Raw genomic sequence first — 144,179 nt, 5'->3', positions numbered from 1 at the left:
TTTGTAACATAATTCAGAAAAGTGTAACTGATAACAGTGATAAATTTTAAGATCACTCTTTGCTGTATACTAAAGCATACAGTGTAAGCCATGCAGCTAGAATGCTGTCATTTGCTGGCAGCATGAAAGTTACACAGAACAGTATGTCTTTGGCAACTTGAAGGCTTACAGAAGTAAATCTTTAAGAGCCAGTTTCATTTTAGTCCTGTTAGGTAAGAATTAAAGTGCTATGCCTGCTTTAAGTGACATCAATTTAGCCATCAATAAAACCTTCAATACGCTCTGATTTAATGTCTTTTTTTTCCATTCTGGGTTTTGTAGTAAAAGAATAAAAAATAACTACGTATGGTGCACCAGGGGAGGTTTAGATTGGATATTAGGAAAAATTTCTTCACTGAGAGAGTGGTCAAGCATTGGAACAGGCTGCCCAGGGAGGTGGTGGAGTCACCATCACTGGAAGTGTTCAAAAAACGTGGATGTGGGGCTTCGGGACATGGTTTAAGGGGCATGGTGGCATTGGGTTAATGGTTGGACTTGATGATCTTGAAGGACCTTTCCAACCTTAATGATTCTGTGATTCTCTGAAAGTTAAAGTCATTTAGGATTAAAATTGATGACTGTTTCCCATAGTACAGTAGCAAATATTTTTGCAGGTCAGCCATAATGGAGAAAATACCGATAGCTGTTTTATTAAGAGCTTCCTATCTGTGTGAAGGGATGCAGAATTGTTCATGAATTTTCTCTAACGTGTTTGAAAAAAAACATTGAAACCTCTCTGGAGTTAAGTATGTGGTCTAGGACAGGTTCTGGATGGGAGCTCTGTAGGTGGAAAAAAGCTTAAGAGTTAAACTAGTTTTGGTATGTCTTACTGGGAGCAAATTAAAGGGATATTTCTGTCCATGGCACAAAACTGACATTGGTCACAATGAAATCAATGGGAGTTCTATAATTGATTTTTGAAGCCACGGTTTCGCTCAGTGTGGTGGTGTTTGGTTTTTTTCCTCAGTTGAGTTGGGAAAACTCAGTCTGGCACATCATGTATGTGAGTATCCACACAATTTTTTTTTGTGGACAAGATGCATCATTCTTTTTTAGATGAGGCTTCTAGATTTTTATTAGTACACCTAAGAAAATGGTGAGAATTTGGAAATTAATGAATGCCATTAAGCCTGATCAGCTGAAAAAAGTCAACCTGCAATTTTGTTCTATAAAATTTAACACTAGGTTAGCAGGACTTGAAACTAGCATAAATATGACTTTCAATGGAAGCTGTTCCATAAGCAGAATGTGCAGTTGGTGAATCACTTTATTCCTTTGAAAGCAAACAAGTCTTTGGCTGAAATGAGCTTGAAGGCTGCATGGAGAGAGAAGCTTTTTGACTTGGTTTTTGTCTGTAGTTCAAAAACTTGGCAGATGGGGAACTACAGATATCACTGGTGGTCAATTAGGGAGAGCTTGTCACTTCGGGAGACTCCATCCGATGCTTCTTTAATGGCGTCAGTTTTCTGGCTTTTATGTCTTGAAGCCTTACAAGTTTAGTTCTGTGTTTAAGTCAGAAGTTGGCTGAAAACTTGCAAAAAATTGGGTGGAAAAGAAATGGCCATCCCTGTCTAAAGATGATCCTTCCAAGAATTTTGATGCACAGAGGGGAATCTGTATTTGTTGCTTTGATTTTCAGTAAGCTGTAAGCAACCTGATTGCAGGGCTAGCAAAATGTAATTGCTTCTGTGAACGCTTTTTGACCTGCATTTTTCCTATGCTTCCTTATCTTAAAAAGTTCATCAGGAGTCATGCAGTATTGTCATTTTATCTAGGATGTGTCAGTAACTTGAAAAATATCAGCATAAGCATTCACAAATATTGATGTTGGAAATGAGATGTTTTCCAGCAAAATGACTACATCTAACCATGAGAATTTTCTCTTTAAAAATATCTGACTGCTGCTTTACAGCAAATGGTAGAATACATACTAATTAAAGATAACCTTTATAGGGTTTGCTTTAGATGGGAAATGAGGAGCTTCTAGAAGTGGACTTGTTTTTTTCAAAAATGTTCTCTTGAAAATGTTTTTAAAGATTTTGACTTGAGGGGTTTGCAGGATCAACCCATAGATGCTACTGTTTTCCTGTTGTTGCTTGATTGAAACTATGTAGTATCAGGTTGTAATGTTTAGTTGTGAAACTTCTAAGTCAGTAACATATTAACTTCCTTCAGGTGCATCTTATCACCAGGCTTTTGTTAACCTTTCTTTAGGTTTTTTTTTAATATAATGAGTACATAAGCCCCAAATGTGTATCTAATGCATGGATTAATTGGGGCACTTGCCTGCAAATCAGACCTCAACAGTACAAACAATAATTAAGCTAAATGCTTGTCTCCGGGTAAGGAAGACTGAAATCATTGACAAGAAAACTACAGGTGAAAATTAAGAAATCTTCAGTTTGCACAGACTTGGGAAAACTACATTGTGATCGGGTTTTTTTTGTGTATTGTGATGTTTTCTTTTTCTATCCTCAAATGCCTGCACCTTACGCTTGTGTTTAAGAAGTGCAGATAATGTGTGTGAAACACTTGTTTCTGCCAACATTTTTTTGCAACCTTTCTGCTTTATTTTTAGGGAGAGCATGTGTCCCTGCAAGACACCTCACCGTTACTCTCTGCTGCAGGTACAACTCTTGGGCTTTCAGATGCTGCAAATGTTTTGGTTTGTTGTTTTCCCAGCAGATGCATTGCTAAGAGGAAGGCTGAAGGGTTAAGCCCTCCAGAACAAGGCAGGGTCAATGCAGCATCAGTATGAATTACGAATTCCCAGGGCTACACCTGGAGAAGAGAGAGACTTCCTAGAGACAGATAAGAGTGAGCTATAATTAACTGAAATCTCTCAGGAAGGTGAAAAGGACAGTAGAAAAACTAAGACTAGAAGAGACCAGAGCTATGACATCTGAACGACAATATTTGAAAGCATGCTACATTTACCTGGCAGTCTTGAGGATAGGAGATATTTCTGGATTAGATGAATGCTGCATGGGTATAAAGGAAGGAATGGGAGAGAATAGTGTGCTAATGCAGGTGCAGTCAATGGTGAAAATGAAAACGTGGGCATCCTGATGCAAATTCTTCTGACAGCAGCCTGTAAATGCCTTTCTGAGAAGCACTGGCATTGTATGTATCTGAATGTTCCAGTACCCTTGTTCTCTGAAGTATAACTCAAGATACTTTAGAAAATTCCTTGGCATGTGAAGAATTGCAGAGCAATGCAGAGTGAGGAGTTTTGCTACTGCAGTGGAATTTTTACGGAGGAAGCACTTGCAAGTACAATTCTAATCAGGGCTTCAGAGTAAAGAGTGAAGCCAAAGTTTGCGTTGTGAATAGCTTAAAAAGATAGTGAGGCTGACTTTACAATTGATTGAATGCAAGGATTACCTTACAGCATTGAGTTTGCTTTTTTCTGACAGGCAAATGGTGAGTTGTAGAATGAGATGTGAGTTTATAGCACAGGCTATCACACTGACAGGATTCATTGCTGTTGGGAGACGATCATGTGATGAATAAGGCGTAGCTCGTGCAATCAGAAGAACTTTTGTGTTGCATCCAACAGCATTCTTTTTTTCACTAGGAAAATACACCACTAATCTTAACATGTTTCAACTATTTCCAAGTTAATCCCCTTGACAAGCAAGCTTCCTGCATTGAGAACTAGAGATCTGCTCTCAATAAAGCAGCAGTATAGAGTATGAATAGAAAGATTCCATACAAAACTTTGAACATGGCTTCAGCTGCCAGATGAGTCAAATTTCATGTCCTGTAAGTATATTAATTCTTTTCTGTTCATTCAATTTCTTTTCTTCTCATGCAACATGGTAATGAACATGCTTATTTCTTTGAAAGCTTGGCAATGCAAACCTACCAGAATCGATCAATTCTGTTAATGACTTTGTTCTATTTTGGAAGTGAAAATCTCAGTGAATGAGTTGTATTATTCCATGTTGTTCTAAATCAGTGTTAAAGAGGAAATTTGAAAGTAAGTAGCGAGTCAAACTCATCGTGGTAGCTAAATGAAATTGTAGATAAAAATGCTTGCTGCTAATGGAGCAAATGTAGTGAAATGCAATGTATTTGTCTTCCTGAGCAAACCCTTTTGTACCTAATTTGTAAGTGAGGTTGTAAATGTCCTTTAATTACCTAAGGAGGAAAAAAACTACTCCTGGTGTTACCCAGTTTCTTAGTGGTGTTGGTAGTATGTGGTTGCCTGGTCAATGATGCGGTTTTTCTTGGGCCATTAAAACAGGATGACTGTGCTTAACATGGCACAGTGTTTCAAACTTTCACACCCTGAAGGAAATGTCCACATGCTTTCCAGCACCATAGCCCTGTGGTCTATGGCAGTGCTTTTTTTTTTTTTTATAGTAGTGTTCTCTCACACGGGTTTCAATTTCTCCTTGATTTTTTTTAGGCAACTGTAGCCTGTAATGGGGAAAACAATGCTAAGAAATTGGAAGCCATCCCTAGCCTGTATCTCCAGCCTGATTAATTATGACCTGGTAACTTCTTTCTTTTCCTCCTTTCCCCCAAACTTCTCCTGGCTTTCTTCCATCAATAGCATCCCCATGGAGCCTGTGAGATCCTCAGCTGTTCTGGAGAGCTTCATGTTGTGCAGGCACAGTGTACAGTGCTATGGATTGCTCTTCCAGGTACCCCCATGGCTCTGCCTTGCTGCATCAAACATGGTGACTGAACTATGCGGTGGGAGCATTTTGTGATCGGAGATTTTTCTTAGAGATGGGAAAATACTGGCTGGGTAAAATCTTATTTTATCTCCTGATGGGCAACCTGATGTTGACAGATAACTGTTCTCCCTCCATCCTTTCAGGGCTTCTCACCCCACTTGAGTGATACTTCTACTAGCAACACGCAACACTGGTTTTAGTAACAAAATCTGAAAACATTTTTCGCATTCTTGGCAAAATAAAGGCAAGCGGTAAAGCCTAAGACTGAATGAGAGACACACCAAGGAAACCTAAACCCAAGTCCGAAAGATGTTGAGGTAAATCATGTCTGTGGGCTTTTTCTCTTTAACCTCCTGTTCTGCTCAGCATCATGCTCAGTAACAGTTTATTAGCCTCAGCTTACTCTAGAATAAGTTGAGATTGACCCACTTGAGACTGTCCTGGCAAATGCTTTGTATTGGTGAAGCTGATCAGGAAAAGATGTGGAGGAATGGCAAAATCTATCTGCTAGTGAAAGGCTGTCCTCCCTGTGATGGGAAAACGTCTAGCTTCTCTGAGTGTTTACATAGTGCTCTTTACTATTCTTAATTTCTTAAACCCCATGAATAGTTGCTATGACTAGCGTAGTAAAGAGATCTAGTGTTGCAGGTAATACAGGTCTTAAAATAGTGGACAGAACTTCTAAACTGTCTTAAAATTGTGTCCCTGGGAATATCCCAGGACATAGAAGGCTTGCAATAACATTGTCTTTCTTACTATTAAAAAATTGCAGACAAAACCCCACTATTCATAACGGTCACAATGAGGAAATGGGAAAACTTTCTGTTCCTCAGAATACTGCATCTCCACCCATGTCTTTAAAAAAAAAAAGTGCCTGAATGTTGCTGTTCTGTTCAAAGAGAAAACCAAAGGGGTGCTGGGGTGGGTGGGTGTGTAGGAAATGAATAGCCAGAGCATAAATGTCCACGTGCTGTTCTGTAAATGTATGCCTGATACCCTGTTTGTACCAAGGCGGTTCATGTGAAGTGAGTATGATGATAACTGATATCTGTGGAGAGAGGCATGTCTGATGTGAAAAACTAAACTGGTGATTATCTGTGGGAGACACCCTGCAATTAACCAGGAGGAGCCAGCACATCTTAAAGTAACACAGCTGTTGTCCTTCATACCTCAGGGCAATACTGTGCTTTCACACTGTCCTAGTTTTAAGACATGTCAGTTCACACATTTTTTTAACATGGTGTGTTTCTCTGGTGTAGACAGGGCCGAAGTAATATGCCGTGGAATTTAGAAATCTTCCCGTATGGACAACATACTTTGCCAAGAACAGGAAACCTCATACTCTTTCATCTTCTCTCCCATGGTTTTTGTTGAAAGGTTTTCCTGCATATTCTCACATGCAGTTCATGTAAAGTCACTTCTCTCCCTCAGTAGAAGGGGAACAAAATTAGTATTAAGCAAGAGAGGGTAAAAGTAATGTTCCCTGAGACTTTACCTGGGAAAGATTAAAAAATATTGGCTTCACTTTTTGTTGGTAAGCAGATACAAAGTAGATACACTTAGATAAGCCCCTCACAAAAATGCATTTGATGTCTCAGCTTTTTTAAATTCGTTTTCAGTGCGCTCAGATTTCTTTAGGCTGCTGTAATTTCCCCCTGTGCTGAGGCTGATTCTGGCACTGGTGCAGCAGAGTGAAATTCTGCTTTCCCAGCTCCTCGGCACACCATGTCATCTCCCAGCATCAGCCTGCCCCTTCCTCCAGGTGTGCCCAAAGCCTGTTTGTCTCCTGTTTGTTCATGAGCAGAATAAAAAGATAAACTGTTGTTTCCCTCCTGTGCACCAGAGACCGTCAGGGAGGTGAGTGTACTGCAGGGAAAGAAGGAATGGTTTTCTTTTTTTCTTTTGGGGCTTAGAGTAAGAAAGAGATCACCTGCTGGAAACTCTGGAGCTGTATTTATAAGGTCATACCTTCTAAAATTCACTGTGGAGTTTCTAGAAATGTGAACTTTGGAAGTGCTTTGCTGACAACTTTGTCGTTTCTCCTGTCTGAAGGCATGGCAACAATAAAAATAATGTTTGTGATCAATCATATGCTGCATTGAGTGTGGAGTTGGCGTTTTTGTATGCTTTCCTCCAACGAGTTTGGTGTATTTTTTTTTCCTTTGAAACAGAACTGGGCAGCATTGCTGATTCACTCCATTGGGTTTATAAATTTTATTTGGCAAGATCAATGCAGTTTAGTGAAAAGAAAATCTACAGCTGAATATAAAGTGTGGCTGGTGTTGCTCACCGTCTTCCCTACAGCAATCATTGTCCTTAGCAAGCAACTGGCCTGAGCAGTAACTAATCATAGCACCACGGGATCCTGCTCCTGGAGCTATGACTACAGGACTGTATGACTACGGTTATCCACAAAGCTTGTTCCTTACAAATTGCATTCTCTCTGGTGGTTGGTAGGATGGTTTTGCATCCAGGCTGCTGGTCTAAGATGTTAGTGTTGAAATATTTTTGCTGTTCAGAAACTTTTTTCGCGTAGTGCTGAGGGTGGTCCAATCCTCTCAGCCCTGGGGACTGTGTTCCAGTTTGGAGGTTTCCTCACCGGTACAGAGGTAGACCCTGCCTGTGCTGCTCCATATGTGTCCCACCTCTTGTCTCCCTTTCCTAGGGACAAGTGGCAGTAACAGCAGCTTTGGCAGTGCAATGCAGTGTCAACTATTTGGAAATGTGCCCAGCTGTTTGGGCTGTTTGCTGCCTGATCATCTCTTCAAGTTGCGCCAGGGGAGGTTTAGATTGGATATTAGGAAAAATTTCTTCACTGAGAGGGTGGTCAGGCATTGGAACAGGCTGCCCAGGGAGGTGGTGGAGTCGCCATCTCTGGAAGTGTTCAAAAAATGTGTGGATGTGGCGCTTCAGGACATGGTTTAGGGAACATGGTGGTGCTGGATTAATGGTTGGACTTGATGATCTTAAAGGTCCTTTCCAACCTAGTGATTCTGTGATTCTGTGATTCCCTCTCCCCTCTGGGAAAAGGGGTAGTAGGCCAAATGAAAAACATGCCAGATCCAGCCAGGCCACCGCTTTGGCCTGCCCTGCCAAACTTGGTTGCGTACCAGAGCTCCACCAGGCATGTTGGAGTGACACTCTGTGGCCACCAAATTCCAAGTGCTGCTGATGGGCACTGTGTCAGACTTTTGCTGTTTCTTCTGGAGCAGTGTACCTTCTGGACTCCAGGACTGAAATCCTGGAGCCTTCAAATTCTCACAAGGTCAATTCTGGCTCCAGTGAAACCCTGCGAGACAACTGGCCATGGCTGATGCCTGTAATAGCACAGCTTCCACTCAAAAAGCCCAGCCCAATCTCCCTTTTCATTAAAAATGTGAGAGTTTTATGCCAAACCTAGCATGCTCCACAACTTAACCAACTACTTTGCATGATGGACATTAAGCTAGAAAAATAAAGCACATGCACACTCCTGAAGAAATAAATTTTGGGAAGCTAAGTTTGCAGCTCCTATTTCACATTTTTTTTTTTTCTTCATTTTAAATGAAGCATCAGGACATCAATGCTGTGAATTGCAATGTATGTGTGGCGATCCTTGCTGCCGCATCCCATAATGGAAGGAGGAGAGGTAAGTGTTTCTTGTATATGCTCTGCTCTGAAGTTTTCTTTGCCTTGCCAAAATCACTTCATTGGCATTTTCTCCAGATCAGGCTCATTGGAGCCATGTGTTTGTTTTCCATTAGTTGCCTCAGTTAATAAGATGAGTTTCTTTCTTATTAAATATTGCATTTTAAGTGAAAAAATAATACACTTCTCCAATGGTCTGATAAATTGTTGGAAGATGATTTGCTTGCTTTGCCTCATGCTCTTCTTTTCATGTATTTTCCTTTTTTTTTTTTTGTTCATTTCATTCCTTTTCTTTGAGCGAGTCTTGCTCACCCATGCACCAAGTTTAATGTCTTTTCACGTACGTCGTGCTGCACACAAACTGTGAGAAAGAGGTTTGCTGTTTTCTCCCACTGTAAGCTGAAGTCTGGCATGCGGTCTGTCAGGGAGAGCCCAGCTGACCTGTGTGCTGCGAACAGGACACTGGAGGTACCAGGGACAGGAGGATGATAGGTAAAAAGAGCAAGGGGTGGTTAAGCAGCAGCATTATCATCTGTCTCGGCTGATTGCCTGACTCACTTCCTAGCTATCTCTACCTTTTCCACATCTGTTCTGGGGTTTTGCTCCTTTAGCAGAAGGAAGTAAAAATAACTAACTAAATAAAAAAAATCAGAGTGCACAAGAGAATAAGCATTGAGAAATAATGCTGAAGTGCAATTTTTTCATGTGCTCTTTGTGTCCTATAAACCCACCACAGAAGTAGGACCATAGGATCAAGCCTTCCAAACTTCATACTATAAAGCTTCCTCTACCAAGACCTTCATTTTTACTCTTTTCCCCGTTGCAAAGATTTAAGCCAATAGATAAGTTTTTCTTCATAGCCCAAAGGTTAATAAATCCACCCGACATCTACCTGCGGGGAAATTAAAAAGTTACATTGCCCTTATGGCTGCATTTTCTAAAATGTCTTTTCTCTGCCAGTACTTTTGGTCATAAGCTCTTTGCAGCAAATTCTGCAGTCATATTTGTGCCTTGAAGCTGTAGTAACGGGAGACTTGGTTTGTACCATACTGAGCGGTTTCATTTTTCAAAGTATAATCAGTTACAGTCAGTTAATATTAATTGAGGTGAGGCAGACAGAGAGGGCAAGCGAGGCATGCTGGGATGTGATGTTCTGATTCCTTTTAAAATGTTCTAGCAGCGTTAATGTACTTCTGCTTTCTTTCATGTCCTTCCCCAGCTCAGAAAGCGATGAACTGGGAGATCAATATTTGTTCTGTCTAAACACCTGCTTAAAACTCCAGTTTGAACCATTTCCTCATTTTTGCCCCCTCATGTTTTCTCGACGTTTCTTCAAAGAGGGAAAAACCCCCAGGCTGAGGTATTAGCCCAAGTGTTTTGTCTCTCTAACAGAGAGGTCAGATAACATGAAGTGCCTTCTGGACTTAGGCATACAAAAACTCCCCACATCAAACGGCTGCTTTGGATCTAGGTTTTGAAGAGGGAATTGCATCTCCCAGCACTCTCATGAGGCTTTCTGATACCTGAATTGATGAGCAGGGAAAAGCCAGGCACAAGTTCACAGAAGAGTAATTCAGTAGGAAATCAAAGCCTCCCAAGGAAGAATCTTAACGCTCTTTCTCCTTCCCCAAAAGATACTTATTTTCCCAATGATCTCCCGATCTTGGGGAGTCACTCGCCTCTTATCTGCAACAGTTTGATGTCCTCGGCTATCCCACGTTGCTGCCCGTGACTTGGGTGCAGGGGAGAGCTGCGGTCCCTGGGGTGTCACCCCTGTACGGGCCTGGCCGCAGTGCCCCAGCTGAGGGCAGCTGTTGGCAGGAGCCTGCCTACGTCCCAGCCCCTTGCAAGTCACCGCCTGGTTTAGTGGTACAGATTCAGTCGGTTAAGGTTAACTCACATGAGCGTGAACCGGACCAGATGAAATGCTGTCCTGGGTCTCGTCCTGCGGCTGCGGGGCAGCGACCCGCGCAGGAGAGCGGCGAGAGGCGAGTCGTGCACCACTGGCGTGATGGCCAGGCATCCTCTCAACATTTTTCTCTGCCCCAGCTTACTCTCCGCGGTGCTCGGGTAATTGCCCTTGTGCTCACTGACAGGAATTTCAATACATCTCCCTTTCCTTAACCTTTCCGCTTTACAGTTTATTCCTTGTTTCATGACTGACTGTTTGAAATGGGACACGGAGACGCGTACCAATGGAAAACCAAAGGACAGGTCCCAGACTGGGCTGCTACACGCTATTAACGGCAGGGCTTGCAGCCAGTGAGTTCACTTGGTTATGCCAAACCCAGATTAGACAGTACAAACCCTGACAATTTGGTATTATGTTCCGAAGAAAGTATTCCAAGTCTATTTTTTTAGTGGGGAGAGAAGACGGTGTTTTGCAGGAAAGGAATAACTAACTTTAGCTCTTGAGCAAACACAGAGCATCTGCCTAATATGCGTTACACATATCCAAGGAAATATAGGCAAAAAAGGTTTATTCTGGAACTTACGGGATGAAATCCTGTCCCGTTAGAGTAAATGGGAGATTTGCCATTGACTTCAGTCAGGCCAGTGTTTCACCCAATACTTTTTACATATGTTTTTATATGTTATGATAATTCATGAATGAACTAAAACAATCCCCGTAGAGAATATATGAGGATTGTTGTTCTCGACCTTTGGGGGAGCAATCTTCATTTGTTGCTTACTATACTGGGATTTTTCCAAAGAGATATGGATGGAGAGTCTTTACTACATTAACGATACATACTTCTGTCTTGTATCTCTCTCTTGTATAGACCATCAACAGCAGCGTTACACAGAGGTTAGCTGAGAAGGGAGTACAGATGGGAAGAAAATGTCTGCAACCGGATCTGAAGGGGGCTGAGGTGATGTCTGTATGGGGGTTGTAAGCCAACAAGAAAGCAAAGAGAGTATCTTGCCCTTTGAGCATGTCTATCTTAGGTTGTTCCAAGTGTGCAATCCAAAGGCCTGGTTGGATTTCTAGTCTCATTCTGGCTGGATTTCTAAATGCTCAGGACAGCATTGGTAGCCAGGAAAACCTTTCTTTTTTGTTGTTTTTGTTTTTGTTTCTATTTGTTGCCTGGCCAAGAGATTCTGATGAATCCTTCTGGAGACAGGTCTTGTCGTTTCATCCCAGCCTTCACCTCCCCAACAGCAGGTTCTTTCAACAAGTTACTTACGAAGATGCATCTTCCATCTGATCAGAAACTGACACCCGTGGAGATTATGAGCTGGTTTTATCCCCAGGGCGTAGTGCCTGTGCTGCATAGTCTGCTTTGACGACTACTTGTCTTGATTTGAACATGTTGGTTTTGGCCCAGGAAGTTCCAGCAATCCAAGTGAGCCTGTCCTTTCCTGGCCCAGCCACCGGTTAGTGCTGGCCCTTGGCCTGGAAGGCTGCTAATGTGAGAGAAAAAGGGGTAGCTGGAGAGTCATTTTCTGTTCCAGATCTTTGACTTGGAAACTTGCTTTCTTCTCTTGGTCAGAACGTCTTGGGTGGAGCGAGTAAGTGGTTTGGAGCTCTGGCAAGGAGAGAAAGAGGATGAAGCTAGTGTCATGCTATTTTCTCTTGCAAGACTTTTGTTAGCAGGCAAGTGGGGGAATCCTCCATTACTGTAACTGCGATCAGTTTAAATATTCAGTGAACTGGAGTAAGAAGTGTGCACTCAGAGAAGATAAAACATAGCTAATATAAAGCCTATGTAAATTAGAGTGTGAGAAGACATTATGAACAACTGGTAGGAGAAAAATGTCAGTGACGCTGTTGACTGCAGAATGCAGAAGTCCCAAGCCTTTGGTGACAAATCTGCATTGCCCAGCTCAGCTGTGGAAGCAGCAGAGCTGTTTGTTGGGTGGTATTGTGCGCAAGTGAATAAGCTTCTTTATTCAGAGCAACTTGGGTGTCTTCCATACCTTTGGTATGACTAATTCCCAGCCATGATAATTTACTTCCATGCAATTGAGAGCTGTCTATATTTCCAAATGGATCCTCCAGTTATGACTACACGGCTGTTATTTGTGCAATTAAAGAGGTGTATTTTAAATGAATAAGAAGATTTAATTGCTCATTGCAAAGGACTTGCATCTGTTTAGCAGCCTAAGAATGTGCAATTCTGAGTGCCCCAGATTTTTCATTTCCCTGGTACACTATTGAGTCCTGACTTCCAGTTGGTACTTCTGCTATAGCTTTGTCAGGCAATTAATCTAGGCAATAATGGCATTAAACATGCAGTAAATAAAGCATTTCAGATAAATGCTTTAGTGCTCAAGCAAAGCAGCCCATGGGGATATTTCAACTCATTCTGATTTCCTTTAAAGATTATCTTGGCCACAAAGTACTATTATTTGTCCTTGCGATATGAATTTTTGCTGGAAAGTTTTAACACAAGTTCTCTTGTATCATATTGTCTTATAATAAATTATCATGGTTTGGCTGACGTTCTGGTTTAAGTCTGCTCTAAAACAGAAGGAAGGAAAGTAGCCTAAAATAGCAATTAGAAGAGAGGTTTGAGGGTCATGAATTATTTTCTATTTCTGTCACTGGTTTAGGTCTCGGCTCAGAATGTCTTCAAGTCACAGGAAACCCTTTTATTAATTTCAGTAGGTTTTGGATCAGGTGCATTCAGTCTGACCTTGGACAAGTCAGGTGCCTTCTGTGCTTGGGAATGAAAAGTGCATGCTCTGCTTACCCCTCCGACAGCATCGCTCTAAAGCTTCATTCATTCACATCTGTAGAGAGCTTTAGGACTCGCAAACGAATGCCACTTTTTAAAGTACAAACTGTTATTCCAGTGCAGATTAATTCATTTTACCTTCCCACCGGCTGCCAACAATCTGTTTAGCGCAATGAAATCCTGACAGCCTGTGTCAACAACTGAGAGCAGCTCTTTCATGACAGAGGGAGAACAGAAAGAGAGAAAATGCAGACCTGAACTCTTCCCCTTACAGAGAATTTCTTTGTCTATGAAAATAAAAATTGTGGCTGTCATTTAAAAAGGCCCTCTCATAAAAGAAATGCACGTTAAATTAAAACTGCTGTTATTTTTTTCATTCCATTGCAATACGGACCCCTCCTGGTTCTTGATGAAGAGCGAGGTGAAATATCGCATGACTGAGCCACAGAATAAATAGCAGGCTGTTCCAAGCACATAAGCCAAAATGAGCGTTCAGAGAGAGATCACTGTGTCATGAGCTCATGCTGGCAATATGTTTTTTTTCTATGGGTGTAAACTGAGATTTGAGCCTGAGAGAGACCCTATATTGAGCCTCGCAGGAGCACTTTCATGCGTGTTGTTTTCTTCAGCATCAGCGAGGAAGTTGCGAGCTGCTCCCAGACCTAGAAAAATACCTACAGCCCGCAGCGAGCCCCGCTGCCCGATGGCCTCCTCCCCTTCCCTCGCCCTCCCTCGCCACCACGCAGCAGTAAACTGAAGATGGAGCCAGAGATAAAGCATCCAGATTTTACTGAGGGGACAGCGTCATTTTGCCCTGCGTAACCATTTGGGTCTGTGTGGTGGTCTGAGAGTCTTGCCCGTTTTCATTGGGGACGTGGTGGGCAGGGGCAGGGACAGGGACATGGTGGGCAGGGATGTGGTGGGCAGGGCTGGGAAGCCGAAAGGCAGAGCGAGGTCCCGGCCGAGGCGAGCACAGTGTGGGGCCTGGTGTCCCAGCCCCTGCACGGCAGCAGGGAGCCCATATGTGTTGTCCCGGCAGCAGCTCTCCCAGGGTGGGGGCTGCGGGGTGGCTGTGGCATCCCTGAGGAAGGTCCCTTCCTGGGGACCAGCCCTGAGGCCAGCTGCGGAAATGGTCTTTCCCTGGTTCGTGTGAAGGGAAAAGGATGCCCTGGGCACAGCCCAGAGTCAGCAGAGCACCCCGCTTCTCTGTATTCTCAATTTTCAATCAAGCAAGTACTTTGCTGCCCAGGAACGGACGGTGCTTGAATTCACAAGGATGTTCCTTGGTACTGGCGTGCTCCTGCGGGACGTGAGCAGCACAGGGATGGCTGGTACACACGTGTCCCTCCCCTTCCGTGCAGTTACACCGCCCTGCGCCCGAGGTCCGCTCGGGGTGCAATCCATTGCTCGTCCATTTCCATACCTGAACACCTGACAGTTACTTTTAAGACTGTCATGTCTTTCTTACTGGCAAAGTCTGAAAAGCATAGTAGTAATTCTTTTCCTTGGTGTACTAAAAAAAAGGCTAGTAACTCTTGTTAGGAAAAATTTATTTAAAAATAGATGCATTCTTCTAATCCCCAAAGCGCTGGCACTCGGTTTTAGCGTATGACTGAGGCCGGGGGGAACCCGGCGTTGGGAGCGGCCATCCCCAGCCGTGCTGGCCCCGAGACACCTCCTCTGACGAGCAGGTTTAGGAATCCGGTTTCATTTGCCCAGCAGCATTGTTCAGCGCAGGTCAGCAAAGGGGTGCGTTTCGTGTTATTTTGAAAGAAGCAGCCGTAAAGCCTTTGGCATTGGAATTTGGGAGCAGTGTGGTCAAGTCAGGCACGAACATATGGCAAGTGCAATTGAAATAGGAAGCTAGGCCTACAGGCAGTTCCTGCCTAAAAATAACTGTGTGAATTTAGTCTTCCTATGTTATTTTCTTGTTCCTGTAGTCACATTATAGGGCATGTATGTATATGGGTTTAAAAGTACTGTTTTTCTTTTACAGGTGCCTAGCGGTCTTCCTTTTTCCTCTAAATATGTTGCAGAAGTTTATCTTAAAGCCTTACTGAAAGGCTTGAGAAGCTTCTCCTCCTATCCTTTGTGGCTGAGTTCGTTGTGAAACACGAACACTGATTTCTCTATCTACTGCTGAGTGACACATGAAAGCATTACAGCAGTTAAAGATAACGTAGTCAAAGAGGTGAACACTCAGGAATACGACTGGGAACGATGAAAAGACATTAAAAAAGAGATGTCATTGACAGTTCTGTGTTGGGAAACAATCTGCTTTGGGAAATAGTGCGACCTCCGTGCTTGAAAATTTACAGCTGCTGCAGTGCCGCTGTGATCTCCAGCGTCTGATAGTTGACCAGGGCAGGAGATGCATAACTGAAATTGGTAAAAGCCGGCGTTATTTTATTCTTAAGCATACCAAGAAAAAAAGGTCAGTGGTCAAATACAGCTGGAGCAGGCTGGGAAAAGCAAGCAGGGACAAACAAGCCCCCGGGCCCTACCTTGGGAGGCAGGAGGTGCGGGTTGCCTTGCTGACTCCCTGCGTGGCTGTGGGCGCGCCGAACTCGCGCGCAGCATGGAGATCTTCACCCCAGTGCATTCGCTGTGCAAAGACACCAGTTTGGCTCTAGTAACCGTGATGGTGGGACAGTTGGGGCTTTTCCAGCATGTAACCCACCCCTTGGGTCTGTTATTTCAGGCTTGGGACCCTGAGGGTGGTGCTGTGACATCTGCAGCTGAAGAGCAGGGCCAGCGTTGCCTCAGGGCGCGCTGTCCATTGCAGGATGCAAAAGTGCCCGATGGTTACGTCATTTAATATCTGCGTGTGTTCCTCCGTGGAATGGTTGAATATCTGTGCGCATTCCTCTGTGGAACGGTGATAATGAACCTTCGCAGCACCATAAAGATTCTGTAAAGATAAACTCCGTAAAAAAGGATGAGGATCTTGGATAATTCAGTGAGAGCAATGTAAAAATAAGATTTCCCTGGGCAGATGTGGAGTGGCTGGAGGAAGCTGGCAGAACTGCTTTTAGATGCAGCTTTTGCATGTCCTGTATTAAAATAGGTAATCAGCACTCATTCGTGGCTTACTTTCAAGCAAATAGAATCCATTAATTAGGATTTGCACAAATGTCTTTTCACACGTAGTAAAAATGGGTGCCTAACCAAAGGCTGCGGGGTGCTCCACTACCACTTAGGGACACGAAATAGGCAGAATTAGGCAGCAGCAGTTTATTGCCAGCTGCCAACAAAAACAAACCTGCTAGAGGAGGGAACACAAACGCCCTCTCCCCTACGGCTTCTGGCGGGTTTCACCCCGTCCAGCCGCACCTCCAGCTGTCACCTCCCCAAAGAAGCGCCTCGTGCTGCATGACACCGCCTGCCCTGAAAACCAGCAGGTCATGGCACCGGCCTACTGGGGCGAGGAGGATTGCTTTGCTTTGTTCCTGTGCATTTACAGCCTTGTCTTAATAGGCTCTTTAAGAAAACAGGCGAACCTTTGAGGATCGTAATTGTGGTAGTGTCAGCTGGAGCACAGCAGCCAAGGCTCAGGCATCCAAACTCCTTATGAAATTATCTGGAAAAGGAGTGCAAAGGCTCAGAAACGGCTGGTGAATTAGTTGCTTTTAGCGTGTGTGCGAGAGAGAGAGAAAATAGCCAGGGGCCTTAATTCACACATGGATTACAGTATATTTTACTTTTAAAAGCAAAGCCTTTTTTCCGATTTATAGCTATTTTAAATAATTACTTAGCTCAAACCAGCAAGGGAATCAGCTGGCATACTGGATTAGCATATTAAGATACAGCTTTATGCGTCGACCCTCCCTCCTCTCAGTGCCACAAGCCTGAGTCCTCGGCAGGGACTTCAGCTGATGAAGTGATAGCAGCAGGTTTCCAGATCTCAAGCATGCTGTGTGGGCCGCTCCTCTGCGATGAGGGCAGCTGCCCTGGGAAAGTGGATTTTCATAGATGTGAAAGCCAGAAAGGAACACTCTAATCATTTAGCCTGACTTCATCTTGCTCAGTAATTCCTGCCTAAAGCCCTGTCACTTGTGGCTGAAATAGAACATGCCTGTTAGCTGTCTAACCTCAATTTAAAGACTGCGAGTGACAGCAAATGCGTCCTGCCCCGTGGCACGCCGTTGCAATCGTTCTTGCTATTTGCATCTTGTTTGCAGTTTGAGCTGTGTTGGCTTTTAACTCCCGACTACTGTATTTTGGCTTGCGGGCACCAGCGGTGCTGTGCGCTGCGTTTGCCAACGTTAGCGTCGGCCAACTGACATCCCTGAAGGGAAATCTGGGAAGAGCTAATTCCCAGCAATCCTCTACTCGATGACTTCTTATGTCTTCAGATACGGTTGTAAAGGTTATGTTTTGCTTGCTGCCAGCCAGCTCTTGCTTTTCAAAGCTTCGAAGTTTAGAGAGAGGGAGGGATTTTGGAAGGGTGGGAAATGCTGGGATACCGCATCCTGTAGGTATGGAATAACTCCTCTAACACTGCACTCACATCCCCGAGTTAAGAGGCTGCATCTGGGTGAAGGTTATCTGTGGATTTAGAGCTCCTGCAACTACAACTGGCCATTGCATACTTCCGGTATCATCTGCGTTTCAGATAAACACATCGGATTTAGTCCTTTTTTGGTTCTCGCCTCCGTGTCTTTTTTTCGTCTGTTCTTCTCCTACACACACAGAATTTGACTACTGGATCTGATTGCAGGCTGCGATCTCTTATCGTGTGAGAAAAGGTCATAACCTGGATAATGCCATATATTTTATGTGAAAATTCAATATAGTAGTCCAGGGAGGTATTATATCAAGGGATTATTAAATCTGACCTGGGATTATATTTTAGCAAGCTTTCTGGAGCTCACCTCCAGGTTTTAGAGAGACCATTGAGCTGTGGATTCAGTGGTGGCAAAAAGACAGCTTTATGTGAAATGAAACCCATGTAATGGAAAGTTCTTGCCAGACAGGGTGAACCTGTTGCCATCTTAAAGGGATTGCTTCAAATCCGCATCAGTTTGTCAGAATAAGAGAGAGCAAAAGAAGCCTTCCTTCTGCTTTAAAGATAAATTTATAGTATGTTAATTGTGATATATATTAAAAACCACATGAGGAAGTGAACAGCAATCAAAACCAGCATCTTTTACTTTTGGATAAATCCTATTGCTACAGTAAAAAAATCTGTGGCTAAGCTTATGAAAATTTATATATACTTATATCTATAAAATTGATAGAATGTCAAACAGACACCTATCTAGCAGAATCTCATTTAATTCCACTAATATTTATTTTAATATTTTATTTCAATTTTCCATAAATGTTGTTAATTAAAAAGGATCAGTTATGTATTATGCATAAACAAGAAGCATCTTCATCCTTCAGGGAATACTGGGATTAATGTAATGTGGGTAGAAGAACATGTTAAAAATTTTCCAGGCAGATCCAAACATATTTGAGCTGGGTGGGAGGTCATGGGGGACACCACTACCATGACCTAACCTCCAGTTAGGCAGGAGGAGGCTGTTTGGTGAACCTAAGCTCTCTGTGAGACAGCTAGGAGCAACCAGCTTGACAAGTGATGTGATGCTCTGGCTTGCGGCTGGGAAGGTGGCGAGTAGAAACAGAACGGGATTGACAGCAAAGAGGTTAATGAAGATCTGTGAGATGGAAGCACAACATCAGGGCAGAAGATTAGCCCTGGGTGATAGCATATGAGAGAAGTGAACCAGAAACAAAGTTAATGTGAAAATATTGATCTGGGTAAGCCTACTTAGACGGTTATATCTGAGTGACAAATTCTGAAATAATTGTCCACAGAAGGCAGCGGCAACATCCACTCCACGGACAGAGTGAAGGCATCACAGCACATCTGGAACGAAGGGAAAAAAACCCCACTCCTACCAGTTGTAGTGTAGCCTCATAGCTCTCAAACCAGCATGAAAGTTTTTCCTACCTTTGAAGGCAGACTCAGGCATGTTATTTCTAATCAGATTCTGGCAACAAAATTATTCTTCATCAGTGAAAGCCAAGCATCTCCTCCACAGCAAAATGAGTTCTGCAAATCAGTTTGTGATCTACTGGGATGGCTACCAGTAAAAAAAAAAAAAAAAAAAAAAAAAAAAAAAATCACTCATATCTACATTTCACTGCATTTTTAAGGAAAACAGTCCCATACATAGCTTTCTATTATAGTAACTGTGATCAGCCTTCATTTGGTCACCAACAAATCTTTTGTGCAGCCGACACTCCTTCAAAGAGGTGTTGCTGAAATCAATATACGTGTGTCTGGGGAACTATAAATCATGAAACACCTGATGCTCTGCAAAGTTAACGCTTTCTCCATACATCACGTATTCCAGGCTGAATATCCGTAGTGACCCCAGCCAGTAAGGCTGTAGACAGACATCATTTCTTAGATCCAGCTGCAACAGTTGAAGATATGAGTGCTTCCTCACCCCAGAATTTTGCCAAAAAGCTGATTTATATCTCTGTAATTCAACATAGGAAAAAATCACATGGGGGTTAATGGAAATCATTGTTTCGGCTTTGCTTAAACTAATCTTTGTCCTTGAAAGCAAACCCACAGAGGATCAGGGAACACCACCTGGTAGGCAGAAATGGAAGCGTGGTGCCTGCTGGCTGAAAAGCAGTTACAAGCAGCTGAGACCACTCCGCCTTCAAACAGCACAGGAAATAACTTCATGGAAAGATTTTTTTTATTATTATTTTTTATTTGCTTCATCTCTGTCTGGAGCAGTTCAGGCACTCTCTGCCCTCAGCTGGCTGCTACCGCCCATCCGATGCGCGCTGGAATGGATCCTGTAGTGCTCCCACCCTGCGCCAGTCCCGGAGTCAGCTGGTTTGGCTTAAACTGCTGCTGCTGCTGCTGCTGCTGCTGCAGGCGGTTTGCCGTGAGCCAGCGAGCTGCAGAGAAGGAAGTCGTTACGCTGCTTTACCACCTCGGCCATCTACGTCTTCAGCGCGGGAAGGTCACATCTGAAGCTGCCACAGCTGTTGCGTGGGCAAGGCAATGTTTGTAGGTGGAATTTACTCTAATAATGAGGGACTTCCATGGTTGTAACAACACTACCTCCGTTTGAGTCATCCTTTGTGCTCTAGTACTGACCACAGCTTTAGTTTGCTACTGTTTAATTCTCCTTGAAGGAAAAAGAATTTCCAATTAATCCACGGAGGATTAAGCTACAGCAAATATTGATTTACAAATACAGGGCGATTAAATTTGAGCAGCTGATACAGTTATCACCTTCCAGTTTCCTTCCTTGCTCCTTTCCTGGAGGTTGGGTCCCTGCCACAAGGACAGCTGAACTGGCATATGGAGCTGCTCTGGGAGCACCAGAGTTCACTGCCTTGCATGGTGGAGTAGAGCAATGCCCACATAGGGTTGCCTGAAGAGGCAGGGCTGGGAACTTCAGTGGTCCGAACGGGGATTCACACGCTGTTCACCTGCCTACGAAGTCAGAGGTGGCCACCTCCAGGAAAGGGGTGGGAGGGCAGACGGAGGAGTAACCAATACCGCTATCTGACTGAGCGGGCTGGCTCATAAACAGATGATCCCTTCTAAACTGGAATGCACAGGCGTTTAGCATACTCTAACCAGTATCCCTTGCCTTCAAGCAACGCTAGGCTCATGTCCACTTTTTACACTAGAAGACTTGGTAGATCTGAGTAGCTGGCAAGTGTCTTCACCACGAGAGTGGCCTGTTGAGGACATAGGAGGTAGCACTAAAACTTTGCACCTTGCTTCCTTTGGGATAATGTCATTGTGGCAGCTTCCCTCCATGTCTTACGTGATGCCACTTCTCTTTTTCATGTAGGTCAGCATGTCACTGAGAAGATGGGGAACAGCAGGGGTAGCTAAATATATCCAGGAGACGGCAAACATGTCCTCAAGATTTAGAAACTTCTGTTTGTGATTTATGGAAGAAAAGGAATGAAGTCATGAACGTGGCAAAAGAGCAGGAAAGAAGAAAAAGCTCAGAGGAGGCAGAAGGACAAAGGAGGTGGAGAAACGCTTACAAGGTAAGGCTCACGCTCACAGTAGAGAGCATCTGCAGTGTCTCAAAGATGTGGTATTTCTGGAAACACACTGTAGTTGGGCAGTGCTTTTACATGACTTTGCTTGTTGTAAAACTGTTAAAGTGCCCTGGTCTCACAAAATACATGAACGCTTGGTTATGTATGAATACTGGCAGAACCACAGATAACTAGGTCCATCTTATTTTCCTCCCCACTGTTTTCATGCATACTGTATCTGAATACAGAACTTTGCTCTTTAGGCACTGCCTGACCTTGGCAACAGCAGGTTTTGTTTAGTTTTTCAGTGAATGTGCCTGATTGAACATGATTCACATGTTTTCTTAGTGACTGCATAGGCTGCATGGGACATGGCTGTTTTTCCAAACTTGCTGTGATTCGATGGATTTCAGGCATTTTCATATTGAACATCTGTGACTTGGGGAGGATCCATGTGTTTTCTCAATGAATATGAATGAAACTGGCAAGGGCCTCAGCCTTTCCTTCTTGCTTCTATGCTTGTAATTATCACAGTATATAAATACACAGAGGCTTTCTCAGAATGTGCCTAAGAAGGTCTGACAAAACCTAGCTTTTGCTCAGCCCTGCCTCTCTACGTAAGGGAGCAAGTCAGATGCAGTGGACACGATCTCCTGTGTCTTCTCTCCTCTGCATGCAGACTTGTAAACTTATTTTAGAACCTAATTCTTCCTTTTACCTGGATATGTGGAGTTGTGAGGTCCTAACAGTGTTGGAAACAACCCTCCCCTTCCCCTTCTCCTCCCCTGTGTGGATACATCAGGGGCTGTTGCAGTGGCTTTGCCGCCTCCTTGGGGAATGGATGATCTGGCAGCGGTACTTGAGTTCTTCGTTCTTGGTACTTTGGTACTTAGTTCTTCCGCAGCTTGGAAAAGTGGAAAATAGCAAAACAGCTGCCTTCCCAAGTGCCCCTTCTTAGGAGAGGATTGAGCTACAGTAACTCCTCCTGCTACTTTATTGTCTTTGCCCTGGTGTTACTCGTTAGTTCTAGGGTGAGTGTATTTTATTTGACCGGCTGGCAGACTCTTGGCCAGAAAGGTGAAATTTAGTTTGGTAAAGGGCCAGCAGGAACAGCAAGAATCTGGTAACTGAAGTATTGTCCTTAGCTTGCACGGAAAGATGGATGGCTGGTACTTAGCATTTATATGCTGCTGTATATTCTCAGTGGCACCAAAGAAACACTAATTCATCCTTAGACCACTCCCAGTTAGATATGGGAGTCAGGAATGGTGAAAAAGGAAGGAAATTCTGGTCTCGCTGAAGGTGATGGAAGTTTCTACTTAAAGCTTATTTCTGGTAAACGCTTCCCTGTCGTGCTGAGCGCTATCTACTGACCTAATGCTAGGATAACGAGCAAGCCTTTTCATGGAAAAGGAGTACCAGAATATTAAGGCAAGAAAAACCCTTGCTGAATTGAGCAAGCCCGCTTATCCTGGCAGATTTCCGTCTCATTGACATTCTGCTCCTTCAGGAGGCATGCCTCTGCATCTAGAGGCAGCCCGTGCGCTAGTCACCGCTTCGCCCCACCAGCAGCTCGGCCAGCCTCTGCCCCGAAGAATCCGTTTCGGCGAAGACCTCTGCGCGACATGTCCGCGCGTGGGGGACAGACATCCCCCGGCAGCGCTGCGGGAGGCGGCGGGGCCCGGCGGGGCGGGGGCTGCGTGGGGCGGTGGCGGCGGGGAGCCGCCCTCCCCGCCCCCTCGCTCGGGCTTGTCCTTCCCGACACCGGCGGCGGCGTGCAGGATTTCCTCCCGCGGCGGCGGGGCGAGGCCACCTGCCCGGCGGCGGGGAGCGGCGCGGAGCGGCGCGGTGCAGGCTGCTGGCCATGCTGGCTTAGCGGCGGAGCATGGCGCGGCGGCTGCGGGGCGGCAGGTGCCGGGGCGGGCGAGGCGGCGGTCCCCCGACGGGGCGGGCGCTGGCGCTGCTGGTGCCGCTGTGGCTGTGGGCTGCGGGCAGCGGCGCGGCGCCGGTGTATAACCTGAGCCTGGCCGTGGACGAGGGGCTGCCGGCCGAGACGCTGGTGGGGGACATCCGCGCGGGGCTGCCGGCGAGCGTGGGGCCGCCGGGGGGCTTCCTGCTGTCGGAGGGGAGCGGCGAGTCGGCGGTGCTGGCGGACTTTCACGTCCAGCCGGAGACGGGCATCATCCGCACGGCGCGGCGGCTGGACCGGGAGCGGCGGGCGCGCTACAGCTTCGCGGCTGCCACGCTGCGCGGCGAGGTGGTGCAGGTGGAGATCGCGGTCACGGACGTGAACGACCACCCGCCGCGTTTCCCGCGGGACTGCCTGCAGCTCAACGTCTCCGAGCTCAGCCCGCCCGGCACCGCCTTCCGCCTCCCGGCCGCCCGCGACCCCGACGCCGGCCGCTTCGGCACGCAGGGCTACGCGCTGCTGGAGGACGGCGGCGCGGCGGGGGAGCCGCCGCTCTTCCAGCTGCGCTACGGGCGGCCGGAGCCGCTGGAGCTGGTGCTGCTGCGGCGGCTGGACCGGGAGCGGGCGGAGGTGCACCGGCTGGTGGTGGAGGCGTGGGACGGCGGCAGCCCCCGGCGCCGCGGCCGGCTGCGGGTGTCGGTGCGGGTGCTGGACGAGAACGACAACGCGCCCTCTTTCAGCCGCGGCGAGTACCGGGCGCGGGTGCGGGAGGACGCGCCGCCGGGCACTACCGTCTGCCGCCTGCGGGCCACCGACCCCGACCTGGGCGCCAACGGGGAGGTGCGCTACGCCATCAACCGCCGGCAGAGCGACCCCGACGGCTACTTCGCGGTGGAGGAGCGCAGCGGCGTGCTGCGCCTCCGCCGCCGGCTGGACCGCGAGGCGCGGGCGCTGCACCGCCTGGTCGTGGAGGCGCGGGACGGCGGCGCCCAGCCCGAGGTCTCCAGCGCCCTCGTCTCCGTGGCCGTGCTGGACGTGAACGACAACCGCCCCGCCATCCGCCTGCTCTACCTCACCGAGAGCGGTGGCCCGCGGGTCTCCGAGGGGGCGCGGCCCGGCGACTACGTGGCCCGCGTCTCTGTCTCGGACGCCGACGAGGGCGACGAGGCGGCGGAGGGCGGCGGCGGTGGCATCGCGCTGGCCTTGCTGGGCGGCGACGGCGCCTTCGCGCTGCGGCCGGCCGGCGCCGGCGTCTTCTTCCTCTGCGTGGCGGGGTCGCTGGACCGCGAGAGCCGCGACCTCTACGAGCTGCGGCTGGTGGCCACGGACGGCGGCGCGCCGCCGCTCTCCGCCGAGGAGCCGCTGCTGCTGCGCGTCGCCGACCTCAACGACGAGGCGCCCGCCTTTCCGCAGCCCCACTACCGCGCCGCCGTCTCCGAGGCCGCCGCCCCCGGCACCGCTGTGCTCCGCCTCAGCGCCTGGGACGCCGACGAGCCGGGCTCGCCCAACGCCGAGGTGCGGTACGCGCTGGAGGGCGAGCCGGCCGCCCTGGCCCTGCTGCGCATCGACGCGCGGAGCGGCGCCGTCAGCACCCGCGCCCGCCTGGACCGGGAGCGGCAGGCGGCGCTGGAGCTGCGCGTGGTGGCGCGGGACGGCGGGCGCCCGCCGCGCGCCACCGCCTGCCGCCTCAGCGTCCGCGTGGAGGACGCCAACGACAACGAGCCCCGCTTCGAGCGGCAGGTCTACCGCGGCCGCCTGCCCGAGCACGCCGCGCCCGGCCGCTGCCTCTTGCAGGTGAGCCCCCGCCCCGCCGCGGGCAGCCGTGCCGGCCCGGCGGGCCCGCCGCGCCGCGAAGGAGGCGGTGGCGACGCCCCGGCTGCCCGCCGGCGGGTGCCTGGCCCGGGAGGGGCGAGCGGCTCGGGGCTGGCGCGGCCCGGGGCCTTGTGGCAGCTCCCTTGCCTTTTGGGCTGCTGCCCTGAAATGCAGCGCTTGGCCCTGCTTGTCGCCGCTGTTTAGCGCTCGGAACGAACGCCGGGGTGCGGTCGGTGGAGCTCGGTTTGATTGGCGCATTCGTAATACGGTGGTCTTCCCAAGGGCCCTTAAAATATACATTCCTTACCCCATAAAGCTAGTAGCATGGAAGACGAGCACGGAAGCTCAGCTCTTCCGAGGGAACCGGGTATCGGCTCTCGTTACGTGCCAGAGGGAGTTCAGGCGCCTGTGATAACTTTTGAGGACTTGAGGTGGTCCTCAGGGTACGATCGGTAAGACCTGTCTTGGAGGGTTCAGTGTGACCCACACCAAGGCAGAGAGAAGGCCAGACAAGGTAACCCAGAGGGACCTGAAGTTAAAAAGAGCTCTCAGGTGATGAAGGCAATCCATTCATTCTGCCTTCAGAGAAACTGATTGATGCAAATAGAGAAAATGGTCTACTTGTCTGTGAAAAACCATTTTATTCTTTGCAAGTGAGGTTGAATGGAGGCTTTGCCAAGGCCAGGAGTTGCCAGACAGCCCTTTTGCTTTTAGCTTGGAAGGACATTTCAGAGTTTATACATTTGAACTGAGCAAAGTCTTTCCACCAGTAGGAGACTCACAACGGTTGATCCTAGGTGGAGGTACAAATGTTTCAGAGTTTGTGTAGAAGCTTCTATGGATCTGGGGGGGAAACTGTGCTTAAAGAGGAGACCTAGGGAGAATTGAAATGTGTTTTCTCAGTGGTGTTGAAGAAAAATCATTCTGTCTTTATCTCCAGGCGGGTCTATTTAATTTTATTCCTTTTTTTTTTTTTTTTTTTTTTTAAATCAGGAGCCATTGATGATGTTTTGGGTCGAACAATCATTCTTTTCAACAAAAAGCGTTATCCTCTCTCTCTCTCTTTTTTTTAATTGCACTCTGAGCTCAAAAAGTACATCATTTGCTTAGGTCTAATACAAATCCATCCATAAAAAGTTTGGGAAAGTTGAGCTCATAGGGCTTTTTTATTTCGTATCCCAAACTGAGAAGAAAATCCAATCACTGCCCTTTCTTTTTACTCCGCCCCCCGGGGAAAAAAAAAAAAAAAAGAAAAAAGGGTATCCTGCTCCGGTGGCCCCAGCAAAGCCCAAGAGAAAGTTAATGACGGAATTTTAAAAGTTCACCTTCTCCCTGGGAGGAGCGAGGGGCCGTACAGCAGCCGCGGGCTTGGGCGCGCCGCCGGCGTCCGTGGTGCTGAAACGCAGCGGGGCAGAAGCCGTCGGGGTGCACTGCCACAGCCTGGTACCGCGGCTGCATTTGATGAGTAGCGATGTTTTGCTTTTGATTTAAACAGACAGAAGCATCCTGAAGGATTCCCGAAGCGTTTTAAAGAAAATAATGGGTGGTTGTGGGGTTTTTTTTTTTTATTGTAGGTTTTGATATCCTAACAGTGCAGATTTTCTAGCAGGTCAAAGGTGTCATGTACTGTAGCTATCACCCATTGTCTAATGAATGTGCTGCAGTAATCCCTTCCTTTTAGAGAGCAGAAAAAAATGGGTCCTAGTGGCTGAATGATCAAACCTGGGAAATTAAAGCCGGAGGTGAAGGAGAATGAGGCACAAAAGACGCGTGTAGGAGGACTAGCAGATGAGCTTCCCATGGACTGCTAGGGAAGGAAGCTGGTGTTTCTACTTGCAGGTTAAGCCTGGATCATCATAGTGATATCCACATTTCATACTGCATTGTAAAATAGGCTTAAGCTTTAAACATGCCTGCTTTTAAAAATTATCTAATTATCTTCTTTCAGTCCTTTCCCCCTGTTTTCCTCTTACTCACGTATCATGAGCAAGAAAAGCTATTGTGAAGCAAGCAGCTTCATTTTCATTGCTCTGGGAGTTGCAGCTAGTGATAAGAATGAAGAACCTAGTTTTTGGTTTGGCCAAGCTATTTTTCAGGGTCTGTGGTATGAGTCTGGTCTCTCACTGGGCTCTTGAACTTAAGAGCTAGCATGAAAAGGAGGTAACCCCGGATTGTGTTATTGCTGCTCCTGGAGAACTGGAAATGAACCAAGACACTGAAGAGAGCTGCTCATGTCACTTAACTTCCTCTGCTCCCCAAGCCGGGGGGCAGCAGAAGAGGACTACAGCTGTTTATCACACTGAGACTGGCTTTTGTGCTTGGTTTTGTGTTCGTATGACAATCATAGTAGCTGGAAGTCTTCTAAACCTTCCAGTCTTTCCTCTCTGCAAACAGAGGGGCTCTTGCAGCAGTGCATCACTGAAGTCTGTTCATTAGTAACCCTTGCTTGGGGACTGACTGGTGACGAACAATCGCTTTACAGATCGTGTGTCTAGAGCTTTCTGCCCTAGTGCTTTGCTGTAGCTCTGCCCAGCCACTAAATACTGGGCAGTTTATTCCCTTCTGTTCTTGACTGCATGTTGTTCGTAGGAAATGTCTGTCTTTCTAGGAAATCTTTTACTCCAATTGCCATTATTATTTAGGTTATCTTCATTCCCTCCCTACCCCCCACAAATCTATCTCAAAATATAGGCTAAGTTTATGAAGTGGATCAACTTTCATGTAAGTCTGTCTTTTACTCATTTCTCCTACTCTCTAGGAATTCACTGATTAGAAGAATTAACTCTGCAGTTAGAAGGTACAGAGTTTTCAGCCACTTCTGGAAACTCTGCTTTATTCCAGACATATGTACAGGCCTTTGTATGTTGACAAAAAGGCTCTCCCTTCTAGTGCGGATTGCCCAGTAAGGGAGAATCTGTATCCTGAAAAATAAGTGGAATGTGTTTGCATCAGCTAATGTAAGAAAGAGATGTGGCAATGTAATGATTGCATCACTGGGGAAAATAATACAGGTGGAGATCAGAAATCTGAGCAGACAAATGGGAGAAATTCTAAATTAAGAAAAAGGAAAATCAATGGGAAAGTAATGGGTTATTGGACATTAAAAAGTAGAGAAAAGGTATGCAGTGAAATACATAATGTAGATTTTTAAAGATGTTAACTGCATTTATCGTATTTTTGGATACTGAACTTTTGGTTTATTACGGTTGTTACACACACACCTTTGTTAAAATTTAAGGTTTACTGGTAGGATGATGAAAAAGAAGCAAAACAAAAGAAGATGAAGGAACAGAGAGGAAAAGGTCAACACAGTTGGAGAGAAATTGTAGACCAAGGCAATTCACAGTAACAAAAGTGGAAGCAGCAGAAGCACTCTTTGTGTGATGCAATGTGATGTCAGCAGGCGTTTTAGTAATGCTTTGATTTTGGCAGATGTATCAACATCCCTGTTTCTTCTTGTAGAAGTACAGTATGTTATTTTTGAGTGGTCACTCACCTTATAGATGGCATTTCTTTGAGAAGCAGTAAATGACTCTGTAACTTCTTCCACCGATCCAAAGGCCAACTTCCACTTCCAAAGGCCCAAAGGTGGCACAAGTCTTGCACGAGAGAATGAGGCTGGGTTTGTGTGGTGCAGTTGTCGTTATGGCATGTTGCAAAGGACAGTGGCTACAGGGTTGTGAACAAGGGACATATTCTGTGGTTCCTGATCAAGGTGAATGATCTCTAAGGTGGCAGCACTTCTCAACTTGCAGACTTTGGAACTATTTCCAAAGTAAAATGGAAGTCAGGACAGGTGGGGTAAGTAAACTTTCTGCTTGATATGAATCTGTTTCCTCAGGATCTTCAGTATGACCTAGAAAGGGGATAAGATGGAGGAAAGAGTGAGAGCACCTTGGGCTTTCTCCTGTTTTTCTTACTACACTTTTCATCACATTCTCAAGGGCCAACATGATTACAAATGCCTGTGGACTATTGAGTGATGGTGATGATTATGTCCTATTTCTGCACTCCTTTAGTGTCAGCTTGGCAATTTTAAGTGGATTTATCATCTGATGATGTATACCTCTGTAATGATTGCACACCTCTGTGATGATTGCACTTCTTCTACCTAAGAGTGGGGAGTGTGACCAAGTGTCTCTCTTCTAAGCCGTTTTCTTAATGCCATGAATGAATTAAGGAATAAAGCTTTGCCATAGACCTGCCTTGCTAACGTAGGTTTAATTCTGATTACAAATTTTATCTTCAGGTTTTTTAGGTGATTGCAGTGCTTCTCAATGCTCATTGTTATGCTTCTCTTTAGTACAATATATCTTAAAATTATAGCCCTGAGTTGCCAGGTTGTCAGGATTTTCAGTCTTATAGCTGAAATGGTGATCAATATATTGTATTTGTTTCTCTCTCTCTCATGGAACAGGCTAAAACTTGATCTAAAGGGAAATAGTTCAGCACATCAGGTTGGCACGAGTTTTCCTTGTATCATACCTTTTACCTAGATGGGGTGGAAACACTCCGTTGTGTTTCGTATCCTCCAGGGACTCCTGTGTACAACAGTATTTCTCCCTCACTGGGCTGTGCGGAGCTTATAGTTAGAAAGAGATTTGGTGACTATGGCAGCTCGCAGCTGAACTCGTATTTTGAATTTAACGGAGATGTTTATTTTACGTTAACAGCATAGTCCATCCTGTGTATGTTTGGGGCTTGTAGGTTAAATTTGCTTCCACTGCCAGGGCATGCTGTAGCTTGTAAGGTACTCTGTGGCATAAATGTAATTCATTTTGTACTGCACGTACATTGTTATGAAAAGTATAATGAGTTATGTGCCTGTAATTACATCTTGAAGAGAATGTAAATTGTCATGAATTAGTGACAGTCATGTCAGCTTTTTTCTAAATTTATTTTCTTTTATGGTTTATTAGAAAATACATGTTTATTTGCTTTAGGGTCATCTCTGACAAAGCAAAGGAAGAGAAAAAAACCATACATTAGGTGTCAAATGATAAAGACCCGTATGCATTTCGTTGTTATGACAACTTACAGTTTTCTGGTCCATTAAGGAAGCTGTTTTAACACACTGCAATTAGTGAAATCAGAAATGAAGCCAGCAAATTAGGTTCACATAAGTTACAAAGAGCAAAAAATCTAACTCATCCTAGTTAGAGGTAAGACAAAAAGAAGCTAGATGAAATCAGGCCATGCATTCCTCTGTTAACTTCTTGAGCTTTCCAAGTCTAATTTTCACTGCATCTGATTTGAAGAAGTCAGCTGCAGGAAAGACTTAGATTTTGTTTGTTGACTTAGAATGCTACTGTGTTTTAAAACTAATACAATCGACAACAGGGAGACCAAACCCCAGTTACAGCAAATAAAGTTATCATCTAACCTATAATTATAATGCAACACTATTTGTTCATTCAATTCTTACTATACTGAGTCTGAAACAAGTTAATGTCATCATTTATCTGTTAGGTATATGATTTTGTAGCAATTATTTCTTTCTAACTTCACAACAAATACCCCTTTGCACTCCAGAAGCCATTCAGTAGATTCTCAGTAGATTATGATAGCTTTGAGGCTATAAAATCACTTTTTATGGCTATGCACAACTTTTTGTAATCTATGTATGTAATATGTAGCTTTAGCAGCATGGATAGTCTGGTCTCAGAGATTAATAAATATCTCTTTGAATCTGTGCAGTAGTCTGCTGATTCCTGTGCTAGGCTGATTACCTGAAGGGAAAAAAATCATAAATGAAAATATATTATTTTAATCATTATTGTAAGTAACTTTAATAGGATTTCTACATATTCTTTTGCTTAAGAATTCTAATCATGGTGCCCTGGCTTTTTAACAATAGGAAAATAGTTCTATTTAATAATTGAAATGTTGATAAGAACGAGAGTCTGTTCCTTGATGCAGTCCATTCAGTGCCAGCATCCAACACTGAACGGATGCTTTATAGATGTAAGAAGCTCTGATACTGAAAATGCAAGGATGTGAGAAATAGGAGATGGAAGCCTTTGACTTTTGCTGCTCTTAGTTTGTAGTTACTCTTAAATGTGGCAAGCGTTACATTTTCAGTGCCTAACACCTGCAAAAAACAGATCTCCGGATGTAAGTAACCCCCCGCTCCCCTACCCATATACTACATCTACAGCTGTTTGCTAACTAAACCCATCACTTAGAGAACATATGAAACATAGAAACATCAAAAACACTGACATGGAAACATCTGGCTTTTATTTGAGAATTTAAAATTATGGGAAAGATTAAGAACAAAAACATTTTAAAAATTACTGCAGAAAATAACCTTTTTTTCCCCAGTGTCGTGGTTTAGCCCCAGCCGGCAACTAAGCACCACGCAGCCGCTCACTCACTTCCCCTCCTGCAGTGGGACGAGGGAGAGAATTAGAAAAAAAAACCTCATGGGTTGAGATAAACACAGTTTAATAGGACAGAAAGAGAGAAAGAAACAACAATAACAATACCAACAAAGGAATGTACAAGAACAAGTGATGCCCAATACAGCGATTGCTCACCACCCAGCGATCGACAGCCTATCCCCGCGCAGCGATTCCCGCCCCCCGGCCAACTCCAGTTTATGTACTGGGCATGACGTTGTATGACAGGGAATATCCCTTTGGCCAGCCTGAGTCAGCTGTCCTGGCCGTGTCCCCTCCCAGCTCCCCGTGCATCCCCAGCCTTCTCACTGGCAGGTCAGCATGAGAAGCTGGATTGTCCTTGACTGCTTAGCAAAAACGCAAAACATCAGAACATTACTGACAGTTTCTCATCCCAAATCCAAAACACAGTCTCACACTAGCTTCTGCGAAGAAAACCAGCTCTATCCTGGCTGAAACCAGGACACCCAGTTCTCAGGGAAGTCTTTTCATTGACTTCAGCAAGCTGGGTCTGGGAAGAGCAAAAGTTTGAAGGCTTGTGTGTGGCTAAGTCTGAAATTGTCTGCACACTTCAGTCTGTAGCCATTATGAGAAAAGAGATATCCATGATAAAGGTGTTGTTAGAGTAATTAGATGTATACATCTAGCTTTGGGGTAGTGGAAGAGGAGTAATTATATCTAATAGTCTTAACCATGTACTTCATCTTGCAGAGATCTCTGTATTAAAATATTAGCTAGAAGACTACTCAGAGCACCATGGCAAACATAGAGTCCTTGAATAGAATATCTTTGGCTGCTGAGTTTGTAGAGTTATGCAACATAACAAATAAACATTCAGTTAAGTGGCCAGGAAGTGTTCATTCATAGCCACTGACCTTCTGGAGTAATGGCTGTGAACTACTTCTCTAGATGGAAGGCATTCCAGTTCAGAAATGTAGTGGTTTTGCTGGTGTTCACCTTTATACAAAGAGCTGACTTCAGCAGTTGTGTTATAATACACTTGAGCAAATTATTAATAAGCTGTAAATGGCTGGGTATGGCCTCTCTGTTCATTTATCAAATATTAATGTCAGTTTATCATCCATATAGATTTTCATAAATTGCTAGGTCAGCAGAAGGCATAGTCTTTCCTGGAAGGTTTTAAAGCATTCAGAAATAGATGAATTAGGAATCTCTTAAGTTTCAGTTTACTGTGCAAACAGATTGACACACTGCAGAATGAGTCTTTTTATTTTACTTCGCTGCTCAACTCATTCTTGAAAACAAGATAATTGCATGCTGAAAAAACATTAGTGATTTACCGAGTCTCTCTTAAAATGCATGAGTTTGATTTAGAACCTAGTCAGAAGCTTTATGGGACTCAGGTCAATGTGTGCGTAGATATCTTGGAGAAGCTTGTTCTGCAGTGCATTAATGATACTGTTCGTCTGAGCAATCCCTACTCCACACTCGGTGTAAAAAGCTAAGTGATATGAACACTGCTGTAGCGAGGAGTGGGGCACTCTATCCAACTGATTATTCAAATCCTGCTGCAGGTGTCAACAGTACGGAGGCACAGATATTGGCTAACAAAGCACTTGTTTACACAGCTCACTTGGCACAGGTGTTACACCTAAGAGGCCGGGTGTGTATTGAGTTGGAGCAATATCCCATCTAGCCCCATATCCTTTTTCCCACAGACGCTAAAAGCCTACGCCTGGGATGAGTGTAAGGACAGGACAAACGTACATGAATCATTCCCTAATGGAATGGAACAGTCTCCAACTCTTTGCAGCTCAGGGACATCCCAGGCAATATAGGGTTCTGCGTAATTTTAACCCTGAGTGGATTTTCTTTTGTGAGACATACGTAGCCCTCAGCTTTTCCCAAGTATTATCTCCTACAGCGTACTGTGGCAAGATCAGCTATCTGCTCCATGAGGAATCACCCCTTTGCTTTGAACCTGGAGACAAAGTGAATGATCGGTCCCTACTGCTCATGATTTCACACATCTTATATCACCTCTCCATCTCATTTCTAGCACTCATTCTCATTAGCTATAAAAAAAAAAAAAGAAAAAAAAGAAAACATTTGTCCAGCAGCTACTCTTGAATGCCAAATGCTGAAATGTGCCACTGGTGAAAATATAAAATTAAGCCTTATTTACAAAAGTAATATAGTAGAAGAAAGTTCACATTTTATAGAATTTGATAGAAAATAGTATCCTTGCTATCAGTGTACAAAAAAAATTACTAATCTGTATAAAAGGGCATTTCTTTTAGAAGGAGTAATGCATTTAAAAATGCTACTTATAAATCACAGTTTATTCAATCAGTTGTAAGCTCTTTGAGACTCCTCTGTAAGAAGCTGTACAAAATCAGGAGTTTTTTAATTTCTTTGGCACTTAGGTGCAATCATTCTTCTCTGGTGAATGTGGAATTGCAAGGTGTTTATGTCATGCCTGGAGAACATGTCCAGCAGTGATGTATTTAGCATTGCAACAGAAGATGTACCGACACTTCCTGCCTTTTTGTACTGAACTGCTCTCCTATATAAATTTGTACACATAATTTTATATATACATATATAAAAAATGTGCAGCAGATTAAACAGTTGTATCCTAAAACGCACATGACTAAATGTAGTAACTGTCAGCATTTACAGTAACTGCTAATGCACCCTAATGCAGAAAGGATATTTGTAAGGACCTGTGTGCTGGCCAGCTATGCTTGGATGTAAAATCTCTGATTCCTCTTGATAATGATTTGGTTAGGATTTTCAGGGTATATGCAGGAACTATGCACCAAAGTAGGTGGATTACTGATTAAATTGTGCTGTGTACAAAGTCAATTCCTATTCCTCATTCTGTCCCACTTAAGTAGTGTAAAGAAAGTTCTAACTAGGCTTTCTTTATGTGGGTGAACTTGAGCAGACAACCCAAAGCCTCACTCTTCATGGTAGCATCTGACAGTGAGAGTTAGCAGAACGTGTTTTGAGGGATGATGCTTATGTTGCAACCCATTTTGGTGCCTATTATTTCTTCACTTCCACAAGCTTCCCGTTGATACATAGGTTACTCTAGATGGATCAAATCTATGGACTTCGAAATAGTGCTTTGTTTAGAAGCGGGGTTCTGTTCTGTACTGAGAGTACAGCATTAGAGACACAGGTCTACGTTTTGTCTCTTCCTCTCCTTTGCACTAAAAAAAAAAAAAAAAGCATTGCAGTTATGCCAGACTTTACTAGCTCCATTTCCTGCTGGATATGACTTCAAATAAAAATTGGGACACTGTCACGTCTATTTACTGGTGCTCACAAGCTGCACTGCTTTAAGCATAAAACCGTTGCAGTACCAACAACATTTGGTGTAATAAAAGCAAATGTACTAACTTCCAGTCTTGACAGATGTCTCAGTCTCCTGCGCTGATCTTGTGGGTCTCATGTAAAGTATTTTTGTCTCCTCGTCCCCATTCCCGTCCCCAGCTACTTCCCTCATGCAGAGAATTAGGTTGTCATGCTTATGTCTGCTCCACTTCCACTGGCTTGTGCCTACATCTGGTACTGGGAAAGGGGTAACAGGAAGGGCAGTTTTTAAACTAATGTCTGACTAAACATATGCGAGACAAACAACTTGTGTATGCCCTGTTTTTTTTGCAGTCATAAACAAACACATCTGGTTTAATGCAGTGTCCAAGGAACTGGATGTATCTTCCCAGACAGAGAAACTGCTGGACATGACCACACTCAGCCTCTGCTACATTACCTTCTACATGACCTTTTGTTCTCAAATGTGTAAAACCCCAATAAGTACAATGTTATACTACACATTCAGTTTTTCCTTCTATGTTTTGTAGTGGCTTTGAATTTTGAAGCTATATCCAGCCATACCAGAGTAATGATTTATCAAAGCCTTTTCTCCCAGGTGTCCCTTTGTGGTGTGGCTGCATTGATAATAGACCTATAATTTCTGTGAAACTATGTTTTCTCATAGACTCTTATCAAAGTTACAGATATATTGGTATCTTTAGCTCCGCTTATGTACACAAATGGGATTACATATTAAACATTCTCCACAGATATTTAGGCATCTAATTTTTTCCTTAGGGATACATTATTAATCTTTGGATAGGCTATTGCCTTTGACATTTCACAGAATCACAGAATCACAGAATCACTAGGTTGGAAAGGACCTTCAAGATCATCAAGTCCAACCTTAATCCAGCGCCACCATGTCCCCTAAACCATGTCCTGAAGTGCCACATCCACACATTTTTTGAACACTTCCAGAGATGGCGACTCCACCACCTCCCTGGGCAGCCTGTTCCAATGCCTGACCACTCTCTCAGTGAAGAAATTTTTCCTAATACCCAATCTAAACCTCCCCGGCGCAACTTGAGGCCATTTCCTCTTGTCCTATCGCTAGTTACTTGGGAGAAGTTTATCCAAGTTTGATTCTGTAAGAAATTCCCAACATTTTTATTAATTAGCTAATTTTATGGATACATTTCAGATTGGTACTTCTATCACTACGATGCTGACTGACATTTCTGTAGGATTGATGCTGTGCACTTACATGGATGTAGACTCAGTAAAACATGTCTGCAGTTCTCTTCTGAAAAGATTTTCAGTTATCTTAAGATGCTCCCAGATGGAGGAGAATAAACTCTTTGAGATAAGGATTATCCCTTTGTTAATGCTTATGCTGTACATTGTACCATAAGTGCATGCTGTATAGATTGTTTTTTTGGCATACTATTAGAAAATACGTTAGTCTCAAGAATGTATCAACACAGAATTTAAGCCTTAAAATTTGCAGTTACATTTGGGGGAAAGAGAGTGGTAACCTGAATATACCAACTCAGCACTTGCTGAGTTTTCAACAGGTTGGTTCCTGTTTTGAGTGTTTTGTGGGCAGTACTACTACTCTTGCTCATGAAGACATCAAATAAAATTTGATTTTACAGGATTTTGAGAAATGAAATCACTGAAAGCACTTCAGATTTCTTGGGGCCCACTGTGCTTACACTTGTAGTTACTGTAGTGTAGCTTTTTAGAGCTGTTAGTACCAAAGGTCAGTAAGTTTTTGTAGCCCCATCAGGATCCAGTGTCCAGGTCATGGCACAAAAATAGTACGGGGCAAAAATTGCTCAAATTGAAGACTGATTGTTTAACTTGGAGCACAAGATTTCGTAATGCTGGATTTTTAAAATGACCAAACCTGGTAATTCCTGCCTGCCTTCTGCTTTGTGTAGATCTATATGCCTGTGCAAAGTAAGTGTAAAATGTTACCATATGGTAATACTGTACAACAACATCGCACCAGTTGATGGCTGCACAAGTTGTGAGGCAGTGGGGAACTGGGAGGCTCTTTTCAAAAAAGCTTTTGTTGTGTAAGCACAGGGGGAGCTTAAGAAACATAAGCCGCAATGAAATCAGCCACGGCTTGTTCTTTGGGGGGTTTTAAGGTTCTCTGGATTTTGAAAATCCCAACTAATTTAATGTGTGTCTGTGGGTTTCTGAGGGGGAGAGAGTGCGCTGTGTGCATGACGCTGTAGGAGCAAGGGGATGAAATAAACTCCAGTACAAATGTGACCTGCTTTCCCAGAGCACAGAACTTCTTCTTAATGTAACATATTTTAAAACAATATGTGCTGCCATCACCATTGATAGTAGAAAATTATTTTCCCCGAAAGTTTAATTTGAAAATGAAGTCACAACCTAGAAAATTCTTTTTCCTTTAGATTTACTTTTGTATAATTTTTTAAGGATCTAAGAGAGACCGTTTCATTCAGGTTTTAAAAAGAAAGAAGAAAGGCAAAACCTCATATATTTGGCCTCTCTTGTTTGTTTGTTTGCTTGCTCCCTTTTGTTACTATTAAAGTAAAACTCCGTATCCTGGAATTTGTTTATTCTTTTCTTTTTTTAGCTGTCTTTGAAGTTGATGTCTTTAGCAATAATTTTGGCAGTACTGCAGTCTTATAATGATTTTGCTGTGATACCAGGCTGATTTTGTGTTCTTTTTCCATTGAAAAACCCAACCCCCAAATCTTTTAGGGTTGTAATTTGTAATTAAAGAAGTAAGGTTTACATTTTCATGGAACTAATCAGTAATTACTTTTTTGTTTGTTTGTTTTATTTTAATCTCCATTTGTGCCTGTATCTGAGGAGGGGGAGAAGACCTGACAGTTGAAACACACTTTTTGAAAGGCTGACTGCTTTTAATTTTCAGAAATGTTTGTCTGAAGTTGTTTGCAGGGAGGACTCAAGCCAATATTTCAGAGTTAGACCAGAACATGTGTTACATTTCCAGAACGCACACAAGTTATCCCGCTGTTTCTAAAACTCCGTTGTTGAGATGCCATGTTAAAAACCATTTTTGTTTCCTGGAAGATTTTTGATGTCTATTGTATCTTATTGGAGGTCACTTAAAGTGTACTTTTTGAGACTTTGATTTTATGCTATGGCATTATTTTTAGTAATTTCTCATAATGGAAACCATGTTTTAGGCCTATGAACATGCACTAAATTGTGGTTATTTTTCCTAGAAAGTGTGGATGACAGTTAGAAACATTGCCGGGGATTATCGGGTGCAAATCTCAGCACCCACCATACCCAAGGGCTCACAGTGATTACACCTCCCCTCACTCACCCCACATTTCTGGGAAGTGGAGCAGAACTGCTGCGCCTTCTGAAATGCATGGGCAGGCAGGTGTTTTCGTCAAGTCTTTGGCTCTAGCTGGACCACCGGCCGTCTCTGCCCCATCATCTGTACTCAGTATTTTCCAAATGGGAACTGACAAGTTTTCTGCACAGGAATGTTAATAATTAACTGGAAATATCTCACCTAAATTAGTTTGCATTTATGTCTTTTTAGGCTGGATCACTTTGAATCGTAGTCATCCATGCACTTTTTTTTGGTCCTCTTCAGTTTCCAATTAAGAAATTCCCAGTTTACAGCAAAAAATAGTAGTTTGCTGGCATGTAATTTCATATTTTGTCATTCCATTTTTATTACTTCAGTCTTCTAGTTTTTTGTAAGGATCCTCTTGATCTTCTACATTGACAGTGCTTTCTAGTTTCAAGAACTGGTGAATGTTATTGAAGTGCTTATGTTGTGTTTTTTTCTGGCTAACGGATAGACTTAACAAGCTGGTTATCTATAAAACCAACCCATTTATGACTTTCCTTTTTCAAGACATCTTGTTTTCATTTCTTCTTTACCTACTTTCTTACCATATGATTCTTTGACTAATAGCTGTGTTGTCTGCATTAAATAAAATGCAAGGAAATGTGATTTCTGTTGGTTGCTTTACTAAATCCAGATCAACTTATTTGTGTCTCTATAAAAATCTGTTATTGAAAGAATACTGATATACTTGGCAAATATTTTATTTTATCTTCCTCTCTGTCTTTATTCTTTGAAACTTGTTCTAAAATATGCTTATCTTTAGGTCAGGCTAACAGGATTGCAGTGCCCACATTCAGTTGTTCTCCTTTTCTAAATGTAGTCCCTCCATTTGATATTTTCAAGAGATATGGTTTCATTAAGATCTAGAATGGTTATGGCTGCAAGCTTATACTTTTATTTGTCAGTTCTTTAATAGTTCTAGGTTGGGTCCTCCCACTTTGAATGCTGTTTGAATTTTAACTTTAAGATGCATAAATTCCATTCGTGTATTCTCACTCTAGTTACGATAGCCACAGTCATTGCTGATGGCAGAAGTGAGGAAAGTGCTCCTTCAGCCCTAGCCCGATGGCCAATTTTAACAGCGTGCCACCTTCTCATCTTAGAACACCCATTTCTGCTTATTCTCTTCTGTTCATGAAAACCTATATATTTTTATCATGATTGACTGAAGTCTCAGCTTTCTCTTATATCCAAGCCCCTTTTGTTATTTGTCTTTGTTAACTTTTCATTTTTAACATTATGTATTTGCCACTTAAAAACTTTCAGCTCTAGACTAACTGTTGTTTATTCCTCCATTTAATTTAAACTTACGTTATAATTACATGAAATATTCATGTCCAATGGCTTTATTATTTTCATTGATTTGTGAGTCTCTGAGAAAGCTCCTCATAAAGAAATGATTCCTGGTGATAGTCTTTCTCCAAGAGCATTATAATTCTCTCTGTATATCTTCAAATCTAACCCTGGGGCCGAGGAGGCCTACAGCAGATAGTGAGCTTTATTCCATATAATGCTGGGGAAAAAATCCACCAAACAACATATCCTCTGAGCATTAGCTCAACACTTTACAGCTGTTAAAATCTCATCTTCTTGCTCTGAGGACTAACCATCTATGTTTCTCTTGGCTCATAGACTTGCGTGTGAATTCATTTTGTGGGGTTTTTTTTAATAACATACAGGTTAACTGGGGTTGCTAGTAGAGCTCCTTCTCTGGTGGGACATTTCACTGGCTGATGTGTTAGGGATTTATTTTGTTAGGCCATACATTCTTTAAGCCCCTGGAATCTGAATCTCCGTGGGGTCTCTAAGCCCCTTCTGGAGATACCATAAATCTTTCAAGTGACTGTTGGGATTCAGCCCAGCTCCTTTTGGGTTCTTCACCTTCTGGCTTTTCTTCATAACAAAGCTTTTCTCACAGTTTTTTTCTCACGTGAATCTTACATGTCTCCAAATAAATAAGACCACATCTTCTTTCTCCTCTCTGAAAATTCCTGAGATTGCCCCCTATGTAAGGTCTTCTTTCAAGTCTTTTTAAGCCTGTGTTTTATCCACTCTTAGTGAATTTTTCTTGCTTGGGTATTCTCCGCTCTCTCCACTTCCTCCTTGTGGACAAGTTGGAGAAAACTCATTCCTGACTTTAATGAGCCTCACCCAATGAAGCAATTGTTATTCTTAATGGTCAGTCATTCTGTCTGGTTGGAAATGGTGTGTATGAGAGTTACTTGATGAAAAAACAATATTTATAAACCAATTTCCAAATGTCAGACCGAGTTCATGAGTTGTTTACAAGGAGGATTCCTGGATTGTCTCAGTGAGTGTGGATATCCTCACTGTGCAGTACTAAAACTGCTTTTCTTGGGTGGAATTGTTAATGAAGCCTTCAGACAGCCTCAAGAGGCAGACAGTCACCTGTCATATTCCTCACCCTACTTTTAAAAATGCTCTATAAAATTCAGGACTTCTGAATATCTATAATATCTGTCATCCCTTTTAGAATTAATATTTGTTGAATTAAGTAAGATGTGTCCCTCAAAAGAAAGAAATAGGAACTGTGACTGGGAAGCATAAACAGCTCAGGCTTATTTCTCTTTTATCTGTGAAGTTCTTAAGTATGAGATCTTTGGTGGCTGTAATTCAGCCTACTTTTTTTTGTAACTTTGCTGTTGAATGTACCAAATGGGAGAAAAGAAGACCTGAGTAATTAAAGTATGGATGGAAGATAAAAACAGTCGTATAAGAAGGAGGCAGACTAACAGAGACAGAGGTGAGACTGGAATATTAAGCTGCCATCAGCAGTAGCTGGGAAAAAAAGGCGTTTTGTCATTATCATGACTTGGCGGTCAGAAGACAAACATGCCCAGAGCCAAGGGGAACATGATGAACTGTCTCTGAAAAGAGTCCTGCGGAGTGTTTAGGTTTTTGTGAGTTGTGTTGCAAATGTATGCTATTACTGTCCTTAAAATACTTGGAAAAAAAAAAGGAAGAATTTTAGTTTGCGGATGAATGCTGTTGTGAGAGTTTCACATGGTTGATAGAATTGGAGTTCTACAAACAGCCAGAAATTCAATTAAGCTTTCAGAGCAAAAGGATGTATCAGTTTTCCTTTTGTATATAACTGAACACTTTCAAAGTGAAGGACACTCACCCAGAACAATTGTGTTACGAAATTAAGGATTTGTGCAAATGCTTTTGTAATGACCTGAAGCTACATATGATTAGCATTAAATACACTGGTCTCCAGACTGATCTACAGGAACACTCTTCTAGCTGTGAGACAGGAGCTGACCACCAGTTGCAGCAGCATCTTTTGGAAGGAGTCACAGTTACAGGCACTTCATGTGCTCGGTATGTTCTGGTCATTTTAAACACAGTAAGGTAAGAGTGTAGGTATATGAGGCGTCTGTTTGACACAAATTGCCATTGTGTAACAAACTGTGATCTAAAAACAAATACTGCAGTGAGTGGGTGGGGAAAGCATTTCAGGGGAGAGATTTCCTCTAAAGTAGTAAATATTTTTGTTGCAAGCCATAGAAGGGCACATGCTGATAAATTTATAGGCAGGCTGGCTTATTTTTGTTTGGTGCTGTAAAAAATGGACCTTTGTCTGGTCCATTTCCAGAACTAGATGTTAACCTGACAGCCCCATTTAATACCATATACATCTAGAACACTTTCTTCTCTTTAGATACCTGCATGCTTTTTACCAAGTATAAAGTAATTTGTCCATTCCAGATTCTTGTCTCATTCTTTTGCAAAAATAAAGTGGTAGTGTTACTTTTCCTTTAAAAGATAATGAAAATGGGATTCAATCAGGTACAGAAGCATAAGTTGGGCTATAGTTATTCGGATACTCTTGTTTAAAAGGTGAACTCCAAGAACACTTTTTTGCATGTAACTCCTCTAGAGTTATCCAGCTTGCTGGAATAGTACATGCCCTCTTCATATGTGCAGTCATTGTAGACCATCTTGCAAACTGTAATGTAGTACTCAGATATTGGGAACATCGTATGTATTTGTGACAATTCCAGGAGGATTTTATATCTCCAGAGAATAGTAGGCTGTGAGCGTATTAGTCTCTTCTAGCTGAGGCATCAATAATATGGACAATCTTTATGTGGTAAATTATTCAAAAACTTAAAATACAAACATTAATTTGGTAGATCCATCTTTAATTTGTCCTCTGACTCTATGTGTTTTGGGGTGATTTATCAATTTTCAATAACTCCAGCACCATCAGTCCTAAGTTCTTTTAGGTGAATTTTTTGGATCATCAAGATAGTTTTGACATTTAGACCAGCAGCACAGAATAAGTAGTAGCAGCATTAGGCTGTTATTGATATATCTTCTCTGGTTCACACCCCCAGAGCCATGGCTTCTGTTAGCTCTTTTATCACGCTCACTCTGGTTCAGTGTTTCAGATCTTATCCTGCCTTGTCTGAGCTGAAAAATTAATACAGGCTTTCAGTTAGAATGAACCTGAAATTTATTTTATTGCTTTTTTCTATTTCAAATTAAATATGAAATTAACAAGGCATTGCAGGCTGAATGAAACAGTGACATTCTTTGGAAATAAAGCAAATTTTTTTTTGATCATTCAAGGAAAGCAAAGAAATTAATAAAGAAAATGTTCTCTTTTTTTTTTCTAATAGCTCAATTGTTAATTCACTTATACAGGGACTGAGGCAGAAATCAAGCTCCCATTTTCTGGAAGGGGGTGTGTGGTATCTATAAGTGAAGGCTTTTCCTGATCATTAAAAACTAACAAAACTCAGACTATATTTTTGACAACCACAGCTGTAGACTTGTGCTCGGAAAAACATTTCTAGTCTTGAAGGTGTGCTTAATCATTGTGATACTATTCTGGTGAGACACTGTAGCATGCCAGGATGTTTCCCAGCTAACTGGTGATAAGAAAACGAGAACATGGAATTCATCTTGCAGAAATAAGACCTAAGAAAGGAAAGTGGAAAGAGAAAGAAAAGTCATGGACAGTAAAGCAAGGTTCTCTTTCATAAAGGAGAGGCTACTGTGAAATTTCAGTTTTCTTTCTTTGTACTCCCACTCTGTTACTGCTGTTGGTTTATTTCCCCCAGAGGCCTCTTTAATACTGAAAGCCTGACTTAATTACCTTGAATTAATTAGTTCAATATAAAGCAGAGGACACTGAACATCAGTGCTTGACTTGGGAAGGACTTGCAGTGAAGTTGTAGAAACGGCATAAAAATATGAAAGTCTTCAGGAATGCTTCTGCAAGAGCAAGTGCTGGGAATGGTAACAAGTTTCTTCGGAGGCCAATTCCTTTGCCCCGGTGTTAGGAATCTTAAAGAGGACAGCCTCAGCTGCATTCCCTGTAGTGGGATGTGACACTTCAGGCAGTTAATTGCCTGATGGATTTAATTTCTGCAGGAGAGCTTATTAATGTGTTCCCTCCCATTCCCTAGAAATTTCACCTGTTCAGCATTTAATGTGCTCCTTGCCTTTGCTTGCCACTTAGTGGAGTATTGTATCACTGACCTCTGCCTCAGTCTGTCTTTGGTTGGGATAAGTTGTGAGCAGGAAAAATGGATTGCTAGAAACTTAAACCTGTGTATTGCAATTAAAACCTCAGTAAGTTTAGATAGTGTTCTGAATGTCGGTTGGTCACAAAGCTTTGTGTTTTGGTAGTTGTATGTGGGAAAAGCCTTTAGTAATGTCAGGTATTTTTAAGCCTCACAGACTGTATTTTCCTTTGATAAGGATCATGTTTTAGTGAACTCTGCTTAACTAGAGTTCATGCTGTTGTTCCATGCAATTAGACATGGATGGGTTTGAGAAGTTAGCAGTAGATGTCTTTGTCATCTTTCTGTCTTTATTTAGCTATTTTGACAGTATCTGAAAGGTATTGTTAGGGTGGTGAGATGTGGTAAGTGCATGCCCCATTTAAAGGCCCTAGGTTAGGCTATAGAGATCATTAGGACAATGTGTTACAGTTAGACTGCTACCACATGGAAGCACTCAAGTATTCTGCTGTTCACAAGCTTTATTATTTGATTGGAAAGTTCCATTTACATATAAATGTCAGGTTGTGGTGAGCCTGCACAGCAAAAGTTTTTTTACACTTTAGTAGAGGTAGTACCTGGAAAACTTCTAGAAGTCCAGCAGATATTTGAAACACATCTTTTGATGAATTTTGACATCAATATTTTTCATAGGAATTGTGCAAAAAAATTCACTGATTTTTCTCTGTGACATTGATATTTGTAATAAGGGCAATTAAAAATAATATTTCGTTACCTTTCCCACTTCTACCTATGCCAGAGTCCAGCTCTGACCCACATCTAGCCTTAAGTAAAGCTTTTGGTCTCTAAAGCCAGCAATACAGAACATGGAGTGTGCCCAGGTTACCGAGGCTTTTCTGTAGTTGTGCTTTCAGGTAAGCCAGCGTTGCTGAGCAGGGAGCGGGGTGACTGATAGTGCTTAAATTGGACTGGGAGGAGGGGTTCTTTGCTCCCAGTCCTCTACACAAATGACAAAAACTAACCTTGTTTCTTCTGTATTTTTAATACTTTATCAAAGTGTGTAGTATTTCTGCCCTTTGACCATGTGACTAAACTAAAATAAGTTTATTTTTCTTATTTGATTTGCAGCTGAAACTGTTTCAGCTTCTTACATCTGCCTTGTGCATTCTGTCTGGACAGATACTTTCCTCCCAAAGTCACTCATACAAAATGCATGTGTTGCTGCACTGTGCTTTATGCCATGAAACTCTTCATGTTGTAAGCAATAGCATAGTGAACTGGCAGATATATGAACTGTGAAGAATGATTTTGATAGAATAACATTTCCAAGTATATAAAGAGACTTTAGTTACGTGGGGTTTCTTTCTAATTGTTCATGTTAAACTTTTGCATTATAATATTCATCAGCTCAATGGAGTTATATTAGAATTTTTCATAGCATGAGCCAGGATGGTGACTTGTTCTGTGTGCTGCTAAAAAACTTGCTCGTATGAAAAATGTGCTTTTAATAATACAGATGGCAGTAGATTAGTGAACAAGCTTTTATGTTTGTCAACAACATTTGCATTTTCATGCTTTAACAGTCAGGAACACTTAGTAACAGCAACATGATAAATGTGGCACATTTAGTCATGTCATGATGCATTTTTGGTGTGTGGCAGGATTCCTCTTTTTCTAATTAAGTCAACCAAAGACCTTGTTTTGTTTTTTCTTGTCTTTCTACAGTGTGATTGGTAAGTCTCAAACAGTCTTACCCAAGATAGTGGTCAGTCTGTTTCATTCCTGCAGAGAATTGCTGACACGTATTGGCAAACTTTTCCAAACATCAAAGCTTAGTCTACTAGCCATCATACTTCTCTGCTTCTGTCAATGTTGTTATATTTTTATATCAAAAAGTACATTTTTATCCTCTATTCCTGGCCATGATGATTTTTTACTTCTAGTTCAGTAATTGTGCAGTTCAGTATATAGTCCTATTTCTGAATTCCTTATCCACTCAAGTTGGAAGCTTCAGTTGGTAAAAATGGAGTGAAAATAGGCACTCAAGGATGATTTCTTAACCATTTGTTCCTCTTAGTGCTGTCATTCTTCATTCTCCCTCTTTGTACTGTCTGACTTCCTTGAAATGAGAAGTGTCTTCTGTCAAAGCTGTTTATTACCCTCATTGGACAATGCTGTCCAAAGTTTTAGAATAAAAGAAAAATCGCTCTTTCAGTCTAGTTCCGTCATATGCCCTTGAAAATGACTGGTGCCCAGGGCTTTACTGAGACATTTAAGTACCTATATTACCTATATAATTAAGTAATTACATAGTAATCTAGGCTTTGAGTATAAAGATGAAGACCAGTTTTAATTTTATCACTATGGGTTTTCTGTTGTCGGTTATAATAATGCTATTCCTGTTTACGTAAGCCTAGCTTTGGATAGCGCACTTGTATAGCCATTGAAGCTACCCCATTGACTACAGCAGTACCAACCATGAATAACTGCAAAATTTAACATGGTGGGGTCTGGCATTTAGATTTACATTTGTTTCTGGAACTTGACAGTACTATTTTCATTAGCATTATAGTATAAATTCCTTATAATTTTAAGTAACCTTTGTAAGGTTTTACACATTATCATTTTTGCTATTGTGAATTTTTCTCTACATTTCTATTGTATTCTGAAGAGAGCTACTTTGAACAAACTTTTGATTCATTGCAGCCTGTCTTTATATGCGTATATACATGAAAAGCAGCTTGATCTCGCTGTCTGAGTCCAAGGATGAGAATTCTCCTTAACATGAGAATCAAAGCTTGAATGCTTTGATAGCAGTAGTTCAGCAGGAGTTGAAAAACTTTGCGAGATTATTTTAGTTGACAAAAACTGTCAAATTTCCAGGTGTCTTTCTTGCAGAAAAATTCTACTCCTGCTGTGTAATGCCTACGTATCTCACAGATACAGTTCCTCAACAACTGTCCTAAACCAAATTTAAAGCCACACATTTTATACCTTCTGAATGACCGTGGGCAGTATTTTATTACAGAATGAAATCTGCTTTCTTCCGGAGCTCAGCAGCTGTAGTGTGTCCAACTGCCTTCATCTGAGGAGCTCCAGAACCAACAGGTCAGGTCCTATTGTGAAAAAGAAACCAGCCGCCCATTTTCTTTGTAAAACAGGATACTGACTCCTCACTGTGAAATCAGGGCTCAAAGGAGAATGAGGAATTTAACAGCTGCTTTTAGTTTCTATCAACAAATATGTGTCCATGAGGCCTGTGTTCATTGTCCTTAAGCAGCAAGAAACCTAACTGCTTGAAAAAAGTCTTATTCCCACCACTTGCCTGGATATTATTCCCTGTACCCGGGTGATGACTGTTTCCACAGCTGCTTATCCTCAGCTCTGACTGTAGAGGTTAGGTAGATGTGTAGATAAGTAGGTGTGAGTAGACTTGTTTTCACAAGCAACTTTGTTATTGAGGCTAGATGAAAAAAGCAAATGTGGATTTCTTGCGGGTCAGAAAACTCCACAGGGGAGAAACAAACCATGAAGAGTATTTTTTCCACGCTGGCACTATAAGTGTGGCAGAGGCAGTTATAGTAAGGAAGGAATTGTGCATGCATTATCTTTTGGGACAAAAGCAGCCAGTCTAGCAGACCTGCTGCTTCTCGGGAGTCTTTATGGAGCATGACAGGTCTCTGGTGCCACCTCCTTATTCAGAGCCTTGGACTAGAAGCCCGGCACTGCCATACGCATAACATACACTTTAACTTCTTTGTGTGAAGTGAGGCACTACGGTGTAACATTAATTACTGGAGAAGGAGCACATTAAGTCTAATTTATAGAACTTGTTAATATACTGGGTATTTGTTGGTGTAAGGGAAAAAATCTGTTTTTCTTAAGCATGTTGAATAACGATACTATAAAAATACTGTTTTTATAGTACATCCTTGTGAGATTTTCATTTAGTAGTTACTTAAATGCTCAGCTTGTTGAAATTGCCATATTGAAAAGATGTGCTTCTGACCTTCTGTGTAGTGTAGTAGTATCCTAAAACATTTTAAGGTCTCCTCACCAACTATGTTCATTCAATGTGGTTTTGAAAATGAAGTGCTTTTTATGTCACAATTACATGAGCTTCATAGGTAGATAGAGCAGGATAAACAGTGTTGAAAATGTGAGAATTCTCCTCCTGAACATTTTGTCAGATCTCCTCCTTCCTACAGTGGCTGTCAGCAACACATTTTCTTTAGGCCTCAAATAGCAGTAATTCTTTCTTTGGCTGTAGTTCTCCTTTGGTGATTCTGTTCTTTCCTTTCCCTTTCTCTCCATTCTTTGTTTATGTACCTGTGTTATCCCCGAGTGTCCCCTAGACTCTCCAAAATCTGGCAGTACTTCTGGGAACATCCATCCTTGCAATGTGGGACTTGACTGAACCACAGCTGTAGATCCTTCCCACTGAATGGCTACTTCAGTGTTCATTGCTTTGTTGAGAACGGAAGTTCTGTAATCATCTGGAAGAAATTTAATTTTCTTCAAGGGAAGGACTTGCACATCTGCCTCTTTCAGAAACTAGTGGTGCCTTTGGCCGTGGTGCTTGTTTGCCTAAGGGAACACAGATATGTTTCTTTTTCCTTTCTTTTGAAGGGTGCTGACCAATTACTGCTCACCTGGGGTGCGGGGAATTTTGTTTTATCTGTTACTGTCAGAAGAGTAGTTTAAGGAAATGGGTTTTGCCTTCTGCTTTGAGGAAGCGAACGCTTGTTGTTGTCCTCATCCCTTCTGGAAATTATCTTCAAGGTTTTTTTGTATCTATCATGGTTCTGTCACTTCAGAAAAGCGGTTTCTTCCATAGGTGAGCCATTTCCAATGAAGAGGTCGAAAGATAAGGATGGGAGCCCTGCATTTGGCCTGTTATTTAATGGCGAGTTAGTCAAAGGAGAACAAACTGAGAAGAGATATTCTGAGTGACTGTGGCTGCTGACCTTGTTGCCTGTCAGTCTGGTTGGAGTCTTTCTAGGAGTTGAAGTTGTGGTACATTCAGCTATCTGCTCCATTGCAGTCGCAGTTGTGAGGTCTAAAGGTGAAAAAACTTATCGTTGTGATTAAGTCCAACTGTGACAGCAATAGGACCCTCCAAGCTGCTCTGGCCTTCTGAGTGTTCGGGAAGAATGATAAATTCAGATGAATATCAGAAACGGTAGCCTAATGTTCTGTAGGGAGATTACATTTGATATGGGTGATACTTGAAAGGTGGTAGGGTTTTTTAACAACTCTTGTTTTTCACCAACACCACTTTAGGGTTGCCAGCTGTCTAGTATCCATGTACGAATCTTACATCTCAGATATCTAGGAAACAGTGCTTTTATATTTGATAGCAGAGAGGGATGTTAGCAGTACATAAGCCATTATATCTAATTTTTCCCCAGTGGTTTTGTGGAGAGGAAGAGCAGGGACGTTTTATGATCTTCTGAAAAGAGCTCTGAAACCAGCTCAGCGCAAGCCCCGTAACCCCTGCGAGGTGTTTATGGCAGTAACAACCCCAGCCGGGAGGAATCCCACTTCTTGGCAGTTCCTGCATAGACTTAGAGGCAATTCTTGTCAAGTGTCTCATTTGGCTTCCTCAGGAATTGTGAGGTTATATTACAGATGGTAAGTAAATAGATGAGTTGAATAAATGGAAAACCAAATACGGTGTGCTTCAAAGGAGACCCTTCTCAAAAGAGTTTTAGAAGGAAATATGACATAACTGAAAAACAAGGAAGAATTTAAATTTGTCCTTATTCTACGAACCCAGATTGTTAGGAGCAGCTTTGTAGCATGTTACTAATGAATATTCTTACTCTTTACTCCTTCTTAGCCTTTAGGAACGGGACTGAACGTCTCAGGCTTACTGCTGTTTCATTTGTCTTTGTCACAGAAACCACTGTGAAAGCAGTGGCTGCTTTTGGCAGCCAAGCAAAAAAAAGTCCAGAATTGTACAGATAGTGAAATCTCTGTACTAAAAGTGTGTTCCTTTGTGGTTGGTGCTGATACATATCAACAGGAACTTGCACTGTCAGAGGAGGGAAGAGTTTTCATTTTGCCACTGCTGTTTGTTTGGGGCTTTTATGGGAACCAAATGTATGTTAAGGAAATATCTGAGAGTTTCCCACAAAATTCAAGAAGTCTCATTACAGTTGTTTACATTAAAAGGTCCAAATGCCGTTGTTCGCATGACATTATCTGGTCACACACAAAATGACTGCTGTGTGACCTTTCAAATTTGATAAAAGTATTATGTAATTGTGGACAGGTTAACACAATAGACAAAATAATAATAGTTACTTTACTGAATGTTTAAAGCCTGAAAAAGAGGGGAAAATAGATCTGTTTAGATATTATCCAGCCAAAGAAAATAAGGACCGAGACCTCAACAGTAGCTGAGATTTATGGGATTCTGATGCTCATTGAAAAAAGGGCTTATATCAACTATATACTAGCTTAAAATTAATTCAACATTTGTAACTCTACATCTATATTGTAACTGTATTTATATGTGTAAGCATGTTAATTGGAGACAGCTGCTACAGCTTCATACAGAGATGAAGTCCACATGATGAGCCATTTTTGCATGCAATAGAGAGGACCTAGTACTATTCATACTTTAAAGCGTTGTAGAAAAATGCTGTTTCACTGCAGAACTTTGTCTTGGCACTAGGCAAGCAATAAGTTGTATCTCACTGCAGGTTTTTCTGACTTCCACTGGTTCAGAGTTCAAAACTGTAGATACTCGTTATCTGCAATCCAGCAGAAACGGCTTACTTTCCGAACTGCTGGTGGTAACACATATGAAGATGAGAGGCTTTTAAAGATTGACAAGGTGTCTATACATGACCAATATGCCCATGGATGAGGTCAGGTGATCTTTAGCATTATCATCAGTAGTGCTAATTGCTCAAAGAATGCGGAGGACCTGCATGTAAAGCAAAGCAGACAGACATACTGCAAACACATTCGTTGCAGGTTTTGTTCACGGAAGACTGTACTTTTTGACACTTGATCTTTTAAGTTTTGTCATTTGCCATCATATAATTCTTGCTTTTCAGCAAGAACCATAGAATTGAGTGTTAGAAGGGGGGTTTTACACTTAATGCATGAATCCTACAGCTTATTTAATTCCTGAAATGCATTTTTTTCCCATGTTGCATTCAATATTTGGGCATTGGTAGCCTGAGGTGTGGGCAGGGCTCTTTGTCTGCAGTAGTATAATCCATAGCAGCAGTCAGGCCTGCCCGCAGCTGCCTGGAAGCAGAGCGCTCTCATGAAGTTGTAGTCCAAAACACCTGATCATTCCAGGCTCACCATAATTCGTCTTTATCCCTTAATTTATTTTGCAAAACATTGTCAATACTTAGTAGTAATTTATTTTCATTGTCTTTGGGAAAGTTATCTCATTGTGGTTTATTTGGGCACAGGTGTCAGATGAATACATGTCAGCGTGACATTGCTCACATTTTACCATTGATACTATTGTCATGGAGTGATGTTATTTCCTACACTAGGTGTGAAATGAGCCTTGATAAAGGCACAGAGTCTGCATTCATTTTCCTTTAAATGCCAAGGCAATGACATTATGAAGCTAATGGCAATTTTTCTGAAATTTCCCTATTGCTAGCATATTAAAAAATAGTGGAATTCTTTGCAAGGGGAAAGATTATTAAAGGAAGGTAAATATACCATGGCACAGCTTGCTTTGAATTTTGTATTAAATATATTTTTATTAATTCCATAACAAACAAGAAATTGTATAAGAGTGTTTATGTGTGAATAATTGTAGTTTAAGAATTTGGAAACAATGACGATGGAATTCTTCTGTAACTAAAGGAGTCATTGAGACTGGAGGGAGGCTAGAACAACTAATGGTTATTTTTCATTGTGTTATAGATGTTATAGATTAGATGGCAGGACAGAAAGGAGACCTTCGCAGGGAGGAAAATAAACTGAGAAAGAGACCTTTTTCTGCATGCTGGCCTGCATAAAGGGCTTTTCTTTTGTTTGGAACCCACAGGTGGTGAGAGTGGGGTTAGTTTCAAAATGTGTTAGAGTGCAGTCACGGTCACTTCAAATTGGCCCCTCAGGATTTAATGCCGTAATAGAGAATAGTGCCTACACTGGGAAATGGATTTTTGACATGCAGTTTGCAAATGCCTTTGCATGCTGCTGTGATAGTGTTACTAAAATCCTGAATTCCTTGTGATGCTGAACAGCAGTAATTCACAGCAATGTTGCCATGTTTTTCTTATCTTCGGTACAGAACCTATCATGTTGTTTTTATCATTTTTATCTCTGTAGTATAATTTTATATTAATTTTATAGCAGAGTTTTGTAACTACTTTACTGCCCTTCCTTAGAATAGTGTGAAAAAAACCCCTTTAACTGTATTTCTTTCCTATCTTGCCTCATGGCTTTAGAAAGTGGTTGTTTTTTTTTTTCTTCAGAGAGTTTTGACAGTTTTCTTTCTGTCTTTTCTTTGGTCTCAGCTTATCCTTCATTTGCCTTCTTTTGTATTATGTACTTTAAAAGTTATGGGCATGTGGCTGTGTATTTACAAATCATTAACTTGAATTTGCTTTTGGGATTTTGAGTTTGTGTGTGTGGAGCTGCGCATCTTCCTGGCAAAGTTGTGGCAAGCAAGAGGAATGCATAATGCTGGTGTCAGTGTCTTTACATGAAAGCTCATTGTTCTCCCCTTCAATTGCTTCAATTCTTTACACACCAGCAAAATTTGCGTGGAATATGCCCTTTTGACTTGTTCAATTTACTCTGTTCTTTTGCTTTAAAGTTGTCTGTCTAGTGTGATTAATTTAGGTTACTAAACTTTTTTTCTCTTGAACTGGAGAGGCCTCTTATGTCTCCCCCCTCACTCCCGCCCATTAGCTGGCTGCGATGGAGGAACCATAATGCCTTCAGAAATTATCTTGGAAATTGATGTTATTTTTGTATGAATGGGTGAATTACTCTAATTGGGTGGAAGTGGATCTTTATGGGATCAGAAAAGGAGGACCTTTGCACTGTAGGCTGGGAAAAGCCCGCTGCTGTAGCCAGTATGGTATTAGTATTGAGGGCAGCTTTAGTGCAAAGGTCTGTACCACTTGGTACCCACGATGTGTATCTTTTGCTTTCTCTGAAGACTGAAGACCTGGATTTCTCTGATTATTTAATTTTCCCAGAGTTTTGTGCTGAGTTTCCCCTTTGCTCCTTTTCTGCTTTTGTCATGAAATTGCACAGCAATGTGTTTCATAGTGCTCAGTCCATGGGTTGATACTCTCATAGCTTGTATTCATTATCACTAATCATAATAATTCATGTCTTGGTCTGTCACGCAAAGTATGACTAAGCAGCTCCTGATTTTGATATATTCCCTAGCTTCTTAGGCAGTGCCTATAGAAGATGCCTGTGGAAATGTAGTAAGTACTCTTTTACAGAAAAGACGTTAAAATACCACAGGATTTAGTAGAGGATCAGTTTGCAGTTCCAGCTTTTTGAACTGCCATATAGAATATCTTTTTATAATTGTATAGGAAATTATATAAGAGGTTAGAAAATAACATGGAGTAAAAAAACCCAACTGATTTTTGTTGCATTCTGTAGTTTTATTCTCATTCTAGATTTCATTCTGAAAATAAAAGGAAACATTATTTTAGCTACTCTTTAGTCATGTCTTTCCAGGCCAAGTATAGTATCACTTGTGTGCCGTGATCCTGCTATGACACAGGAGGGGTGGGAACCATTGGTGACCCAAAAATCCCACTGTTACTCTTGGGACAAGACAACTGAGCCTTCTCACCATTATTTCTAATTAGAAGAATGGTAAATGTGGATGTGGCGCTTCAGGACATGGTTTAGGGGACATGGTGGCGCTGGATTAATGGTTGGACTTGATGATCTTGAAGGTCCTTTCCAACCTAGTGATTCTGTGTGATTCTGTGAAATTCAGTTAGTTACAGAAGTGATGAACTGGCTCTGCGTACATGCCTGTATCGCCACCCATTCTAACTGCAATAACATACAACACATGGTGCTCCGGTAGGTTTAAACTTGACTGATGGTTCATGAATGGCTGTGTGCATACAGAGCGCTAGTGTTGTCACTGGGAGTTGCGCAGCCAGTGTTACGAACACTTCTTAGCTGGTGTGGCTAACCATGGAGAAGGAAACCGAATCCTGCAGAGGAGGAGCGAGTGAAAGGGAGAAAGCTGCAGGAAATGAGGCCATGATGTTGGCATTGGACAAGTGATGGAAGAAACAGGTAGATGATGTGAAGGGTCTTTTAAGGATTAGTTATGTTTAACTAATAAATCTGTCTCCTTTGGCTTTACTGGAGACTGCTTAAATAGTTTCCAGGAGTTGATACAGAAAAATTCCATTAGCTGTAATTGTGCTTTCCTAGCAGAACAACTAAGCAAAAGCTCTAGATGCTTTCTTGCGTTAATTTGTCAGCTTGGATTTTATATTACAAAGTATAGTAGTAGTATTAGTACATGTATGAAGCAGTGCATTTATTTGCCTGGTATTTTCTCCTGATAATGGCAATCTTTTGTGAGTAAAGAATACCACAGTTCCGATGGACTGTTTTCAGACACAGAGAAACCCTTTTAAATTGTCACTAGTGAGAGAAACTAAATGTAAATCTTCCTGTTCCATCTTACAGTACCTTTGCAGACTGCCTCTCTGGCAGATGGAGAACGCATTGTAACTTAAAGAAATTTTTCCCCCTCAGTGAGAACACAAAGTATAGTTTTTGTTGTTTATTTTTTTCTATAAATCTCTTTACCTTACTTACAAATCGTTTTTGAGCACATTGCACAGCCTAGCAGATAATTGTTGTAATCAAGTACTTGGCAAGCATCCCCTGCTGTGTGGCAATCCAGTTTAGCTCAGCTGCTGTCAAGAAGGAGCAGTTTCTTTTTTTCCATGCAGGCTGTTTGAGTGTGTGTTAATGGTAAAGTAGCTCTACCAAGAATTATTAAAGACAGCACACTGTTCATGAGCTTTTGCTGCTACTTACATGGTCACTGTGTTCAATTATTTCTAGATGTACTTCCAATCCGTTCTGCATTCGCCTCAAAATACACTCATTTTATATTGTCCCACCTGCACTTCTGGTGTGTGCAACGTGCATGACATTATCAGATGTACGTTCAGGCTGGGCTGCCGCAGCATTAGGTTACAGATGTGAAAGCAGCTCAGATGACAGAGTTGTGAATCTTAATGGAGCACAGAGCATGGTGGTTATGTGGAGATCATGTTTCTGTTTCCTGCCACAAAAAACTGCTTCTGCAAAGCACAGTGGTTGACTGCTAAAGTGTGCAGATTTCTCTAAGTGTGCATGCGTGGAGCTGGTGGGCTGGATGGACTACACTTTGTGGTAGAGCAGGTGCTTTCCCACCAAGCCACATCACTGTCAGCATAATTTATTCTTTCATAAATTTTGGAAGTTACTTTTTTTAACACCTTCTAAGAAGAATCACATTTTAAAATGTTATTTTCCTGCTTTTTTCCCCATGAAGATTGCCCTCCTCTCTTTTCATTCTTAGTTTTCACCTCTTTCTGAAAAGTCTAGTTCTTTGATGGTAGCACACGTGTATATTCATGGTGGGTTTTTTTCCCCTTGGAACTGACTTTTAAAAATGTCAATTTTTAATTTTAACTTTTGCACTTAAGACATTGTTTCCTCCAACTACATGCCTCCCCCTGCGCCCCATCACTTCTCTGCTGGAGTTAATTTGAGCTGCACAGATGCCATGCTTGCTTAGGCAACGTGTGTTCTTCCATTATTTCCTAATGTCAATTTAGATTTTTTAGCCTTTCTATCAGTTGATTTCAGTTCTGCCCCATGCACCATTATTGCATCCTACCTTTAAATTTGCACACGGAATGCTTCTAGTGTTACAGTAAATGGTGTATTTCCAAATTTGAAACATCTGCCAATTAAGTGAGTTCCATACTTTATGGTGAAGTGAATCTAAATGTCAGAAGCTGTTGTGGAGGTATGCCACAGTGGTGTCTATTGATGTCAGCTCCCACAATGATAAAGATCTGAAGAATGTAGAGCAACCAGCCCCATCTTCCTTCTTGGTGGAGGACTCTGGCACATTGATTGGGGGCTGTCCTTCTTGCCTTTTCACCTTTCATGAGTAAGTGATCATTAGCAATGATTAGTTATTAGCAATTACCAGTGTCCCAACAGGCTCAAGAGACCTTACTGCAATATCGGTAGACAGAAGCATGGATGGACATCAAGGATTACTAGATCATCATCAGTGGAGAAAGATCTTTACTGACACTGCTCCAGCATTTTCAAGGTCACTGTCAGAGGCTGAGGTTTCCCTTTTCTACAGTGCTGACCAATGCCAGCTTCATACTCAGTCAAGAGGATGTTGGGTTTGGTTTATTTTAGTGCTGAATGATGGGAGTCTGCAGATCCATTAGCCCAGCTTCTCAACTCAAGCTGTGACTGTTGTAAAATCATTCCCATTAGAGGAATGGGAAATACAAAAGAAAGACTGGTATTGTTTATCTTGGCCAGAAAATGAACAAAGGGGCTCAGTAGAGGAATTATGAAATAATGAATAGTTCAGAATAGATATTAGGAGTTTTTCACTCCTTGTCTAACAATATAAAATATTCCATTAAATTGAAAAGGCATAAATTAAAAAATGATGAAATAAAATTCTTCCTGAGTAGAAAATTTGTAGCCATTGTCTTGGTGAATAGTTTAACATCTTTGGAGAAAGCTTGAACATTTATGCCCATAACACAAGTAAAGACAGTTCATTCAGAAAAGTTTGGGAAAGAATAAATCCCTTACCTTTGGTTATTAGCCTATTTAACTATTAAACTTATGTCGAATCTTTCATGGAGGAGGAGAAGAAAGGAGAGGGCAAGACAGTAGTTTTATTGACTGTGGGGTTCTTGCATCTTACTCTTCAGGCTCTGGCACTGGCCCTTGTCCAGGGACAAGGTCATGAACTAAAGACTCAGTCATTCTGCTGCAGTCTGGAAGTTTTATATCTTTATAATGTTCCTTCAAAAGCTACAGTTTCATTTGGTAAAGAAGAAACAAAAAAAGGAGGTTATAATGTGGCAGGACAAACTAGGAAACAAGCTCTGATTCTGTGCAGTGGAACAAGATCTTGAGAATAAAATATGCTGGTGAATTTACAAGTGAAGTGGAAACCAGTGGTGCAAAGTAGAAAGAGCACATGCTGTAGCCCACATATCCTCATCTCTCTACTGTATGCTCTCCAGTGTCTCTTGTGTGGCTGAAATATAATAGCTCTGTTGTGAAATGTTAGCTGCTGTGATTCCCATTTGTGTAGTTGAACAGGAGCCAGGTCTCTGTAAGAAACTGTTTGTTTAAAAAATTAAATGAAAAGACTGTTGCTATGTGTCTGCTGTATAGCTGCTGGTGAGGGGAGCTGCCACTCTCTGTGGAGGTACAAAAAAGGATGGGACCGGGGCTAGGGAGGAAATGACATGGCAGAGGTTGGGAAAAACAAGCTATTTCTTTGGCCAGAAGGTGAAAAGCTCCAATAAAGGCAGCTTAGATTAACTAGCATCATGGACAGGTACCAATAGTGTGCATGAGAGATGGAAGCAATTGAGAGCAGAATCTCGTTATTCAGCAGTTCCCTGCTCTAACGTGTCTTTTTAGTTTCTCCAGAAAATGGAGGAACATTACACAACAATGAAAATTGAAGAGCTACAAATTTAGCACATAGATGTGACAAAACTGCAGGGATCCTGTTGGCTTAATAAGAATATCTGGTCTGTTTATGGTTTAAATACCATGCTACAAATGGTCTTATGCATTAGTTTGAGAAAAATGTAATGAGGAAATAGGGAATGGATCGTCTAAAAGTAGTACATGTGATAAAGTGATTTAGTATTAGAGACATACTGTCTGAATATTCAGGGAGGCCTCAATCCTCCCTAAACATATGGATGAACAAATTCTGCATACACCAAGTTGGACATACACTTCTTTTTGGAGTTGCTATGTTTTTAATTTTTGTTTCTGCAGAGCAGATACTGAAGAATGCTTTCACTTGCCAGCACCATCTCATTCTTCTGATCGCCAAAGCTGAAATTCATTCCAGTTAGCTGTTTTGATCACTGAAGGGGCTACATCCAAAATGTTCAGAACCAGTCCCCAGAACAGAGTATTTCCCTTTCCTAAGAGAAAGCAAGACTTCAGAGAATTCTGGAGCTGAGCAAATGGACCTAGCCATCTGGTTTTCATCATTTCCCACTTCAAAATAACTCTGACGACTTCTCCTGCGCAAGAATTATAGGAACAGTGTAGGACTCCAGTGTCCTGTTTGTAGGAGAATTCCTTATCAGAAAAAAAGGGATGCTTCCTTCTGTGTCACTGATGTGGCCAATTTATACCCTATCGCTCTTCTCATTTCCTTCACAGAACTTAATGCATCTGTTGCTTTTACTAATTAAAATTTGCTGCTAGTACAGTGTGCTTTCCTTAGATGTTATGCTATAAAACTTACCCGTATTCTGTGCTTGTAGATGTGCTTGAGCTACTCCCACATACAATGTTCCTTTTGTTATGGCGTGTATTTTGCAAAGGCTTAAGGTTTATCAGGTATTGGATCATGAAGAGCTCTCAACTCATGCAGCAAAAGGTATAGGTGAATAAAGTAAATGGAGTTTGTAATGGATCAGCTGTAGTGGGCTGGGATCCATTTGTGCTGCTTGTTCGTGGCTATAGTATTGGTTATTCTTTCCCTTTTCTCTTTGCTTTGACCCTGTTAGTTGGATCCAGACTGTTCTGGCCTGGAAACTGTTGTAACTTGGCATTTCTCAACTTCTCAGCTGTGCAGTGAGTATGGCCCAGCAGGACAGTCTGCTCCGGGGTCCCCATCTGATGAAGGTCTATCCGTCATGTTGTCAAATGAAACATGCATGTAATGCGTTGCCTGGCTGTGTATCCTGGCTTACATGCATGTGACACGCTGGTCTCATGGCCATCACTTAACTGGGGTTGTGCACAGAGTCTGTATGAGTGGAGACGGATTGTGGGAGAAGGAAGGCTGATGCACCTCACAGTTTCATTCAGACATCCAGCCTGGTCTGCAAAGGGGATACTTCTGGCCCCATAATTCGGAGATGGTGTAGTTAATGACCTAGATGTCACTGTGTTCATTTGAAGATCTGTAGCTTGTGAAAGTGTGTGTACACACAATTATTTTCATTATTGACGTGTAAGGTTTAGTTGGCATGATAATGAGTGTCAGGCAAATTTTGCTAGCCCTTCACTGAATAGAGTTTTCATTGTATGCATGATAAGCGTAATTATCATAATACTAATTAGGATTTGTAGTTTGGGAACAGGAAGTAATTTATGGTAAGCTCTGTTTTAGATATTGAGAGTGTTTAAAAGCTCTGTCTTCAGAACAGCTTGTGTTAACTTTAGAGTGTTTGTGACTTTGTGGTGCTTCTGCATATCATTGCTTAAACGTCATGGACCATAGGTGATGTCCTTTAACTTTTGGGAATGGCTCTACCACCTCCACATATTTAAAGCTGGGCCGTCTGAACCATATTTGTAAAATATATAGCTAACTTATATTGAAGAAATTTCTTCTTGAGTTACATCTATTGTGCAGTCAGTGGGTTTTGTATTTCAGACCGAATAAAGAACTAAAGGCTTTTTTTTGTTAGACAATATCCCAGCTTTTGCTTCATGTCATGCAATTGAGGTTAAGATTTTGCATGTTCTGTGCCTTTTGATCTTTCTGATGATTGCTTATTGTTGCACATTGAAGCCTGCTAGCCTCTAAATTGTGTGAGTGTGAGACTTGTCTACATTTCTAGCTATTTTTGCTCTATACATGCAGTGTTGGAGAGTTAGAAAACAAAATTGGTGTGTATAAGAAAAATTGATTTAGAAGGAAGGAGGGGAGAAATGTCTCTATACTTTGTGTCAGACTTCATTTCTGCACCAATCATTAGGAGATATATAGATCCCTTGCTAATTTTTTGTCTACAATGAACAAAATACAAAAATATTTTTTCAAGTGCTATGAATACATTATTCAAGCTGTGAGTTTGGCCATGTTTTAAATTTTCCATAAAAGCAGAAATGAACTAAGAGAGCCCTCATCTGCTTACTTCCAAATATAAATTGGCTATGATTTATAAGACTCCAGTTACACAAAATAATGCTTTCCTTAGGAGAGAGTTTATTCTTTTTTAAAGCTTAGGGACACAACTTTTACAGGGAATAACTGAAAGTAGTGCAGGTCGTATTTCTGAGAGCCAAGCTAAGGCACTCATTGATGCTAGAAGACGTTACTAATAATGTGATTTTGCTCATAAGCATGTTAACAGATATTCATAAGGGTACAGGGCAGTAGGGGCCACCTTTCTGGAGACATTCAGATGCCACAACCTGCAGACCATCCCCATGGGATTTTCAAAGTTCTGTGACTTCTGTGGACACACAAACAACTTAAGAAGAAAAAAAACCTAAACCAAACCCCCACCAAAAAAACAAATCACAACCAAAACCCAAAAACCCACAAACCAAAAAAGCCAGGCACAAAACCCCCTGATTCTAACTGGCGTCAGACTCCTTCAATAAAATGGCGAATCACTGCCTTGCAGAGCAAGGAGCTGAAAACAGAAATGTTATGGACTGACCACTGTTATCAAACTCCAGAACATTCATGGATTTTTTTAAATTTTTTTTTTCCTGTTGCCTTTCATGTATCCCCTGTGAGGCAATTCAAGCTCATCTTTTCCATCATCCTAACTGCCAGCGGACACGGGAGGATAGTCAAGCTCCAGCATGTAAACAAGCAGTGTCTGAACACTGGAAGGCATTTCATATTTGTTAATATTTGGCAGACTGTTTGAATGATCATTCAGATTCAGAGTGTTTGAGATGCAAAGAGATACAGACCTTTGCCTGCCTATGCTGATGTGTCCTGTAAAGCCTGTCTTGAAGGGGTGCTGTTGAACCTCACCATGCTGATCAAAACAAAATGAGACTGATCAGGTTGTTGATAATGATATTGCTGTTTTCTAACTTACATTAGTACCATTGGCTACAGTCATTACAAAACCTGATTTTTAATGGATGTAAGAAAAATACCTATTTTTCAAGGGTGTGTGGATAAGAGTAGCTAAATTAAACAAATCCATTGTCACTTAACTCATTGACTCAGGTAGCAGTCAAAAAGATAAATACTTGTATGGCTAGAAGGGAGCCCACCACTAACTGAAGAAATAAGTAAACTGAAATAGCAGGTCAAAAGCTGATGCCATGAGGAATGCAAAAGAACCTGTCTAGCTTTTATCAACTTTCTTGTTTTGGGGTTTTGGAGGGGGACTCGTTTCTGGTTTAAAGAAAGGTGACGACCAGTCAACTTGCTGCTTCAGCAAACACCCACATGCAATGTATAGAACAGCCACAGGTGTAATACAGGCATGGGAGGGATTGGGTTTTGGGTAGACCCTCTCTAACACCTTCTCTGGGCTTGAGCAAAGCTGTATGTTTTCTGAGGTAACCTTCTGCTAGGGCTCTTTGGGCCAATAGTAGTAACTCAAAGGTTGCTTCTCCAGTGACAGCAGGCCTCCGGTTGGCTTGCCATACTACCCTTTCCCCTACGTTAAACCACCACATTTACCCAAAGAGCGCACCAATTTACAAAGTGTATTTGTAAGTGGCAATTTAGACAGCCCATTCATGGCCTTTGATTACTATAAAGGTGCAATAACAAACCCTTTTACTCTGACAGCAAAATCAATTTAAGAGATTTCTACCCTGGTTGCTCATTGATTATTGCTAGTGTGACTCTGACGTGAACTAGGAAGAGAATTTTTGAAATAATCTGACTGAATACAAATAAAGCTTCTTGGGTTTTATTCTGTTTTCTGTTTCTTTAAATGAAGGAATTAGCTCTGCTCTTAGTGATCTTGTTCATAATGTGGCTCCATAAATAGTTGTATCAGTCTAGCCAGGAGTATTGGTTGGAGCATTGTGGTTTGTGGGCAGGAATTTAACAGCTCAGACTGGTTTTGGGGCTTGGAAAATGCTTGCAAAAACGTGTAAGTGTGCAGTTTGAGCCTGTCTTAAGTCCATGCCACTGCTGAAAAAGTCCATGCCACTGCTCTACCTAGCACTTTTCTGTCACCCTCCTACCATTTGCCGGTAGCTGTCATCACAGACTGCATCACAGCTGCATCACAGACTGACTTGGCTGAAATCTAATGTTGCATCAGTAATGAAGTTTTTATGATGAGCTTTTAACGGGATCATCTCCCTGATCTGACTCAAAGTCCAGTTGCACAAACCTGAGTGCCGAAAGGAAGGGCCAGCTGGGTGCAAGGTTGTTTATCCACTTCTGCAGTTCTTGTTTCTCTCTGTGGTAGCATCCTCCTGTAATTTGTCTATTAGATACATGAGTATAGTTGAGAGACCTTTTTATCATTAGTGTTCAGATTTAAGGTCACACAGTGACTCTGCATTCAGGGTTCGTATTGATCATTCAGGCTCAGTTAGCTAGTATATCACATTATAGCTTTATAAATATAGTAATTATGTTGATTGAGCTAAGCAAAAAATTAAACTCTTCTAATTAATTTTAATAGAATAATACATGCTGCCAATAAAAGTCTCATGATCAATTTAATGTTCATAGTAACGCATTCTAATAGGAAAAATGACCTAAGCAACAAGATAGCCAGTACCTTGAGTTATGCTTTCTAAACCATCTTGTTAAATATAATTTAAAATTAATCCTGCTACCAAAAGTTAAAACATGCTCCAGTGCAAGATCATTAAAATAACATGTTCTGTGCAAAATATTTCCTTATTTGTGTGACAAATATTCTATATTATTAAACCCATGAGTCCTTGCTTTGTGCAATTAGCACAGCATAGAGAAATTTCTGTGCTCTGCTGTGGCTTGGCAGAGGTACTCAGACTTGGAGCTCTATAACTTACTAAAGTTAATGAATAAAAATGGATTTGTACTTAAACTCTTAACTGTGCATAGCAAGGTTTTAGGATGTTATAAAATCTAAAATTATAGCAGAGTATGTAAGCAGCATTAATGAACGGATGGAGCTGCTTTTACTGAAAACTAGGGGTCTTGACTTTGATTAAATAAGGCTTTAGTCCTGAAAATATAGGTGCTAGTCACTATGAAAATTAGTTTTCCTTCCTCAGAAATACGTTCTCTTTTCACTTCTGTTTTTCCGGTTTACATAGGCAATAAAAATAAATTATGTTATATTTGCACAATAAGACAGAAGGCAATGTAGACCAAACACACTGATCAAGTAGATGCTAGGCCTTTAGCAGATGTTTTCAGTGCTGGAACCTAAGCATCCTGCTCTCAAACCATGTTTTCTAACATCTGTTCTACCATGTAATAAGTAGGCATTAGCAGCACTGCTGCTTGCTATGAATTCGTACATCAAGAACTGTATTTTGTAATTGTCCAGATCCTGGTGCCTTACATGTGATAAGGGCATGCCTTCCAGATTGGACCTGCCTCCTGTGCTTCTGGATCCTGGCTAGCATCAATGGGATTTAGCTGCTCGTGTCGTTTTGGGGGAGACGTAGAAAAAACACTGAAGGCATATCAGGAACTTGTGGGTTAAATAGGAGTGAATTCAGGCTCTGGCTAGCATCAGAGCAGGAATTGCAGATTACTACGTGGACTGACATGCCCAGTTCTTCCTGGATCTGGACTTGGCTTGCTGGATGATGTCTGGTTTTCAGAATGAAAGCATGATGCTGTAATGTGCTAATGCTGTTTTCTCCTCTGATGATTTTCATCTTTCTTGCTTTCTATAGACTAACTGAAAGCAGTAGATCAAAGATATGTCAATATTTTTATTGGCAGGTTTGTTCATTGTCATCAGTTACAAACATAGAAGAACAGAGAAGGCAAAAAGCTAAAATCTCATCATCGTTCATCAACTAAAATATGTTTCCTTTCATTTTCTTGTCTTGGGGAAGACACAATGTTACAAAAGAATCAATGTGTTATTAAAAATATAAAAATCATTGTGATCTTTTGTGAGAGATTCATATGTGAAATGGGGTTAGTCTTATCTGATTTTAAAACCTAGTAGTTTCTTAGGGTACCTACAAGCAAAAACAAATGCAGGTAAGCACAAAATGTATTTGCTGAACCATTTCATAACTGTTTGAAATGCAAAACCAAAAGCCTTATTGTAATTAAGAAACATAATGCTTGCTTGATGTTACAGTGAATAGCACCCTCCACATGCTGTCATTGAGCCTTTGTATGATAATTGAGCACGTAATTGAGCACACTGTGCGATATTTTGCACGTTCTAGCTAAGGAAGAGGAGTTGAATTCTCACTTGTTCAGTTCTCACTCTAGTGGATTGTAGCAAACTCAGCCGATAAAATGCAAAGCATTTTCTGGGTCTTTATGTTAGAGGGGTGGGGTTTTTTCCTCATGCCAAAGGTGGTGAGTACAGAGGGAACAAGCAGGGTGGGAGCAGAGGGTGAGTGGCTCTTCCTCTCCAAATGGAGTGGTATGTCTACAAGGTTCCTCTTGTTTCCTAGGCGTTGTTTTTCTGGCACTAACTTACCCATGTATTTTCTAAGGAGCTTGAATGCCATCCCTGATTATATGGCTGACATCTTCAGCATGGAAATTGCGATGAGTCTCTTGACACCCATTTATGTTTGTGTCCAGCTCTCTCTCTGCTTGTGTTTAGCTTTTTGTACTTTTAAATTAAAGGTTGTTGAGATTTAATTAATGAATGTTTCTGACAGAACTTGAATGAAGCATTTATGAACACCTTTGGAAAACTGACAACAGTTCTGGGAGTGGCCTGGGGGAATCGGCAACTGCTGCAGGAGAGCTTAGCAAGGTCATGTCTGTGTAGCGCTTACTGTTGGTTGTTCAGCTGTGGTAGTCTCTGTTCTATAGGAAGTGAAAAGCAAGCAGAAAGATTGACATTAGTCAAGTCCGTTGACCTGACTAGCTGGAACAGTGGAGACATTATGTATCAGAGCAAGGATGAGGACTAAGGATTTTGCTATTCTTCATTTTTTTAGAGTATGTGGTAACCGTGGTGGTTGGCAAAGTGAGTGTCAATGCCAGTTGAATGTTCAGCTTAAATTCCAGATGTTATTTTGGTTTGTGACTTTCCAGATAAGGCCCAGTTTGAGGATGAGGAGTGGGGCTTTCTCTGTTGTCAGTGCAAGCTGCTGTGCAAGAACAGGCTGTTAAATCCTCAGACAAACAGTTCCTGTCTTGAAGTCAAGGCTCATGCCTTTAGGACTTAAGCAAGTAGATATGAAGCTTTATTCCTGTTTCTGTGTGTTAAACCTGTGGTTCGAGGGAGATGGGCAATGATCAAGCATGATGTGACAGATAAAAATACAGAGAAGTAATGAATATATTAAAACTCTTTTCAGGTTTGGCATCAGCATTATTGTCCACACTGCCTCAGGCAGCTATGAGGTGAAGGTCATTGGTTTGTATTTTATATACTATTTTCATGCCAAACAGGGTTATATGGGAGGGCACTGAATTAAAGACATCTGATGATGGCAGCTCATGTACTGATCTCATAGGCACAGTTAAACCCAAACGACTCTTGAAGAATCTCAGCTACTGGTAATTCTACTACCCGGATTTCTACAATCTCATTTTACTGATAGCATGCCACCAACACAGGCTGCTCCTCTGCTTCCCTGCGGCCAGGGACCTGTTACGAAGGTCTGGTATAGTGGGTCCTTCCAAAATACTGGGAGTCAGCCGTTCTGGTGGCGTTGCCTACATGTGGAATTGTAGCACTCATCTGGTAAGGATCTGCCATCGGGCATTGACATTCGTACTGCCAGGAACAGGCCTGGTGTCCTTCAATCCTTTAATTGGAAGGATGTTGGATTTTAGGTTTGTGATGTCTGCAGGACAGGACTATTCTTATACCACTCATCATCAGTGTAATTCTATCATTGAACTGTTTCCTTTCAGGTTCCTGGTAGCTTCCTTATGTCTGCATCTGTCAGTTTTGTCCTGTCTTACATTTTGATGATGAGGATTTGGAGTAGTGGAGTATGCTTTTATTTACTCTACATTCTGGTTTTTCTTTAAAACTGACTGCTGGCTGTTAACATGCTTTTCACAATATCAGTACAACTGAAAGAATTAAACACACTTCTGATGCACAAAATTAAATCTGCCTTAAGATCTGACACTAAGGGTCCCCCAAACAGATTTTATGAACTGTGAAAGCTGTATCTTGGTCAGCTGAAATAAAATGGAGTAAACTTGACAAAATATGTGGTATGGGAGCAATTCTTAAGCCATGAAAAATTGATTTAATATTTTTTAGTCTCATTTAATTGCTATCAGAGATGACCACAGTCATGAGTTTTTTGGCCAAATTGCCTGCTCTTTCCCATTGTAGTCTACTTTTATTCTGTCAATCTGAAAGCCATAAAAGTAATTCTGGTCACTCACATGTGAAATTCAGCATTGCAAAGCAGTCAGCTTTAAGGCTGCATACTCTCTAAATCCTAAAAATGACCTGTACATAGACTGGAAAGTGCGTGGCCCTGAATTTTTGATCCACATAGTTAATAAGATCATATTTTTCTGATGTGGTTTTGTGTGCACAGGTAATTTCTCCCATTTTGCATATAATTCAAAATATTTGTTTTGCTCTTCAAAATATATTCAGTTGTTATACACCAGGAAATAAAGCCTAGGAAAGAAAGTGAAGAAATCTAAATCAATAGACAGGAACTTTATTTTAGTCTGTTGAAATGGTACGGTGACACAGTTAAATATATGCTTGAGGATTTTGAACCAGTGGAAACAAACAAACAAAAAATCAAAGTGGGGACTTTGATTAAAAGAATCGGTGTTTAAAATACTCTGGGGTTTAGCGGCTGATATGATTCTCTATAATCTTGTTTGTTATTTATTGGTAATATTGTTTCATGCCTGTAAAATACTGGGACAGATTGCCCATTGCTGTGAGTTTTCATAGTTCCACTGAAGTGGATGGAACCAGCTATGGATCTGCCAAATGTTTGCTTTCTATTAGCTGTGAAGTCTCTCCATACTTTTAGCATAACACTGAACAAGGTGTTTCTCTTCCCTCCTATTTAAGTGTATTGCCAGCATTTTTTTCTTCATTCAAACCTGCAGGTGTGTTGTAGGATTAAAGCGTACATCTAGGTGAGGTTAATGATCCTTATTTACATAGAGGTTCCCTTTATTTTCTTTTCTCTGAGATTAGCCCCTCTTTCCATATGCAAATAAAGGTAATTTCTGCATTTCCAACACTGTCTTAATCTGTCTCTTTAAATGACTATTTTTCTTTCTTTATCTTCTTACACCCTTTGGTGTCTACCAGTTTCCACCATTTATTCCCCTCATGCATTAATCTGTTTAAGCATCACATTGATGGATCAGCTTTTTTTTTTTAACTGTTCTCCATAACATTTCTCTAGGTCCTCCTTTTTCCTTCTCCTGAGAGGATGACTGCATTCTGACCATTTATTACTTTATTGGTAGTGACAACAGGACAGAAGAAACTTTCTTTCTGTGACGGATTTGCAGTCTAGATGGTGTACAAACAGACTAAAGGATGTAGACTACAGAAAGCATGACTGACGGATGAAGTCCAGCCAGTAGCTCTCCATACTATGACTTTTGCTGGCTTTTAAAAACGTTTCTTGGGGAAATACTTTGTCCCGTCTTTCCTTATTTCCAGTTTTACACTCCTTAATAACATACATCTTCAACTTAGTGCATTTAGTACATATTTAGTGAAAGAATGAGAAAAGCCCTGTGAGCATAACCCTTATTTTTTTCCCCCCCTTTTTCTTTTCTCCTAGATCCTGATCTCATATTCCACCTTACTCTTAAAACAGGTGTTACAGCTTGGTACTCTCTTGCCTCCCGCATCTCCAAGGCACATAAATCCTTTCAGCTCTATCACCTCTGTGATATTGCTGACATACAACACTCTTGATCAATCCACTGTGAAAATCCCTGCTGCTGCCTTCATTTCCTCCTGTTTGGACTGCTGTATTTCACAGCTCTCAGGCACTTAACTGCTGTAATACTCTGTAGGATTGGTACTAGCCCAGTATGTTATCATAATCTGACGTGTTTTGGACTGTGGCTACCATGTGCTTTAATTTCTAAAATCTGTGGTAACTTCTTCCCTTCATCTGTATCTGAGAAGTTGAATTTGTTAGCATGTTTTCACTGGGTTCCTCCTTCTAAATCAGCTTGTGTCAATGCTAATTACTTGCTCCACTGACCTCAGGTGTAGTGCCATTGAACCTCAGCTGTGTCTGCTACAGCAAATTTTACATTCACTTTTAATTTCAGATTGAAGGTTCCATGGTGAGTGATTAAAAGAAGGACTATTAAGGGGGTGGGAATTGAATGGATGTGAAGGACTTGGACAGGGAGAAAGATCATGTTTTTATAAATGTAAAAATTCATGCCAGTTAGTTCTGCTGCCTGAGAGATGATTAAAGTAATTGAAGTTGATCACTATTAGATGATCAAATTTGTATTGCTTTGAACTGAAGCATTTTTATTTAAATTCATCATTCATTATTCCTTTGCATGTACTCTTCAAAGTCTGAGGACTGCATAATTTGCAAGAAAGAAAACAAGTTGCTGAACATAAAGGGCTAAACTTCTAACAATACCCTTGAACTTCCACCCGCACTCAATTGCAGCCATAAATGTTAGCATTTACACACGTAACTGCATGCAGGCACAGGGAGACAGAACCTTTCAGTATTGTCACCTGTATTAGATTTCAGGCAGAAGAAATAAATGGAAATACTTTTCTTAAAAGGGTGAAGTGAATTACTATTCCATAGCATCAGGGCAGAAGAGTATCAAGGGCACACTAGGCTTATGTTTTATTATTTTTTATGATAGAAATAACAAAGTACAAGGCTGGTGAAATATGTGTGCTGTAGATTTGATTTATATACAGCTGTAAAGCATTTTTAGGGCCAGATTTTTGTTCCACTGAAGCTGAGTGCGAGTTTTGCCTTGAACTTACCCAGAACGAGTGGTTGGACTGGGGTCAGGAGTGGCTGCGCGTTGCACCCTGCGCTGCAGCTGTGGAATGCAAACTGCAAGGGCGTGAAAGAAGTGTGAAGGGCCCTGACCACAGGGCTCCTGTGGAGGAGCTTACTATTTGCAGCACCAGAAACTCTGGTATAATGTCCTTCAGTGCTCTGAGAAATGATTTGGGGAAAAAAAGGGGTACATTGGAGTACGTGGCACGGTCACAGTCACTGAAATACAGCAAATCTCAAGCATCCCACGCAGAAGTGGAGAAATCCACAGGGTGCTTAAAAACAAACAAATGAACAAACAAACCCAACAAAGAAGAAAACCCACAACAGCTAATTGAAATAACATGTGTCTTTTGGGCTGTCTGTCATTTTAAAATTCTGATGGAAATAACTGGTCTAGAGTAAGTTTTAGCTTTATAATTTGCCTTGGCGCTTTTTACATGGTTTCCCTTTCCCAACTTCTATGCTTTTCAGCTTTTCCAAGCCATGTTTTTGTTCATTTGGTTTTAGTTCAGTATCTTAATGCCAAAACAATTCCTCTGTGGACAAAGAAGTGAGCATGTGATGAAGGCACTGACTGGTCTTTAGGGCCATGTTTGTACTAGTAGGAGAAGCAGCCAAGGGCTGTTCTGGGCCCCTAAGGCCGAATGACCTGGCACGGCTTGTGTCCATGCAGCTAAATTCATTTACATCCCCAAAACAGGATGACCTCATCCAAACTTATTGCTAGGAAAAAGTCCCTGGCCTGACCCCTTTGGTCTTTTTTGAAACTGTGCCTAAAACCATGCCAGGGGTTTATCTGTATGGGCAGCCATGTGCAGACCCCTGCCTTCACCCTGCCTGTGGTTGATGGCTGTGGGTCTCGCCTTACCAACCTGGGTCAGGTGCAGGCGATGGCTAGCATGGGTTTCCTCTGTGAACTCCTGCCAGTTTAAATTCTCAAGCTTTGTGATAATAAGGTTTCCAAAGCTCATGAAGGTCTTCAGGCATTGTACTTGCACAGGTAAGCTGATGGAAAAAACAGAGATTGATCTGCTTTGAAGAATAAATAGAAAATGAAACCAGACGAAGAGAAGAAATCCTTTAAGCATCTCCAATAATGACAAATTAGAGAACTAAAAATACTAGCTCTTTTAATGTATACTTTAATGTATACTTATTTTATTCTGAGATCTTTGTAAATTTAAGTGAAAACTTTCACAATGGAACGTGTCAGAGAAAAGCCAAACTCAGCACAAAATATTTTGTTATTGGAGAGCTGTAAAATTGAAGGTGCAATGTAGAAAACTGTTCTGTTTATCCAATACTTTTTAACCAATCCACTCCTTGTCCAAAGAGCAAGAGTGTCACACTGAAGCATCTTGTTGACTTAACTTTTGGTGGCTGATGAAGCAGCGTGGTTTTGTTTTGTTGCTGTGTTTATTCCTTGGCCCAGATGGGGATGGAGGGGGCAGTGGAGGTTTCTGGTGCAGCCCTGGGTGTGTCCAGTTGGGTCTCAAAACTTGAAGATGGAGACCCCAGCTGCTCTGGGCAGGGAGCCTCTCCTAGTGCCAAATCATTTTTGTAGTGAAAATATTGCCTTAGGACCAGGCAGTACAAGCTTCAGCTTGGGATCACTGTTTCTCCGGCTCCTGCCCTGCACCTGACGACAGAGCCTGGTGCTGTCTTTCCAGTAACATCTTCTTGGGCACGGGGTGGTCGCTATTCAATCCCCCCAAAACTTTCTTTTCTCCAGGCTGAACAAGCCAGTTCCCTCAGCCTCTTCTCACTCAAGGCATAGGTATATGGTATTGGCAAAACCTATTGCTGTGGTAAACATTTATTAAAATATTTTAAGGGGTGTGTTGATTTCTGTCTTCCCCCATGTGTGTAAAAAGAAAAATTTTAGTGTTAGAAAAAAAAACTTTCAGGTGTGTTCTCTATTAAAGTTTAAAATCACCTGACGGTTTTAAATTATTGGGGTTTTATGCTTTCTAGACTAGTCAGTGCCTTAATCAAACATTCAGCTAAACAGTATTGACTCCCTACGTTTGTGTAATGCTTAGAGTCCTTTAAAACCCAGCAGAGGGAAGGTGATGCAGCATTTTGAAAGTCACCCCAGGTTTTCATAGGCTTCTGAAAGCATCTTGTGTACATCTAGCATACCAGGCTGGTCTGATCCATCTGTAACACAAGAGGATTGAGCATAGCTGGAAAGAAGGGGAGGTGCTCATGTGTTTGTTTGGAAATAGCCATTTTGTGCCTGGGATCAGGCCCCCCCACCCCATGGCTATCATTGCCTTGCTCCAGACCCTAACCATCACCCATTTAGGTTTCCTCCTGCCACCATTTTTCCTTGTCAGCAGGGCTTAATGTGTGTGTATATATTTTTTTTTTTCCCCGTTGATGCCATGTGGTTGCAGAAGGATCTCCGTCTGAAGGAAGTCTTTCTTTAAAATAGTCACTTACAACACTTGTTTGAGATTTACAGCAGAATTCACGCTGCTTTTTAGATGTACTTAATATAACTGAAAAGAAGTCTGGCTTGTTTGTCTTTCAGCAGTTACAACTACATGCCAGACTACACTGACAAGGTAATCGAGTCTCTCGCAGGGACTTGCCACAGTCTGTGCATCTCTTGCTTTGCGCTGTGCATGCACATGTAGGACACATTTAGTTGTGTTGGTAGAGCTCTGCCTCCTTGGCGAGAAGACTGGAGATTAAAACTCCGTATAGTCCTTAACTTGTATGGATCACTGTGACACCAAGCCCTCTTTCAAATGAAGTACTAAACTAAGCTCTGGGGAGTCTTTTAGCAAATACATGAGGTAAGAATGTCCCACAGCACTTTTCTCATCTACATGTGACGTGGTTTTCATAAGACCTACCTCCACTGGTAAAAAATAACATGAAGGGAAGGTAGCTTAAGGTATGGCTTACTAACATGGCTTAATGTGTATGTCTTTTCCAGTCACAGGTAGTCCCCTTGATTGATATAATTATTGACAGGTAAACAAGTAACATTGCAGACAGGTCTAATCGATCTTATATGCTTGTTGCAATAATTACGCTGTCAGTAGCTGAGTCGCTATTTCAAAAACTGCAGACAGACAGCTTAGGTAGCAGAGTGTATTTGTATTGTGTGTATGCACATTTGCTTTTACAACACAAACAGGTAACTTTAAAGCAAAGTATCTGTGATTTCTGAATGAATGAGTAAAAGTTTTGCGGGCTTCATTTTTTTTATCTCTGTTGTTTCCCTGCAGGTCAAGGCAACAGATGCAGATGCTGACCAGTTTGGTGAAATTGAGTATTGTCTTTACGATGGATTTCATTATTATGAAAAATCAAATGCCTTCCAGATTGACCCACGTACTGGTCAGATCTGTGTGTCTCAAGACATTGACAGAGAAAGAGATCCAACCACTTATGATCTCTTAGTAAAAGCTACGGATGGGGTAAGTTTCGCCTTTCCATACTGCCAGATTTGTGAATGCATTTGCAAATTCGGATGTGTTGTATACTATTAAATGAGAATGTAATGACTATGTAAAACTTGCATAAATTTGAATAAAACTTCTTACCCCCCCCCTTACAGAGGGCAGAAAGTGATACTTCATGAACCATAAATTTTGACCCAAATTGGTAAAATTTGCTGTGAAATCCCCAATGACTCCTAAACAACTTGTTGAAAACCACATCTAGGATGTGTTAGTCCCTGCTGATTTTCTTCCTCCTCTTGGAACTGAGGGACTCCAGGTTACCTCTGCTCCCCGCTTTAAAGATGACTGCAGCAGTAATAAACCAGTAACTTGTGCTAGAGCTGTGTGACTACTGTGGGTGCCAGTGATCTTCCTGGGTAAATTCCTTGTCCTTTCTAGCTAGCTGATGCTACTGCTGCTGCTGTGGCTGGGTGCAGCATCCCTGCAGCGGCATGTCTGAAAGTTTCCACTTTAAAAGATCTGGTCCTTGGAAGTGGGTGTTCACGGTACATTGTGGGTAGGGTAGTTGTATGTGCAGTCCGTTTCAGATCGCTATTTGGCAAGGAGGGTAAGGACTTGTTTGTAGTGGGAAGACATTGAGATGTCTGGGTGTGGACACTTGGTCTACCCGGTGCCACATAACAAAGTTTTGGTAGTGCGACTCCTGAAAAAGACTGGAAGAAAATAATTCCTGGGTTCATTTTGTTATGAAACTATCCAAAGGTGACTTGCAATGAGAGGCCTGGGAGACCCGCCAGTACTTTTCTTAACTTTCTTTAGCTTTAGTAGTGAATTGTGAAGAGGCTGAAGAAAAAAGTTACTAATTGGTTTCAAAAGTTAATTTTAACATAAGGGCACTTTTAAAAATGTTATTCAGGTCACATTTTGCAGCACAATTTGAGATGAAAAACATTGAAATCAAATTATTTCAGGCTATACAGTCTTTATTTCATACTTCGAATATTAAACTTGCATTTAAGATACTGTCCTAAGCATATCTAATATAAATTTTAAAAAATGCAGTTGTGCTAGAAGTACTGTATTTTTCATTAAATGTCTGTGCTTTTTGTTACAGTACACTGAAGAAACTTGAACTATGATTTCCATATTCATGAGTAGATGAACTTAGCTGCAGTTGATGCTTGCTGTTAATTGTTACATTTTGAGAATGTAGTTGAGGCTATATTTGTATGCTGTTGAATTTGGATATATGTGTAGTAGTTAAGCAATTTATCTGCTTTTTTCTTTAGCTATCACTATTCAGTGTTTATTTCAGAGGCTACAGAAGCATTCTTTTGTGTTTATAGTGCCTTTCACAATGTGCCTTTTCTTCCCCATAGACTTCTTCTGAGGGGAAACAATTATATAAGTATATATTTTTTGTTTGTTTGTACGTTTGTTTCCTGACTCTATCTTATTTGAATGTCTAATAATTTAAGAATGTAAGTCTTTTAGTTAGCATAGTATCTATAATCTTTCCAGCAGAAGTCTATGTGCCCATTTTGGAACTTCTCTAATTTGTGATTTCTGTCTTCCAAATTCCTGTCTAGGCAAAATGTTGTAGCACAAGCCTGAGTACAGATTTCCAAACCTTGAAGAATAAAGCAGTCAGTATTACAATGTATAGCAGCAGAAAAAATTATGTATTCTGCTGTAGTTCATCAATTAATTTTCTTTCTCTCATACACATGGTTCGAAGCTATATAAATGTAAAGAACACATACTCGTATCTGGAAGATCAAGATTAGTCTTATTAATAAAGGCTAAGTGAGAGCTGGACAATAGCAGTGAAATTCTAACAAGTTTCTCAGATAACCAGTCTGGTCCAGAAGATTATTTTGAAAATGTGAAGGAAAATAGGTTTACATGAAAAAAGCTTGATGCCTTTTTTGGTTAAATTATAGCTGTAGTGATAAATCTTATGTCAGAAGTTAAAGAAAAACAGCCAATGCATCGAAGTATAGATTATTTCATTTTTAAATTGGTCTGTCATTTATCTGCATTTAGGGACCTTGTGTTTTCAGAAGTTTGATAATGGGGAGAGGGGTTCAATTTTTGATTGCCTTGTCTGTGACAGGCAGGTCTTGATCTTCTTAGCACTTTGTAGTTCCCATTGATTTCTCTTCAAAAAATTTGCTCATCTAACACCTAAATACTAAAGCACCTAAATTCAATATTAGCATTTCAAAACTTTCAGTATACCTGAACTTATGTTGAGCCAGTCTCCACCTTTACAGCAGAATTGTAGTAGGATATTTTATCTCCTGGCATTCTGCTGCTGATTTTGATGGATTAAAGATGTTGAGTGTGGGGTTCAAAGTGGAGGCTGTCATCAGGGGAGAAATGCGTACAGAAAAGACAAAGGAAGAGTGAAGGGTCACTGTTGACAAAGGGAAGGGAGAGAGATGAAAAGGAAAGAAAATAACAAAGTTAATTAGAAGTGAGGGAAAAAAGAAAGCATTTTCCAGGTGGTGCTCAGTTTATCTTACAGGAAAACTCCATTTCCTCCACCTGTTCATGCCTACTCCATTACATGGTTTTGGAGCTTGTTGGTCATGTCTTTCATGCACTGGGTAGAAAGTGTAATGGGAGAACTGACACTGCACTCCAGAGGCGAGTGGAAAAGAGATTCTGTTGGACTGGTGGTGTTAAATAAACATCCCTTGAGAGCTCGTGGGAGCATTCTCACTGATTAAGTGGGGACAAGACTGATCTTAATGTTAGTATAAGTCTTTTCAGCTGGCAGCACTGGTTTTGGTGTCAAAATCACTTCACATACATCTTTGGTGGCACTCCTTGAAATGCTTTTATATGAAAAGAAGTCATACAGCTAGGTTAATAGAAAGGTGTCTGCACTGAATCCCACAACCCTCTCCTTGGGTCTCTGTGGACTGTGGCAGACTGAGACCTGCGCCAGTAGTGAGGGTGACCCTCCTGTGATTCCCATGCCACCTCTGCCTGGGACACCTTCCATTCAAACCGCACGCATAGTCACAACAGCTGTATTTCTGCACTTGTGACAGATCAGAGACTGTTTCAGTAGGCATTTGGGGTGTCTTTGACTTTACCGTCAGCTGAAAATTTCTTATAACGATATTCAAATTGTATTTTTTTCTGTCTCTGGGGGAAAAAAAAAGAAGAAAATCAGATGAAGGTGTCTTGATTGGGGAACCTTCACAAACACTTGAGAGACATTTAGATGAGGCATACTGTGAAATCAAGTCTTGCAAAGAGGAAAATAGGGAAAAACAGGAATTCTAATAAGTATTTGCATGTTCTCCAAAGCAATATAGGGGACAAAATTACTACTTTTTTGTTCTGGAATATGTGGAAATTGGGTCTGATATGTCTTAATTCTTCTGTTTGGCTTTTTGTTTGCTTTCACAACATGACTGAAATACACTCCATTGTGTGTTTTTCAGATGCACTTGCAGAAACTAAAATTAAAAAAATAAGAGTTTCAAATACAGTGCTTTAAAGTAAATAATAAGTCTCATCTAATTGCATATACAAGGGCATCTGTATGAAGGTACAATTATATAGAGGATTGTGACCACATCTGTACTGTATGCTCAAGATCATCACTTACTGAGTTTACTCAGGATTACGTGCTTCCTACACAGATGGGTGTTACCACTTCTTGTTAGGAAACAGTCTTTCAAAATTCAACTTAAATGCTTTGAGAATGTTTGCATAGGCAATTAAAGAGCACATATGCAAAAAATTTAAAAAAGAGAGGAAAAACTGAGCTTTAACTTTATGTACAGCGCATAAACCAAACTCCCTGTCACAGAACACTTGGCTAAAGCTGCCTCATAGTATTGACTCCAATACGATGCCTGGGTTTCTTATTTTGTGTGTAGTTTCATGTAATGACTTTCAAGGTCTGTTGCTTGGAACAGGAGCTTTGACATACTGAGGGACAAATAGGTAAGAAGTTCACCTGAATAGTATTTTTTCTTTCATGAAGGTGTGTTTCTTTTTAAAAAAAAGAACAAAAAGTAAATGGGCATAATTCCCAATTTGATGTGATAAGATTGTACGTGGAAGTTTTATCATGGAAAGAAGAGTCCAGGCTTGGGCTTCAAGACTGAAGTGCAATGATGCATTTTTGGGAGAATATATAGTGTATTCTGAACTCTTTCAATCACTTGGAGCAGATTATGAAATTATCTATCAATGTAGAGTATGGCATTACCACCTTTTATGTTACTGCTCATCTTTAAACAGGTACTGGCACAATCATTCATTAAACATGTAAACTCTGACAATTATGTAGGTTGGTATTTATTTAGACTCTGAAGAACTTATAATAATATTGAAATCTTAGTGACTCTCTTACTTCCTTTCTGCAGAGAAAAATACTTTGTTCTTCATCTCTTGCTTTTTGGTAAACCACACTGCTTGTCCAATTTTCTTTGTCTCTTACACTGAAGCTATTGAAATGTAGAGATAAAAGCTCAACACTCACAGGCAAAGCTTCTGAAGAAGTTAAGGCTTTTGAAATTATTGGTGACATCTCTCCACTTTGACAGCATTGCGACTTCAAGGTGACATATCTTTTAGGGTTAACACACAGAAAAAAGAAAATATGTGTTCATGTCAGATCTTATATATCACAGTTTAGTTTGGAACAAGAATTTGACAGCACAATTCACTGACAAAAACTTTGGAGACTGCCATGGAAATCTTGATGGATTCTTAAGCGTCAACATGAAGAAATACAGCTATTTGAAGAAACACCTTTTCTACTTCTTAAGCTAAAGAGTCTCTCCTGCCAAAGGCAGGATAATTTTTTTTTTTGAGATATGATAGAGGTGTACTCATAGCTTTATATTTTCACACAAATTTGGTCCTGCCAAAGTAAAGAAATATTACTTGTGGTTATTTTGACTTGGTCGTAGTTTATATCCCCTTTTTGTTCCATGGAACACACAGCTCTCAGGATTCTGACAAAGCAGCTATTATAATTGTGACTTTTTGTTGCATCAAACAGCACAACAGTAGTTAAAAATACTTGAACATTTGTGAAAATGGATTTCAAAACGAACAACTGTGGCTTTCTGATGCTTGTAATATGTTTTGACAAGTGTAATCTTCTGTCAGCAACAGCCTTGTTTAAATCGACCTTCATATTTTGGAAGATCTACTATGTCGTGCTTGCTTCTGAGTAAATGAAGTATATCGATGTGGTTAGAAATAGCAACAGTTTGTTCCATCTCACCTGGGATAATACTTAAAAGATTTTCACAGCCAGAGCAAGAACTGGGCTGTAACCAGTTTAATATCGTAAGTTCTTAAGTTAATATCATACTTGACTTGTGTGAGGGGGACACACTGCTGCTTCGGGAAAAGAAGAATCTGTCTTCCATCACAAAATTTCGTTGGTCTTCTGAAAGATTGAGTAGTTAGTAGGTCTCCAACTTGCTTCCCCCATATACTTAGAATTAATCAATTTCCAAAGATTTTGTGGTCCTTACATAACTCCATAGGATAAATACAAATTGGCTGGAGAGTGGGTTTTTTATGTCTGTTTATCAATAATGAAACTTGGACAAAGCAGTTTAGCGCAAGTTCTTATTACTTTTTGAAGCTTGGTTTCATGCTGTTCCAAACTTTGCCTCTTTTTAGATGCTTTTTATTCTTGACCGCACTTCTTTTTCAGCCCTTTTCCCTTAAAAATGTTGTTTCTGATTCCTGTCCTAAAGTACCTGAAAGTTGTGGAGCCACAGAGCATTTTCTGACAGGGGGCTTGAACAGAGAACATAAGGCTCCCCTTTTAGCTCCTGCACAGGGATTTCCTTCCTGTGGACATTGAGGTGTTGGGGAAGGGGCTCACCCTGAAGTGGGATTTGGGTGTTGGCAGCGAGCCCACTAGATCTGCACATCTCCACTTCCCCGTATCAGCACAGGGTTTTATGGCTGTCTTGGTAGATTGAGGCTGGTGCTAGCCCAGGACCCTCTACAGCGCTGGTCCCCAGGCATATCCTGGCTGTCGGCTGCCTCCATGGCAGCGTGAACCCTGGAAGCATGCCATGCCTTATTTTCTTTGGAAGAAACCCCAAGCATGCCAGGAGGATATGGGACAGATCTCGTAGTCTGTGGGTGAAACATAGGCGTGTGGTGTACAAGATCGTCTTAATTTTCCACATACTTGAGCTTTCATGGGAATGTCACTGCCACCCAACAGAGGTAATATCAGTACGTGCAAGAAAAAAACAAAGCAGAACAAAGCAAAAATCTCTATGGAAATGTGGGGGAGAATGCAGATAGTACTTTTGCCCAAAAGTAAGTCAGACCCTGGGGACATGATAAGCAAACCTTCAAAAATAGTTTGGGGAAAATTGTTATGCTGCAGGGCAAGTCTAAAGGAGTAGTATCCAGTCTGAATCATTGGATAGTTTCATGAAGGTCAGACTTAAAAATAATTGACGTGAACAATTAGGTTGCAGAAATATGTATCCCAGGGGTTTTTTTATATCTTAGCTACTGTGACTGCAAAATTAAGTTTGGACTTGCTCAGCATAGCTTGTCATGTGTACGCACCAACATCCGATCTGTGTCAGTGGTTTCAGTAAGTGACTAATTGATACAAGCACGGTGCTCTCAGTGTGACTTGGAAGAGCACGGGATTCTTCCTCAGTCTGTATCTTCATGTACTGCGCACAGTACGTGCAGGCTATACATACATGTGCTGCTTTGTGCCTCTGTGTACATGTCAGTGCCCCAGCATTCACCATTAGCCGGGCCACAAGAGGAGCTGCTTTCTTGTAAAAATGTCTGTAGTCGTTAGAGCTGTAAAATAACCTTGGAAATACGAACCTCTCCAAACTGATGGAGGGAGTCCACAGGGAGTACGAGGTAGTGCCTTTGAGAAGTAAATTGCCATTTGTTTCACTCATGGCCCTGTGGGGTCTACACCTCAGCATCCACAGAATTTTCTTTTTTCCAGGTTGTCACAAAATTCAGTGCTTTGCCATGGCAAGTCATGATTTTGCTGTAGCGTGGTTTGGTAAGGCAGTTTACAGTTCCTCCTGACTTCTCCAGTTTCACTGCAGAGCAAGGCTAAACGTGGTCCTGTGGCTGCCCACGTGGTATTTCAGCGGGCTCTTGGTGGCCACCTGTAGCAGGAGCAGGTGGAGAACAGCGCAGCGCCTGGGCTGGGGTCGCAAAGAGGAACGGTGCCAAAGCTGCGACCAAGGCCTGGCTCTTTTCCCAGCTCTTTGTGTAGGGAAAAGGAACAAAAGCAGAGAAGTTGAGCCAAGCCTCCTAGAAAGTGTGGTGAGACCTCTTTCCCTGCAAACTCACAAGCATGCTTGAAATAATTTTATGTAGTCAGTTACGAATTTTACATCAACAAATTGTTTCAGCTGTGTGCTTCAGTTGAATTTGGTATTGTTCTGTCTCTGTGCACACAAAGTGAAGGTGTGGGTATATGGACAAGTACACACACAAACATACAGAGATATATACACACACACACACGTACATATACACAAATAAGTGTGTGTATCTATATATACATATAGATACACGCACATACTGCATGAACAAAACTGCTTAAACCTACCAGGGTGGTAGCCTCAGGATAGGTCTTGCAGGCAGCAGCCTGACAGGTTAGCTTTTGGCTGTTCTGCACTGCTCTGCTTAATCAATAGTTGAAAAAGCCTCATATTTGCTGTTATGGTGGTCACACTTTTAAATCTGAAAGACCCATAGATAGAAAGAAGTTATTCGCACTTTACTGGCACGCCACAATCAGCTCAGGGGCATGTGTTTTTGGGGCAGAAAGGCCTGACTTTCATCTGTGAAGGAGTAAGTGGTCTGTAGGTGATTACAGTAAAAACAAGTGAGGTTAGACCAGCAAGGATTTGGCATGTGCTCATTAGTATTAACAAAAATAACTTTGTGTTCAGGCCTCACTGTTCATAAGAAGTTGGACTTCTTTGTGTACTCATCCCACTGGAGTTGTTCTGAATGTATAACTTACTCCAAAATTTAGGTTTAGGTAATTTAGGTATGACAGATAAAAACTTGTTTTTAACAGACTTTTTCATTGCTCAATATTGTTGCAGCATGTTCCATTTCGTAATGATGGGCTGAAGCCAGATGTGCATCGTTCTGTTGTGTACACTTTTGAAACTGATCTTGTCTTTTGTTTTTATCTTTCTGATTTATCCAACAGGGTGGACTGAGTGCCCAAGCTTTTGTTCGCATCGAGATAGAAGATATTAACGATAATCGACCTGTTTTTGAGCAAGCCGTCTATGTGACAAGCATCAGCAGTCACACGCAGCCAGGAACAGAGATCATCAATGTTGTTGCCACAGACAGAGATTCAGGAATATATGGTGTTGTCACATATGCACTGGTCCCCGGAGAATTTTCTTCTTTTTTCACAGTGGACACATCCACAGGTACTGTGTGAGTCTATGATTCAGAAAGGCTGTTAATTATACAACATGTATCTTTTCCTTGATGATGCTTTTTTATTTGGAGTCACGTCATAGAGTTGAAACTTAGATTCTGCTGGTAAATAATTCTAGAGGAAGATGGAGGGTTTAGGCTTAACATGAAGTCTTTGCATTCACTGGAGGAAACGGGAGAATGGGAAACACAGTACCTGCTAGTACAATACAGGAAAAGCAGTATGCCACTTATCCACTATTTTCAGGCATAAATCTATTCATCATTGCAAGAAATAATCAAACCATTATTTTTATAATAATATCTGAATTCCTGCAATGCTTAGGTCTTAGTCTTGAGGAGCAATGAAAGACCCTTCAAGATGCTGGTCCTTTCATTTCAAATCTCTGTTTCTGTCCTAATCTTCTTTTTCCTCAGGGTGCTAGAATAAGTCCCCATTCTGCTCACAGTCCTATAATGTCCAGCTACCTCCCAGCTTGACTTGGTGACTAGCTTTGTAAGTGTTGTCTTCTGCCTTTTATGATGTGACTCTTCATCCTTCTGGTTTCTGGAGAGAGGTTCAATGAAGGTGTGACAATGAGAGCAAGAAAACAATTATGACAAAAGCAAATCTGTGTGATTTTTTTTCAAAGACAGGTTGAATCTCACAGATTTAATTACTTTTCCCATGGCCACAAAGCAGCCCCAGTATTCTGCTTTCTAACCTTAAAACAGTTATCAACGTCAGCTGGAAAGAACATGAGCAGTGTATCTACAAACGTCCACAGTGTCTTTCAGGGAGTGGTTAACTAAACTGCAGCTACCATTTTGAGAGGCAACCCTTGCGTATAAATGCATCCTGTTCAACAGTTTTACTTTATAATGGTCATGGCACAGCGGATTATTTTTATAAGTTTTAAGAATTTTGGGGCTGTTGTACATATGTATATATAAGCTGTTTGGCATACAAAACAGCTTGGCTCTATTCTTTCAAAATGGTGCCTAATTTCACTTTCTTACACGGTCCCCAAAATATTCTGATTAACAGAAGAAACTAATCTTCTTAGGAAGTCGCTATGCTTGTCTTGGCTATTTCAGAATGTATTTAACTGTGGACTTTTAACTGCCTGTCAAATCAGATTCTCTGGGGCATAACTGATGCCAAAAATATATAGGTCAATCGATAATTAGGAAGCTGGATCTCCACAGGCGTTTAACTGGTCATTTTAAAATTGACCCAGCAGACTTGTCAGAGAGAGCCCCTGTGGATCATGCTAGCAGCACTGGCTTTGCAGCGGTCCTCTCTTTTTGAAAGGCTTCTTCGTTGGATTGTGACCTTTTGGCCTTTTATCCAGTTTTGGCACTTTGTATAGGAAAAATGTCATGCTTAATCATGAAGAACATGCAAGTTTATAAGTTACTATTATCTTGCATATCTATCATGGTATTCTATCAAAGGCAGACCAAATTCAGGGTGAAGTTGCTTGAGGTCATTATTGCCGACATTTTATGATGAGAAGAGCATTTAGGTCAGAGACACTATCCCCAACATTTTAGATCTTGGAATACAGTTGCACTTAATCAGATCTCCTGGGCAATTCGTGAGGTCAGACTGCATCTATTTTTTAACTCATTAATATTAATGGTGTCTGTTGTGGGGTTTTTTTTTTCTGAAGAGTACACTTTTTCCTTTTATATTCTGCCACATCTACCTACAATAGTGCTTATACTCAGTCACTGGCTAGCAAAATGATTTTTAAACTCTTGGCAAAAATAAACATTATAAAGAAAATAAATATTAAAATTACCAATTTGTCACACAGAAGTTTTGCAATCTTTGCAGGTTAAATAGCTGTACAAGCTGCACAGTATTCAGAGGAAGATGAAACAAGTGTCTCACTGTTAGGGTAAAGAGATTTTGAGCTCCTCCTCCTTACTTCGTGTTAGGACAGTGACATTTTCCAGTTTTCATCATGCTAAAGCTGTCTTCATATGCTCTTATCTATGGCCCAATTTAGATGTGTCTCTCTGAAGGTTATGTGAGGGACTTTAGTTATGTGGGCTGCATTTTGTGAACAGAGGGCAATGGGCAAGTATGACAAGAAATAGGAATTCTTCAGGAGGTGGATCCCCAAACCCATAAGTCAATCAATATCATATTACAGTTTTGGTCTTTGGTTTTCTGATCTTGTGGACATGCAGTCTGTAACTGATGTGTTCTGCAATTTTTCCAATTTGCAGTATAGCATGTTCTGTTTTATCTGCTCTTTTCACTATTAGAGGACCTAAAAGGAGGCACAGCAATGGTGTTGGAGTCTTCCATGAATTTGCCTTCCTGATAAGTTTTATTTTTTAAGTGATTAATTTTTCTCACTGATAGAATGTTTAGAAACGAAGAATGAAAATCAGTGCATTAGTCTTTTTAACTTACTATGTTCATTATAGCCCTTAGCACTGTACGTAGAATTGGACAGCTATTTTCAGTATTATGAGATTTAAATTAATTAGTACCTAACAGCTTGTCACATTACAGTACGATACATTAAAATCATATGCAAGATAATGCTATTCTCTATCACATATGTAATTTCTGGTTTATGACATCTAGACTGTGGATTTGAACATTTATCTCACTATAGTTTTCTATGGGGATGTTTTTGGAGTGCTGCATTTAGAATACTCACTAAAGATTCACTTTTTCCCCCCCTCATTCCCTTTTTCATTTTTAGAAGAGAAATGGATAAAATAATGAAATAAAATCTCTAACCCCAGTTCTTCGCTACTGTGGCTCGCTTCTGGCTGTTGCTTTGTTAAAGCAATTGTATGGATGTATCAAGAAAGCTTTTGGCTTTGCATAGTTGGCTGTGTTCACAATACAGGATATCATACCAGCTGGTCAACCACTGTATAGAATATATCAATGGTGCTTTTGATACATAGATATTATGTGGTCAAGCCACATCCTAGCTCCTTGAAAGGGGCTCCATCTTTTGTTTCAAGCACTGTTACATGTTTGTCATATATAAATAAATCCAATGGCAGTAAGAAAGAGCCTTTCATTGAGCAGATAGATATTCCATTAAAAAGTCTTTTGAATTCTAAACAAGTCTTTATTAGTGGTATTTGTTTGCTATTGTAGCTTATAGATACTGCATTTATTGTTTGTGAGATGTGCTTATACTCGTAAATAACATTTATTGCATTTCCCTTTGAGAAAAAATTGAAATGAAGTATTTATCATTTGATTGATGATAGACTGTCCACAAGAAAAACCACTTTAAGAACTATGTAACTAGAAAAATGTATGGATAGGGAACTGTAAACCAGTTCCTCTGCTAGTTCGTGACTGTTGCTATCATTCGTTTCTAGTGTTGGTGTAAACAACATCTTGGCTTCATTATGTTTCCTTTTGTAGATATCTGATCCATGCATGATCTATGAACAGCACTCATGAATTGATTAGAACAGGGCAAGTTGAAGAGCTCTTCTGGCTAAGAAACAATTTGAGCTATGTTTGTTTATTTTCCCATCGTTACCTAACAAGTTATCTGAAAGACAGTGTATTTATAGTTATGGCTGAGCAGGTAATTAAAAATGTAAGTCACAGGGTACAATCACAGGTTTGGCAGAAAACCTATGCAGTGCTTAACTTTAGGACTTTGGGATAAACAATTTAATTTCTAAACTTTCATTATGATACAAGCATTAATATTTTCTTTCACTCAAGGGCGTATGATTCATTTGTCCTGATTTTAGTGATACCCTTCTTGAGAGCTGGATAAAAAGATGGTTATCATCTTAGTGTAGTCATGGTTCAAGGAAGCTGTTTCAAATCAACAAAATTAATAACAGTCTTTGAAAATTGTTTTGGGCCAGTGTGAGACTTCATTGTGTCAGTCTTCAGGTAAATGGTCTGTTCATATTCTTGGAACCACTCACCTAGCTAGTCACTGTGTACAGAGAAAACTCATGAAAGTTAAGGAAAAAGCAGCAGCCATTGATTTATGTTTATTTGAAGGTATTAGTGATTTAAATATAGTATGAAAAGGATGTAGAGAAAATAGCATTCACAAAGTGTACATTACAGCAGTATAAGCATTTAACTCAGCTTCTCTGTTTCTTTCAACTATGTAAGACATTTAGGCTTGTGTTTCTGTGAATCCTACCTAAATTAGATGCCTAAAACAGAGGATATGACCTTCCTCTTTTGTGTTTTACTGAGAATGTTTCTGTGAGTGTGGTGGATTGACCCTGGCTGGATGCCAGGTGCCCAACAAAGCCGCTCTATCGCTCCCCTCCTCAGCCGGACAGGGGAGAGAAAATGTAACAAAAGGATTGTGAGTCAAGACAAGGACAGGGAGACATCACTCACCAATTACTGTCACAGACAAAACAGACTCAACTGGGAAATTATTTAAATTTATTACCAATCAAATCAGAGTAGGATATAATCTTAAAACACCTTTCCCCCACCACTCCCTTCTTCCCGGGCTCAACATCACTCCCAATTTCTCTACCTTCTCCTCTTCAGTGGCACAGGGGGACAGGGAAAGGGGTTTGTGGTCAGTTCATCATGTGTTGTCTTTGCTGCTCCTTCCTCCTCACACTTTCCCTCTGCTCCAGCATGGTGTCCCTCCCACGGGAGAGAGTCCTCTGTGAACTTCTCCAACACGGGTCCTTCTCACGGACTGCAGTTCTTCATGAACTGCTTCAGCCTGGGTCCTTTCCATGGCGTGCAGTCCTTCAGGAACAGACTGCTCCAGCATGGGTCCTTGGCCAGTGGTGGGTCTGTCTTGAAGCTGGCTGGCATTGGCTCTATCGGACATGGGGGAAGCTTCCAGCAGCTTCCCACAGAAGCCACCCTTGTGGCTGCCCTCCCCGCCAAACCCTTGCCACACAAACCCACTACAGTGAGAAATTTGGAGAACTTTCCATTGACTTGATGATACTTGGATCCACCTTTTGTCCTAATACCATCTGCTACTTATGCCAAAAAATACATATTGGGTACAACAGACAAGCCTTGTTACAAGATCTGGTCAGTTGTTTAGCATGAAAATTTTTTTTTCAGCATGAAAGTACAGCTTCTGCAAAATGAGCATTCTTTTGAGGAAACTTTGACTTGCTAAAAAAATAATTTAATTCCTTTAAGATGCATTCTGATTTATTTTTAACTGAATAGTATAGGGCATCACACAACTAAAATGTCCTGTAAGAGATGTAAAGCAGTCTAGGAGCTTAGTCCATTGGAGAAGAACAAAAGGAGCAATACACCTGAGGGACATGCAAATTTAAGAATATAAGAACTGTTAACTTAATTAGCCAAAAGGCAGATTTAAGTGCAGCACCTTGTCTCTTTAACTGTGCCCAGTAATGAATGCAAAAAGAAGGGTTAAGTGTAGAGCTTGCGCTGAACAGTCCCTCCTCTGATACATTTTTCTTGTTTTGGCAGTGTGCAATTTAGTGTGGTAGTACTTCCATTACTGTACTATGGCACCATATGTAAATAAAATTTGATGTCAAACTGACTTAAAATAAACTTTTTTATTTGGTTCAGAGCACCAGAATAGATTCATTCAAGTTAAGGATGTTGACAAGTTTTATTTTACTGAAGCAAATGGAAATGTTGTTCTTTAACAGTCACAACATGCATTGCATGAAAAAGTTTTGCTTTATTTTTATTACAATACAGGTTGAAAGCAAAAGTTGAAATACCAAATTTTCTTTTTTTTCAGGAAAAAAAAATCCAAACTTTTCTTAACTCCATGTATTATACAATGTTTAATATATAGCAGATTGTAATATGCATCAAAGTAAAATGGGGATGCATCCTTTCTAAAGAAAACAAGTCCATTTGTATGATGATTAATGATGTTTTCGTATAGTATTGTAGGAAAAAACAGTTTATTTTTAAACTGCTTTTGGCATTTCTATACAGCATGTAGTGCATTTGCTAAACATATGAAGAGGTTCACATAAATAAAATTTAAAATTAGGAGTGTTTTATTTTGGAACATTTTGAGGCCACTTTTCTTTAAACTGCTGTTTCTTCAATTACTGTTTTTCTGATCTTTCATATGAAATTGATAGCATATTCAGAATGCTACAAATCAGGGGAATATGTCTGAGCCATTGGTTTAGCTCGCTAAGTTTTCACCGTTGAAGAATTTTCAGTTAAGTCACATAGGAAAAATTAGTAGTCTCATCTGAGTAATTTGTGGATATTTACCTTCACTGAAATCTCATCTAACGAGAAATCTAACATAAAGAATACAGGAAACAGTATATTCTCCTTGAAGCACACAAAATTTGCTGTACTAAGCGTGAGAGTACAGATTTTGGCCCTGAAAGAAAGCTGTGTAGCCTAACAGCATGAAAAAATATCCATAGCGCCAGCTTTTAATGTATATGTCTTTTTCTTTTATGAATAAAATCCAATAGAATCGACCATCTGCAAAGAGAAAAATTCCTAGAAGCTATGTGCCAAAAATTTAACCATGCAATAGCGGAGTAACATGTGTACTTGAGATTCATTGTGCATGATACAATGCAAGGTATTTACAAAACTACTCTAGCCCACTGTCCTTTCTTGTAGTTAAGTCAATGTCAGATCTCAGAAACAGAAGAAGCCAACAGATGAGGCAAGGAGCGAACTGCCGTGACATTGCACTGCCACAGCTCTTGGGCTATGAGAGGCAGATGACGTGGGCAGATAAAACTAAAAATGGAGAAAAGGAAAAAATTATACCCAAACCTCCCATTATGGAGGAGAGGAATAACGTGAGATTTATACAGTAAAATTCAGACAATCAGCACTTTTCTTTGATAGAGACTGTACGGGTCTTAAGTACAGATGTGCTTAATGTACTTCATGTTCTTAGTTAATGCAAATAAAAGAAGAAAGTGGCAGGTTTAGAGAGCAGTCAGCCTTGGCAAAATGCCTTCATGCTGTTGGACTGTTAAAATGAACGTAGTAGAGGAGTGTTGTGTAGTAGCAAATCAGTTTGTGAGGATTAAGATGAGCATCTGGAATGTTCGTAATGCTCTTGACATAAGAACAGCAAATATATCTTACTGGGCTTCTATTAGGCTTCATTCTGTATCTGTGCTTGGAAACATGCGCCTTTTGGTACAGTGTCTTCAAACAAATATCAACTCCGGTTATCATGGCAGTCGAGTTTTGTTACCACGTTGTGCATTGAGCTCTTTTTGGATCTGCAGGCTGGTGGCTTGATTGAAAAGGTTCTTGATTAAAAAGATAGTTTTGGAAAACTTCAATAAGCTGAGAAAGCAAAGGTGACTTGGTGGGATGGTGCGGCAGGGCTGGAGCTGTGTAGATTGCATGGGGAAGGCTCTGTCTTTGTCTTTGAAAATACAGCATTTCACCAGGCCAGAGTCCTGCCCATTTATTGGTGTATGCTTGGATTTTTGGGTTGTGTTTTTTTTAAAGCTCATGTTTTATGTGGAAGTGTTTTCTTCGTATGCAATCAGACAACAAACATACTCTTTGTTACTATTATGTCAGATTAAAGGAAACAAAACAAGGCGGAAGCAGAGGAAACTTCCCTGCAACAGCAAACTATATCTCTTTGCTTATATTCTGCTTTACTGACAAATTAGCATGGTGGGGTTTTTTTTCCTGTTAGGAAAAGAATTATTCAAACATGTAATAGTACAATATAGGGAAAGCTACATCAAAGTAATACTTGGTTTTTCTGTATTAAGTTTAGTTTTGATGTCCTATGGTGAGTCATAAAACCTTTGTTGTACTAACATTAGGATTATGCTAAGCAAAAGAAACCCCAAAGCCTAGTCCTGTCCTGTGAGGTTTACAGTAGGTTGAAATAGTGAGTCAGCAATGGATTCACATGACAATCAGCTAGTTCAGTATCTCCACTTTTCTTTTCATATCTACTGTAGAAAATTAGAGTTCTTGAGGAGCTCAATGTTAGTCTGAAGAATATATAGCAAATATAAATTTATTAACAATTTGAGGGTTTTTTATGTTGAAAATTAAAATGGGATGAAAAAGATCAAGCAAAATGTTTCATTTGACTTGAATGTTAAAAATAAAGGAAATGAAGCATTAGATTCATAAAGTGAGGAACTGAAATCCCGAACAAGTTTAGCAATTGCTGTGGTTACCAGAAGGACCCAGCTGAATTCTTCCTTTGCTTTGAGCAATATTGCATCTATTCGCCTTCGGGTGGGCCTTGTAATCACCTGATTAAAGTTGGAGTTGTAGGAATCTTTTTTTACCCCATTAGTATTTCTTTAGCATTTTGGGCAAAGTGGAGCAGTTTCCCTGTTCAGAATAGCCACATGTTCTGGGGACTTCATAGCTAAAGCACTGCTGCTTCTTGCTGAATGCGGAGTGTGGGGCTGCTCCGCTGCTGGCAGCTTGTTCAGAGTGCTACTGCCTGGCTTGTAGCTGGCAGGGGCATGCTCAGCTTGCTTTGTTCGCTCTTCGTTGAGAGCTTGTTCTGTCAAACACTCATTTTGGAATCAGTGTAGGGGTTTGGAAAGCTCTGAATGGGTCTGATCCAGCTTCTGTTTGAGACCTGTCTTTGATGGGCTCTTATTGTTGCATACCTTTTTCTTAGGGATTCATCATCCCTCATGAAATCAATATGCAACCAAACTTTTAAAATACAATAGCATTAATTGGTAGAACTGTTGCTCTAAAAAAATTTGCCTTCTTTAAACTCTCAGCTTTTTAAAATCATTGGAGAAAAGCATTATGAATTTGGTCTATATATCTGCAATTTTTCATAGGATATAGGAGCATTGTTTTAGGGTTGTCCAGCACCTGAAGACATTTACAGAAGATGCTTTATAAATAAGTTTTTCCCCTATGAAATAAACAACCATCATGCTAACTTGTGTTGTGGTAAACGTTGAACCATGAATGGAAAGCATTACAGAAATATTAATATTGCCTGTAATTTAAATTGAAAAAAAAAATTAGAGAATTTAAAATTTTGGTGGTGTTCAGATAGCAAATAGGCTGAACACTTCATTCAAAAAACTGGTAATGCAAATATAAGTACCACTTAATATTTTTAAGTCCAGTCCTCTAGCTCACTTCTTCAAGTTGCAGAATTGTGTTTAAACCTATCCATGGTTAGATGGGAGATGGGAAGGCTGAAAGAGGCCAGCTTTACATGTTCCTTACCTGCCCCTGAGTACTAAGAGGCATGTGACCTCCTAAACTGGCAGACTATACTCTCTAGAGACAAAAAAATTTGTGTTCTAAATAGTGCATTGCAAGACTTTGTCTGAAAAGCACTTGTGTAACGGAACACTGAGCCAAAAGCATTCTCATATTAGGCTCATTCCCTCGCTTGTCCAACGTTAGAGGCTAATGCTCAGGTGGATATTCTGCTTGTGAATAATGGAACCGCCTTAATTAGAAATTCATATTTTGTGTGTTTATGAATACTTCTTAGCTCACTAAAATTCTGTAACCTGAAGTATTTAAAATAGTAGTGTTGTGCTACTGGGAGAACCTCAGTATTAAAACTGTGTATTACCTTATAGATCCAGGTACTGGTTCCGTATGTTGCAGATTACTAACACGTTTGAATTTGCATGAAGTGTTCTAGAATAGACTTTCATATCCTAAGCAAAGTCTTGTGATTAAACACAATATGTTTGAATAGTAGTGGTTGTAGACACTAAGCTATTTTATTTATATTTCCTTTTTTTCAGAGAAAAACTGTGAGTTTAGCACAAGAATCTGCTAGAGAGGGGACACTGTTGAGAGCATTCGACAGTGCAGGGGCATGAGGCTTCTGTAAAGTACAAATGTAGATAGGAGATTGAAGCAGTTATTGACTATGAAAACATTAAAATACTGAATACTTTCAAACTTGCAGTAGTCCTCTTATTCACTGAAACTCAAAACCGCGTTTCTGCCATCAAGATTAAGCTTTTTAAAGCCTTTTCCTAAAAGCTGAAGCTGTGCATAGTACAGCAGGTAGACTGTAAATAACAATGTAATTCCTCATTAATTCTTTCCTTTCCCTTGACAGTTACTAAACAAGAAAAGTGCATTTTGCAGAGTGTTGTTATGGTTACCATACAAATGCAGCTTCACTAAATACACGTAAATTGCTAAAACTGGAACCTAAATGCAATGCTAAGGTGAGAGGATGGGCAATGAGTCAGATAAAGTTAAATGGAAATGTCAAGCAGAAACACTATCGTTCTTCCCTAGAAAAATGCTGCTTTTAATGTTAATGCAAAGACTATGCCTCCTAACTGCATTCACCTCTCGGAGGATTGCCCTGTCTGTGCTCATCCTGAACATTTTTCTGACACATAAAAAGCAAAGCTGTACGTGCGTCTCTGCACTGAGAAGCTGGTGTGCCGGGTTGGGCGAGACACTCTGAGCAGGTCAGTGGGTCAGCACTGGCCTACACAGTATTAAACAGCAGGTCCAGCAGCCAGCTTTGAAGGTGAATTGAGGTAATGAACTATACATACCTATTTGCCATCTGCTTGCTGTCTGAGCTGTGTGTCAGGTCATGCCAGCTGACCCATCCTAGGGTATTTGCTGAAGAAATACTGCTATCATTTAAAGTTGTTAAGGCATTCAGTTTCATGGTCTTGGAGAACACTATGGGTAGATGTTGATTTTATTCCTCTTGCCATGTTCTAAAGTGTGGGTTTTTTTTATTTCATCAAAAATGAGAAAATATTGGAAGCTATTTAAATGAGTATACATTTCCATGCAATCCAGACTTTGTTATTGAAGTTAGTGTGTCCTGATTTATATCTTTGCCTCTGCAGTGCTTGACTAATGGAAAATGCTTTGTTTACCTATGAATGGCTCTAAATGTAGGGCTGTTTTTTGTTTTGCTTAGATGAGGACCCTGTGACAAAACAGACACATTTTCAAAGTGGTCAGCTAGAGGTATGTGTGGAAATCCTATTGGGATAACCAGTACTATTTCTGCCATACAAAAAGTGCTTTTGGTGAGTGAACCTACTTTGGTGATCTGTGCTGTTGTAATGTTAGGACTGAGCACGGGACCATGAAGAAAATCATAAATATACTTTAAAAGAATCATTATGTGAGGGCCTGTCTCCTGGTTTTAATTCTTGAGAAACAGCACTTAGCAGCTAACCCACACGTGGAGCAGGGTGCATCTCTACAAAAATAAGAACCAAAAAAATCCCACAAGAAATTTTGTCATTGCCAGAGGTTGGCAGGTGCCAGAGAGTCCTGTCTTTCACTAATGTGTTTGCATGTTCTGGGCGAACGTTGGCTTCATTTTACCTTTTGCTGTTGATGGATAGGCACAAAGTGGAGAGCAAGAACTTCTTGGAAGTGAGTGCCCTGGCACGTACAGTGAGTGAGGAAGGATGAAGCAGGGTGAAGAATTGACAGTCATGATTTCACCTTTTGCTAATACTAGTCCTCACAGTACACTGAATCCCCAAAACTGTTGTAACAACTTATGCTAGCCAGTAAGCACAGATTGTTCTGGAGCAAAATAGCTCCAGCTCCCAGTGTGGCTGTGCTGAGTTAACCTGCACTGGTATAGAGCTGTTGCCAAACTCGAGCCTATAGTGGCACTTGCTATCATGCAACCAGCATTGCAGATTCTGCCTAAAATGTGTATGCAAATAGTGATAGGCAGTCTCTGGGTCATGTTTTTGATTTATAAAAGTTAGAATCTGCAGTCAGTTACACCCATGCAGATCTAGTCAAGAAAATGAGATTGCCAAGGTATAAGTGAGGCTGGATGTTAATGCTTCATCTAGTCTGTAATTACATGATTGTTCACCTATAAAGCAGAATTGATTCCAGCTGGCGCTCATGCAGAATGAGGGAATTACCAGAAGTAAAATCTTCAAGGCACTGCAGTAATATAAACAATAAATTTTTAAAATGGGAATTAAATTTTATTAAATGCAGCAGATAAGACTGTCCATTTATATGGGGAGCCAAGCTGTAAGAAAGAAGGTGGCATTTTTCATGCAGCGACTTCTTAAAGTGGAACCACGCTTGTGTCTGTGTGGTCCCCTGCCAGGAGCTTTGGTCTCGGTAAAACATTCCTCACAAAGGAGCCATCTCATTACTCCCTTCCCATCGTTAGCATTTCTAGAAACTGTTTTTCAGAATGGAACAATATAGTCTGTACCACAGCAACCTAATTGCCTTTTAAGTTCTCTGAAGCCACATACTGCAAGCTGCAAATGAATATGGTAATAACAATAATAAGCCACCGTCTTAATTACAGAACAGGAAAGAAAGGAAAACTGTGGCACATCTTCAGCCTGTTATTTAGGGAGGCATACCTCTGAGTTTCGCACATCAAATGTAAGACTTACACAGCTAGCTCCTGCTGTGTGCTCCTTGCAGTTAGCCCCGTGTTTCTGCCTTTGCGATGTCGTACTAGGGGATCTCCTGCACCGTACTTCAGCAGATCAAATACACCTAGCCAGCCTGCTCGGAGGTATGCTGGCAGCTACTTTGGACCAAGTGGTCATGACTGTCCATTTTAGTCACAGTCTGGTGTTTTTATTGAACTGTATAGACTGTAGGATCCCAGATGCTGCTTGCTTCTACAGCTTTTTTCCCGTCATATGGTGCCATAACAGAGCCTAATGTGGCGTGTTTCTCAACATATGGTAGAGCTGTCTCAAATATCTGTAGAGATAATACATCACCAGATGCAAAGCTAATGCCCAGTCCTACAAATACTGAAAGAAACAGAATGTATATAATTAAAAGTCGAAGTGAGTAGGTTATAAGATTTCCTGCATACTAAAGTTTTGAGGCTGGAAGGAACCATATGGAAGACATATACTTTTTACTTGGAATATGCCACTGTTCTTATGGCGTCCCTGGTCCTGCAAGAGAGGACTGAGTTGGCGAGACGTACTTGCCTATTCCCTTCTCTTCCTAAGACACAGCAAAAGAATAAAGAAAGAAAAATCTTTCATACATCTTCTCTTCTGTCTGCTTTCTGTAGCTGAACTGGCATGGACTGTGCTGTAATCTGTCTAGGTCAGCAGAGAAGGAATTTTGGTTCTGAAATATTTCTGTTCCACTAGGTCTTCAGAGTTCCTGGAGTGGAGCAATTTGCTCCACCCTTCTCTAAGGGATGTTCTGAAGACGTTAGTTATTGCTTTGAGAGTAAGAATTTCAATGTGATGCTTTTCTGTAGAAGTTTTCCCACTCTTCACATACATCTTGAAGTGTCCAAAGTGGGAATGAGATATTTTTGGCCTTGTCAATAGAAAAATACCCAGTTGATTAAATTAGTAAAATACAGTCCATTTGATTGGTTTAATTTAATTTGACACCAACAGTGTTTAAAATCCATGTTTATACATCTATACTGGGGGGGGGGGGGGGGGGAGGTTAAAACCCTTTTTCCTTTGAGCTACAGTTGCTCAGATTACTTCAGGAAATGCCAAAAGTTTATGTCCTTGGAAAACTACTTTGAGCTGTCTAACTAATCACAAAACCCAGCCATCAGAAGACAAAAAAGAAAAAAAAGGACAAAATAAGGTTGATTCTTGGAAGTGCATCAGTTATTGGCACAGGAGGTGGATCAGCAATGAATTCTGAATCCATCTGTATCTCTGCTTTGTTTTTATTGTGGCTTGATACACTGGAATCAGTGTCCTTTGCTGTTAGTGGAAGGCATTCTCCCTTCACACTGAAGACCCTTTGAATGCATTTTAAGCACGTCAAGACACAATTTGTTATTATAATGTCCTGGCGGTATAATTGGAGAGTATACCACATGCACATTTGACTATTTAGAAGGATTTTATGTATTTTCCACTATTCTGCTTAAAAATGCATTGTGGCAAATTAGTGTTGTGGCTTCACACTGAATTTTGAGAAGATATATTGTAGTTAAATCATGCACTGATTCTCCTAAGGCACTTTGAGTTAAATCTAATTTTTACCCTGTCTGACAAATAGGACCACTAAATGTCTGACTTGAATGCTAAACATCATCCCTACTAAACCTGTCTTGAGAGCCAGGAAATTACAAAGGTAGCTCAAAGTTTAAAGGTTTGGTTTTACTGAGCTGCTAGAAGTTTTGTGTCTTCACCAGCTTATACAAAAAGCATAGGAGATTTCTTTCTACATACCAACAGGTATTTTTAAGTTGTCCCTATTAGTTGAATCACTTGAGTTTACTGCAACTTTATTACTTAGCTGACTGTAATTTTAGCATTTAGTGTATACTTAGTTAAACTCAGTCATTGCTAAGAAGAATTTTCTTCTGTTTTGTCACTTTCATCTTCATTTTCAAATTGAAAAACTTACTTTACAAATAGTTCTCTGTGTGTTGCAAAATCTGTGATCACCAAAAGGTCTTAGAATATTGATAGATTTTTGTCACCTCAGAACAAATGAAAGTGTTCTTCCTCCTGCTCAGTGATAGAGAAGATGCTGGAAAGGATAAGAAAAAACAGTATTAATGCTCTCTAGGACATAATTACATTTCCTTATTCCATCTTTTACCTGGCTGAAAGCACCTGATCTTCAACTGTGTGCCTCAAGTTATAATTTAGTTATACAATTTATGAAGTAACAAATACTGTGATCTGCTGTATTGCTCTCTGATCTAGTGTTTACCCCTAAATTTTTAAGTATTTATGTTCACTTCATCTAGACCAGACATTTCAGAGTGCTCTGAAGGCTAATGATTTATTTGTGGGTTTATATCTTCATTTGTAAATCCTTAATTTGCTTGCAAAGGACAATGAATCACTAACAGTCTTTCACAGAACAATTAACAAGTATCAGTTTTGGATAATTGTTGTGAACCATTATGAACATCCATCCCATAGAGAGGTTTGGATGTAATTCTCATTGCTGAGACTGAAGTCTTCACTCAAACAAAGCTTGCTTTGAAGTTCATACAAGCTTTAACTGTAGAAGAAGATGGGGCAGGATTCCTACCATGTTCGTTCTTTCTACCCATACTACTGCCTTAGGTAATAATAGATGTGGGTTTCTGTAGTTATATAGAGTATTTGAAAATTGGGCATAATTATCTGATATTACTAAAGACTTATTTTAGCAGGCAGAAGAGAATGTATTTGGAAACAGCTAGTCTCATTCATCAGAGTTAAAAGATGAAGATGTATGTATCTTGAGGAAGGCATATCCAAAGTGCTGCATTTCTGGACAGAGCATTTTCTTTTCAAAGAATTACTTTTTTCATATAGTTCATGTAAAATGTAGTTGTTCACACCTGCAAACTCAACAGACCTTAGAATTCATTATTAAAAGGTGTTTTACCAGAAACTTGCAATCAACCAGCAGGTGATTCTTCCCTGATACTTTCCACAGAGCCCACTGTTTCTAAGATTTGCATTTGTGGGCTTCAACCCTGTTTGTGTGGATGTTTTATTTGGGGACCTATTAGAACAGAATGTCTCCATAGACTGTTTGAGATAAAGTTAACTTTACTGTTTGCAAAGATAAATTTGTCTTTTGTATCAATGTTTTTTTCCCCTAATGCACGTCCAGATTCCTGTAGACTAGTACTGGTAAAATTGTGTTTTTCCTAACATTGCTGAAAACTCAGAACAACTCCACTGACTCAATGAAGTTGTTAAAGATTTGGCTGAATCTGTGTTTCTAAAATCAGAATTATGGACGCTGTGTTTTGACACAGAACTTCTTGTGTGTCAGTGGCATTGCGCATGGTAAAGAACATATAATTTGAAAAAACTTGGCTCTCAAAGGAATTGGGTGTGCTGCTTTTTGTCCACATTGTCTGACCTTCCCTTAGGGTGGTGGTACGTGTTGACACTATTTTAACAGCCTGCTGAATTTTAATTTATTTCATTGCTCTTTTATTTTTGTGTACTTTCAGGAATTATTTACCTAATCTCAGCTCTTGGCCACCTGGCACATTCTGCACTCTTCCTGACTGTTTCTGCGCGGGATGGAGGTGGCCTTCCCTCTGCCACCAATGCAGCCATCACAGTAAACATCCTTCAGACTGCTTTGGCCCCTGCCATATTTGAGAGATCCCGGTATACTTTTTCTGTTCCTGAAGATGCACCTGAAGACAGCCCAATCGGCACCGTAAAGGCTAGAGAGCCTCCAAGTAAGTTGCATGCTCAGTCACAGATTACATTGCATTCTTGTTGTGACCATTAACTGGAAATATCTGCAGATAATATTTTTTAAAAAAACTATCATATTATTCATTCAGTCTGAGCATTAAATAGTATTTACTGTTGGTATTTACAGCATCTGGTGTAATCACTGCTGTATCAGGATGCTCTTTAGAACAGATGGAGATTCACGGTACTCTCCTTGGCGGTCCATGGGGGTTGGCAACTGCCTCCATTTTTTCCCAGATGGATTTCTATAATTGTAAATGGGGAGATGGGAAGCGTGTTGTGAAAGTGTAAGGAAGGGTCTGTGTGGCGGTGTGGCTTGTGTTGAAGTATTAGCCATGCAAGACAAATCTCAAAGCAATAGTCATGATCAGAGACTATTCAGCGTGAGGTAACACCTGCGGAGCAGCCTTGGTAATAAGCCTGAACCTTCAGATAGCCTTTGCTTTAAGTAGCATCTGATGTATAAGGGTTATAGCAATGGTCATCTGTGAACAGTAAGTTCAGTAAAATGCAGTTCTTTCAGAGAGCTGCCACCTGTTTCATTCCTTGCTATAGTGAATGACTGTGTGTAGTGAAATTACTCCCGTAAGACTAATTTATAGGAGTGTTTTTTCTATATTTTAGATCAGGGGAAAACAAGAGGATATTATGCTATTTTCTCTAGAGAGTTTTATCATACCAATGAGATGAAAATCAAATGGTGCACAAGTGGACAAACTGTATATGGTCACATTTTACTGAAGGCCTCCAGGGACAGGAGGAAGGAAGCATAAAAAGCCCAAGAAAGTCAAACATCTGTATAGCTTACATTTATTCCACTGAATTTAACAGCATGCGTTCTTCACAGATGTTCTTACCAACCTTCATGTTATTACTTCCATATTTTTTTACATTTTTTGTTGTTGTTTCCATTTCTAGATTCTTTAGAAGTGGTTTCCTACAGAATTTCCTCTGGTGATCCACATGGAAGATTTGCTATTGACCCCCAGTTTGGTATCATCCGCACCAAAAAACAGCTTGACCGTGAAACTCAGTCTGTTGTGGTGCTCACTGTTCAGTCACAGTTGGGTAACTCCCCTGTCTACAGTAGCACCCAGGTCAACATATCTGTGATAGATATTAATGACAATCATCCGGTATTTCTTACCAAATCTGATAAGGTAACTATTTCACATACCCAGCCTCCTGGCACTGCAGTTTACATTGCTCATGCGGAAGACAAAGATGGTGGCTTAAATGGTGCAATCAAATATAGTATTGCAAGCAAGCAGTCAAATGCATTTAGCATTGATCCAAGCCTTGGAGTGGTAAACCTCACCAGGACAGTGTTTGCAGATAAGCAGCAGGAATATACTCTACACATAGTAGCTGAAGACTGTGGAATTCCTCCTCTGACTTCTTTGCTGATGTTGACAGTGATTATTGAAGAGCAGAAGATGGGCCCTACTTTGGTTTTTCAAAACCTGGTGTATCAAGTAGAAATCAGTGAAGGTACCTCTCCAGGTGCCCGAATCCTTCAGGTTCAAGCCCACTCACTTGATCCACACAGCGTTGCCTCCAAGTTGATGTATTCCTTAGAGCCTAGCACAGATTCTGTTGCATTTGGAATCAGCTCTGATACTGGCTGGATTTATCTTCGGAAATGTTTGAACTATGAATATGCACAGATACTAAGTTTTAGAGCCCTGGTCAGCACCTCCACAGATGAAAACCTCAGTCAAAATGCAAGTACATCAGTAATAGTTAACGTCCTGGATGAAAATGATAATTCTCCCATGTTTATGCATGAGAGCTACTTCTTTGAAATAGAAGAAAATCCGGTTCCCAGGGGTGTGGTTGGCACCATTACAGCTGCTGACAAAGACTCAGGAAGAAATGGACAACTTTCCTATTTCCTTTTGTCTGATGGAAAATACTTCAAGATGAATTCCAACACAGGTAGCATTTTATGATTTGTAATCTGCCTAATATTGCTTTTGGAAAGCAGTCTTCCCTAAGGGAATGGAAGTGTAAAGCTTTCAGGAATCACTGTGATTCTCTTGGGTTGATGTGTGAATATTCTAACTCAGAGCTTCACAATTTGGGGAATGAAATAAATCTAATACATGTTTGTGAAGAATGAACTAACCGTAGGATTTTATTTTTTTCATTACTTCATTCTGGTTACTTGGTCATAAGTTGCAGTGTTTGACTGTAACAAATTAGAAGGAGTTTTAAGTTACAAATTCAGTAGCTCGTGTGAGGAACTTAATTGCCTGTGATCAAGTACAGTTGAAAAGTACAGATCAGCCATAAATAACTGTAAAAGTAACTATGACATTTGACAATTACAGTGATTTATTTGTGAAAACTTCTGTAGGCTACATCAAAACTGAGTTCATGTTGTACATGGCACCTCAGAAATCAAATTGGCTGAGAGAAATTTTTCATGGTACAAGGTGTACTCTGCAGTGAATCCCAAATGCCTTGAGTAATAGGTACTATGTCCAGACAGTATAACACCACAGACCACAGCATGGATAGCCCAGAGGAAGGGAATCCTGTAAGGAAAACAGGCACTGTAAATAATCCAGTTTAGCAAAATGATACACAGAGAACAAAGATCTGCTGTTTAAAATTTCTGTTCCCAGATGTTCTGCCCTCATGGGGAGTGAATAGGCTCTCCCAGAATTTCTTCGTATGAATCTCAAAATAAAATTGTCATTTCAAAGTAGGTTCCTGTTGAGTACGTTTATGGAAGTTTAAAGGCAAATAGAGTACTGGGAGTTAACCAAGATCTTGAAATCATATGTGGTTATCTCTGTGAAGGACATTGGTCAACTGCAAATCTACAGCTATATTAAGTATGGTTGAGCAGATGGAGAGAAGATTGGGTCAGATTTATTCACTGGTTTACCGGAATGTATAGGAGACATAAGGGTTCCTGATTCATGTACAGACATGTTGAGAACTTCTTAATCCAGGGGCATAATAAAGGCCATTTGTCAGCAGTTAAAAAGCCTGTGCTCATATATTCTCTGTTCTGAATTGTGCTGAAGAAAAGGATGGATGGATTTCTTCCAAAGGTCGGCGTGTTGGTTTGTACTGTTTTATACCTTTTATACTTTTATACCGGGGCATCCACTGTACAGTGAAGGATGTAATATGGTACTAAAGTACAAGTGCAAACCGTGATTGGCAGAAAGTTTCTATGGGATGGAGCTTGGAAAACTGAGGTTTTAATGTCAGCAGTAAGGTGTATCAGAAGACATGTATCATTATTTCACATTAAATTAAATGTATAATTGCATATAGTAAGCGCTAGCATGCAGTAAATACCTAACTCCCTTTCTCCTTCATTGTCTGCCAGGAGAGATCATAAACTGGGTTGCGCTAGACCGTGAAAAACAAGCTCACCACCGGCTGACCGTGCTAGTGACCGATCACGGGTCACCGCGGCTCAACGCCACCACGGCTGTGTACATCGCCGTGAGGGACCTCAACGACAACAAGCCTCTCTTCCCGCAGGCGGTGCCCGGGCGGGGGCTGCGCCTCCAGGTGGGATGCGCTGCCTTGCTCCGAGCACCACCCTGTGGCAGCAGCCCAAACCCCCCGTGCGGCGAAACGGTAACCGCACGGCACCGAAACAGGAACGTCACCCCCGCGTCATTTGGACGCGGGTGTAGTTGGGAATTTCGGGATTTACCAGATGATTACATTTCTCTGCCTTGTATACTGTTATGTGGAAAGGGTATACATGTGTAATTTTATTTACGTATGCAGTAGAACCTCTTTTAATTTCTGACCTCTGAGTCTGCTGTACTAAAGATTTGAGTTAGCAATATATGCAGGCTGTAGCAGGATTGCTAGAACTGTATTATTTAACAATTTCCTGAAATGCTCTTTGCACTGACTGTAAATATTACTAAAATGGAAAACAGAGCAACAGTTAAACTCTTGTGTTATGGCAAGGAATTTATTTTAAGACTTGCTGTTATCCATGTATATTTGCGAATTATTTATAAACTGCTTGATGACAGGTTTTGGAAGGGCAGCCGCCGGGGACACTTATTACCACCATCTTTGCAAAAGACTTTGATTCTGGAAACAACGGTGTTGTATTATATTCAATAGAATCAGGTAAGAATTTGAAGTGTTATAAAGTGGTAAGAAAAGATACATTGAAATAACTAGAGTTTTAGAGGTGTCATGTATACGTACAGGATTTTATGTCTGTTAGAATAAAGGTGCCTGTGCAAATAGGAATCAGGACCACCATATGTCATATGAAGTATCTAAGGAGGTGCAAGCCGTTACCTTTCCTCCCTTCCCGCTCTGCCCCTTCTTCCTGGGGGTTTGGTTGCTTGTGGCCGGCCAGAGAGTGTTCAAACAGCACTCGGAAAAAATAAGGACTGTGATCTTGTACTATAGTTTAATGTTTCAGTCAGTTGTTCAACATCTTAAAGGAAAGATGATCTGCCTTTTCCCATGACCAATTGAAAATTTTCCTGCTAAAAGAACAGCTCATGACAGTCTGAGACAGGGATCAGAAGGATCAGCAGATAATCTGGGCAAACAATGAGGCTTGTGGGTCTTAGTTCATGTTTCACCCTTTGTTTAGCACGGTGTTAGCCTGACATAGCGTGGCCACTTAAAAACACTTCTCCTCTTTAGTTTTCCCCATAATTCCTACAAGTAGTGGTTCACTTCTGGGGTTAGCAATAGGATCCAGTTTTGTTTGCAGTGAAATCAGTAACGGAGCAGTCCTAAATTAGAACATGAATGGGACTGAGGCATTAATACTGCTAAGAGACATAGAGGTGATCTCTGCTTTAGCCGCATGCTACTTGCTACACTTTTATGCAAGAGAGAGCTCCATCTGTAACCGATGCGGAAAACGTGTCTGTTCCTCCAGCCTTGCTTCACTATTGGTTCAAAACAGCAAGAGGTGCCAAGAGCAGAACTATTATTTTGGTACCTGCTCTATTCTACCAACTTAATGTAATCAATACCTTTTAAGCTTGGTATTTGTAGTCTATGGTAATTTGTACCTAGAGCATACGGTGTCATGAGAGCAGGAAAACATTTCCAGTATTTCCATACACTCAGTGTGTTTCTTCAGGTGTTATTTTTGGTGTAGGCAGAGCTCAAATGTGGGCTTGGTTGGTTTAAACTCATTACAATTACTTGTCACTGCAGAGTAAAGAACAAAATTCTGCCAAGCTACATTGTTCCTCACTCTCAAAGAGCAAAGGAATCTATAGCCTCTTCTTGCCAAGGCTGAAATTACCAAGAGATTCCTGTGGACTGTGTTACACTGTGTCTTTATGTACCCTTTTGACTTCTGTGGAGTAATGGAAGGACTTTAAGATCCAAATCCACAAAGACCAGAGAACTAACTCTGCTCTCTTCCACCATGAGATGCTTAAATGTCTCATTTTTTTAACAACTCTATTGAAAATTTTGCAGTTGAAATATATGTAGATAATAAAAAACTGTAGAGTCAGTTTATGGCCACACTATTATTCCCTTAATTTGGATACAAGTGGCTGCCTCTTCCAGAGGGAATTGGAGAGAATCATAGACTTCTGCGCTGTGAATAATATTTTGCACGAAATGATCCCCCCTTAAGAAAAAGAGGATGAATAGTACTCAACCCTTTGTTTGAAGGGTGATGGCCAGGCAACCTGGGAAGTATTCTTCAGGGGTCTCTGCCTGTCTGTATATCTAACTATATCCCCTTCCTTCAAACAGTGCATTGGATTTTCTTACTGGCTTCATTGTAGAGCCCCAGAGGGGAGTAAGTAAGAGTTCAAATTATAAAAATGACTAGCAACACAAAATATGACTGGCCTTGCAAATGCTGTCTCCAGAAAGAACAAAAGGATAAAAACAGCAGCAAAAAAACACTAAAAGAGCCCTCTCAGCCTTGGAACTAGATATTTTCCTGATAAACAAATCCAGAAACAGCTGAGCTTCTCTGATACTAATTTTTGTTGTTGTTGTTGTTAGTTGGCTTACAGCCTTTAACATCTGGTGTTCTGTTTCATGATGAAGTTCTTGCCTGGTTTACATTTAAAATAGTATTTTCTAGTTCTGGGACATTGTTCAGTACTAAAATATGAAGAAGAAATATGATCTGATTTACAGCCATATTTGTTAAACACAAAGACATCAGGTTAATTGGAGGATTGCAGGCAGACCAGTGCTCTTTTCAACCATTGAGGGACTGCCACAAGATTAAGAGCTATGAGTGTCAGTGTCAGCTGTTAAGCTTGTAAGAATCACCAGGTAATTTTTAATGTTCTTGAGACCTTAAAGAAATGCCAAGATAGCAGCAATAAATTAAGCTATGCAGGAGGGCTAATGACAAATGCCAGCAAATTAAGTAAGGAAAAATCTGTAAAAGAACTATGAGGTTTACACAACAGATGAATTTTAGTCTTCAGAGAAGTGTTTCCTTCAAAACGCCCCTCCCTCTTCCCAGAAAATCAAAACAAATCATCCTTAAACATTCACGTGTATGGAAATGCATGATCATATGGCCATACCTCCACTTTTGTGTTACCACTGAAAGAGTAACCTAATTCAGAGGGAGGTGAATCCCAGCTGTGCGTACTATTCCTTGGCGATGCTGGCAATTGCAAAGTGATTTGCCTGGCCTTCTTTATGAGTGTCAATAGGTCATAATATAGCATTTATAACAAAAATTAGTCCGTATTTATACTGCATCATAAACTATTGCTTTGTGTGTTAAGACAAGCACTAGCAAAGTAGAGGCTTTTACAGTTACATTTGGACCAGTTCTAAGGATACATTAGCACTTGACCACCAGAGTGCTAGGAGAAGTCTAGTTTACACTGCTAACACACAAGAATTGTCAAGTGTTGTATGTATGTCTGGGGACAAGTACTTCTTCTCCAGGGTGATTTGCAAGCAGCAGGCAGGGAGCGTTCCTACACTTGCAGAGGGCTGTGTTTTTGCAGCATCCCCGTGGTCTTCAAGCTCTTTGGGAGCCATGGCATTGCCTTCCTCTTTTCTGTTGAGAGGTGCAACTTTTCTTTCATCTCGAAGGAGAAGGAGATGGCCAAGGCACTAAGTATTTTAAAAATTCTGTAGCTAATTATCACTGCATACTGAGGTCAGGAATATCTGAGAAAATTCTAGTATTACTTTCCGTCTGCTTTCTGGGCTATTTTGCCTGAATGTCAGTCCCTGGAAGGCTTGATTGTTCTGCCAAACTTGACAGCCACACATTGCCTGTGGTTTCACAGGCCATCTTTTTTTTTGTCCCAAACTGCAGTTTCTGTGATTAAGTTTGAGAGCACAGAGTTGAGAAAGTGCCTGGGCTTTGGAGAACCTCATGTGAATGAAAGCCTGGCCAACAGGTTGGACAATGCAGAGGTGGAAAATTTAAGTGAAAAAGCATATTTGTTTATTGGCAGGTTAGGATAGGGTTGCAGGCAGAAGAGGAGACTGGGGCCATTAGAGTCCAGTTATCAAGAGATTTAATTTTTTTTCTGTTTCATGTTTCATCTGCTCTTCTCAGTTTCCTTCTTTCTTATCCATTTCTTCTATTTATTTCTTCTTTTTATTATTTATTTCTTCCTTTTCTCTCCATACAAAAAGGGACATGTTTAGGGTGTATGATACAAACAGCCGTTGCCTGATTGAGGTGATTTATGGAGCTGAAAGCTGAGCAAATGCTTCTGGAAGTGTAGGGAGTGTGAGCTTTTAGAGCAACAACTGACATGCTCTTTGAGTGTAAAACTTAAAACTACCTTTTCCCTTATTCCTCACTTTGAACTTCCAAAAGAATGAGGATTTGGAGTGTATTTAGAAAGTGAGCAAGCTACCACTCACATGCACTTGCCCTCAGTAATCTTGGGCAAAAGTATTCAAAAGTGGTCTCTCTCTTCTCTTAGTACATGTCATCTATTAAATCAGTTGAAAAGCAAGATCTGTCTTTAGGCTTTTGAAATTCAGGAATTGAAGAAATTGCTTTAGCTACAAAATGTAGTATAAAAGTTTGATTAGTCTGTCTGTAGATGAAGGGAAATCAATTTCAAAAGCTTTTTTTTCCTTGAAGTTTTTTCTGATTTGGAATCAAATGGCTACACTTTGAAATTATCCATGAATCAATTAAAAAATAGGCTCATAAAAATACCAGAAAAATAGAAATAAGATGTTTCAGGTTTGACTGTCTTTATAGTGCAGTACCTGATAAAAAAGATGAAAATTAGAAACACTTTTAAAATGGAAGTCCCAAGAGGTTCTGGTTTTATACAATATCTCTCTCCAACATCATCAGACTTTTCTGTTACTTTTATTGCCACCAAAATATACACAAACCTGACTGTTTCATGCAATATTTGGATTTTAGTGGAATTGTAGTCTCTAGTGAATAACGCTATTGGTAACTTCTTTTCTGACCAGCTTTCTTTTATTTTATTCAAAACTGTAGATTCTGACTATTCCTTTCTCCTGTCAAATAAGCTTCAACCATTCAGAAGGTCTGTGGACGGACACCTATTTGAATTGAGCTTAGCTATCTATGTTCTGCTACTTGAAAGGAAAAACAAGTATTGGTCATTATGTTGAGGTGCTGACTATCCTCATCACTGCTGAAGCAAGGGTGAATCCTCCAGTTGCTCAGATCGCAGTTATGTACTTGCAATGTTTTTGTTCTCTGATTATTTTTTTAAAACTATTTTTTATTTTTTGTTCGGTTTGGTAACTGTAGCTCCATTTTGGTAGAAAAATGAAGGGAATAGTTTTTGTGCACTGCTATTTGCTGTTTTCCTTTTCTTGTTACTTCTCCCTATCATGTATTTTAAATGTCAGTTTTAGCAAAATGTTAACAATATATGCATGCAATTCACATTATGTGTTCTGTTTTTCATATCTCCTCTGCCTTTTGCTTAGCTGGGATTTTGTGTCATGAAACATATGGAACAAAATAGCATATTGGTGAAAGTAGACATACTGTTGGGACCTAAACCAGGAAAGTAACCAAAAGCTATTTATGAAAACAGAAATATAACAGCATTAATATTTTGAAACTATCATGAAAAATGCAGAATGTGGGACTGTCTCATTCAATATAATTGTCTTTACATATTGTTTCTTTTTGTTGGCAATTTCCTCATTACGTTCCAGACTCAAGAGTCAACCCAGAAGGGACTCATGGAGCATTAGAAACTTATAATCAGTAAAAAATAGGAGAACAATATTGGAAAAAATTCCTATTTGTCGATTGTGAAAATCCTGATTTCTAACTAGCCTGCTCAGTGTTTTTTCAAATTCTACAGGTGCAAATATTTTACAGTTGCAGGTGAGGTGATCGGATACAAAAATGAACATCTACATGTGCAGCTAACTAATTTGCATGTGCAGATTTGGAGAACGTAAACAGCTTCATGCTCACTTAGGTGCCTATGGAAATATAGTTCCTTATGAGTGTTTTGTGTACTACATCTGCACTGAATTTATTTTTTACCACAGTTGCTTATTAGAATAGCAGCTGTTATGCTGCATGACTTTGTTTAACCCACTAGCACACATTACTAAAAATTCACATAGCAAAAAGTTGTTTGCATAGTGTTTCAAGAGAGACGTAGTTATGACAAGTTCAATTTTCTTGGTTTCTGGTAAGGTATACCAAGTAATAGACGGTTTCCCATTTTACTAAAAATTGGAGAGTAATTTGTATTGCATTCCTTGAAAATGGGGGAGGTAGGTGTTGGTCTTTTCTCACAACTAACAAGCAATAAGATGAGAAAGAATGGCTTCAAGCTGCACCAGGGCAGGTTTAGATGGGATACTAGGAAAAATTTCTTCACCAAAAAAGTGAAGGGTTATGAAGCACTGGAACAGGCTGCCCAGGGAAGTGGTTGAGCCACCATCCCTGGAGATACTTAAAAGATGTGTAGATGTGGCACTTAGGGACATGGTTTAGTGGTGGACTTGGCAGTGTTAGGGTAATGGTTGGGCTCAATGATCTTAAGGGTCTTTTCCAACCTAAATGATTCTATGATTCTAAGTCACAAAGAGCTTCTATGGTAGAATTTTTCTTTGCAACTCTAGAATAAATGTAGTATGATGTAGCTGCAAGTAGTAATTTTAATTAGGTGTTGCTTGCTATTAGCATGTAGCCAGTCCTTGATAAAGGTTGTAAGCATAATTTCCAATATTCACATGTTGCACTGCAACAATTTACTGTAAGATTTTACCTGCATCCAATTAGCTTCTGGTTCAGAGCACAGGTGGCATCACTGCAGTTAGGGTGTCTTAGGGGTAGAGACAGGGCTCTTTGCTGACCCATAGCCTGCAAGGGACATGTGCCAGCTGTGTATCCAGCATCACTTACTTGACTCTTCATGCCAGTTCCAAGACTAAGACTTAATTCTTTCTCTGGCCCTGCCTGCCAACTTATGTTGGAAGTAGCAGTACCAATCCTGGCGTGTCTGCTGCTCTCCTGATGCACACACCATTGGTGTGAATAACATTGGTACAAAGTGGAGCAGTTGCTTTAGAACTCCATAGCATTTCTCTCTGTAGCTTTCTAAATTCAGAGTAAGTGGTTTATAATAACTATGTACTCGATGAAGGAAGAAGAGGTGAACCAAATGAGCTGGAGCTATCCAAATGAGTGCAGCAGGTTCTCTTTCCTCTGTGTCCTGCTCTTACTTACTATTAATTACAACGTTCAGTACTATGGAGACAAGCTGAAGAGGTCTGCAATAACTGATATCCATTTTTTTCCCCCATAGAAGAGGATATAGGGTACTTCCAGATTGATGCTGTCAATGGGGAGTTAAGAACAACCCGGTCTCTGTCACATGCTGGGAGATCAGACTACAGAATGATGGTCACAGCCAGGGACCAGGGGATGCCTTCGCTTCAGGGACATGCGGCTGTTTACATCCAGGTACTTGTATATGTTGTACAGACAGAACAGTTATGTTAGATACTTAGTTTCTTTGAAAAAACATTTTTGGGAGAAGCTAGGGAAATTTTTCTTCAGCCGTTTTTCTGTTGAGGGAGGGAATGAGAGGGAAGAATAATTTTGATTTGTTAAGAATACACAACAACATTCTGTGTTGTCTTGCAAATAGATGATGTTTGTGCTTTAGTAGGAGGTCATTATGAACACTTAAAAAGAGAAGAAAAATACCCAGGTAGGCAGAATGAAAAGCAAATATCAGGAGGGACTGAAAGTGGGGGAGAGAGCAGATTTTTTTTTCTCCACTATGTTACTCTCTTTTCTAAACTCTGTCTCTGTAACCCAATATAAGGATAGCTCATTCCTTTGTGCTGGTTTGTACAGGGCTGCTCTGCACGGAGTGTGAAATCCAGCACGTGCCCTTTCCACAGCCAGCCACTTGCTGTTCATCGAGCCGCGGTGGGGCTGCTTTGTCCAGGCTGCCTGTGCTCTCCTTTATCAGAGGGTGACTGTGACAGAGGCTGCTATTTTCATGTCACCCAAAAGATGATTAATTTTCATTAGCTTGAGAAAAAATGCTTCCGTCAAGAAAAGGCAAATGCAGTTCCCACAGTTAAAGAGATTCTTTCATTTTAAAGTATTAACTTGGAACACTGCAGCAATCGATAAGGAATGAATGCCTGTAATGACATAAACAACCCTCAGAAAAAAACAGCTATCTGTTTGTGTTTGGCAAACTACATAGCGTACTGTGCTTTCTTTGTCACACCTGTCCCTGTGATGCTGTCCTATGTAGAAAGACAGTTAAAGTGCTTCAGAGTAGTGGTAGAGATAGCAGTATTCAAGTTGTCTGTCTTTGGACCCCTGTGATTCAGAGGGTGAGAGACTGTCTTGTCCCTTTTTTTTAACATGGGAATGAAAGATAGAGTTATGTAATGACTGGCCAAGGACTATTTGAACTCTCATGGAGCATGTTGAGTTTTTTTCCCAGCTTTGAGGCATACTTAGGAAAAATATAGTCACAAATAATACATGATTAAACTCTCAATTAAGAAAAAGAATTTTCATTACACTGTTCATAATAACAATGGGAAAATATTGCAGTCTTTGTGCTTTTGTTGCAGGTAATCCCAATTCCCAACAGGAGATCTGTCTCCTCTCAAGATTTCAAGCACTTTGTCATACCTGAAAATTTTAAACCTGCACAAGTGTTGAATTCTCTGAAGTGGCCTGATAATCATCTAACAACTAACAGGAAACTGGATTTCAGTATTGCTAAAGATGATGACAATGTTCATTTTGAAATAGATAGCTTGACAGGAGACCTTTTTCTTTCCAAGGAACTTGACTATGAAACAGCTTCGCACTTCATTTTGCAAGTTATTATAAAGGATTATAATAATAATCCTCCACAAAATAACACTGTCTTCTTAAGTATCGATGTAGAAGATCAGAATGATCATTCTCCATATTTTCAAGATGACTTTGTAGTGATTGGCATAGAGGAAAATGTACCTGTTGGCACTCCAGTTTACACATTCAATGCAAAAGATGGAGATGGCACTTTTCTGAACAGCAAAATACAGTATTCCCTAGAAACGAGTAACACGGGTGAAAATCCATTTCTTATTCACCCTTCGTATGGCACCTTGACCACAGCTTTTCCACTAGACAGGGAGATTACTCGCTCTGTGATCCTTACAGTGTCTGCAGCAGACCAGGCAATAAATGTGACTGATCGCAGGTTTGATTCCCTGGCTGTGAAAATTGTTATTTTAGATGTCAATGACAACAGTCCTGGTTTTACGTCTTCACCTCTTTCCTATGTCATGGAGGATGTGGAGGTGGGCTTCCTTGTGCACCGCATAATTGCAAAGGATCCTGATGAGGGAAGAAATGGACAAGTTACATATCACATTCTTTCAGGCAATGAAAACAAAGCATTTGTATTGGATAAAATCACAGGTATTGTAACTTCTGTTCTCTGGAGTTTCTTGTGCTGTGCTTCTTACAGTAATATTTGGGAGTGCAATGCAATGCAATACTGAAATACAACATTGCTATGCTTCTCTACCCAGGTGACTTATCATCCCCAGGGGTGATTACCTGGGGCAGAGCACCATGCGAGCATGGCAGTACTGTGCGCAGTAGGCAAGCTGAGTGAGACTCAGCTCAAAAATTTCTGCATGTCGCTATTACTGTGTTGTGTAGATGTGCTAGAGCGCTTTCCAAAAGCGCATTAAGGAATGTGGGAAGAAAGTGTGTGCAGTGAAATACTTCGTTCTGATTTTTGCATGATGCATACTTAAAGCATGTGCATACACATATGTTGCTATACATACACACAAGGAAAGAAAAAGTCAAGATCAAGGAATGTGCATTACACTGTGGGTGGAACATGTTCAGTGGAGGCTCAAAGTGCTGATGAATTTCTTTTTTCGTCCCCCTGAAATTCTCAGGTTCCCGAATGAGTTCTGTAACTATTATACCATCTGCACACAAATGCAAATCTCACCCTAATAGTTGCAGTATTTTCTGGTTCTTACACTGATTTTGAATCCATTATGTGATACAGCTGACACTGATTTGTAGAAATCCTAGTTGCATAACTTATGTGCAAAAGACAAATATTTAAGTTAAATAATGTTTCAAAGTTAAGCCCAAAGTTAAATAAAAAGGAATCTCTGAACTTCACTTGAATATTCCATGAATCCCAGTTTCCCTTGATCTCAAAATGAGTATTTCTGGGCCAGTTAGCATTCTAAAGGCAATAACAGGTAATGACAGACTCCAAAGTCTGGAAGCCTTCCAGCAGTGGCACAGCATGCATGGTGATATTACACTGAAGCTGTGAGTGCTGGAACAGCTAGGACCCTAACCTGGACCAGAATACTTTTTTAATATATTCTTTCTTTATAATAGGGCTCTTAACTACAGCCCAGCTCCTGGACCGTGAGATTCAGGAACACTACAGTTTGACAGTCATGGCTCTGGACGATGGCAGCCCAGCCCTCTCTGCCACCCAGGTTCTAACCGTCATTGTTCTTGACGTGAATGATGAGACGCCGATATTTCTGAAACAACTTTATGAGACTGCGGTTCGTGAAAACCAAGATCCAGGGGAGTTTGTTATAAAGGTAGAAGCTGTGGACAGAGATTCAGGTAATTCCTGTCCTTTTGCTGTTAATTTCATTGTGGACCATAATAGACCCATCAAATCTTGCTGCCTGCTATGCTTGTGTGTACAGTCATTGTGCTTTTCCCAAGGTAATGTATGAGTTTTGAGTTTCAAAATGTGGCTTTTTTTTCCAGACCCTCAACCTTTATTCAGGGCTTGGAGATATTCTAACTTGCACGCTGGGGTAGCTTCAGCTCTGACTGGTATATTAAATGTCAAATGTGCCCTTGCATGATGCAAAGTGGCTCAACGTACTGTAGCTTTCGTGTGAAGATAGCCAGAGTGCTCTGGTTATAAATCAGCAATGTTCAACTCAGTTAAAGTTAATATTTGAACGGGGTTTTTTTTGCTTTCAATCAGAGCGTTTTGAATAATTTTGAATAGTTTTTTTCACTAAACAAGGGTCCTAATTTTGTAACAGAACCGGCAAATATGCACTATCTTTTCTGACCAGAAAGGGGCACTGTCATCCAAGATTTTCCCGCTAGTTGAGCTGTGAAGAGAAGCCGCTCTGGATTTCAAACAGGCTTTTACATACATCAGAATGTTAATGCATTCCTTTTCAAACATATGCAGAATGGATGAGTAAGAAGGGGTGGTTCATATGCTCTTTGAATCACAGGTAAGGACTAAACGTGAGAGAGTCTTTGCTAAGCAACAAAGAATTCCCTCCAGTTCTTCAGCTAGCTGCTGTTTTGAAATACCTGAAATGCGTATGGTGTTATAAGTAGTCTGTGTGCTGGAGAGAATCTTCTCCTCAGTAATACCACGCACAGTGCATGCAGCTGGTGTAACGTGAAGCAGTTACACAGAGTCTGTGGTCTGTAGTAAAGATAAAATCTGGAAAGAGGATTAAATATTACAATACTGCTCAAGTTGGCCCAAAGGTTGTCTCAATTCTGTGAATGACTTTCTTTTACTGTGTGCTCACTTCCTACACATCTTTAGAATTGTTTAAGGTTGTGCTATCCAAAAAACAGATAAAACAATAGATCTTGTTAGCAAAATAATTTTCTGTATTCAGTAAGATTTGTCGTTTTAATGTAGAGCACATATTGATTACAAAAGGCTGAGTGATCTCAACAGAGGTGCTGTATAGAAGAGACATTTCTCCAAAAGCATGTAAAGTATTTAGAATTTAGGAATGGTTGGGTAGCCCTGTCTATGAAAATCTTCATGACAGCTGAGCAGCATTACAGTCTACCTCTGTACCTTGATCTTCCAAGTATTTTCTTTCTTTTGTGGATCACACTATAAGAAAAAGGCAGTATTTGAAGTAAAAATTTGCAAGATAACAGAGAAAACAAGTGTGAATTTGCTTGAATTCCTCTCCCTCCTTTCTCTGTCCCTTATATTTATTTATTGCACATCTTGTGGGAAATACAGCAGAAGGGAAATCTTGGGAGCGGTTAGGAGGAGGGTGCGGGGGTGGCTTGGCAGGGTGGAGAGGAAGGGCATTTCAAGAGTGCTGGGTGGCACAGTGTGTGCCTGCCTGTGCAGACACTGGGCTGGAGCACTGTTGTGGCTGATGGTTCCTTCCTGCCTTTTTCTTTCTTTTGCTTTTTAAAGTACATTTTCCAGTAACCACAGTCCCTCTGTTGGACCTTTTTCTCACATTTGCCTGATTTGGCCCCATGTCGTGTGTGTAACAGTATTGTTCCAAACAAATGCTAAAGTGATGCTCGTAATGTAAGAATATAGGATTTATATCGGAGTCTCATAAATATAATGCTACTCACTTTTATGGTTTTGGAACAGAATTTTTGAATAAGATGACTCCTCTCATGGTGTTCTTCATTTTTTACTTTATTTTTATGCACCCTTTAAATTGCAGTTCACATCCCAATAATATTTGCATAGTCTCAGTGGAGGACTTTCCTCCCATCAAAGATTCCACCCCCCCACACACTTCATATGTTCCCTGACTGACCACAGGGAGGAATCATTTTTACTGACAATATCAGCCATCATCAACCTTTTGTTTTATTTGCCTTTCTACTTCATTCCCTGTGAAGGGAAGAGGAAAAGAAAGCAACTGTCACCACCTTTGTTTTTGACCCAAGCTTTAAGCTTGCTTCCAGTTCAAAAGGTCTTGTTTCTTCTTTCAGGCTTTTTTTATCTAGTTGGGGGTTTGTTTTTTTTTTTTTTTTTGGCAATCACTGCTAAAATTTTTGCTTGTAATGATTTTCTTTCATGTATCCATGAAACATCTTGTTCGGCCAACTCCCTCCTGCACTGTACAAGAACTGCACTTACCACAACCCTGTTGCCTCACTTTCTCTAAGCCGTCTTACACTGTGAGAGCTCTCCACCCACCTCAAGGCCAACATGCAACAGCACAACACGAGTAAATGCAAGTGCAAAGACATGTGTAATATAGGTGAACACTGGGAAAAAAATGCACGGGAAAGCAAAGATACCTGCAGTGTATTTAAGATAGGTCAGGGGTTTGTCTTGAGATACGTCTTTGCAAAAGCTCTGAATGAACTGAGCTAGCATTTATCAAGGTCTGCTTTTAAGCTGATGTGCACCTCTGTGGTTCAGTAGTTATGTCTGGAGCCTTAGGAGAAAAATCTCAGAAGCTTAATAGGGACTGCTGACTTAGAGTTATGAGACAGGGCTTACTGCCACTCACTAGACATTTTGTCTTACTCATATTCATGTATTATTATGGTCTTAACAACATCAATATTATAAAGATGAGACTTGAGCCTAGGTTTGGGGCAGGGGGGACATTTGTTCCCATTGCTTCTTCACCAGTGTTGGCAGTAGACATATCCAAAGTGTAATGCCGTGGCTACTGCTTCAGAGAAGCCATGGTAGTACCCTGGAAGAGCAGGGGTTGCCCATGCAGTGGCAGAGGAATGGGAAAGGGGGCTGAAGCTTTCCCCTGACTGCAGCTCAGGCACCATGCATCCACCCTGCCTTCTGGCCTCCAGGGGAAGTGGTCCCTGCCACCGGCCGGTGGCAAGGAAGGGGCTTAGCTCCTCTTCCAGCTCATAATGCGCAGGAGGAATAGTTTGTTTCTCATTTCAGCTTGCAATTTCAGCCCCCAAAATGTGACTAGCACTCGTGAATAATTAACCAACAGGTTGGGTCAAGTGCAAGCTGCTGTGCCATGGTATGTGAATGCGTAGAGTCATCATGCTTCTCTCTTGGGCAGGGTGTGCAGCTTTCTCCTACTGCTAGCTGTATGCTCCTAGCAGCTGGATAGGAGAAAGGAGGCAGTAAGTACTTGGGAAATAAATGTAATTAAGGTGTCACGTGTTTGTGTGCTTTTAGGGTTAAAAGTTTTAATTGCAACAGTTGCGAACAGTCAACTTGGATGGCACCTATATGTTTTTTTGGCACTGCCTGTGAATAATGTCCATTGTGAAATCTGCAAATGCACTGGATTGAAGCAGTTCAGTTGCAGGAGACCAAAAGCTAATAGTTAATATCAGCCCTGCGGTGTCATGTGTCTTTTTTTTTTTTTCCTTTATATTGGATATATTGGTGATTAAGGATAGATAAATGCAGACAGAGCTGCGAATATCTTTTTAAATGTAGTTGAATGGTATCTAATATGGAGAGATCAAATAGTGTGTCGGTGACCTTAAACTTTCAAGACGTTCTCCTTGATATTCCTTACCACTGTGATTTTTCTCTTTTTTTCTAGAAGGCTAGAAGGATTTCTGTAACTCATTTTTCCTTCTGCTGTCGGTTGTATGAATATGTCCTTCCCTAGACTTAGCTTTGGTGCAAATGCATTTACAGTAATAGTTCTTTCAATCAAATTTCAGTAGCACTGTCGACTATTTAACAAAGCTATTCAAAGGCAGACAAAGGAAGTCATGGACATTAAAAAAAAAGTAGTCTCTGTTTCTTCTCTCACACTGGTGTTTCTCCATCAACTCCAGTCTAGATTGTCCTGTTTGCTATTGAAGCAGGTGAGAACAGGCAGGGAGTGTTTAACTCTGAATAGCAATTTTAGTATGACTCCTAGGTGCTGTAGCTTTCCAGGTGCGTTAATTGTCCCTATCCTATTACAAGACTAATTGTTGGTTGGAAAAACACAGAATTATTGAATGAAACTTAGAAAATATTGCAAAAAGGGGAATAAAAAAAAGCACAACTGTACAAGCCCTTCAAGTGTAATGTAGGACTGAACTCGTTAAAGTTGATAATATGAGTGTGATGGAGATGACATTATTCATCCCTCAGGAGGGTGTTGAAACTAGCAGAATTATGAAAGAAATTATTTTATAACCATAATAGGTAAGAATATGGAGTCATATTTTCCACTCAACTCAGGTGGGTAACTTTGAAAACCAGTTTTTTAAAAGCCTGTACAGTTTTAGTCTACTATTTCCTAGAGAAAGACAGGAAGGCTAATATCCCTGTACTATATACAAATGGTGGGTCTAATTAGGAACTGAATAGAGTTGGCATTCAGAAAAACTCTGAGGGAGAGAGAGTCTAACCTTCCCTTCTAGAAATGCTACATGACTATAAAACCAAGCAGTATGATTTCAAATACTGGCTACAAGTCAGAGCCGTCTAAAAGGCCTGCAACGTGCTATGGGAATGTTCACCAAATTGTCTTTAATGCTGAAGACAACTAGGAGATGCCTACCCTGTGAGACCTGATGGGACTTAGGCACCTGCCTGCTCAATATTACAAATATTTAGAACTGGTGGGCAGGCCCAGATGCAGATGTTTTCTCTGAATGCTTATACTATTCAGTGTTGCACTGTACAGAGACGCTTGCATTGGCTCCAAGTGAAGTTAAGTGGAGAACCAGAGCTGCTGGAGCAGCCTGGTACTCTGCCCAGCATCCTGTTGAGAAATAAATTAACTGCCTCGGGGAGAGCAGAAGACAAACACATAGATTCCACGGTCCTAAGTTAATGCTCTCTTGCACCATGTTGATACGTCAGCTTGTTTGGAGACATGCCCTGAGTGCCAAGAAATGTTGCTGGGATCACTTTGGAAAACTTAGGCCCAAAGCAGCAGCTGGATAAGAATTTTGAAGACCCAAATTTTAAATTTTGATCTTTTTTGTGCAGATACTCACTGCATTAAAAATGGTAATTTAATTCATAACCCATTTCTTGGAGTGGAGGGGGAGAAGAAAGAGACAAATATGTAGACCTGAATGTGAGGAGAGTGGCTATGTCTAAGACTTCCATTCTGCTTTTAAGGACTGAATTCCTTGCTTCAGTATGAAATCTTACCAGGAACTGGTTATGAGAAATTCAGGATGGACTCGAACAGCGGAGAACTTGTAACAACTGCATCACTGGACAGGGAAGCCCAGGAGGTTTTCAGTATTAAAGGTAACTGTGAAATAGGTATGAGTGCCTGTAAAATGGGAAGTGAGAACGGGTGTGATGTTATCAGTGTTACCTTTTTTCATGCCATCTGAATTAGATGGAATTGGTAAGATTGTCAGGTACAGAAGAGCATGTGCTTTTTGCATAGCACAAATAACTCTCCTATTTTGCTATTATTAAGGAACATCTATTGTTGCTCCCACAACCATTGTATAAGATTTGTTTTCTTTTTATTAATCTTAGTTTTGGTTCGAGACAGTGGAACCCCACTGCTTTCGAGCACGGTGACAGTTATCTGCAAAGTGCTGGATGAAAACGATCATTCTCCCATGTTTCTTCTTCCTGCCTCTGAGATCCATATTCCAGAGAACCAACAACCCTCTGTCATTTATGTGGCCCAGGCTGTGGATATGGATGCTGGCAATAATGGAGCTCTAAGATACAAAATAATCGGTAAGTTACACTCCATCATTTTTGTTAGTGTAAATCAGAAAGTATATAAACAGTTGTATCCAAGTTTTAGACTTATACTAGTCTTGATTTTACCAGGCCTCCCTAGCCCTCGTCTTGTCCACATGCTTCCTTTACGTGCGGAGGCAAAAAAAAAAAAAAAAAAAAAATCTTTCACCCCTTTGTTAGCATTAATAAGCACTTTCCAGGCATACTTTCAGTCTGCTTTCTGGATTTGAAATGGTACAGAAAATAAAAATGAAAAAACTACCAAATGCTCGAAGGAGGCATTCATCATGAAGGCATAATTTTGTCCCTTTTTGTTACAGTTGTGGAAGTTCTGAATGTAAATATACCCTTGCACATAAGTACAAGAATTAATCTGATTTTATTTATTTAATTGTATTTATTTAATTTTATTTCATGAGAGCTTCTTTCACCCAGCAATTAGTAATGTCCTACTTGGTTTTCATATTGCCAAACTGTCTCCATGTCCACTATCCCAATGTAAGCTCCACAGCTGTTCAAAGCCTCCTGTAGTATCTTTGCACAAATACAAGTTTGCTGTGCTTACTTTAGTTTGTGGCTCTCAGCAATAGCTAAAACGTAGGCAGATAGCTACTGTGGTAACAGCTGACACATTTTTCTTTGAAGAAACAGTTACGAATTCCTTTGTTTTCTCATTTTTAATTTCATGATCTTTTATGATACTTAATTTGATTACCTTTGGTCTTTCTACATGTTATAAAGTATGTATGCCACTCACTGTTACTAAAAACGCTGACATTTCTGTCAACTGCCTCATATTTACTTCCCCATGGTCCCCCAAATCAAGACTTTGCACAACTACTCGCTTCCAAGAGACAGGTTTGTAGAAGAGAATAAGGAGCAAGTAATTACAATTGTCAGCAATGCTTTATAGGTTTCTGGAATGTGTAACTAAGGTTGGGAAGAGGTCACTTTATGCAGCAGCATAGTTGCAGGAGATTTTATAAGGTGTGCTGCTTTGGGAAAAAAGACATGCATCTGGCAAAATAGCCACTCTGTAAATTGATATGACGTTCCGTATTTACTGTCATTGCCACCCACTGATTTAAATGAAATGCAGGTTTTAATTCATATAAGTTGAATAAAATATGCGACAGGCACATGAGTGCACCAGCTGTACGAGCAATTGGATCATGTTATTGCAATTAACATAACGATATTCACAAGGGATTCTTTTTTCAAAAGCAATTGTTTGTGATTATTTTATTTTTTATGTGTTTGAAAGGAGGAAATGTTGGAGAGTACTTCACGCTAAATAACACTTCAGGAAAACTGCGAGTCACTCGTAGCTTAGACAGAGAAGATGTCAGCAATTTCACTCTTGTAATTGAGTGCCATGACCGAGGCAACCCCTCGAGAAGCTCCACTGCACAGCTTTATCTAACGGTCTTGGACGAAAATGACCACAACCCATTGTTTGCAAAGACCCAGTATCACATCTCTGTGAGAGAAGACCTAGAGGAAGGCTCACCCATCCTGGACCTCTTCGCTTCTGATGAAGATGATGGCCTGAATGGTGAAGTTATGTACTCCCTCATTGATGACACCTTTGGAGCGTTTGCTGTTGACAGTGTAACGGGGTCTATAGTTACTACAAAGGCACTGGACCGGGAGAGCAAGTCCCAGTATACGTTTAGGGCTGTGGCAAGTGATTGTAGCACCTATTTGCCAAGAAGCACCACTGTGAGGGTTGTGGTGCACATTGATGATGTCAATGACAATGGTCCTGTTTTTTTGCAGAATCCTATCAGGGCCTTTGTGCCTGCTGAAACTGCTGTGAATGAGACAGTAGCCACTGTGAGAGCGAAGGACATGGATCTGGGGCCAAATGGAGCTGTTGTTTTTAGTTTGATGGTAGCAGAAACTGTATTTCAGATTGACGCAAAGACAGGTGACATCTTTCTTCAGGAGCCCTTGGTTTCCAAGGACTTTAGTACCCAGCTGCTAGTGACAGCTGCAGATCAAGGTATATCACCTCGAACAGCCACAACTATGGTCATTATCTTTACAGAGGAACAAGAGGAGGAGATTTTGTTCAGCCATAGCCTGTATGAAGCAAGTGTGCCTGAGAACAGTGCAGCAGGTAGGCATCAAATCCCAACTTGTGTTCTGGCAGTTGCCAATCTCCCCTCCTTTTGGAATGGTAATTGTAAGGAACAGTATAGGGAACCCTTTTTCCTGTGCAGCAGAGAAGAGAGAATTTGGATAAAGCAAATATCCATCTTCCCTTTTCCATTGCATCGGAGCAGAAAAGGAAGCATGTTGTCTTAGTTGGAGGCATCATCTGGCTCTGGAGTTTGCTGTCCATGTACAGCAGTGTTGCTTACATTAGACAGAAAACTCCTGTATCAAAGACGGTGTGTTTGCATCCCTCAGCCTGGGAAGCCCTGAGCATCAGTGGGTTCACTCTTGTAGCAAAATTACTTTAATGATGGGTGAAGAGCATTTACCCATCATTTCACTTGTCAACATACACAAGCTCAGATGAGTGGTGTGTACCTGTTGCAACATGACATTTCTTGATTTCAGAAAACCCTTCCTGAACTGTAATAGCTTTCAATAGCTTTTCCCCTAAAACCTTACTGAAGTTTTGGACTTTCAAGAAGAAGAAGAATGGCAGGTAGGGAGGGATGAAGGGGTGAGAAGTTTGGAGGCTGTGGTACATTGTCACTTGGACAGGCTTCTAAAGTGCGTCTCTAGGCAGAGCCTGTGCTAATGAATGCTGCCTGTAGACAAACAGCTTAAATCACACAGTGCTTACAGATTTATTTACTTTTGTTCAGTATAATGATGAGAATTACTGCTCTACTTTTTATCATTCAGAGAACATTTGTAGTTATGCCTTCTGCCAATTAGATATGGTTAAGTACCTTTTCCTGCTTCAGGGGATGGGTTTATCCTAATGAGGGGCAGAAAGGAGTCTTTCACATTTTTCTGCCCACAAATCCTGCTGTACAATTGACCAGACGTATTTAGAGATCTGACCTGCACGTATTCTTGATTCAAACGCTGCCTCGTAAGGTTCATCTTGAACAAGTAATTCATCCTCTTTATAGTTCAAATTTCCCTCAGTAAAATGAAAGCAATATTCCTTTGTATCCTAAGGGTATCGTGAGACTAGTGAATTCTTAGATCTCAAGTAACAGCCTATATATTTGATTAGGTATCGGTAAAAAAGAAATGTGTTAATAATTTTAGAAAACAAATCAATATTCTTGGATAATTACAAACAGAATAGAGAACTAAGAGTGAAGATGGCTGTTGCAGTAATCACTACTGTGATTACTTACCCACTCCTTCCTCTGTGCCTGTTTGGGACTACAAGCCAAACTTTCAGCAGGGTATTTTAAAATAAAGATAATGCTGTGAGTATTAGTGAGATTTCAATTAACAGATCAAAAATAGGCAATAAGGTGATTTATTTTTTTTTCATTCAGTGATTTCTTTTTTAACAAGAGATAAAATATTTTGGTTTCAGGCTATTTTTAAAGAATTGTGATGAATGATCAACCCACCAAGCTAGAGCATCCTTGTAGCTCTCACTATCTGTCAAAGAACACATGGGATTTTGGAAAAAGTGGAAGGCTTCCAGCAGGAAACAGTGGAGTGTGCAGTAGCCTGGTGATTAAAACCCTCCTGAAATATGAAGGATGTAGATTCAGGTCTCCTCAGCCAGAGGAGCATTTCCCTTTCACTCCATACTGAACACTCTGAGTACAGAACCTATGGGATAAGAAGTTCCTTAAAGTTCTTTAGCTTTTTTTGAACCAGTGCTTCATTTATTGCTTATATTCAAATGCAAAAAAAAAAAAAAAAAATTAATCCCTAAACATATTTGTCCTGACATTTAAAAAAATGCTTTTTATTCCATTAATTTGACCAGGATTTACAAGGAGTTTGGGACACCCTAATATTGAATTTTTCTGTGAATATCAGTCACAGATACCCCAAAGCCTCCAAACCCTGTTTTACTAGCATCAACACTGTGCAGTAATTAATCATGTGCCACTTTGCACAGGAGGGTCTGCCCTGGGGGAATTGCTGCTTCCAGAAGATACAGTTTGGATGTCACAGCAATGTGTGTTAATCTCTCATTTCTGTCTTTTCATTGATTGACCCATTGAGAGTCAATAGTGGTGACCCACAGTTACGGGGGCCCTCCATCCTAGGTGTCCAAAAAGTGGAGAGATCAGGGTGTTTCTAGAGACAGAGCCTTGGGGTCTCAGTTTTGTCTCTGCCTTGCTGCAGCAGGCTTGCATTTTCAGAAAGTGTCTGTGAGAACCTGTTTGTCAGGCTTCCCATGGGAGTAAGATCAAGGCCCTGGGGTTTCAGTCTTTTCAGGACAGATGGGTTTAAACTGAATTAATCCTGTATTAAAATTTCTTTCTAGTTAAGAAAAAATAATAAGTGGGAAGATAGTTTTTGTTAGGAAACAAGTATCAGTTTAAAGAAAGTAAGTAAAATTCAGAGCTTTATGGCAATAGATAAGCTAATCTGATCCTGAGTTTTCCAAAGTGTAGATACGTTTGTGGGTCAGGCTAGATAATCCAGCCTGAAATGATGGAAACGCCCCAAGGAACTGAGGTAACAGAATGCCATAGTCAGATTGTTCTCCCATTCAATTTATAGAAAATATAAATAAGATTCAATTTAAGTTGTTTTGATTAAAAGAAATTTAGCAAAGCTTCAGGGTAAACAGGAAGGTTTCATCCCAAAATTTTAGTTTGTATATTTAATAAAAGTCTATTTGCTAAGAAGATCAAATTCTTTTAAGAGTATGACAGATTTTACCAAATACTAATACTGTTTTGGCTCTGTTTGTAGCATCTTCTTATTTATATAAGCATAAGTAAATATCAGATATTTTACATTTCAGTGGGAAAAAAGCATGATTATAATTAAAACTCTCATAGAAGTTAGCTTACAGGATATATGTGATCCTGGGACCCCTACAAGTATGAATGGTACCAGTGTATTCAGTCCAGGGGAGATTTACATTACATACTGATTATTTGTAGAACTGGTATTAATAAATGTGGCTTTTCCTCCTAATTTTAGTTCTACCTTAACTAATAGAGTGGGAAAACTCTATGTTTATTTTAAAAAGAATAAAAAAATCTGAATAGTCTAAACGACAAAAGCCAAAGGTCCTAAGTTTTAATTTAGTCTAAACTCATCAATTGGGTGAGTGCCTCAGGAATTGGTCCTTGTAGGCAGATTTTCTTAAAGTGTTTGACCTCCGAGTTTAATGCCCTTCAGAAAACCCCATTATTCTACTTTTTGTTTAATATTAAATATTTAATGTCTTTAAATATTACAAACTGCATTACAACAGGCACTTAGAAGCCAGTCAATAAATAATCAAGTCACTGCAGTCTCCAGAGGGTAAGAAACCTTTATTATTCACCAAGCTTTCACTTGAATGGTTGTTTGCATAGCACTTCCTTGGAGACAAATCCACCAGTAAAACTTGTTGACTCCTCAATTTTTTTTTTCTAATAGATATACAATATGTAGCCTCTTATTCTGTAAGTCATGTCTTACTCTTTGTGCTGAGTTAGCTTTTTATTTCATCAGCAATTAAGAGGTCTCAAGAAAGAATGGCAAGGATGAACCAGGGTTACATGACAAAAGGAGGGGAAAAGAGAATACTTTAATGAGTACTGAAGAGAAGAAAAACAATGATATAGTGACACAGTAGCTCAGTTCTGGTGTATATGTTATGTCCTAACAGAGAGTACGGCGACTGTGTTTGACCCTATTTGGCCAGGTAGGCAAATACTGTCCACAGTGCCATGCTTCAGCCTGAAGTCAGTAGGCATAACATAAAGGTTGGTGTGTAGGCTATTTAAAACAGCTTGAGATACATTCAAACGCAATCAGGTTGGCTGTGATTGGACTAAAAAAAAACCCTAAATATGAACATTTTAAATCACTCTTCTCTTTCCTTTAATATTCTTAAATAATTCAGAAGTTGATTGCATAGTGTTTCATGCCAATCTGACTGCTTTCTGCTCTGATCCTGATCTCCCTCCTTCCTTGCACGAGCTTCAGTGCTGATCTCCTCCACGTCGTGCCATTTCAGTGTGCTTTGCAGCAAGAAAGCTACCTTTCTCTTAATTTTCTCGAGGTTAAGTGTTACATGTTGTGACCTCTGCTTGAAGCAATATATGAACTACGTATACTTGAAATTGTGAGCTCCAGTGGGTGGGTACTATCTTTTGCTATACCTGTTTGTGTCACAACAGACCTCAGTGTTTGCTCGTATTTTTTTGACAATGAACTGTAAAAATCCACTGTTTGAAGGAGCCATTTTCTGTGAAAGGTATCACAAACAGAAGAAATTTGTTCTCTACCGAAAAGAAGTTGTAAACAACTTTAAGTACATGAAAAATATGAAACTTAAGGGGTTAGGATTTGAGGACCCAGAACAACAATTTCTTAACCTAACCCCTGAAAAACAGGGATTCAAGTAGAAATGCTGCTGTTTCATCTATGCTAGTTTTTCTTCTTAATCATGTAAGCAAACAAACAAACAGACTGCTGACAGCATTAGAAGATAAATAATGACATTCTTCAGATGTTGATTTTTTTCTTATCTTTAATTCTGCTCTGAGGATGCTATGAATGATTGCCCTTGCAGGCTTTTATAGTAAATCACAGTTGCTCAGCAATGGAAATGGAACCTACAACCCCCATCTTAGTTCCTAAAAAGACAGTGCAGCATTCATATCAGTCTTTACCTATTTGACAGTTGGATATTACTTCCAGAACTTTTCCAGTAAATGTCTTATAAATACATTGACTAGTGCAGAAAATTACATCTGTCAAAATCAACATAACTTTCCTTTTGACATTCAGATTTTGGGAGCAAATGACAAACCACTTAAAACAAAATTTCCTGTTTTTAAAAATTAGTAAGTAACAATACTAAAATAAAAAAAGGTCGTAAGAGCAATGTTTCCTTTCATGTTTACACTAAAGATGAAGTCCTTTCCTCTGACATCCAGGACACTGACTGTGAACAGCATGCCCTTTGTAATGTTATAAAATAGCTAGTTGTCTAATGCTGTTGGGAAGAGTTCAGGTTGCACAGTAACCTCACTCCATCATAGTTGGATGGAATCAATTACAATTAAATTAAATAATTAAAATTCTTTAAAATAAATTGCCACACGCTCAACGACTTCATAACTCACTTGAAAAGAATCATTATTTTGAAATCTTGATAATGCTTTTTAAACTTGTGCTGATTCTCATCAGGATGATGTATTCAGTTCAACATTTTCCCTCTAATCCTATTTCAAACAGGATTTTTTTTTCATGTCTCTTGTATTTTATATTATTGCCCTTTTCATGGAACTTGAATTCTGCTTGAATTGACACATAGCTATGCATGTAGCTTCATCTGTTCATTCTGTCAAAAGATGTCTAATTAAAATGTTTAAGAATATTTCATTTAAAATATTGTTAAAAAATCCAAACTTAATCCAGATAAATGAACGAAAAATGAACTCTTTATGGTGATTCAGGGGTAACATGCATTCTTATGATGCACAAAAAAATAGACTATTTTCCTTAAAGAATTCATGGAAAAGTGAGATTTAAATGACCAAAGACAGCATAACCTGAGCAAAAAGATTACATATGACTTAAGAGGTAATTCCAGTGGTACATGGGAGTTAGCGATTAGGAAAAGTTAAAAATCATCATTTTATTTAGGCAGGTGATGAAGTTGTGATCAGATGAGTAATTTACTCATAGCATAACCTGAGCAAAAAGATTACATATGACTTAAGAGGTAATTCCAGTGGTACATGGGAGTTAGCGATTAGGAAAAGTTAAAAATCATCATTTTATTTAGGCAGGTGATGAAGTTGTGATCAGATGAGTAATTTACTCATAGACAGTAATTTCACTTGCCTATGAAGTTGTAATGCAGTGGAAGTCATGAAGGAGTTGGACAGGCTGGATCAATGGGCCGAGGTCAACTGTATAAGGTTTAACAAGGCCAAGTGCTGGGTCCTGCACTTGGGTCACAACAACCCCATGCAACGCTACAGGCTTGGGGAGGAGTGGCTGGAGAGCTGCCCAGCGGAAAAGGACCTGGGCTTGCTGATTGACACCAATGGCCAAGAAGGCCAACAGCGTCCTGGCCTGTATCAGGAATAGTGTGGCCAGCAGGAGCAGGGAAGTGATGGTGCCCCTGTACTCAGCACTGGTGAGGCCGCACCTTGAATCCTGTGTTCAGTTTTGGGCCCCTCACTACAAGAAGGATATTGAGGTGCTAGAGCGTGTCCAGAGAAGGGCAATGAAGCTGGTGAGGGGTCTGGAGAACAAGTCTTATGAGGAGCGGCTGAGGGAACTGGGGTGGTTCAGTCTGGAGAAGAGGAAGCTGAGGGGAGACCTTATCGCTCTCTACAACTACCTGAAAGAGGGTTGTGGCAACATGGGTGTTGGTCTCTTCTCCCAAGTAACTAGTGATAGGACGAGAGGAAATGGCCTCAAGCTGTGCCAGGGGAGGTTTAGATTGGATATTAGGAAAAATTTCTTCACCGAGAGGGTGGTCAAGCATTGGAACAGGCTGCCCAGGGAGGTGGTGGAGTCACCATCTCTGGAAGTGTTCAAAAAACGAGTGGATGTGGCGCTTCAGGACACGGTTTAGGGGGCATAGTGGCGCTGGATTAATGGTTGGACTCGATGATCGTGAAGGTCGTTTCCAACGTTAGTGATTCTAAGTTGTTTTTATTGTCTACTATTTTAACTCATGAATAAACACCTAGCCTAATACATAGGTATTTGGCTGTGCATCTGCTATTAATCACAGTAATGTAAACTTAAACTTCTAAAATGGATGATGAAAATGTCTTATTGCTTCCATAGGTTCATCACTTTTAACTATAGAAGCTTATGAACGCAAATTTACAGGAGAAAACATAAAATACAGTATCTTCAGTGACAAGGAAAACATATTCTCCATACACCCCATTACAGGTACATTTTTATAAATGCAGGTTTTTTTCAAGTGTCTGTGTGTAGCTTAAAGAGTATGGTCTCTAAAATACAGCAAGTTCCTACCACAAGAACAAGGGGTAGAGTATCTTAGAGTATTACTTTCCTGTTACAATGAATGAATCATTAGTAAAACATCATTAAATGTTTTACTAAATCATTTACTAAAAATCATTAGGGGTGTGGAGAGACCTGCGCTATTGTAAACTTGATGTGGAAAGAAATTGAACAGCAGCATACCTGTTTAAAATACTAAATTCTGATTAACTATTAGTCATCAGATGTTGGGAGTTGATAAACTATTGCTTTGTGATTCAAGCTGAGATTACATCTTGTTTCTCATCATAAAGTTGCCCAAAACCTCAATAAATGTAGTCCTTCAAAACACTCTTAATGTAGAAACCATTGGAGCCTTGTTGAGTTTAAGGCTCTTTGTTTCAGGCAAACCTTGATAAGTCTGAAAGTCAACTTTGTTTCTTTTTTTTGGCGATTTTTTTGGTGTTTGTATTCTGCAGCAGGTCTGCTTTCACCTGCTGCTCAGTCAGGAACTTTCGGATGGCAGAAGAGCAACGAGCTCCCCGTGTGCATTTGCATGCTCTCATCTAAGGCATGTTAAGAGAGCATGGCGACTCTGGTTGCACCTCCACTCCTAAACATCTGCAACAAAAGAGTTTGGCTTCTGAGTAGCTATAGTCTTTCTGGGATGGCACAGACATTGTAAGCAGTTTTCCTCAGAGTGTAAATAGTTTGCACTTTTAACAAACAGCTTTCTCTCTGAGTTCGTGGAGGCTTTAATCTCTGATTATTCTGATGTCTTCAGGCATCAAGTAGTGTACTCCTGTAAAGCTATCATGTTTGATGCTGATGAACAGCTAAAATTACTTTGTTTTGTTTAGATGAGAGGTACTGAAAGTGTATAAACTTGATTTCCAAGTCCTTATTTCACTGAAATAAAGCTAGAAAGATTAATCTTAAAGACCATCTTAGACCCAGACAAGTTTATCCCTAAGAAAGTGAATCTTCTCCAATATCACCTCAAAAAAAACCCCCCAAAACAACAGAATTTTCCTTTTTTTAATCAATCCAGGCTGAAAAATGGTTACATGATGTTTTTAAGAGTCTCATAAGCACTTTCTTCACAAACAATAATGGAATTTCTATAGCAATGGATGTCACAAGTCATCTTTTGAGATATTTGAGCCATTGTGGTTTCTTCTGTTTCCTTTCTTCTGAAACCTTTCTTCTGTTTCTCAGAAAACATTAACTGAAGTGCAGCCTTTCAGGACTTAAGAGCAGTTCTTGCCTTAGCATTAATTTTGACATCAGTAACTCCACTCGTTGCTACAGCAGAAGTATTTTGAGCTATATTAATGCCCTTTCTATCTTAGGTATTCTAAACAGCCAAAGGTCTGCTCTACTTGTCATTTCAAGCACTGATGTTATTAACCCCACTTTGGAGAAGACTTTTTCCCATTCTAGGGGGATTTATTATATTGTAGAGTCATAAAGTATAGCATGAAGTGACCCAAAGACATGAACTAGTCTGTCCTCTGATGCAGAAGGGGAATCAATTCTGCCGAAATCTGAAAGAAGTTTGTCTGTTGTGTTCTTAAAACCTCTAGTGATAGCGATTCTGCAAACCCTCTCAGTAGTCTGTACAAGTCTTGGCAGCTGGAAAGATTTTATTCATATTTATCTGAATGTTTGCTGAAATGATTTAAACTTACTACTTCTTAATCTAGTAACAACAGACATAAGACAAAAGCAAAAAACCTATTCTTTACATATTTGAAGACTGTTACCCTATTTCTTCTTCATGTGCACTTCTCTAAAATGAGCAACTCTGGTTCTTTCACTTGTTCCTCCTAGGTTGTGTACCTCAAACTTGATTATTTGCTCCACTTTACACTAGATTCTTTCAGTTACTCTCTGTCATCTTGAAGTGTATTCCTTCTGCCACTCTCTATTTTGCTTTTTCTGTATACAGAATGTGATAATTTTTGAGTGTTGTGCTGAAGAGACACTACCTGCCAGCTTTGAAATCTTTATGATCAAGACTCAATTCTTGAAAACTGGACAGATCCATAAACAATAGCCAATGGTTGCTGCTTATCTTAGAAAATAAAAACTAAAAAGCACTAGCTTGGAGAGCCACAGTAGATGGGTTGTTATGCTATCACAGGTTTGGGATGTAGATATCCATGGCATTATTACTGAAAAATCCATGCAAAACTGAATTTGGATTCTAATGAAATCAAAATATAAATTAATTGTGTTTGATGTTTAGATGTAATGAAGATTTTTGAGTATATTAATGACCATGGATTTCCAAGGATATTTCAGGTTTAATGTGGAGATGTCTAGTTGTGTTTGTAGTCTTAATAATTTTCACTGATTATTTTTGATAGAATAATAGTTGGGGGGGGATGTCTCACTAAAGGAGTTAGTGTTTTACCTGTATGTCAGTCAGATATGGAAATTGGTACAGCTACTGCCTGATTTTGATACAGATGGAGGGCTACTGTAGCCACTCTCAGATGGGGGGCAAGAGTCTCTCCAGACACAGCTGGCTCACTGTCACATGTCAAGGATCTCACATCACGCAGCCACTTTCTTCCTCTCTATCCCTCTACAAGTAAATTGGCTTTATTTTAGGAAATTGCCAACATGGTGGTTGGTCAGTGAAAACTGTTGTCCAAGATTTGTACAGTAACTAGCGTGTGGGGAGTGATGTTAAGTAGAGGAAGGACATGGTGGGGAGCTTGCTGGAATTCTGTCACGTGTTCAGTGAAGGAGACCATATATGTTAGGGACTTCATAAATGCATTTGTGCGTGTGTTTTTTCTGAATATGTATGTCACATCTTGATACTTTTTTAATTTTTATTTTAATAAACCAGGTGCAATCACAGTAAAAGAGCCAAAGTTTCTTGATTATGAAATTAAGAATGAAATACATCTTTTAGTTTTGGCTGAAAATAGCTTGTATTCAGCACTCTGTGGAGTGACAGTTTTGATACAAGATGTAAATGACAATGTACCTAAATTTGAGCAAAGCTATTACAAAGCATCAGTATGGGAAGGCCAAAGCCCTAAAACAGACATCATACAGGTGAGTGGAAATATATCTCCCCAAGCCCAGTGCTGTAGTTAAAAAGAAGTTTGGTTGATTTGTTCATGCTACAACCCTGCTAGGTCTGTTCTGGACTGCTGTCTTTTAAAAACTGAGAGTGGGGTTCTTTGTGTTGCTACTACTTCGCTTGAATATCTAAAATACTAAATCATTTTTTTTTCTAGACCACATTTCAGATCTTTCATTCAGGTTTGTTAAGTTGAAAGAGAATTCTTTATTTTCTTAATAGTTGTGCAGCTGGACTTTAAATTCTTTTTTTAAAATTTTCTGTTTCTTTCCAAGTAGTTGAAAAATACCGTTGAAAGCTGTGGTTCTGGTTACAATACAGGCTGGGTCTTGCACTAATGCATATACTGAAAGGGCTATAGCAATAAAAAGAGTACTTTTAACTCATCAGGCTAGTAGAGTCAAACCCAAGTGTTCAATTTAAAATCTGATGCCTAAAGAGCAGCTTGTCTCAATTTAAATGCGCAAACACTTCTTCCTCTGAATGGATCCATTCTCCGAAAGTGTTTCCAGCTGGCCATGTTAGAGCAAAAGAAGACATCAGTTGGACTAGAAGAACGCATAATTTTCTCAGTACATGTTCTTGCCTTGCAAGTCAGGTCACAGTGAGGGTCATGTTAGGTACTAAATATATTCCTCCTCTAGAGAATAAATAAATGGAAAGCTACAAATGGCTCCAGGGCAAAGTGATTAGAAACTGATGGACATTGTATTTAGAGAAACATATGCCCAGGAATGGAGAAAAATCAAAAGGCAGTCAACCCAGATGTGTAGTCAAAATTTTATGACAGAATACATTCTATTATGTTTCCTTTATTCTGACTGGTTGCCTCTGCTATGGTTTGGATCCCATACTCATTATAATGCTTGTTCAGCAACCAGAAAAGTACGAACTCAACTCTTCAAAGAGTCAAAGGAGTCTTTGATAAACCTGTTCACTGCTCTTGAATGTTATTTATTCTGTTGGTTTTATAGCTTGCCCCTGCCTTTTTTACATTTTTCTAGTTCATGTTTTAAAAAGTAATTAGTGAGATATTCCATGAAAGCTCTGAAAACTTTTTAATTTAATTATTTTATCCTTTGTCTATTTGTATAGCAGTAACACTTTAAAGGCCAGTCCTGGACCCCTGAGAAAGTGCATTTTTATGTACTAAACAGAGACAGCATTCTAACAGCAACCTTATAGTAATACAAGCAGTGTAAAACGATTGCAGTCAGACCTAGCACTTTATGTAGCTAAATTTCAAATTCCTTGGGGAAAGAATTCATGTGCATCCTATTGCAATTCATGAGCAGATTTTGTGACCTCGCATGACACTCATGTTGGGGACCAATATGATTATTTGTTTAAATCTGTGCAGTCGAAAGGAAAGTACCCAGAAATAGATGACTATAGTATAAAGTATTTCTTTCTGAAATCTCATTCTGCCATTTTGAATTAAGCCCCAGTTTTGCTCCCAAACAGGTATTTGCAACTGACCTTGACAGCGGGCTGAATGGAGAAACTGAATACTCAATTTTATCTGGTAATGAAAATGCAACATTTCAAATTGATTCAGCACGAGGGATTTTAGCAACTAATACGGTCCTAGATCATGAAAACACTTCATCTTACAGGTTTGTATGCAAGGTTTTTATAAAATTGTATTCTTTTTGATCAATATAACTTGAGATTGCTCATGTTACATATTTTATAGTTTTCTGTTGATATCCATTACCCACAGAGCCGGGGTGCAAGCCAGACAGCATTGAGAACAACACTAAAGCTGCCCAGATTTTACCACGGATTCTTGCGTACTTCTCAAATTTAGCTTAAGAAATATAGTCTTATTTAATCAATGGCAAGACTTTCTGATATAAGTGAGTGTGATGATTCACTACAGGAATGATGACAGTTCCTGGATTTTAGATTATTAAGAACTGTACAGCCATTCCCTCTCTGGAACAATTTTTTATGAATATGTAAAGACATAGAGGAAGCATTCAAACCAAATCCAAGAAATAGGGACATGTTTTGTTCTTTAATTAGAATATAGTTCAAATTTTCTCTCCTTAATCTGATAAAGATGCTGTCTAGTACTAAGTATTAGTTTTTTTCTTGTTTTCCAAGAAACTGTGAGTAAATATGATCAAGTGGACATGATAATTTTTCTTTACAGGTCACGCCATAATTGGAATTAGAAAACAAATAAAGCATGACTTAAAGAGAAAATATAAATATGCAGATTCATTAATATAGCCTTTTTATGTACTGTAATCTGTACAAAAAGTAGATTTCTGTCTATATGTCAGTAGAAATTACCTTTTTTTTTTTCTATATGGTTGTGGCCTCAGTTAAAGTATTTGCAAGTTTTCCTATCCTCTGAGGCCTCAAAGTTTTAAACATCCAATCAGAATTCTTATGAACCAGAATAACTTTTAGAAAACCACATCAAAAAGATCAACAGCATATGATTATTATTTTTTAATATCAGTGTAATTTGATAATAGAGTCCTAAAGGAAATGCTTTTTTTTAACTTAATATACAGATCTCTTCATTTGGAGTTTATTTTTCAATTTTTCACTGAATCAAAAACATCAGTTCTGATTTTTAGTCATTTAAATAGCATAGTACATTTTATGTGTAACTGGTACTTTAAAAGAATGCCTGGAATAATTCCTTCAAAGGCAGGATGTTTACTATTGATGAAGCATTGAACATGTAAGCATAATAATTCTCGTACTTGTCTTGAATTGGGAGCCTTATTTATTTCAGTATTTATGTTGGAATTCTAGCCTTTTAAATTGACTGTTTGAGGAATCTGACTCTTCATATTCTTTCTCTTTATTAATATGTTATTAATCTGTACATTGTTAAGTGAGAAATGAATAGCAAAAGAAGTTTTCAAAACTGTTTTCCTGTTTAATTTCAAAATGTTACCATTGGTTCTTTCAAAGTTGCAAGGAGTTGTTTGTTTTATCTAAATTGAACATTTTCATCCCCAGAAGTTCTAAGACCCTTATAATAGGAGTTATAATGAAAGTGTTGACAGAACCTTAATTTTAATGCCTTGGCTGAGATGTTTTTATGAGAGTTTTTTCCTGAAACCTTAGAAAGTGATTATTTTTAGTAAAATATTTCCATATGTATACCTTACCAATATTCATTCTAGAAAAAAAATACACTTTCTATATGGAATTATACATGGTCAACGATTGAATAGTAGCCTGCAATTCAAGTTATGTGTTCTGTTGGCATCAGAAACCTCAAGGACACCCAGAGCAGAGCTGGTGTGGTTCAGGAACGGAAGTGCTGCAATCCACAGCTTGAGTTACAGCCTTGGTATTCCATATTGTCATGTGAACATTTAGGAAGTAATAGCTACTTGATACTTTAAACAAAAACTGTGACTTAGAGGAAAAATAAAACATTCAGAAGATCTGCAAGGAGACCCAGAAAATATGAGTGACGTGCAAACAATTGTTAGTACACAAAATGTTTAATGCCAGGCTCTGACTTGTATATCCTTTCATGTTGCTCGATGCTTTGGTTTTTTGTCTGTTCCTTTTTTTAGAGCACCCGTTCAGTTAGATTTATTTTTTTTTAATTATCCCTTCTGGATAATTTTTAAAACTGGGCAGTGGTGAAGTCCTCCAAATAATCTTTGCTTATGATAAACATTTGCTCTTTATTGTTCAGAAGCTAGTTCCCACAGAGAACATCCTTTTATCAATGTTTACCAGGCTGTTACCATTTTCTTTGCTACATGGTTTGTGGAAATCAAAAGGATGTTAACAGAATCTACTACCCATCCTGATGCAGGTGTAAAATGGAATGGTACAGGCAAGCTCTCTTAATCTGACAGTGAGATTCTGGTCCCACTAAAATCAGTGGGAACTTTGCCATTATCAAATGATGCATGAATTGAGGTTTTTCACTTTATCACTTACAATTGTAATAGAATAGGGGAGGTTATTCTATATCTCTGCACACTTTTTGGCTGAATATTACTTTGGACGTTTTCATATTACCCAATTTTCACATTCCTCTTGTCCCTTTATAAGCAATAAGGAGGGCCAGGTTCCTCCAAAGGACAATTTAGTACTTAAGTTTTAATTCCTACTCTGAATTACCAACTGGAAAAATGTGTCTTATTTGAAAGAGGCTTGCTTGCTTGTTTAACTACCTACATTTGGTATGAAATTGAGTGAAATTAATTTTGATGAATAATTCCTTTTCTTTGTATGACTTTGTTATGGTTTTGCCACCTAGAATCTCCTGGCCATTTTTCCTGCAAGACACAAGATAGAAAACTCCAGGCAGTCAACCTTACAGAAAGGAAGGGATGCAGTGAGGAGCAGAAAGGGCTAATCTTTTTGCTTGTAATTTTTCCCCTGTTTAAAACATTCGGTGATTTCTGACCAATAGTGACAATTACTGCTTCCTTTAATTATAGGTTGGTTGTACAAGCTGCTGATAAAGGAAACCCCAGACTTTCTGCTACCAGTATTGTGAGGATACAAGTGTTAGATGTTAATGACAATGCTCCAGTTGTCCAACCACTAGGTGAAGTGGAGGTCCCAGAAAGTAAGTGTGGTAGTACAGCTAAGTTTTGTTAAGACTGGGATTTGTCAGGCAACAGTAGTGCTTTTAGTGATTTGTGTAACCAAGCAACTGTAGTAAAAAGGATAATGGATCATATTAATACTGAAATATCAAAGTAAATTGTGATCCACTTTTGTTCTCAGAGGCATTATTCTTAATCTTTAAACATTGTGTTTAAGAATAGTTTGGAACAAAACCATAGCCAATTCAGAAAGAGGAAAACAAACTCCACAGAAATACATCTGTAATCTGTTCATTTTGGACTTCAGTGTCATATTCTTCAGATGTCTTCAATTTCTGCTTTTCTCCAATAAAAATACTTGGTGTTAAAATCAGCATTGCTAGAAATGAGACATTTTGAACTTCATTGTGATGAAAGAAATAATTTCTGTAAATTTGAATGAAGCTTCAAAATGCTCTATAGCTTAATCCAGTTGATGATCATGAAAAGGAGGACCCAGGACCTCTTGAGTTCACATCCCAGCAGACATCTGGTATGTTGTGTGATATTAGCTCTACATTTGCAGACCTTGAGTCTTAAGCCCAGCATTTTAAGTGATGGGCATCATATATGTGATACATTAAGATACACAGCACTAAATTTATAAAGATTTAGGTGCTGAAATTCCAGTACTCCTGTTAACAAAAGATATCAAAGCTGTCTTTCTAGTGATATTTTTTAGCCTTTCCTAAATTTAGCTCCCACTGGTAATGACACAAGTATGGGAGTCATGGATGCACAGCAGCTGTAAACTACTGGCTACTTATTTAGGTTTTTATATTCTGTTTAAGAACACTTGCTTTAGGACATTGCACAGCATTTTTGAGGCTTAATGCCCCAGGCATACAAATGGGAAATGGTTTAGTTTGTTAGCACCAGGCTTTGTTAGATGATCACTGATAGGTTCAGTTTGTAATCCCCAATACTGTCAATCTGGCACATGACAAAAGCTGTCTGTATCCAGTTTCTCAATCTAATAGGACTGTACCTTGATCTCTTAAGATTTTTGTGCCACGTAGATCTGGCTGGAGGTCTCGTTTCTCTCTAGTGGTCTTCTCCTCCTTTGGAAAATCTTCAGAATTGCATTTGCTGGTTCTACACAGACATGGGGACTCTGATGCCTCAGTCAAATATTCTTGTGGAAGTTTGTGTTCAATAAATTCATGTCACCTACATGCTCGTGGAAAACCATGGAAGTTCTTGTTGCTGGTGAGAAAACAGTTATGGCTACACTGGATCTGGGAAAGTCTAAAGAAAACACGAATTAAAATTGAGATAAAGCAGATGCATTTGAAGAAATCCACTACTGTTTCCATAGCATTTCTGGATATTGCTCTTATTCTAATACACAAAGTCAAAATACACCAAAAGCTAGTACAGAAAGATTACACATAACTAAGATTCAATATTACGAAATTGGGAAAATCTTCTGAAATTGTAGCATCATCTTTTAGCTATGACTTATTCTGAAAATTGTTGTTTCAGATGCCCTGCCTGGTTTTATAGTGACTCGGGTGTCAGCAAGTGATGTGGACTCCAGGCCAGCACTTCAGTTTGGTTTTATTTATGATAATAGTCCTGGAATGAAATTTGCCATCGATCAACACACTGGTGTAGTCACAGTGGTGGAACCATTAGATTTTGAAGAAACTGCTGTGTATAAGCTGAGGATCATAGTTTCAGATTCTGTACATCAAACAGAAGCAGAACTTGCCATCCTTGTTTTGGACGTCAATGACAACCCACCAGTGTTTACTCAGGATTTGTATCAGGTGGGAATGTGGCAAATGGACAACAAACATGTGACGTCTTTCCATAGATGATGATAAATAGTAGGAGTGCTTGTTTATATTTGTCTTTAAATATGTATTTGAGCACCGAGAAAGAAGGTGTCTGCAAACTATTACTGAGCAGAAACAGAACAGAGCTCTTCTGGGAAACCCCAGCCCCTTTGTAGGAATTCTGCTCAAAGGACTGAGGGAATTGTTCAATTTTCATGTTTGTGGTTTCTGACTTCAGAAGGGAAGTGGTGTGAATACTAGCTGTACTCCATACACCATGCATTCATCCCTAGGAGTTACTGGGTATAATCCAAGCCAGTTTGGGGAGCAGGATCCAGTGTTTAGAACTTCCTTCTTCTGAGAGAATGGTAAACAAGTTGGTACATTTATTCTGGCCCTGTTACTATGGCATGAATTCCTTCATTTTCAGTTACACAGCTCCACAGAGGTCTAGCAAATGCCCCTGTGGTAGGATATGCATATATAGTTTGTAATGTGTAACCCTGCCTTATAGCAATGGGCCTCATCTAGGGAGTGAGGGATATGAGTTTTGACCTCTCCAACATCCCCTACTAGACTGAAGAGGGTACAGAGCTCAGCTTTTGGACTTCTGGACAAGCATTTGAACTGCTAGACTGTTGTAGAAGTCAAGTTGTCCAACAGTGTTTTGAAACAAAGCTGCTTTAGCAACTATGGACAAATATGGGCCACTAAGATGGTTAAAGGAATTGGATGATTAAAGGAATTGGAATTTCTAAAATAGAACAGACTATTTCAGTTGGAAGTGACCTACAACAATCATCTAGTCCAACTGCCTGACCAATTCAGGGCTGACCAAAAGTCAAAGCATGTTACTAAGGGCATTGTGCAAATGCCTTTTAAACACTGGTAAGTTTGCGGCATCGACCACCTCTCTAAGAAGTCTGTTTCAGTGCTTAACCAAACTCTTGGTAAAGAAACACTTCCTAATGTCCAGTCGAAACCTCTCTGGTGCAGCTTCAAACCATTTCTCCGCATCCTGTCACTGAATCCCGCAGAGAAGAAATCAGCACCTCCCTCTCCACTTCCCCTCCTCAGGAAGCTGCAGAGAGCAATGAGGTCACCCCTCAACCTCCTTTTTATCAAAATAGACAAGCCCAAAGTCCTCAGCTGCTCCTCATAGGACATTCCTTCCAGCAATATCATCAGCTTTGTTGCCCTCCTCATGAAGCTCCTTGAACACATCCAATCCTTCTTAAATTCTGGGGCCCAGAACTGCACACAGCACTCGAGGTGAGGCCGCGCCAACGCTGAATGCAGCGGGATGATCACCTCTTTTGACCGGCTGGTTGTGCTGTGTTTGACGCACCCCAGGATGCGGTTTGCTCTCTTGGCTGCCCGGGCACACTGCTGACTCCTATTGAGCCTGCTGTTGACCAGAACCTCCAGATCCCTAAAAAATATATAATGCTGCATGAATTCGCATGTCGTCCTTGCGCAGGGGCCATGCTAATCTTCTCTGGATCGTTCCAATTTTAGTATATGTGTTGCCAAAACGAGAACAGTATAACGCAAGGCGCTCAAAGGTAGGCTGCTAAAAGGATTTTGCTCTGACTTCATTAGCCCTAAGGCTGCGGGGCCTGGGCTAAGGCCTAGCACATGTAATGGCTTGGAGCTGGGGTTAGGGATGGGAGAGAGACAAAGCCAGGACCTCCAAGCGGACTTACGCTGCAGTAACGCTGCCGCAGGAAAGGTGAGCTGCCAGAGGAGCTGTTTCCTTGGGACTTGTTTGTGTGGGGCTAGGCCGTGCAGCTTGAGCTGAGGCCCAAGAGAGCCTACAGCATGGATCGTTCTGCCTGGGAAAGAGAAGGCTCAGGGAAGATCTTACCAACGTGTGTAAATACTAGTGGGGGGAGCAAAGATGGCAGAGCCAGACTCTCCTCTGTGGTGTCCAGTGACAGGACAAGAGGCGGTGGGCACAAACTGAAATACAGGAAATTCTGTTTAAACGTCAGGAAAAACGTTTTTGTTTAAACTCTCAACAGTGACTGAGTACTGGCACAGGTGTCCCAGAGAGGTGGTGGAGTCTCCATCCTTGGAGATACTCAAAACCCAACTGTACAGAGTCATGGGCACCGTGCTCTAGGTGACCCTGCTCTGCGCAAGGCTTGGACAAGATGAGCTCCGGAGGTGCCCGCCAGCCTCAAGCATTCTGTGATCCTTGAACTGAGCTGTTTGCTTGACCGGGTGCTTTTTGTGTGTGGTGAATGTGCTCAGAGCCAAAAATATGAGGCACCGCAGAAGACTTGGATTTAATAATGCTTCATTTATAAAATCTCAGACAGGTTTAGACAACAAATAAGTCTAAACATTTGGTGTAGTAAAGAAATTTCAACCCCTGAGCAAGTGCCGGTGCAGCAGTTTAGTCCCTTAGATAACTGTGGGACAGACTGCAGGCACCTGTGAAACTTTCAGGTGCCTGAGTTGTCAGGATTTGTGTAAATTGACCACTTAAACTCTTAAGTCTAAATTCTGGAGGAAAAAAAAAAGGCATTATTAATGCCCAAGTGATTTTTAGACCTTGCCTTAAGTTTTCCTCAACCCTCATATATGTCTGATTTTGGAGAGCAGTTTAGACAAGAACTTGCTTGTGCAAGTGCTAGGGATGCTTTTGTAGATCAGAGCAGATGTTACAGGCAGGGTTATTAACTGATGCAAAAACAGCGTAGCTCTATTGACTATGCTAACGTAAACAGCTGAGCTTCTGTCTCCATGCTCCTGATATTTTGATGTGTTGCTTGGACGGTAAGATACACGGCTTCTTTTCAGTCTGATATGTATAATTCCTTATTAATCATCCTGTATTTTTTACCTGTTTATTTTCCTTTTAAGTGTTTTCATATTTATGCCTTTCATATATAGTTTCAAATATATATATATGGTTATTATATACATATAATTGCCCTATTAAAATGAATTAAACTAACTCTTGAAGTTATGACAGAAGTAGTTGCTGTATCATACTGTTCATTTGAAATTGGATTTATAAGGTGGAAGGCAACTTTGGTCACAAAAGTACTGTATCTGGACTTGAAATAATGGAAGCTCTATAGAAGGGAAAGGACTTTCTTTGTTTCCTAGATCATATGAAGAAAAAAGGGACCATTTTGAAAAACTAAATTCTAGGAATAATCCAGTGATGATTAAGTGCTCTGGTGTTGGAATTTTCAGGGTACATGTATTGGTTTTTTTAATGGTCAGACAAATACTCCAGATGGGGACTGCAGACTGTATTCCACGTACGAAAATCAAGGTGTTTCTCAAAGCAGGGAGAAAAGCCAATTTTAATTGCAGTCCATTGTATTCATTCCATTAGTGTACTACTGAAAAAAGAGATTCAGCGATTCTCTGAACTCATTGTTATAATGAACTGAACTAAATAGATTTTACTACAGTTTAAAGTTTACTATAAATTTTGGCTGTATTTTATGCATAATTTTCAATATCTCAACTCTTTACAGTTTTGTCCTAGAAGAAAACGGGTAGGTGAAACTTCTTCCAAAGCTGGGTACAGTGTTTTGGTTTTTTCTATACAATATCAAATGAAGAAAAATGTATTTTTTATGTTCCAAATATTTTATTAAACTCTATCAAAACTGTAATTTTTATATTCACCTTTACAATCAGGTGAGCTTGCCAGAGTTCATTTCTATGGATGCCACTGTTCTGACAGTCTCTGCTGTGGATAGGGATTCAGAGCATAATGGAATGATTTCCTACAAAATCCTCTCTTCCTCTGAGGGATTTTCCATTGATCAGAAGAATGGTGAGTCTGTAAGCATGGTTTATTATATCTGCTTTTTCAGTGTAAATTGAAGAGTCCTATCGCACTTCCTCACCTGTTGCCAGTGATCGCTTGAGTTCTCGAAATCTGTGGTGACCAAAGTGCACCATATGTTTTGGCTAAATATGCCATTATCACTGGAGAACTGATCACATCAAAGACTGGAGTTCTCAGTTTGTCCCTGAACATGAGGCAGCTAGTCACAACATCCTATAGGTGCTATTCCTCTGATGTTATTTGATAGAAAAGTTGCTGTACGTTTTGCATTGATTCATAGCATTTCAGCTCATGTATTAGATTTAAGTCAATTTAAGTTCATACTTACTATTTTTTAGTATAAGTTGAACCTATCATAATGGAGCTCCTCTACAGCTTGGGCAGTATGTTTTTAAGATTGCTTCTTTAGAGAGCCTATGTTATCCTATAATCCTAAATGGAATTTAAAATTTTCCTAAATTGAGAACACTTTCTCCAAAGTACATAATTTTCTTCAACAGTTAAGAGATTTACTGATTTAAATTTACTGACCTAATGTTGTAAGAGTCTGGGAGGGGAAAACTGTGTGTGTGTGTCTCTTTGTATGCATGTGTACACAAGATTTTTTGGGAGTGTCAGCTTCAGAGATTACTAGATACTGCAAAAATAATGTGCAACTATTGTTCAGTGAGCGAGTTCTTATTGCTTATTTGCTGTTCCCAGGTGTTTACATGAGACAAATTTTTGAATGCAGTGTTTGTTGCGTGATGGTAACTACAAACACTGAATATACAAATGTCTTGCCTAGTTAAAGCTGGTTTTTTTTTTACCCAGTTGTTACTCTGTATTCACCAATCTGTCTTTATGTTTGGCTAGTGGCTGTTTTCAGCTGTGATCAGAAAATTGTCACACAGCATTGTCTCTGTGGTGCTTAGCCATACACAATGAAGAGTGAAGCAGAGGGCTTATGAATATAGAGTCATTGAATGGGTTAGGTTGGAAGGGACCTTTCAAGATCATCTAGTCCAACCCCAACGTTTGGATAAACAATTTGAATGAACCATGTTTACATAACTTATTGGCAAACCTATCTAAATAACAAACAAGCCCATAATGCTGTTACTGGATTGCAAGCAAAACAGGAAAACTAATGACCTTCAGTCATGAACTCGCACAGCATAGCCACCTCTAATAAGGAGCCTATACTTCCTTAGCTTTGTTTTGCCTTTTATGTTATGCAGTTTGCATGTTCAGCCTGTTACTAGGAAGAGAAATTTTTGCCGGTCTAAATGCAATATGTATATTTGATACTGCATTAAGGCCTTCGCTTCACAGCATTAGCTGTGCTTTCTTAGACTCATAGAACAGTTTGGGTTGGGAGGGACCTTTAAAGGTCATCCAGTCCAACCCCCCTGCAATGAGCAGGGACATCTTCTTCAACTAGAGCAGGTTGCTCAGGCCCTCATCCAACCTGACCTTAAATGTTTCCAGGGATGGGGCATCTACCACCTCTTTGGGCAACCTGTGCCAGTGTTTCACCATCCTCACTGTGAAAAATTTCTTCCTTAGATCTAGTCTGAGTCTACCCTCTTTTAGTTTAAAATCATTACCCCTTGTCCTGTCACAACAGGCCTTACTAAAAAGTTTGTCCTCATCTTTCTTATAAACAGCCTTTAAGTATTGAAAGGCCTCAGTAAGGTCACCCTGGAGCCTTCTCTTCTCCAGGCTCAACACCACCAGCTCTTTCAGCCTGTCCTCATAGGATAGGTGTTCCAGCCCGCTGAGCATTTTTGTGGCCCTCCTCTGGACCTGCACCAACGAAGGTCCATGTCTTTCCTGTCCTGGGGGCTCCAGAGCTGGATGCAGTACTCCAACTGTGGTCTCACCAGAGCAGAGTAGAGGGGCAGAATCATCTCCCTCGGCCTGCTGGCCATGCTGCTTTTGATGCAGCCCGGGAGATGGTTGGCTTTCTGCGCTGCGAGCTCATGTTGCTGGTTCATGTCCAGCTTTTCATCCACCAGTAGCCCCAAGTCCTTCTTGGCAGGGCTGCTCTCAATCGCTTCATCCACCAGCCTGTGTTGATACTGGGGGTTGCCCTGAACCAGGTGCAGGACCCTGCACTTGGCCTTGTTGAACCTCATAAGGTTCACATGGGCCCACTTCTCAAGCTTGTCCAAGTCCCTCTCTGGATGGCATCCCACCCCTCAGGCATGTCAGCCACACCACTCAGCTTGGTGTCATCTGCAAATTTGCTGACGGTGCACTCGATCCCACTGTCTATGTCACTGATGAAGATATTAAACAGTACTGGACCCAATACAGACCCCTGAGGGACGCTACTCATCACTGATCTCCATCCAGACATTGAGCTGTTGACCCATTACTCTCTGGATGCGACAGAGTTACTTTGGGGTGTGCAGCCATTACAGTTGAGTCGTTTTCAAATATGACTGATCAGATTCAGCTTTTGGAATCACATTTACTTGCCTTAGTGAGTGTGAAGTAGGGGCTTTTGTTAATTCTGTTTTATTTTCAGGTTCAGTGTTTGCTACGGGACCAGTGACACAGCTGGAAAAGTTTTCCATTATTCAGCTGCTGATAGAAGCCATGGACGGTGGCAGTCCCACTCTGAGTGCGGTGACCTCCATAGAGGTGCACATAGAAGATGTAAATAACTATGCCCCTCAGTTCACAAGAGGTCTGTACAATGTCAGTGTGAGCGAGGATGCCTCAGTTGGAGAAAGTGTCCTCACATTTTCAGCCGTCGACTATGATTGGACACATGAAAACACATATGTTGAATACTCTATTATTGATGGCAATGCTGAGAATTTGTTCTCTGTGGAAACAAGTGTTATGGAGTCAGAAACATCCTACAAACTTGTTGGCAGTCTTGTTTTGAGCAATGTTCTCGACAGAGAAATGGCGGCTTCTCACCGTTTGATCCTCCTTGCTTCTGATCGTGGAACACCCTCCTTGAATTCAACTGCTACTGTGCTAATAACTGTGCTGGATGTTAATGATAATCCTCCAGTATTTAGCAGCCCAGAGTACCACATTCATGTCAAAGAAAGCATCCCTGTAGGTAGTCATGTCACTGAAGTTTCAGCAAATGACTGCGATGCAGGCACTAATGCAGAGATCACTTATTCTATTATCTCTGGAAATGAAAGGGGACATTTTCATTTGGATGGGAGAACAGGATCAGTGGATTTGATGAAAACGTTGGATTATGAGGATACCATGAAATTCACTTTGATCATTCAAGCCACAGATGGTGGCACTGATGTTAAAAATGTGGCTTTTTCTGTTGTTCTTCTTAACATCCTAGATGACAATGATTATGCCCCACTGTTTTTGTTTCCTAGCCTGACCTGCGTTGTCAGTGAAAATCTGCCTACCTTTTCTTTTGTGTGCGCTGTTAATGCGCTGGATTTTGATAAAGGCTCCTATGGACACCTTACCTACTCCATCCAGTCTTCATGTTTGGCTCATCGTGAAGCTCCTAGAGACCATGACATGTTCTTCATTGATCCCTTAACAGGAGATATTCATACAAAGCAGATGTTTGACTATGAGAGCCAGAATAGGTACTGTCTCATCATCCAAGCGAAAGACAAAGGTGACTCACTGGCTACCATTACAGTTCAAGTAGATATTGAGGGGAGAGATGAATTTGACCCAGTGTTTACACAAGATCAGTATTTCTTTAATCTTCCTGAGAAGAATGAAGCAGGCCAGTTGCTTGGCAGAGTGACAGCATCAGACAGCGATGGTGGCCTGGACGGAGTTGTTCACTACTCCCTGCTAAAAACTTCTCCATTCTTTTCTGTGAATCAAACCAGCGGTAATATTTATTTAACTCAGACTGTTCACAGAAAGAAACATGGCAGCAAAAGGAATGATGACACCTTGGAATTGTTGGTAAGAGCTCATAGCCCCAAAACTGAGTCAAAGTTCACAGTATGCACTGTTTTGGTAAATGTTTCCAGTTCTTCTGAGAGTTACCCCATAGTGTCAGCATACAGCCTGACTATTAGCATTTCGGTCTCCTTGATAGTGTTCCTACTGCTTGCGGTCAGTCTTATTGCACTTATTCTGAGACATAATCGGAAAGATCTGATGAACTCTTGTGTGAAAAAAGCAGTGTCCTCCTCAGCTCCTGATGTGAACTCGGCCAGCGAAGATAAGGACTGCCAGAAAATCCAAAGTACTGAGAGCAGTATGCTTCCCATGGGTGCCATAGCAGAATGGCTGAGCCTAGCAGGAATTGGAGAGGGGAAGGATGATGTCGTCCCCTGCAGGCATTCAGACTCCAGTGGCCATAGTTCTGCCGAAGGAGAAAGTGCAGAGGATGAGGAAATCAAAAGGATCAATGAGCATCCTTGCAGAAAGAGTGCCGGCTCGGTGCTGAGTGAGCATGGCTCACGGGTGCCAGATTCGGGAATCCCAAGAGAGTCTGATCAGCTCTCCTATCAGTCTGGAGAAACAGATGCCGTGGCTACCATGCAAAGCATGGAGAGTGTGCAGGCCGTTAAAGGAGAAGGCAGAGAAGAAACCTGTGACATAGCCTATGCACATAACAAAATGTTGTCTCAAACACTTCAGAAAATTGGAATAAAAGAGAAAGACATGACAGACTTCACAAAATATGTCTTGATGTCAGATAGGCAGGACTCTGGGTATGATTCACTTGCAACTCTTGGCACCTCTGATGAGGATCTCAGAGGTGGTTGTAACTGGGATTATGTGCTCAGCTGGGAACCCAGATTTCAACCTCTTGCCTCAATGTTTAATGATATCGCAAAACTGAAAGATGAAAATGTACACATTCACAACTTCCCTAAGGAGAACTCTCTTGTTTTCCCTCCTCCCTTGATAACATCAGTGGCTCAGCCTGGCATAAGGACAGTGCCACCACGAATGCCAAATATAATATCAGGGCAAGCATTTAAAAAATACCCTCGTTCTCCTCTTACCCATAATCTTGGATACCCTCCACCAGCCATGACCCCCAGTTTTTCTCCTTCTCTCTCTTTACTTACAATGCAGACGCCTACTTCTTCTCCAGTAATGTCGAATGGGAGAATGATAGGAACATGTCTTATTGATCCAAGCCATGAACTTGCAATGGAGAAAGAAATTCAAGTCTAGGTTATTAACTGACAGTAGTTTATGGTAAAAAAATATGGCTTAAAATGTGTTTTGTTATTGTTTAACAAGCAAAATATGCCTATCAGAGATATATCACCAGTATTCTTTCTGTTTTCTTGAGCTGAAAAGGTTAAAATACAAAATAGCCACAAACTTGGGAACTATCCGTTTTGTTCTTCCCAGAATACACTGTGAGGCCATGAGGCTTCTCCTCTTTCAGCTTCCAACAACTGGTTTCCTATGTAGATCACATAGCCAGGTGCCTGATACCCAACTTGACAGATTTTACTGGGTTTTCTCATGAAATATATCAATAACAAATAAATGGTAGTAATT

General features: G+C 40.5%; 1 protein-coding gene across 1 annotated transcript; it reads left to right on the top strand.

Annotated features, from left to right (window-relative positions):
* Nucleotides 1-22,961: 22,961 nt before the first annotated feature.
* DCHS2 (dachsous cadherin-related 2) lies at nucleotides 22,962-143,843 on the top strand (the record flags this gene model as incomplete). The annotated part of the gene is made up of 20 exons (XM_081999463.1): nucleotides 22,962-24,779; nucleotides 71,716-71,907; nucleotides 80,117-80,348; nucleotides 96,201-96,437; nucleotides 97,375-98,394; nucleotides 99,806-99,993; nucleotides 100,476-100,575; nucleotides 107,208-107,365; nucleotides 108,505-109,345; nucleotides 110,303-110,542; nucleotides 115,743-115,877; nucleotides 116,118-116,327; nucleotides 117,598-118,455; nucleotides 125,256-125,366; nucleotides 128,284-128,495; nucleotides 129,988-130,139; nucleotides 132,960-133,090; nucleotides 134,595-134,881; nucleotides 138,557-138,695; nucleotides 141,226-143,843. The coding sequence occupies 20 exons, from the start codon at nucleotides 22,962-22,964 to the stop codon at nucleotides 143,841-143,843; spliced, it is 9,879 nt and encodes a 3,292-aa protein (XP_081855589.1).
* Between the last annotated feature and the right edge of the window lie 336 nt (nucleotides 143,844-144,179).

Source organism: Phaethon aethereus (genome assembly GCF_964289735.1).
Source record: "Phaethon aethereus genome assembly, chromosome: 4".
In the NCBI taxonomy this organism is placed as follows: Eukaryota; Metazoa; Chordata; class Aves; order Phaethontiformes; family Phaethontidae; genus Phaethon; species Phaethon aethereus.
Note: the sequence above shows the minus strand (reverse complement) of the source record. Positions and strands in the feature narration are given on the sequence as shown.